Here is a 144,179-nt window from a genome sequence, read left to right as displayed (position 1 = left end):
TGGCATGGGTATAATATGTAATATTATGGTGTAAATTATTTGCGCGTGCCTTCGGTGTGCACTATCCCTATTTTAAATTTGTCTGGCTCCTACAATTCCATCCTGACGCCTACATTAAAAAAAATAATTGGCAAGCCCTGGCATAACATGTAATGGGCATCACGGTGGGCGGTGTAACGTGTAATGGGCATCACTGTGTGTGGTGTAACATGTAATGGGCATCGTGGTGTATAGCCAAACATGTAATGGGCATCACGGTGTGTGACAAAGTGTTTAATGAGTATCGTGGTGTGTGGCAAAACGTGTAATGTTCATTGCGGTGTGTGGCAAAACGTGTAATGGGCATTGCGGTGTGTTGCGCAATGTGTAATAGGCATTACTGTGTGTGTTTACGTCTAAGGGGCATTATGGTGTGCAAAACCAATATTATCTGTGGCATCTGGGGGTCAAAGGTGCTGTCTGTGGTATATGGGGTCAAAGATGCTGTCTGTAGGATCTGGGAGCCTCCGATACTATCTGTAGTGTATGTGGGGGGTAACCAATGCTATCTATGTGTTGCAGGTGCTGTCTGTAGATCTAGGGTTCACTTATGCTACGTATGTGTATTTGTGTGTGTGTGAGGGGGGGGGGGCACTACCATCTTTGTCGCCTCCGGGCACCTGGTATGAACTTACGCCACTGGGGATGTCACAGGCACAGCGGGGCTTCTCGGCAGCGGCGGTATTCTTGGCGGCGGTGGAAGCGGTCTTCTCGGCTTCAGTGTCGTTTAGAGGGCCCTGCTCATCACCGCGCCACATATGCGGGAGATGAGCAGGAGCTTCTGAGCGACTGCACTGCATTATCCGACGTGGACATTCTGAATCTTGGGCAGATTCGGAACGGCGGGGCTGCACATTTAAATCGTTGTGCCGTCTACACACACAAACGATTTACATGCGTTTTCAGGCATTTTCTGAGCGATTTATTAAAATTGCTCAGAAAATGCCTGCAAGTCGCCCAGTGTGTGGGGCCCACTAGATGTGCCTGTAGATGTGTCCTGCTGCACTTTTGTGTCCAGCAGGGTTGCTGTCATGAAGATCAGTTCTTCAAATTCAGTGGGGGTATAGTTGTACAGGTTGAGTATCCCATATCCGAGTATCCGTTATCCGAATTATTCCGAAAACCATACATTCCAGAAAGTGAAAAAAAAATATTTTTTTTGCTAAAAACTCACTGGGGACATTTGTAACAGCACTACTGGTGACATGATATGTAACTGGCACTATATATGTGCAAGAAAATGATTGCTTGGCATTCAAATTCAATATCTGAGATAGTACACACATTTTGTTTCATGTTTTGAAACCTTGTTTTTTGAACAAATAAAATATATTTGTGTGTATTTTATGTGGTAATAAAATATATTTGTGTGTATCTTATGTGTTTATACAGCATACATGCAAGATACTTCAAAATACATCATTGAAATATTAAAATATTCCGAAATACGGAATAATCCGTTATCCAAAATTCTCCTGGTCCCGAGCATTTTGGATACGGGATACTCAACCTGTATACTGTTATATACTTTGATCACTGCTTATATCTGTTCCTCTAAACCAGTTTTTTTCAATTATTGCAGGGGATCCCAAACATTTTTAAATCACCACCCTATAGAGCAGGGCTGGGCAAATGCTGCCCTCCAGATGTTGATGAACTACACATCCCAGGATGCTTTGCATTAGTTTTGCTATGTGGTCATGCTGAAACTGATGCAAGGCATGCTGGGATGTGTAGTTCATCAACATCTGGATGGTCGCAATTGCCCAGCCCTGCTATAGAGCATGGGTCTTCAAACTTTGGCCCTCCAGATGTTGTGGAACTACATATCCCAGCATGCCCTGACAGTTTTGGCATTCTCTTAAAAAATGTGGCAATGCTTGTTGGAACATGTAGTTTCACAACATCTGGAGGGCCACAGTTTGAAGACCCATGCTATAGAGCAGGCATTCCCAACCACGGTCCTCAAGGCACACCAACAGTGCAGGTTTTGTAGATATCCAGGCTTGAGCACAGGTGACTTAATTAGTATCTGAGGGATTCTGAGTAAACCATCTGTGCTGAAGCCTGGATACCACTAAAACCTGCACTGTTGGTGTGCCTTGAGGACCGTGGTTGGGAATGCCTGCTATAGAGTATCAGATTTTTTTGTACAGAACCCCTAGGTTTCTAATAAGTTTCTTATTGAGAAATTTAAATAAAAAAAAAAAAAAAGTACATTTTTATATGTTATCTCTAGGTTCAGTTATGTGGTAAGGGACAACATTTGCTTCTGTTTGGCCACATATTTTATGATTGACAGCTGGTAGCACTGGGTTTGTCTATTATTCTGACCATAAACTATTTGAATTGGTCCTGGACCACCAATCAAAGGCTCCCCTGTAAGTGTCCCGAGGTACCCCAGGGTGCCGTGGCTCACAGTTTGGGAACCACTGAATTATTGTATTCTTTCATGCAAATTACATGATAAACACTTACTTTGCTGACAATGTCCTGTTGTGAAAACTAAAGTTCTTTATATTGATAATTTAATTTGGAATATATCTGCAAGCTTAATAGTAATAATAATAATAATAATAATAATAATGCACAATTATATTTTTACCTCTTACTATTTATTTCAACATTTTTCAACTATTTTGTCCCCCTATCATAAGTCAGAATGGTTTGATTAATGATCACAAGAATAACATTCCTAGATACCTCGCTGACTCAGCATGCTGCCAGTGACCCGAAACAGACAGACTACAGTAGCTACCTCTTGCAGCTCGTCCTCAGAGTCATCAAACCTGCTCAGGAATCTAATTTTCAAGTACAAATCCACAAGGCCAAATCCCCACATGCTTATTAATACGAGCCAGGGGCACTGTCTTTGATACATCTGGTAATCTGCCTTCTTTATTATTTTGTACCCTTATTTAAGAACTTCTTTGATTAATATATGTATGCAAATATGCACATATATGTACACATGCAACTGGCTGAGAGAGAATATAAAATGACATTAGACCTTTAATGCAGCACAATGGTATCATATGTATAACGGAGTAGATAATTAACTCTAGGTGGGACCCTGGAGTTTATTTAACTGCTAATAGCATTAAACATACAACATACTTTTTCATTTTAATTTCAGACATATGTACAATAAAGTACTATTAATCATTACATTTACAAACACATTGGGCGAAATGTAATAGGGTGCGTTTTTTTAGACTAAAAAAAAATCGCACCAAATCGCACCTTTAAAAATCGCGTTTTTTGCCGCGAATTCGCATATGTAATGAGATGCGAATTAGCGGCAAAAAATGCGATTTGCCGCGATTTTTAGTCATGAAAATGTGCGCATTTTCAGTCATGAAAATGTGCGCATTTTCATGAATGCGATTTTGTGCTAAAAAAAAAAAGTAAAAAAAAAAATGGCGTGGGGTCCCCCCTCCTAAGCATAACCAGCCCCGGGCTCATTGAGCCGGACCTGGTTCCAAAAATACGGGGGGACAAAAAGCATAGGGGTCCCCCGTATTTCTGAAACCAGCCCCGGACTCTTGGACCGGTCCTGGTTCCAAAAATACGGGGGACAAAAAATCTGGGGGTCCCCCGTATTTTGAAACCAGCACCGGGCTCCAACAGCCCGCGGTGTCATGCCACAGCCGGGGGACACTTTTTATACAAGGTCCCCCGGCCAAAACATGAGCACCGTGGCTGGTCAGCCTTGGACGGGGTACCTGGAGGAGTGGGGACCCCCCCAATAAAGGGGTCCCCCCCCCCCAGGCTTCACCCGTCCAGGGCTGAAGCCCGGGGCTGTCACCGGCGTCCGTGGCCAGTGGACGCCGGCCTGATAGGGTTAAATCCATCATACATATCATTACATTGCTTTTTACCGGCGAACTACAAGTGCCAGCAGACCTCCCCCGCATGCTGGGACTTGGAGAACCACAAGTCCCAGCATGCAGGGCATTAATGGGCCCGCTGGGACTTGTAGTCCACCTGTAAAAAGAATGTTTATAAAAAACACACACACAGAGAAGTACAAGTTTATTACACACACACACCTCAATTTTACACCAGCGTTACTTACCATTCCTGGATCCAGCGCTGGTCTGGCTGCTTTACAGCCGGCTCCCCCCGCACTGACAGGCAGCGGGGAGAAGCGGCTGTCTCCGTCGCTTCTTACAGCCTCTGTAGCGCTGTCCGAGTGCTACAGAGGCTGAGAGCGTGATTGGCTGAGCTACAGTATGCGTCTCCATGGAGACGCATAGCTCAGTCCTGATTGGCTGAGCTATGCGTCTCCATGGAGACGCATACTGTAGCTCAGCCAATCACGCTCTCAGCCTCTGTAGCACTCGGACAGCGCTACAGAGGCTGTTAGAAGCGACGGAGACAGCCGCTTCTCCCCGCTGCCTGTCAGTGCGGGGGGAGCCGGCTGTAAAGCAGCCAGACCAGCGCTGGATCCAGGAATGGTAAGTAACGCTGGTGTAAAATTGAGGTGTGTGTGTGTAATAAACTTGTACTTCTCTGTGTGTGTGTTTTTTATAAACATTCTTTTTACAGGTGGACTACAAGTCCCAGCGGGCCCATTAATGCCCTGCATGCTGGGACTTGTGGTTCTCCAAGTCCCAGCATGCGGGGGAGGTCTGCTGGCACTTGTAGTTCGCCGGTAAAAAGCAATGTAATGATATGTATGATGGATTTAACCCTATCAGGCCGGCGTCCACTGGCCACGGACGCCGGTGACAGCCCCGGGCTTCAGCCCTGGACGGGTGAAGCCTGGGGGGGGGACCCCTTTATTGGGGGGGTCCCCACTCCTCCAGGTACCCCGTCTAAGGCTGACCAGCCACGGTGCTCATGTTTTGGCCGGGGGACCTTGTATAAAAAGTGTCCCCCGGCTGTGGCATGACACCGCGGGCTGTTGGAGCCCGGTGCTGGTTTCAAAATACGGGGGACCCCCAGATTTTTTGTCCCCGTATTTTTGGAACCAGGACCGGTCCAAGAGTCCGGGGCTGGTTTCAGAAATACGGGGGATCCCTATGCTTTTTGTCCCCCCGTATTTTTGGAACCAGGTCCGGCTCAATGAGCCCGGGGCTGGTTATGCTTAGGAGGGGGGACCCCACGCCGTTTTTTTTTTTATAAAAACACTTTTACACATTTTTATTAACAGAACCATGCACAGATCTCAATGATCTGTGCATGGTTCTGTCAAATTCGCCTGTCAGAACCTGGTCTATTTTTTTTGCGATTTTTGGTAACATTGACCAAAAATCGCACCCTATTACATTTGCGAGTTGTATACTTTATAATGGGAAAACATCTGGATGCGAATTGAAATGTGACTAAAAATCGCACTTCTAAAAGTGCGATTTCGCGGTAAAAAGTGCGATTTTTTACCGCGATTTTCAACCTATTAAATGTGCGATTTTCGGAAAATGTGCGATTTCGGCCGTTTTTGACCAAAAATCGCACATGTCTAAAAAAACGCACCCTATTACATTTCGCCCATTGAAACAAAAATCATAGAAGTTAGTCTACAGCCACAGTATATTACAATATTATTAAACAATGTATTGTATTCAATATATTGCTTAAGCTTTTCTTTTTCATTGTGGTAGCAAGTAGATTATCTTACTGTGTATTGAAAGTCACTTTGTGATACACATGTTATGTATGGGTGTCTCTGACCCTTGGAAGTTGAAGCTTGAATTCCTTTAAATAGTTTGGATGCCACCCCAGGTGTTTGCAGAACAGGACACAGTTGTTCAGTTTCCCCAGGCCAAAACTACCTTTATGACCCAGCTGATCAGTGAGTTGTACCAGATGCTGTGGGTTAAAAATATTTGCACCTCAGTGTATCATCCCCAGGCCGATGGCTTGGTGGAGTGTTTTAACTGCAAACTCAAGCAGATTCTCAGGAAGGCAGTCACCCAGGACAACAGAGATTGGGACCAGCTCCTACTTTTTCTGATGTTTGCCATCCGAGAGGTTCTACAGTCCTCTACAGGCTTCAGCCCCTTTGAGTTGTTGTATTGCAGACAGCCCCGGGAAATCCTAGACCTCCTGAAAGGAGGGATGGGAGCAACAGACATCCCCTGAGCCAACTGTAGTACAGTTCGTCTACCAGCTCTATGGGCAGTTCCAGCAGATATCTCCGTTGGTCAGGGACCATATGACTTGGGCTCAGTGTAGACTGAAACGTCATTATGATTTTTCGGCTGAGAAACAGAGCTTTAATCTTAGTCCTGGTACCCACAGTGGAGGCCAAACTGTATGTCCATTGGCAAGGGCAATATACAGAACTCGAGGCTGTGGAACCAGGGACTTATGATGTGAGCCAACTGGGAAAATGGAAGTCCACACAGATCTATCATATAAATCTTCTGAGGCACCATTTTTTTCTCCCACCATGTCCTAGTGGTAGGTACGGCATGAAATGCCGCCTATCGGCACATGTCGGTTCAAAAAGAAAGTGAAAAACTTGACTTGACTGTCGACCTTCCCCATGTCAACCCAATGACCCTGTTGACCTAACCCCATGTTGACCTTCAGTCATGTCGACCTTCATGCATGTGGACCTAGTGGTGTCGACCTAATGCTTGTCGACCTAGTTGCTGTCTATCCAATGAACCATACCCGCAGTGCCATCGATGGGATCGCTCATAGAGATCAGATCTGTGGTGGCTGACAGGGGGCCCTTTCAGAGAGGAGGGCCCAGGGGTACTAACCCCCAAAGTCCCCCCTTAATCCATCTCTGCTACAGGGTTTATTACATGGCTAATTGCCGGATATATTCAATTACAGCGGAATACATCAGAAATCATGGAGCTGCGAGGTAAATTCCACATACTGTAATAGAGCATAAATCTGGTTGTGTAAGGAAAAAAAGCCAATTGATTCCATGGTTTACGTCAGTGGGTTTTTACATTCGATTGCATGTAAACTGTGGAATTTACTTCAGAGTTTGTATATTCTCCCCATGCTTGCATGGGTTTTCTCCGGGTACTTTGGTTTCCTCTCACAATCCAAAAATATCCTGGTAGATTATTTGTCTCTCAACAAAACTTAATCCTAGAATTTCTATGTGTGCATGTACATGTGGTAGGGAATATAGATTGTAAGATCCACTGGGGCAGGGACTGATGTGAGTGTTCAAAATATACTCTGTAAAGCAGAATATGTGTGCGCTATATAAATAACTGGTAATAAATACAACTGGAAAAATGAATGTCTAAAAAAATAAAAAATAAAAAAATAAAATAAATTTGCAGTTCTACTGTACAAATAAATTTATATTTGAAGTTATCTTTTGAAATCATTCTGTTTTACTGTAGCTAAACTTCCTAATGATCATTAAAATTCTGGTGTTGTTCTATAATGCATACTGAGTAATTACAAACTCCCTCTTTATTAGACATATATAAAATAACAAACATAACTAAATCAAAATATAAACTGTAGCAGGACAAACAAATAATTACATATTTAGGGCGAATGTTGCTTTATTTTCTTTTGATCTAGGTCAAATGGTACTAAAAATAATCATTTATTTATATTGTACGAGAAAGAGTTTTGAAATTAAATTTTCTGGTTTTTTGAGTCCTTGCTCTATAATTAAGCCTGCAGGGCTAAAGCACTATCTCCTTTATTACATATTTCTCATTACTTTAATTTAAGTTGCATTTTTTTTATTTATCTGGACTGAACGGCCTTGCAAAAAACAAACAGTTGTTCAAGTAGCATTCTGAACCCCGAACCATATTATTTGAGGAAGAACATTGCAGGAATTAACAAAATTCTAATTAACTTGTCCTTCTTGGGTGGATACTGTAACTCGTTTGCAGTTTAGCTTATTTACAAAACTGCTAACCCACAAAGCAAATGATCTTCTAGTGATGTGCTGCAATTACTTATACACAAATAAACCTGATTTTACATTTAAGGGCATGGATTTTTGGGTCTTACACTGCACCTACAGGGGTAAAAGTTAACGTGCATGGAGAAACCGCAGAGGCATTCATTATGGAACACATATTAGGCAAATTAGCACACCTATAATACTATGGGTCTGATCCAGACAAGATTGCTCATCTAAAATTTTTGCAGATGACTGTAAATAGATAACTGCAGCCCGGATAAAGTGAAAACCTGCCTATGCAAATCTGCAAAAACCTGCCTATGCAAATCTGCAAGTGAGTTGCAAAAAAACTCGCAATTCACAATTCTCTGCAAATCCATATGTAATTCATTAACCATCTAATGATTTTCCAAGTATGTGCAAATGTGAGAAGCTCTAACCTTTCCACAACTCTGCGACAGAATAAGGCGGAGCAAGGCCCCCACTGACATATCACAGGCAGGGCCGGATGAAGCCTTCGGGGGGCCCAGGTCACTTTAGACAGGGAGGCCCCCTTTCACTTGTCATTACTGGCCGCAAACTGCACGGGAGTATATTACACTGTCAAAACACTGAGTAAAGGCAGTATAACCTTGGTCAATGGGTAACTGCAGGGGGGGGGGGGGGGGGTGTTCATTTTTAAAATATATATAGCATATACAGTATGCATCGTAGCATATACAGTTTGGCTGTGGTCAGGCACAGTAAGTGACGTGTTAGTATCGTCCGACTTTCACATTAGCCTTGGCAGATATGTGAAGCTGAAGCACTACCCACTCCCATGCACAAAATTAGGTCGACAAGGGATAGCTCAACAGTCAAAAGATCGATTCAGATGTCAAGTGAAGTCAGGCTTTAGGAATACGTGGAATCTTTTTAAATTATATTTTAAACAGCATAATATTTCATTTCAACAATGATTTTTGGGGAAATTAATTTTTAATGGCTTATTACCAAAACTTTGGCAACATTTTGCTTGACTCAAGTTCTCCAGTGGAAAATCTCCATTTCACATAGTTGCAAAATTCAAGCGATACAAACTTTTAGATCTGCTTTTGAGCAGCTATTCTGCGGAATTTCCATTCTGCACAGTATCCAGAAATTAGCATTTTGTTAAATTGTTAACAAGGACCTTCCTAATCCAGACATGCTGTACGAGGGAGGGGGGTCGTTAATGATGCACGGTGGCATGCATCGTTAACAACATTAAGTGTACAGACTAGAAGATAAAGTAAAATATATCTTTCAGAACAGGCTTCCTAAAGATCTTTCACTTATCTTATCTTCTAGTGTAAATGGAGCTTTTATAAACTTTTTTTAAAACATGACAGTAAAGTTGGCCATACACGATGGTAAAGTTGGCCATATGCAATTTTGCATGATTTCACCTGATTCCAAAGCATTCCTGCGACTGTGTGTACATTTGCGCCTAACCGGAGCTTACGCAGGTAGGGCTATTTCACACGCTCCGGCTCCTGCTGGGCGGCGAAACCCTGCACGGCCAGGAAGCCATTCCGCACACAACAGTTTACAATCGTGGGGATGGCCACAGCCGGCAGCCGGCCCTTCCAGTGGTGGGACCCGGCTGCAACCGGGCGGCCGGGCCCGGTTGCATTATTAACTATGGTGTGCTGCACGGCTTTTCGCTGTGCGGGGTTTCGCCACCCGACAGGAGCCGGAGCATGTGAAATAGCCCTTAGCGTAGTCAGTCAGCATTATGCAGTTAGCGTAATCAGTCAGCGTTGTGTCAGCGCTTTTTACATTGTGTGGGACGGGTGTGAATGTGTTCCTGAAACACCCCGACAATCCACCTCAGCCTGAATTGTGGCGAGCGCAGCAGATTACTTGATGTGCATTCTGCATCTCTTCGCTGGGCTTGCTGCGCTCGCCATGCTTTGGGCACTTTTACGAGTCCCCTTGCGTGGCTTGCTTCACTCACCACACTTCGGGCTCAGTGGCTCGCTGCACTCTCCGCACTTTACAACATCAACTCCACGCCGACGTGGATAGTGGGGTATGAACAGGTCAGGAGAAAGTATGCCAAGGCATAACCAAAAAACCCTAAAATTTCCATTTGGGTAACTGGAATATCTCTCTCACATGGGGGGAGATTCTCTAAGCTAAAAATGCGCTTCTAACGTGAACCCACCGCCGCCCCACACGGACCCCCGCCGCCCCACATCGCCCCCTCCCCCCTCACCTGCTGCCTGGACCTATGACCTCCTTCCTGCACTGATCCTCTTCCGGGTGCAGGGAGGAGGAGAGCCCGGCGCAGCAGCAGCAGCGCCGGGTAAGGGAGGGAGGGGAGACCCGCTGACTCTATCGCAAAGGACAGCTCTTAACGCAAGAGCTGTCCTTTGCCATAATTATTGCATGTGTTACTGCATATGCGATAATTATGCAGGAGATGGGCGGCGATGTGCAGCGGAGCTGGGGAGTGGATGTTAGAGCATCCCCCCCATGTTCCTTCAAAATCATATATAGTGTAATGTTTTAGAATGTTAGTACACTGTGTGCAATAGCTGATGTCAAATATCACTTGTATGATGTATGTTATGTTTTAGGTAAAATACTTACTGTACCACATATAGAATGAAATTGCTCCATTTTCACATTTTAAAGCCAGCAGCGATTTTATATTTTCTTTCCTGCTGTTGTTACGTGTCGGTGCTATTTGCACTATGTGTCCCTTTTTGCTCTCAGCTGAGCACCGCACTTTTCCTCACCCAAGATGGCATTGTTATCCACTACGAGGCAGGAATTCCGCTCTATATTTCATACAAAGCATAACAAGGTCAGATCATCGCCTTTCATCTCTCCCCACCTTCAGCAGACAGGATAGTTAGAGAGTAATAATCCTGTGACACCCACAACTAATTTATAAAACAACAAGACAGGTAGCACTCTGAGCTGCAGCGCAGACTGCATAGATGCAGTAAATAAGGTTCTTAATGGTAGCCTCTCAGGCAGGAGGGCAGCATATCACAGCATGGCATTTTTATAATCTTCCTGGCATGCCTACAGCCAAGAGCGCCTAGTTGAGAGTGTACTAGTTCTTCTGTCAGGCTCAGAATGCATGTAATTGTTAGACTGTGACATTGCCTTTCAGCTAGTTTAACTGTTTTATGTCCCTTCTGATCTGTAACTTTGTACATCGGCAAGCATCCCTTGCAAATATTACTTGACACATAAGAACTGCTTTTGAAGATCCTTGAATTCTTTAGGCCTTTGATTGCCACTTAGCTGTCGCTGTGTACAAGAAGTAAATGAACCATCTCAAAAGTTTCAGATCAGTGTAAAAACGTAATATACAGAGCATAAGGAAGAAGTGAAAAAATAGTTAAATTCATTTTTGGTAATTAAAAATATACCAGAAAACTACTTTTAATTTTAGGTAAAATACCTAAAAATGAATATCCTTATTAAGCTATATTTTGTTCTAACATGGCCAGTAGGGGCACTGCTGTATTAGATTTATTAACATGACTTATTTTACCTAGGCGGACAAAGGGAAAGATATATCAATCATTGGAGAGAGATAAAGTACCAACCAACCTTGTACCAACAAGGTTGGTACCTTGTTCCACCATTTTACACTTTTTCACGCCAACACTGACAACTCAGTATTGAGTAATTATAGAAAACTCAGTATTGAGTAATTATAGAAAATAATAAAAAAAAAACTTGGCTAGTTAGTTTTTAAGGGGGGTGGCCAAGGAGTTCTGAACAAAGTAAGGGCATTTTTACCAAAAATAGGGATTTCCCTCAACTTTTCATCTGCTCAGAGTAGGTGAAGAGAAATGTACGATAACCCCTATGGCAAATTAATGCCAGCAAGCAATTGGATAGCTGCAATAAAGCGGGTTGTTGTTGTTGTCTGCGAAACTGGGTTATTATCGCTAATTATATACCCCCCAGAACGTCAGCAGTCAGACTGTAGATGTGGATGTTATGTTAACATTATTCATGTTGATAGTACATTTTACTGCTACATTAAAGTTTAGGCTAGGTATGGTTTAATGTTGGGGTTAGATTTAAAGTTATGGTAAATGTTGACATTCTGAATGTGTGTTATGTGGCTGAAACGGGGTTGATTGGTTAATAACCTGGGAGCTGTATTTTGTACCATCTGCAGGTGGTGCAATTCTTTTGTTGGGAGACCAAGGTAGAGGGCATTGCAGTAGTCAATGAGTTCCTGGGTAATATTATAAGGGCGCTATCCTATTAGCAGCAGTAATATACATGGATTTCCTTATTAATATTAGTGTGAACCTAGCTTTTTTTCTTGATATTTTTTAATTATTGTGGGGTTGATGCTTTAACAGCCAGGATAAAGCTAAACATGTATGCAACAAGAAAAATATGTTGTGTCTAGTAGGAACACAAATTCAATATTCTTAAAACTTCTCTTTTATTAAATTATATTTTTAAAACATTTTCTCATTTTAGTATCTGGAAAAAAAGCAACATTACAGTGAAATATGGTTTCTTAGGGAGGCTAAAATCAAAAAGAGGAAGACGTACACAAATATACAGGTATAGTGCTCAAAAAGATAGACAGTGCTATGAAAACAATAATAAATGGCAACTCAAACCTTTTGGCAGGAGGCTAGCTGCCACTGGTCAATGCAGCCCATAGAAGGGAAATCACAGTCCCGGCGCCTATATAATACAGATCAGTGGTCGAAGTGGAAATTTTGAAGTGGGGGTATGGAAATTTTGAAGTGGGGGTATGGAAAAGTAAAGAGTGAATATAGTGCGCACCTTCGGACACCCCCCTGTCCATCAACGTCCCCTGCCAGACTGCCCCGTTGTACAGGGGTATTACAAAAGCACAATATGTGCTGCTGAGTGATCAGAGAGCATCCTGAGGGGGAAAAAAAACTTTTTTTTTTATCTTCAGATTAAAGTGGGGGTATGCCATACCCCCGTATACCGCCCCACTTCGACCACTGATACAGATGACAGACACTGAGACCGGCGCGTGCGCATAACAGATGTAGGTACTGTGCGTGCACAATCCCCAGATTTTAGGGCTGCTGCTTGGCAGTCCGTAGAGAGGCATCCCGGAGGGAGGAAACAGCTCCCAATGGGACTGCCTTGGTGACTGGCAGGCAGGGGTGGATTGGCCCGCTGGGAAACCGGGCCATTTCCCCATGGGCCGCCCCAAAACTCATTAAAACCCCCCTGGGCTGGCTGTGCCTCGGCACTTTGCCCACATTCAAAATGGCCATGGGAGGGCTGCTGTGCATGCACAGCAGCTCCCATGGGCCTTCATGTGCGGCGGCAGCGAGCTCCCAGCTCCCGTTCCCCCATCTGGAGCCAGCAGAAAGGAGCGGCATTACAAACACTGCCGCCGCCCCGCCCCTACCACATTACATCATCAGCCGCCAAACCCCCCGCCCCGCATTAAATACGCCGCCAGCACCCCCCCCCCCGGGCTGCTGAATTTTTTCCCGGGCTGGATTGAAGTCCTAATCCGCCCCCTTCCAATAGGAAGTCACTGCCAGTCACAGTGAAGCCATTTCTACAGCGCTGGGAGTCCTGAGACACCTCTGTCTGTGGTGTCTTAGATCTGTGGCATCCCTGCATGGGAAGAGGGCAAACAGCAATAATCAATTCCCCGAGCCCGCTTGAACAAAGCAGCTTTCCTTGTGCATAAATGTCTTTGTGCTTGCGGAGTTGCTAAACATCGCTCCCCTGTGGGAATGCAACTAGAAAAAGGTCCTATGTGTAAGTAGCACATGGTAGAGGCCAGCCCAGGGCAGGTGAGTCCTACTGGAGGCATTATTTGTAAACAGCACTAGTAGGGTCATTATGTGCCAGCAGCTACTGGAACACCTATGGACACCTATGCTTCATACTGAATTATTTTCCACTACAATTTGAAAAAGACAGCACACTGTATTAAACAAATTGGCATGTGGAGAAAGAGTTAACAGGATCTGTTTTGCTTTTATGCTTTCCTAACTTTGATGAGAACAGTGCTAATGATTTTTGTTTGTTTTCCTAAATGATCCATCAATATCTGCCATAAGCGCAGAATTGCTTTGTAGTCATCCATATGTAATTTATCTCCTGGGGCTCTATGAGAATCCCTAAATAAATGATGCTTAACTTACAATTATGGTTACCTTACTGGAATGTACTGAAAATGAGTTAAATCTGACTTTATTACCTGTATTTTATTTTCTTTCTCATCATCTTTCTTTGTATTCTCTATCTTTTCAGCACATCCCCACCCACTCCTTCCTTTCCTCTTCTTACTCTCCATCTCCATATTAATTATAATTACTACTATATAAATATATATATATATATATATATATGAGAGAGAACCGCAATCAGTCCATAATAAAGGGATACAGGGTGGTGCTTCACTTTAGAGGATTGTCCATCCCAAATATAACATTTGTGAAGAAGAAGGCACTCACCAGCACTGCTTGCTGATGTATCCACGTTGATGTCTTGACTAAGGCCCCTTCTGATGTCCTGATGAGCTTCTGAAATAAGCTTATTTGCTTTTGCACATTCTCAGTGCTGGTGAGTGCCTACTTCTTCACAAATGTTATATATATATATATATATATATATATACTTCTCGCGCCCACACTCCCTTCTCGCCCCGCAGCAGGCGGGACATTGAATCCCGTCTGCGATTTTTCGGTCAAGCTGACCAAGAACGGGACAGGGTCACGGCTCTCGACAGCCATGACCCCTACATTGAATACCCCCCTAAATGAACAACGGGGAAAGCACTCTCTGTCCATTTAAACCAGCTTTGATCATCTGGGTTTCCCAAGAATGAGCTACCCATTGTTATGTTTTGTGTCATTTTTGGTTGTAGAGCCATATTTAATCTTTGTATTTACTTTTCTAGACCGCTTTTCACCTACATTCATGTACCAGACACATTTCCTATGAATTCCTTTTGAGTGATTTATCTCTTTATTCTATCCCCTACAGTATTTATCTCATTGATATAACTATATCTACAATATTGTTTTACATTTTTGCATTATAGGCCTAATTCAACATAGATCTCTAATCAAAGAATTTACAAATTGAGTGCTCATACATAATGCTTGCTCAAAATGCGTATAGATCATAAACACATTGTGGCCAGAGCTTTACTGACAGGAAGACTGCATTAAGGGGAAGATGGCATTGGGGGGAAGCCTGGTGTTGTCTGGGTGTGTCACAGGGTTTGATTAGGGCCGGTTATTAGTGGAAGCCTCAGACCTACCCACAATTGCACAAAATGTGCAAAAACTATTACACCTAAAAAAATTGCACCCTATTACGTTTTATCCACAATATTTTATTTGTGAGCAATGGTCAGATTGTTGCAGTGCATGCCTCATTATGTGGTAAACTAGATTTTACATCCTTTAAAAGTCTGTTTAAAGTCCAGTTTCCTTGATCTCTTTGCTCAGTACATCATGATCCCTAGCTCCCACACTAGCCCCCCTGCATCTCTATTATTATATATTTGATTTATATTTACCATTTGTTGAATTAAGCAAATCTCTTAGGTTTAGGAAACGACATATGTTTGGTAATAATGCAAGTCATGTATTAAAAGATAAGTGACAGTAATAAAACTTCTTATTAGCATCCAAATAGGCCTGTAAAGAACAGGAAACAGCTTTGTCTGTGAAAGATTTGTCAACAACATAATGAATAATATTGGTGTCTGCTAAATTGCACAATCCTTTACCAATGCTAATCACAACATCTCTATTGCTTGCACTAATGCTTTGTTGAAAGAAAATGCAGAATTGAATCTTAATAGTGGATTTATGCTATAGAATATTCTACAATGGCAGCATATGGGAACTCATTTATGGGTCTTTTGCAATAATATATGGCCCTTATTCTGGAAACGAATTGGGCCAGTGTTCCGATGTTGTATGTAAATGCATGCGTTGACCATCGAATGATGGGGAGGTTCCCACAGGGATTCAAATGGATGTTCACATAAAACATCTGTTGGCATGCCGACCGGCCAAAATCGGTGTGCAAAGGGGTGGTGCCGGCGATGCATTCGCTAGACGGGGTTTACTACATTCGGTACTGCATGGGTCCGAGCAAAGCATTCAGGATAAGGGCCTATGTCTATCAACAGAGAAATGAGATAATCAGTGACCGTATTATTGAAGGTGTAGTGCAAATCGCTCTAATGATGGCATGTGCCTTCATTTGCTCTGGTTTGCCTATATATCCTTATGGATCTCTTAATATTTGCACTGCTCATGTGTCGGAAGCCACGTATCTTAAGGATGGGACCACAAAATGCATTTATGTTGTAAAAATCACAGCAAACACATGGAATACACAAAAATATATTGTATTTGTGCATGAAACAAGGTTTTAAAACATGAAGCAAAGCTTGGGGGGTTATTTTGGTTCACACTTTCTGACAAATTCCTTCTCAAATGGACAAAACCATGTGCACTGCAGGTGGGGCAGATGTTACTTGTGCAGAGAGAATTAGATTTGGGTGGGGTTTTACTTCAAAGTGAGATCTATATTGCAGTGTAAAAACAAAGCAGTCAGTATTTACCCTGCACAGAAACAAAATAACTCACCCAAATCTAACTCTCTCTGCACAAGGTACATCTGCCCCCCCCCCCCCTGCAGTGCACATGGTTTTGTCCATCTAAGAAGGATTTTGTCAGAAAGAGTGAACTAGAATAAGGCCCTTTTGCACTGAAAGCCAAGATGTCCCCAGAAGAACCTGGTTCAGATGTCCCCAGAAGTGCCAGTTACATATCATGTCCCCAATATAGTGCCAGATAAAGATGTCCCCAGAAGTGCCAGTTACATATCATGTCCCCAATATAGTGCCAGATAAAGATGTCCCCAGAAGTGCAAGTTACAGGTCACCTCCCAAGTAGTGCCAGTTACATGTCATGTCCCCAGTAGTGCCAGTTACTGAGTGATCATGTCCCCAGTAGTGCCAGTTACAGATGTCCCCAGTAGTGCCAGTTACTGATCATGTCCCCAGTAGTGCCAGTGCCATTATCCCAGTAATGCTTTTTGAAAAAAACAAAACAAAAAAAAACTACATTCAGGAAGTTGTTATATTCAGAGTAATTTGGATAACAGATATCCGGATAAGGGATTCTCAGCCTGTACCAACCAATCAGCTACTGTCATTTTACAGTCAATAGGGCAGATGTATTAAGCCTTAAAAAGTTAAATGCAAGGATTATACAGAGTGATAATCACCCAGACAAACAGCTGCTAACTGTCATTTTTAAAACACAGCTTCTAAATTACAGAAGCTAATTAACTGGGCGTTTATCACTCGTGTTTGCACATGTATTAAGCTGGGGGTATCTTGGGAGAGGAAAGGTCCTTGTGCAGCCACTCCTGGCCAGTCTCCCTCCTTTCTGTTGGGATTAGTAGGGTCCAAGCACTAGAGGGCTTTTTCCAGCAATTTTTGCAGCACCGCCGGCAAGGAGCTGATTGTGCAGTAGAATGCCCTTTGGACTACCATCTTTTCGGGATCTTGTTACAGCTATCAATCAATGCAGTAGATTTATTATATACACTATATAGACAAAATAATTCAGATGTCTGACCATTGCACTAAAAGGGACTGTAAAATGACATTGTATTTGGTACTTGTGTATTTTCACAGCGCCCAGTACACTCTTAGCGTACTGGGTTATTCTGCGTAGAAAAATGGCATCGCATGCAATTTGCGGTGAGGTGCGATGCGATTTCCTTAGTTCATTTTTAGTTTACCCCTGCCCGCAGATCGCATCGCATGCAATTTGCGGTGCAATGCAATGCAATTTTTCATTTTCTAAGCACCCATGCAATAAGATATGATCCTAGTTCATTTTAAAAGCACCCATGCAATTTTATTCGATGCTATGCAAATTTGCACACCCCCACTATCCACGTCACCCCGATGTGTGTCGAGCGCAGCGCACCCCTCGATGGGACGTGGTTACATGTCCTCCTGACCTTTTCATACCCCTACTATCCACGTCGGCATGGAGTTGATTTTAGAAAGTGTGGCGAGCGCAGCGAGCCCAAAGTGTGGTGAGCGCAGCGAGCCCCGCGAGGGGACACAGAATACAGGTCAAGTAATCAGAGGCCCCTTGCGGGGCTCGCTGTGCCCGCCATTCTTCGGGCTCGTTTCACGCTTTGAGCGCGGTGGCTCGCTGCCCTTGCCACACTTTATAAAGTCAACTCCACGCCGATGTGGATAGTGGGGGTATGAAAAGGTCAGGAGGATGTGTAACTGCGTCCCCTTGCAGGGCTCGCAGTGCTCGCCATGCTTTCGGTGACGTGGATAGTGGGGGTGTGCAATATCGCATAGCATCGAATAACATTGCATGGGTGATTTTAAAATGAACTAGGACCACATCTCATTGCATGGGTGCTTAGAAAATGAAAAATCGCTTTGCACCGCAAATTTCATGCGATGCGATCTGCGGGCAGGGGTGCACTAAAAATTAACTAAGGAAATTGCATCGCAATGCGATGCGATTTCACTACACTAGCGTACGTATCCTAATTGGGCACAGTGAAACTACACAAGTACCTTATATTCAAATACATATACTTTAATATGGAGTTGGACCCCTTTTTTAAAGCTATACCAGCTCCCACTCTTCTTGGAAGGCTTTCCACAAGATTTTGGAGTATTTCTGTGGGAATGAGTGCCATTGATTATATAGAGCATTAATGAGGTCAGGCACTGATGTTGGACAAGAAGGGCCGGCTCACAGTCTTGTTTCCAGTTCATGCCAGAGGTGCTTGATTAGGGCACTGTCAAGTTCATCCACACCGAGCTGATCAAACCATGTCTTTATAGTCCTTGCTTTGTGTACTAGGCATGTTGAAATAGAAACGAGCCTGCTACAAAGCTGGAATCATAGCAGTGTTCAAAATGTTTTGGTATGCTTAAGCATTAAGATTGTCCTTCACTGGAGATAAAGGGCCTGGGCCAAGCTTTAATAAAACAGCCCCATACCATTATCTCTCCTCCACCAAACTTCAAATGTGGTATAATGCAGTCAGGCAGGTAACGTTCTCATGGCATCCACACAAATCAGATCTCATCACTCCACAAAACAAATTTCCACGGCTCCATAGTCCAGGGTTGATGTGCTTTACACCACTCTATCCAATGTTTGGCAATGGACTGTGAGGCTTGCATGCAGCTCTTGTCCATAGAAAGCCATTCTTATTCCCACTGCACAGTTTTGCTTACAGCTATGGAATCAACAGAGCATTGGTGGCTTTTATACTGGTTGACTCGTTTGACTCGGTAAGCTGCAAAGCTCGCAGCTTACTGAGGTTCATAGGGCCTGCCCCACGGAATCGTCATATCCCCTTGCAACCATGCTGGGGGATGTGTCACAAAGACACATCCCCTTGCATGTGCCCGTATCAGGAAAAATCATTTGATGGTCGTCGTGGCTTTTTTGGGTATGTAACCACTTTCATCTGTGATCATGTAGAGCACGGGTGTCAAACACAAGGCCCGCGGGCCAAATCCGGCCCGCCAGACCTCGTCATGTGGCCCACGCGAGGAAATAGCACGTAGGGGCAGTGTGTCTAAAACAGGAGTGCTGCGGGCCGCGTCCACGTCCGCCTTACCTGTTCCTCCACTGTCGGCAGCCATGTTCCTGTAGGCACATATGTATGCGGCTACAGAAACATGGCTGCCGGCCTCCACGGCTACGTGGAGGAGGGCCCGGCCGCCTGTTCCCTTTGATGCCCGGCAGTAACAGACACTGGGTGGGGATGTAATGACGATGACGCCGCCCGCCCATGCATCTGTAGAGAAGTAGGAGCAGGCAGGGAAGCTGGACTGGGAGTCGGGGACAGTGTGGCCGCAGCAAGCAGTGAAGAAAAGCTGGAAGCCGCAGCAGCTGCAGGACAGACGAGAAACAGTAAGTGAGGATGAGGATCACACTCACAATAAAAAAAATATATATATCTGCTGTTTCCTGAGGTGTCCCCGTGTATAATAATAATAATGCCATGACACCACAGGCTGCTCCTCCTGTATAATCATTTATGTGTCATGACATTACTTTTATTATATTATACAGGGGGAGCAGTCTGTGGTGTCATGGCATTATTATTATACAGGAGGAGCAGCCTGTGGTGTCATGGCATTCATTTTATATTATACAGGGGGAGCAGCCTGTGGTGTCATGGCATTATAATTATACAGGGGGACTGAAAGGATTTATGCACCATTTTGTATGCTGTTCTCCATCTTGTCTCAAATGCCTTATAGTGAGTGGAAAATTACAAGTTTCTATTCTGCTTTGTGACAGTCTGCTGCTGCTCAAGGCTGCGTTGCTCAAGGTTATTTCCTGTAAGATGTATTTCATATGTTTTCTACAAAAACTGTCTGTTCTCCCATGTCCTTGTATGATAATAACATATATCCCCTAGACAGTAACTGGAACTCCTCCCTGCTACACCCCTGTATCATCCAATCATCTCTTGTCGAGCCCATGCATGCTATACTGTATAAATATGCTGTATGTGTAAACAATAAACCAGTGTTGTACCTTGCATACATGATGGTCTTCTTTTCTGATCAGCATATACAGGGTTAACACTCACGGAGCTCTAAGGGGGGCCACCAAATTGAGGAAGAAGGGATAAAGGAAGATTGGTTAAAGTCCAACTCCCTATCCAGAGGTAGGTTAGAGTCCACCTCAGGAGGTAGGTTAAAGTATCACCTCCCAACAGCTGGGGGCCCGTCCCGGGATTTCGATCTTCGTTCCCGTTGAACTGTTGACACCCATACGTGGTCTGTTGCCTGTTCTCGGATCACGGACATATCGAATCCTGAATCCGTATAGACCTTTACTTCAAAAGTAGTAAAGTTTCAGCTGGTTGTTTTATAGTGTGCACACGCAGATCAGTGATCTGGTACTATATATAAAGAGTGACCTAAGGGGTCCGCTCATTAGTCACCTCAATTTGATCGCCCTTTTTTCTATATGGCCATTTCTTACTATCCTTTTTTTACAGTATAAGTTGTATTACGTGTAATATCCTTGTGTGGTTGGTAAGTGAACACACATGCGATATATGTATTTAACTTGTACATCTTGTGCGGTTGGTAAGTTGACGCACACTAACTCTTTCTCTCTCTTGTCTCATTGATTACTGTATGCCAACAGACTTGCGGACTATATGCTCCCCTCTCTTTGGGGTAACGCAACGTGAGGCTTCATATGCAGTTTTCAGGATAAAACCACTTGACTCTATCCACTGTCACGTAGACAGTCTGTGGTTATAACTAACCAATCATAAACATTAATTTTTATGAGATGTATAAAGTGAATACATAATTCACACAGTATTCAGATAAAGACCAACCCTTTCAGTCTGCTGCTGTAGGTACACTCCTGCCTTACTGAAACGGCGCCCCTGGTCTGGATACTAAGAATTTTTCACGCTCTCATATTTCATCCATTCTCATACTTCATCTACGTCTATGTCACACCCCAGACATCCATACATAGGTACTTGTTTAAATTGTAAATGTAGTATCGTCCTCTGGTACCATAACCCCGACAGAGACGATTATTGGCCCAAATTGACATCTGTCATTAGAGAACCCACAAGATTTAAACTCACAACAAAGACATCATCTAATGGCACCGTTTTAGAATCCGTTATTATATTGGGTTGTCATTTGGATACAGGACTTATTGAAAAATACATTGATCAGACATACCCATTTTTCTTAACAGATATACCAATTAACCTTTTCACATATCCTATTATCTGTCCTGAAACTTTAGACCAGATCCACAAGTTACCTGAAGGTAGACAACTACTCTATTTCCTTGACTTTAGTCAAAACCCTGAACATCAGGAACAAATTAAAAGGTGGAGAAAGTTCTCACACAAACATAAAAGGACATAAACTAAACATGGGTTCAAAAATTAGTAAAAATAAAATAATTTCCTATCCACCACCCTTACCCAATGAAACTTGTAAGGAATATGTAGCCCGTAATTCTTCTACAGACTATTTCCTAATTGACCCCTGGGTAGATAACCTGGCAGGTTGGTCGGAAAAATGTAGTCCCAACCCCTTCCCTAGAGGCGGCTCTAATTATCCTTTCTTTATGCAAATGATAAAAGGTCTTTGTCTTGGGGACAAAGAAGCCTTCCCCTGGTATACAGGAGATCCCACCTGGGATATGAAATACATGCGTGCAGGAGGTGAACAATGGCTTATTATTGCACCTTTCTGGCATGACACCAATTTGACAAAGAAACAAAAGAAAATTAGAGACGTCACTGCAAAACTCCATAAAATAGAGGAGACTCGTATCAATAAGGAACTTAAAGTCCTTTCACCTCCACCTTACAGTCCAGTATACCCTTCCCTCACGGATACAGAACTGATGGCCGTGGGTCACCATGTTCTACATCCTACCGCACCTCCACCCAAACCAGATCTTAAATTAGATGATAAAAAGGAAACTAATACCGAGGATATGCCTTTGTTAGAGGGAGAAGAGAAAGGACCTTTAGCAAAAAGCACCAGAGTATCAGCAGACAAATCATTAGTTACTACAGAACTTGGCCCGAAGACAACAAAATCTGGTGCCACCTATGATGGCACAACAACTCAATACTGTCCCTTCATGACAATTGGTGACCAATTACTTGTTAAACCAATTGACATAGAAGACCTAAATAGGATCATTAAACACTGCCCAAAACCCTCTGTAACCGCGGCAGGAACCATTGCCTATCTGAAGAAAGCATGTGTAGGCAGAAATTACACCCATGATGACATAAAACTGATTGTCGATAATGTAATCGACCATCACCATGCGTGGGATTGGGATAAGATCAAAAGTTTCAAAAACATTACAACCACGGTAGGAACAGCAAACTACCCCTTAAATAATTCAGACGCAATAGCCACAATGTGGACAGAAATAGAAGCAGGGATGACCAAGATCTTCAAAATGAGGTCCTCATTGCCTGTCGCAGTGGCGTGTAAACAAAAACCCACTGAATCAGTCACTGAATTTTGGAAGAGATTTAAAAGATGCTGGACTGAGGAAGCGGGACTATTTCTTGAAATATTCCCCTTACTCATTTCCACCTTTATCAATAACCTACACCCCTCCATTTCCACGCCAGTTAAACAAAGTATCTCTTCCTGGACTTCAGACACCCTCCAAGAATTTGAGACCCATTTGTATGAAAAGGAGGCAGCTGGATGTTTTGACATGAAAAAGACAATTGTCACAACACACAGTTATCAACAAGACAACAGGGGCCCATCAAATAGACAGAGTAGGGCACCCCAATATGGTCAAAGGAAACCCTTCAGACCACCACAAGGCCCACCACACCAACACCATCGGGCCCCTCTTTACAACAGAGATAATAACACTGGCACAATAGCAAAAGACACAACATGTTACAATTGTGGCCAAGACACACACTGGGCTAGGGAATGCCCATTCCCACCCCAAAGACCACAACAACCATATCGACCTCCACCAGGCACACACAGGTCTCAGCAACCATCTTTCACACAAGGGCCACCCAGAGCAGCACGTGGCCCCACACCCGTCCAAGAACATGTACGTTTTAGAGTTGATTGGTCCGACCCCACCTTGTGACGGGGCCCGAAGGAGGGTGTCCTATCTTTTGTACAATTCACCACACACTGGGAAGACGCACCCCTTATCACTTTATATGTTAATGGAAAGAAGCTACCCTTTTTGGTAGATAGCGGTGCCACAACCAGTGTCCTGTGTTCATTACACTATGATGGTGAATTGCAAAAGACTACTCCTTCAATGGGAATCAATGGGATACCCACTGACACTTATCTGACTGACGAACTGACCATACAGTCCATGAACGGACATTACTTAGGAGAACATCAGTTCAGGGTTATTTCAGAATGCCCTGTCAACTTGTTGGGAAGGGATCTTTTCAACAAATTCCACATCTCCATTACACCCTCACCCAAAGGAAGTGGACTTCACGTCACTTCACCACACTTCCTAATGTCCCAAGATTCACTTGATACCTCAATTGACAAAATCAATGCAGAAATTTGGGCCAAGGGTCCCTATGACACAGGCCTCATACCCTGTACACCATACAAAGCCAAACTCAAGCCAGACTCTAGTCACGTGTACAGCAAACAATACCCTTTATCATCAGAGAAAATTGACGGTCTTAGACCAATGATACAGGAGTTTTTAGAAGAAGGCATACTGAGATATGTGATCTCACCATACTGCACACCCATCAACCCGGTCGCTAAGGCTGATGGAAGTATTAGATTTGTACAGGACTTGAGGAAGGTAAATGACCTCATAGTCCCAATTGCACCAATAGTGCCAGACATTAACACACTCATTTCAGCCATCCCTGCAGACGCAGCATTTTTCACAGTTGTAGATCTGAAAAATGCATTTTTCAGCATTCCAATAGATGCAGAGACCCAATTACTTTTTGCTTTCTCTTTTGAAGGTAAACAAATGACTTGGTGTCGTTTACCACAAGGCTATATTGACTCCCCAGTGGTCTATAGCATAGTCCTCCAAGCCACATTGGCACCCTGGCACCCCCCCTGTGGTTCAGTCCTGCTACAGTATGCAGATGATCTGCTACTCTGTAGTCCAACGGAGGAGGCCAGCCGGGAAGATGGTATATCACTATTGAACTGGTTATGTGAATGTGGACATAAAGTGTCCAGAACAAAAATGCAATGGTGTCAAAAGCATGTCAATTACTTGGGTTTTGTGCTCTCTGAGGGAGAAAGGAAAATCAGTCCACAACGCATACAGTCTGTACTGGGCCTGGTCACCCCAGCTACCCAGAAGGATATGCTGTCTTTCTTGGGTATGGTAAACTACTGCAGACAGTGGATTTCTGATTGTTCCTATTACGATAATATCTTGAGACAGTGCACACTCAAAGACAAACCCAAAGTCATACAATGGTCAAATGAAATGTTTTCTGCATATGAAAAGCTCAAAGCAATGTTAGTTAAAAGTCCCGCGCTTGGTCTCCCCAACCATGTTTTGCCATTTCATTTGTTTGCAAGGGACACTTGTAAAACTGTGGCGGGCGTGCTCACCCAAGGTCATGGAGGCAAAATGCGCCCTGTCGCATTCTTTTCAAAGGTAATGCCGGTCACTGTACAAGGAATGCCTGCTTGTCTTCGAGCGCTGGCTGCCTGTGCAATGGTTGTTGAAATGGCTGCCACACTCACTTTAGGACACAACACCATCCTTCACACTACCCACAACGTCCTGTCCATCTTAAAAGGCTTACATACGCAACACATGTCGGCCCAAAGACTTAGTGGTTACGAGGTACTCTTACTAGGTAACCCATCACTTGTTATCAAATATGCTACAAATACAGAAGGACCTGTGCCCATACTTAATGCCCTTTTAGGCTTAAAAGGACCTGATGACGAAGCACCTCCCCCACATGACTGTTCTCTGACAATCGACTCAGAAACTTCACCCAGAAGTGACATGTCGGCTGTACCCATACCCGACGCCGACATAATTTTTGTCGACGGCTCCTGCAGTCGACCAAATGACAAAACATACCAGGCAGGCTACGCAGTAGTTAAACTTCCTCAAACTGTCCTTGAAGCAAAAGCAGTTCCTCTGCAATCAGCACAGGCTGCTGAGCTAATCGCTCTCACCAGAGCTTGTCACTTGTACACAGGAAAACCTGTCAACATTTAGACTCCAAATTTGCTTATGGCGTTGTTCACGACCACGGCATGATTTGGCAGCGCCGAGGTTTCACAGGCGCTGATGGAAAAGGCATCTCACATGCCCAACTTATTGCTGACTTATTGCACGCAATCACATTGCCCTCACACATTGCCATTCTCCATTGCAAAGCACATACTGGGGGAAAAGATGATATCTCACGGGGCAATGCCCTCGCTGACACTGCTGCAAAACAAGCTGCTGCCACATCCACATACAACCTCACACTTACCATAATGTCACCACCGTCACTAGAAGACACATACTTACTTACAGAATTACAGGCAACTGCCTCTAACTCTGATTTATCAGATTGGACATACCCAATTCTGCAGAAGAATCCACGGACTGGATTAATCTGCAAAGAGGGGAAACCCTGTATCCCCCAAACAAGTGCCTCACTGTTCATAGCACACTATCACGGAGTAGGTCACCACAGCAAAGTCACGACAACACTGCTCCTCACCAATGATTTTTACATCACAAATGCAAAAGAACTTGTCACCCAATATGTTAGTAGATGTATTGTGTGTCTTAGAAACAACCCTAACAATCCCAATAAAGCAAAACACCAACATCTTGAATACCCCACCACTCCGTTTACTCACCTGCAGATTGATTTTACCCATATACCAGGTACAGGGAAACAGGAATACGCTTTGGTCATAGTTGATATGTTCTCACGCTGGCCGGAGGCATATCCAACAAAGTCCGAAGATGCAAAAACTGTAGCCCGCATTCTCACGCAGGAGATCATTCCGCGCTGGGGATGCCCGCTACAAATCAATAGTGATAAAGGTTCTGCTTTTACTGCCAAAGTCACTGCTGAACTAGTTAAAGCCCTCCAAATAGATTGGAAATTCCACATTCCGTACCACCCACAGAGTTCAGCTATTGTCGAACGCATGAACCGCACTTTGAAGGATAAATTGAGAAAGGCTACTGGGGGCACCTTCACAAAATGGAAGCAAGTCCTTCCTATTGTGTTAGCTGAAATAAGAATGACGCCACAAAAGACTCTAGGTTACTCCCCTTTTGAAATACTAATGGGACGCCCCTTCCCCACCCCCTGGGCAAGGAAACCACTAGTCACACAAGCAGGAGATTTAGAAGTAATCAGAGAAGAATATGTAAGGACTTTAATACACAGACTAGACGAAATTGAACATGAAGTTGTACTTAAAAATCCTTGTCATCCACAGAAACCTACACATCCATTCCAAGTCGGAGACAAAGTTGTGGTTAAAGTCCTTCCACGCAACAAGAATCCAGGTGATTTCTCCTACGGTCCTGAGACAGAGGTGGTCGCTGTGACAAGAACTGCTGTGCTCACCGATGACAACCCAACGTGGATCCACGCATCCAGAGTGAAGAAAATCCCTACTCCAACTACTTTCGACACAGAGGTCGACACTGATCCTGAAATTGACACAGACCGGACCAGTGAGGTACTAACGGGAGTTAATAACTCTGACCTCCTACGAGGAGAAGAATTGCCGGTAGGGGATCCAGACATCGAGGAAAACGGAATTCCTACTGAGGCCGAGAGGACCCTTGAAGGAAATGATTCCCCCTATCTTAGCTCTGCTGACTTTACTCGCTCTTGTTCTTTATAATTTCTGTACCGCAGAAGTGGATATTACCAGTCAGGATGATGTGCTTACCCTTTGGTACAATTCATCTACCACTCGCGTGGCCACTTACCGAATAAACTATGATACGGTCATACCTAGTAACATGTGGTCCATGCCATCCAAATCAGCTCTCAGCCAGACTAAAAATGTATATATTTGTGTCACAGATGATTATTATTGGGGAAATAACTGCAATTATTGGGGAGCAGTGGGGTGGAATTCAGGTATCGACTGGGCATACAAACCCACCTTGGCTATTGATCGAAAGGACAAGTATGGTAAGCCATTACTTTCTAGGATGACTATCACTAAGGATGACGGTAGATATGACTATTATTGCACTATAAATATTGAAAATCCCAGCCCCAGTGATGCTGGAATGTATGTTCTAGGGGTATGGTGGGGAGGTGGATATGCCAGTGATAGACAACAATTCTATCTCAAAGATATGTTTAACAATCAGGAATACCTTTCCCTCCGTAAGCCACCATCCCCCGCCAGGCCCCAGCCATTATCCCCATTCAAACCACACATAAGTACCTTTAAAGATATGGTTGCTATCAGTAATCCCACATATGAGGACACCATGTCCATAGAGACAGGTTTAGCTGATGTGAATTTTTGGTTAGAATGGATGAAATACAATGCACGACAGACTAACCGAACTGACTGTTATGTATGTGCTAAGTCCAGACCCCACCTTGGTACCGTCCCCCTTAACATACCAGAATCAGAGGATGAATGTTTTTTTACCTTATACACTGGCAATAAAACTAAAGATAATGAATGTGAGTTATGGAAGAAGAACTACCCCATCTTAGGAAAAAACACCAATCCAGGTAACACAATCACCATATATCCAGGCAACTATACTTGTTACTGTTCTAATGTCACTAAGGGGGTAGATCTGAAAACATTCCCGGATGGTTACTGTGCCATCCGTAGGTATGTAACCTTACCCATCATGAAGAAATCCCTTGGTGACATTTATTTCATTTGTGGGGACATGAAAATTAGAGCAAAGCTTGACAGTGTATGGAGAGGCGAATGTGCTCTCTCAAAAATCATTATGCCTATCCATATTTTGCCAACAGCCATTGAAACACCTTCACCCCTACCTGACCCACACCCTAGACAAAAGAGAAGTACCCCACTGGAAAGCTTTGATCCACACGTATACATTGATACTATTGGTGTACCCCGGGGTGTCCCAGACGAGTTCAAGGCCCGAGATGAAGTGGCTACTGGCTTTGAATCTCTGCTGCCCCAGGTTACAATCAATAAGAATGTTGCATGGATAAACTATATGTATTATAATCAACAGAGATTTGTTAATGATACAAAGGATGCCTTGAAAGGTATTGCAGAACAACTGGAGGCCACATCACAGATGACATTCCAGAATCGCATGGCCCTGGATATGATCTTGGCCGAGAAAGGTGGTACATGTGTATACATAAACACAGTTGCAGGATGTTGCACCTTCATTCCTGACAATACAGGTCCCAATGGCAAAGTCACACTAGCCATTAAAAAATTAGAAGACTTATCCCGAGAGCTCAAGGAAAACTCAGGTGTCACTGACCCCTGGGCTGCTTGGTTCGGCTGGATGAGCAACTGGAAACATGCCTTAACTCAACTAGGTATCATTACACTTACTGTACTTCTGTTCATCATAATCGTTGCTTACTGTATTTTTCCACTAGGCAGGAGAATAGTTTCCAAATATCTAGGTACCACAACACCTGTTGCTATTATGTATATTGATCTTTCCTCTGAAACCCCTACACCCGATGACTATGCTACATATGTGAGGGAACAGCGTATTAAAAGGAAAAGCACACGTGAGAATCAAATAATTTAAATAAATTATGATTCTAAGAGGGGATTGAAAGGATTTATGCACCATTTTGTATGCTGTTCTCCATCTTGTCTCAAATGCCTTATAGTGAGTGGAAAATTACAAGTTTCTATTCTGCTTTGTGACAGTCTGCTGCTGCTCAAGGCTGCGTTGCTCAAGGTTATTTCCTGTAAGATGTATTTCATATGTTTTCTACAAAAACTGTCTGTTCTCCCATGTCCTTGTATGATAATAACATATATCCCCTAGACAGTAACTGGAACTCCTCCCTGCTACACCCCTGTATCATCCAATCATCTCTTGTCGAGCCCATGCATGCTATACTGTATAAATATGCTGTATGTGTAAACAATAAACCAGTGTTGTACCTTGCATACATGATGGTCTTCTTTTCTGATCAGCATATACAGGGTTAACACTCACGGAGCTCTAAGGGGGGCCACCAAATTGAGGAAGAAGGGATAAAGGAAGATTGGTTAAAGTCCAACTCCCTATCCAGAGGTAGGTTAGAGTCCACCTCAGGAGGTAGGTTAAAGTATCACCTCCCAACAGCTGGGGGCTCGTCCGGGATTTCGATCTTCGTTCCCGTTGAACTGTTGACACCCATACGTGGTCTGTTGCCTGTTCTCGGATCACGGACATATCGAATCCTGAATCCGTATAGACCTTTACTTCAAAAGTAGTAAAGTTTCAGCTGGTTGTTTTATAGTGTGCACACGCAGATCAGTGATCTGGTACTATATATAAAGAGTGACCTAAGGGGTCCGCTCATTAGTCACCTCAATTTGATCGCCCTTTTTTCTATATGGCCATTTCTTACTATCCTTTTTTTACAGTATAAGTTGTATTACGTGTAATATCCTTGTGTGGTTGGTAAGTGAACACACATGCGATATATGTATTTAACTTGTACATCTTGTGCGGTTGGTAAGTTGACGCACACTAACTCTTTCTCTCTCTTGTCTCATTGATTACTGTATGCCAACAGACTTGCGGACTATATGCTCCCCTCTCTTTGGGGTAACGCAACGTGAGGCTTCATATGCAGTTTTCAGGATAAAACCACTTGACTCTATCCACTGTCACGTAGACAGTCTGTGGTTATAACTAACCAATCATAAACATTAATTTTTATGAGATGTATAAAGTGAATACATAATTCACACAGTATTCAGATAAAGACCAACCCTTTCAGTCTGCTGCTGTAGGTACACTCCTGCCTTACTGAAACGGCGCCCCTGGTCTGGATACTAAGAATTTTTCACGCTCTCATATTTCATCCATTCTCATACTTCATCTACGTCTATGTCACACCCCAGACATCCATACATAGGTACTTGTTTAAATTGTAAATGTAGTATCGTCCTCTGGTACCATAACCCCGACAGAGACGATTATTGGCCCAAATTGACATCTGTCATTAGAGAACCCACAAGATTTAAACTCACAACAAAGACATCATCTAATGGCACCGTTTTAGAATCCGTTATTATATTGGGTTGTCATTTGGATACAGGACTTATTGAAAAATACATTGATCAGACATACCCATTTTTCTTAACAGATATACCAATTAACCTTTTCACATATCCTATTATCTGTCCTGAAACTTTAGACCAGATCCACAAGTTACCTGAAGGTAGACAACTACTCTATTTCCTTGACTTTAGTCAAAACCCTGAACATCAGGAACAAATTAAAAGGTGGAGAAAGTTCTCACACAAACATAAAAGGACATAAACTAAACATGGGTTCAAAAATTAGTAAAAATAAAATAATTTCCTATCCACCACCCTTACCCAATGAAACTTGTAAGGAATATGTAGCCCGTAATTCTTCTACAGACTATTTCCTAATTGACCCCTGGGTAGATAACCTGGCAGGTTGGTCGGAAAAATGTAGTCCCAACCCCTTCCCTAGAGGCGGCTCTAATTATCCTTTCTTTATGCAAATGATAAAAGGTCTTTGTCTTGGGGACAAAGAAGCCTTCCCCTGGTATACAGGAGATCCCACCTGGGATATGAAATACATGCGTGCAGGAGGTGAACAATGGCTTATTATTGCACCTTTCTGGCATGACACCAATTTGACAAAGAAACAAAAGAAAATTAGAGACGTCACTGCAAAATTCCATAAAATAGAGGAGACTCGTATCAATAAGGAACTTAAAGTCCTTTCACCTCCACCTTACAGTCCAGTATACCCTTCCCTCACGGATACAGAACTGATGGCCGTGGGTCACCATGTTCTACATCCTACCGCACCTCCACCCAAACCAGATCTTAAATTAGATGATAAAAAGGAAACTAATACCGAGGATATGCCTTTGTTAGAGGGAGAAGAGAAAGGACCTTTAGCAAAAAGCACCAGAGTATCAGCAGACAAATCATTAGTTACTACAGAACTTGGCCCGAAGACAACAAAATCTGGTGCCACCTATGATGGCACAACAACTCAATACTGTCCCTTCATGACAATTGGTGACCAATTACTTGTTAAACCAATTGACATAGAAGACCTAAATAGGATCATTAAACACTGCCCAAAACCCTCTGTAACCGCGGCAGGAACCATTGCCTATCTGAAGAAAGCATGTGTAGGCAGAAATTACACCCATGATGACATAAAACTGATTGTCGATAATGTAATCGACCATCACCATGCGTGGGATTGGGATAAGATCAAAAGTTTCAAAAACATTACAACCACGGTAGGAACAGCAAACTACCCCTTAAATAATTCAGACGCAATAGCCACAATGTGGACAGAAATAGAAGCAGGGATGACCAAGATCTTCAAAATGAGGTCCTCATTGCCTGTCGCAGTGGCGTGTAAACAAAAACCCACTGAATCAGTCACTGAATTTTGGAAGAGATTTAAAAGATGCTGGACTGAGGAAGCGGGACTATTTCTTGAAATATTCCCCTTACTCATTTCCACCTTTATCAATAACCTACACCCCTCCATTTCCACGCCAGTTAAACAAAGTATCTCTTCCTGGACTTCAGACACCCTCCAAGAATTTGAGACCCATTTGTATGAAAAGGAGGCAGCTGGATGTTTTGACATGAAAAAGACAATTGTCACAACACACAGTTATCAACAAGACAACAGGGGCCCATCAAATAGACAGAGTAGGGCACCCCAATATGGTCAAAGGAAACCCTTCAGACCACCACAAGGCCCACCACACCAACACCATCGGGCCCCTCTTTACAACAGAGATAATAACACTGGCACAATAGCAAAACACACAACATGTTACAATTGTGGCCAAGACACACACTGGGCTAGGGAATGCCCATTCCCACCCCAAAGACCACAACAACCATATCGACCTCCACCAGGCACACACAGGTCTCAGCAACCATCTTTCACACAAGGGCCACCCAGAGCAGCACGTGGCCCCACACCCGTCCAAGAACATGTACGTTTTAGAGTTGATTGGTCCGACCCCACCTTGTGACGGGGCCCGAAGGAGGGTGTCCTATCTTTTGTACAATTCACCACACACTGGGAAGACGCACCCCTTATCACTTTATATGTTAATGGAAAGAAGCTACCCTTTTTGGTAGATAGCGGTGCCACAACCAGTGTCCTGTGTTCATTACACTATGATGGTGAATTGCAAAAGACTACTCCTTCAATGGGAATCAATGGGATACCCACTGACACTTATCTGACTGACGAACTGACCATACAGTCCATGAACGGACATTACTTAGGAGAACATCAGTTCAGGGTTATTTCAGAATGCCCTGTCAACTTGTTGGGAAGGGATCTTTTCAACAAATTCCACATCTCCATTACACCCTCACCCAAAGGAAGTGGACTTCACGTCACTTCACCACACTTCCTAATGTCCCAAGATTCACTTGATACCTCAATTGACAAAATCAATGCAGAAATTTGGGCCAAGGGTCCCTATGACACAGGCCTCATACCCTGTACACCATACAAAGCCAAACTCAAGCCAGACTCTAGTCACGTGTACAGCAAACAATACCCTTTATCATCAGAGAAAATTGACGGTCTTAGACCAATGATACAGGAGTTTTTAGAAGAAGGCATACTGAGATATGTGATCTCACCATACTGCACACCCATCAACCCGGTCGCTAAGGCTGATGGAAGTATTAGATTTGTACAGGACTTGAGGAAGGTAAATGACCTCATAGTCCCAATTGCACCAATAGTGCCAGACATTAACACACTCATTTCAGCCATCCCTGCAGACGCAGCATTTTTCACAGTTGTAGATCTGAAAAATGCATTTTTCAGCATTCCAATAGATGCAGAGACCCAATTACTTTTTGCTTTCTCTTTTGAAGGTAAACAAATGACTTGGTGTCGTTTACCACAAGGCTATATTGACTCCCCAGTGGTCTATAGCATAGTCCTCCAAGCCACATTGGCACCCTGGCACCCCCCCTGTGGTTCAGTCCTGCTACAGTATGCAGATGATCTGCTACTCTGTAGTCCAACGGAGGAGGCCAGCCGGGAAGATGGTATATCACTATTGAACTGGTTATGTGAATGTGGACATAAAGTGTCCAGAACAAAAATGCAATGGTGTCAAAAGCATGTCAATTACTTGGGTTTTGTGCTCTCTGAGGGAGAAAGGAAAATCAGTCCACAACGCATACAGTCTGTACTGGGCCTGGTCACCCCAGCTACCCAGAAGGATATGCTGTCTTTCTTGGGTATGGTAAACTACTGCAGACAGTGGATTTCTGATTGTTCCTATTACGATAATATCTTGAGACAGTGCACACTCAAAGACAAACCCAAAGTCATACAATGGTCAAATGAAATGTTTTCTGCATATGAAAAGCTCAAAGCAATGTTAGTTAAAAGTCCCGCGCTTGGTCTCCCCAACCATGTTTTGCCATTTCATTTGTTTGCAAGGGACACTTGTAAAACTGTGGCGGGCGTGCTCACCCAAGGTCATGGAGGCAAAATGCGCCCTGTCGCATTCTTTTCAAAGGTAATGCCGGTCACTGTACAAGGAATGCCTGCTTGTCTTCGAGCGCTGGCTGCCTGTGCAATGGTTGTTGAAATGGCTGCCACACTCACTTTAGGACACAACACCATCCTTCACACTACCCACAACGTCCTGTCCATCTTAAAAGGCTTACATACGCAACACATGTCGGCCCAAAGACTTAGTGGTTACGAGGTACTCTTACTAGGTAACCCATCACTTGTTATCAAATATGCTACAAATACAGAAGGACCTGTGCCCATACTTAATGCCCTTTTAGGCTTAAAAGGACCTGATGACGAAGCACCTCCCCCACATGACTGTTCTCTGACAATCGACTCAGAAACTTCACCCAGAAGTGACATGTCGGCTGTACCCATACCCGACGCCGACATAATTTTTGTCGACGGCTCCTGCAGTCGACCAAATGACAAAACATACCAGGCAGGCTACGCAGTAGTTAAACTTCCTCAAACTGTCCTTGAAGCAAAAGCAGTTCCTCTGCAATCAGCACAGGCTGCTGAGCTAATCGCTCTCACCAGAGCTTGTCACTTGTACACAGGAAAACCTGTCAACATTTACACAGACTCCAAATTTGCTTATGGCGTTGTTCACGACCACGGCATGATTTGGCAGCGCCGAGGTTTCACAGGCGCTGATGGAAAAGGCATCTCACATGCCCAACTTATTGCTGACTTATTGCACGCAATCACATTGCCCTCACACATTGCCATTCTCCATTGCAAAGCACATACTGGGGGAAAAGATGATATCTCACGGGGCAATGCCCTCGCTGACACTGCTGCAAAACAAGCTGCTGCCACATCCACATACAACCTCACACTTACCATAATGTCACCACCGTCACTAGAAGACACATACTTACTTACAGAATTACAGGCAACTGCCTCTAACTCTGATTTATCAGATTGGACATACCCAATTCTGCAGAAGAATCCACGGACTGGATTAATCTGCAAAGAGGGGAAACCCTGTATCCCCCAAACAAGTGCCTCACTGTTCATAGCACACTATCACGGAGTAGGTCACCACAGCAAAGTCACGACAACACTGCTCCTCACCAATGATTTTTACATCACAAATGCAAAAGAACTTGTCACCCAATATGTTAGTAGATGTATTGTGTGTCTTAGAAACAACCCTAACAATCCCAATAAAGCAAAACACCAACATCTTGAATACCCCACCACTCCGTTTACTCACCTGCAGATTGATTTTACCCATATACCAGGTACAGGGAAACAGGAATACGCTTTGGTCATAGTTGATATGTTCTCACGCTGGCCGGAGGCATATCCAACAAAGTCCGAAGATGCAAAAACTGTAGCCCGCATTCTCACGCAGGAGATCATTCCGCGCTGGGGATGCCCGCTACAAATCAATAGTGATAAAGGTTCTGCTTTTACTGCCAAAGTCACTGCTGAACTAGTTAAAGCCCTCCAAATAGATTGGAAATTCCACATTCCGTACCACCCACAGAGTTCAGCTATTGTCGAACGCATGAACCGCACTTTGAAGGATAAATTGAGAAAGGCTACTGGGGGCACCTTCACAAAATGGAAGCAAGTCCTTCCTATTGTGTTAGCTGAAATAAGAATGACGCCACAAAAGACTCTAGGTTACTCCCCTTTTGAAATACTAATGGGACGCCCCTTCCCCACCCCCTGGGCAAGGAAACCACTAGTCACACAAGCAGGAGATTTAGAAGTAATCAGAGAAGAATATGTAAGGACTTTAATACACAGACTAGACGAAATTGAACATGAAGTTGTACTTAAAAATCCTTGTCATCCACAGAAACCTACACATCCATTCCAAGTCGGAGACAAAGTTGTGGTTAAAGTCCTTCCACGCAACAAGAATCCAGGTGATTTCTCCTACGGTCCTGAGACAGAGGTGGTCGCTGTGACAAGAACTGCTGTGCTCACCGATGACAACCCAACGTGGATCCACGCATCCAGAGTGAAGAAAATCCCTACTCCAACTACTTTCGACACAGAGGTCGACACTGATCCTGAAATTGACACAGACCGGACCAGTGAGGTACTAACGGGAGTTAATAACTCTGACCTCCTACGAGGAGAAGAATTGCCGGTAGGGGATCCAGACATCGAGGAAAACGGAATTCCTACTGAGGCCGAGAGGACCCTTGAAGGAAATGATTCCCCCTATCTTAGCTCTGCTGACTTTACTCGCTCTTGTTCTTTATAATTTCTGTACCGCAGAAGTGGATATTACCAGTCAGGATGATGTGCTTACCCTTTGGTACAATTCATCTACCACTCGCGTGGCCACTTACCGAATAAACTATGATACGGTCATACCTAGTAACATGTGGTCCATGCCATCCAAATCAGCTCTCAGCCAGACTAAAAATGTATATATTTGTGTCACAGATGATTATTATTGGGGAAATAACTGCAATTATTGGGGAGCAGTGGGGTGGAATTCAGGTATCGACTGGGCATACAAACCCACCTTGGCTATTGATCGAAAGGACAAGTATGGTAAGCCATTACTTTCTAGGATGACTATCACTAAGGATGACGGTAGATATGACTATTATTGCACTATAAATATTGAAAATCCCAGCCCCAGTGATGCTGGAATGTATGTTCTAGGGGTATGGTGGGGAGGTGGATATGCCAGTGATAGACAACAATTCTATCTCAAAGATATGTTTAACAATCAGGAATACCTTTCCCTCCGTAAGCCACCATCCCCCGCCAGGCCCCAGCCATTATCCCCATTCAAACCACACATAAGTACCTTTAAAGATATGGTTGCTATCAGTAATCCCACATATGAGGACACCATGTCCATAGAGACAGGTTTAGCTGATGTGAATTTTTGGTTAGAATGGATGAAATACAATGCACGACAGACTAACCGAACTGACTGTTATGTATGTGCTAAGTCCAGACCCCACCTTGGTACCGTCCCCCTTAACATACCAGAATCAGAGGATGAATGTTTTTTTACCTTATACACTGGCAATAAAACTAAAGATAATGAATGTGAGTTATGGAAGAAGAACTACCCCATCTTAGGAAAAAACACCAATCCAGGTAACACAATCACCATATATCCAGGCAACTATACTTGTTACTGTTCTAATGTCACTAAGGGGGTAGATCTGAAAACATTCCCGGATGGTTACTGTGCCATCCGTAGGTATGTAACCTTACCCATCATGAAGAAATCCCTTGGTGACATTTATTTCATTTGTGGGGACATGAAAATTAGAGCAAAGCTTGACAGTGTATGGAGAGGCGAATGTGCTCTCTCAAAAATCATTATGCCTATCCATATTTTGCCAACAGCCATTGAAACACCTTCACCCCTACCTGACCCACACCCTAGACAAAAGAGAAGTACCCCACTGGAAAGCTTTGATCCACACGTATACATTGATACTATTGGTGTACCCCGGGGTGTCCCAGACGAGTTCAAGGCCCGAGATGAAGTGGCTACTGGCTTTGAATCTCTGCTGCCCCAGGTTACAATCAATAAGAATGTTGCATGGATAAACTATATGTATTATAATCAACAGAGATTTGTTAATGATACAAAGGATGCCTTGAAAGGTATTGCAGAACAACTGGAGGCCACATCACAGATGACATTCCAGAATCGCATGGCCCTGGATATGATCTTGGCCGAGAAAGGTGGTACATGTGTATACATAAACACAGTTGCAGGATGTTGCACCTTCATTCCTGACAATACAGGTCCCAATGGCAAAGTCACACTAGCCATTAAAAAATTAGAAGACTTATCCCGAGAGCTCAAGGAAAACTCAGGTGTCACTGACCCCTGGGCTGCTTGGTTCGGCTGGATGAGCAACTGGAAACATGCCTTAACTCAACTAGGTATCATTACACTTACTGTACTTCTGTTCATCATAATCGTTGCTTACTGTATTTTTCCACTAGGCAGGAGAATAGTTTCCAAATATCTAGGTACCACAACACCTGTTGCTATTATGTATATTGATCTTTCCTCTGAAACCCCTACACCCGATGACTATGCTACATATGTGAGGGAACAGCGTATTAAAAGGAAAAGCACACGTGGGAATCAAATAATTTAAATAAATTATGATTCTAAGAGGGGATTGAAAGGATTTATGCACCATTTTGTATGCTGTTCTCCATCTTGTCTCAAATGCCTTATAGTGAGTGGAAAATTACAAGTTTCTATTCTGCTTTGTGACAGTCTGCTGCTGCTCAAGGCTGCGTTGCTCAAGGTTATTTCCTGTAAGATGTATTTCATATGTTTTCTACAAAAACTGTCTGTTCTCCCATGTCCTTGTATGATAATAACATATATCCCCTAGACAGTAACTGGAACTCCTCCCTGCTACACCCCTGTATCATCCAATCATCTCTTGTCGAGCCCATGCATGCTATACTGTATAAATATGCTGTATGTGTAAACAATAAACCAGTGTTGTACCTTGCATACATGATGGTCTTCTTTTCTGATCAGCATATACAGGGTTAACACTCACGGAGCTCTAAGGGGGGCCACCAAATTGAGGAAGAAGGGATAAAGGAAGATTGGTTAAAGTCCAACTCCCTATCCAGAGGTAGGTTAGAGTCCACCTCAGGAGGTAGGTTAAAGTATCACCTCCCAACAGCTGGGGGCTCGTCCGGGATTTCGATCTTCGTTCCCGTTGAACTGTTGACACCCATACGTGGTCTGTTGCCTGTTCTCGGATCACGGACATATCGAATCCTGAATCCGTATAGACCTTTACTTCAAAAGTAGTAAAGTTTCAGCTGGTTGTTTTATAGTGTGCACACGCAGATCAGTGATCTGGTACTATATATAAAGAGTGACCTAAGGGGTCCGCTCATTAGTCACCTCAATTTGATCGCCCTTTTTTCTATATGGCCATTTCTTACTATCCTTTTTTTACAGTATAAGTTGTATTACGTGTAATATCCTTGTGTGGTTGGTAAGTGAACACACATGCGAGATATGTATTTAACTTGTACATCTTGTGCGGTTGGTAAGTTGACGCACACTAACTCTTTCTCTCTCTTGTCTCATTGATTACTGTATGCCAACAGACTTGCGGACTATATGCTCCCCTCTCTTTGGGGTAACGCAACGTGAGGCTTCATATGCAGTTTTCAGGATAAAACCACTTGACTCTATCCACTGTCACGTAGACAGTCTGTGGTTATAACTAACCAATCATAAACATTAATTTTTATGAGATGTATAAAGTGAATACATAATTCACACAGTATTCAGATAAAGACCAACCCTTTCAGTCTGCTGCTGTAGGTACACTCCTGCCTTACTGAAACGGCGCCCCTGGTCTGGATACTAAGAATTTTTCACGCTCTCATATTTCATCCATTCTCATACTTCATCTACGTCTATGTCACACCCCAGACATCCATACATAGGTACTTGTTTAAATTGTAAATGTAGTATCGTCCTCTGGTACCATAACCCCGACAGAGACGATTATTGGCCCAAATTGACATCTGTCATTAGAGAACCCACAAGATTTAAACTCACAACAAAGACATCATCTAATGGCACCGTTTTAGAATCCGTTATTATATTGGGTTGTCATTTGGATACAGGACTTATTGAAAAATACATTGATCAGACATACCCATTTTTCTTAACAGATATACCAATTAACCTTTTCACATATCCTATTATCTGTCCTGAAACTTTAGACCAGATCCACAAGTTACCTGAAGGTAGACAACTACTCTATTTCCTTGACTTTAGTCAAAACCCTGAACATCAGGAACAAATTAAAAGGTGGAGAAAGTTCTCACACAAACATAAAAGGACATAAACTAAACATGGGTTCAAAAATTAGTAAAAATAAAATAATTTCCTATCCACCACCCTTACCCAATGAAACTTGTAAGGAATATGTAGCCCGTAATTCTTCTACAGACTATTTCCTAATTGACCCCTGGGTAGATAACCTGGCAGGTTGGTCGGAAAAATGTAGTCCCAACCCCTTCCCTAGAGGCGGCTCTAATTATCCTTTCTTTATGCAAATGATAAAAGGTCTTTGTCTTGGGGACAAAGAAGCCTTCCCCTGGTATACAGGAGATCCCACCTGGGATATGAAATACATGCGTGCAGGAGGTGAACAATGGCTTATTATTGCACCTTTCTGGCATGACACCAATTTGACAAAGAAACAAAAGAAAATTAGAGACGTCACTGCAAAACTCCATAAAATAGAGGAGACTCGTATCAATAAGGAACTTAAAGTCCTTTCACCTCCACCTTACAGTCCAGTATACCCTTCCCTCACGGATACAGAACTGATGGCCGTGGGTCACCATGTTCTACATCCTACCGCACCTCCACCCAAACCAGATCTTAAATTAGATGATAAAAAGGAAACTAATACCGAGGATATGCCTTTGTTAGAGGGAGAAGAGAAAGGACCTTTAGCAAAAAGCACCAGAGTATCAGCAGACAAATCATTAGTTACTACAGAACTTGGCCCGAAGACAACAAAATCTGGTGCCACCTATGATGGCACAACAACTCAATACTGTCCCTTCATGACAATTGGTGACCAATTACTTGTTAAACCAATTGACATAGAAGACCTAAATAGGATCATTAAACACTGCCCAAAACCCTCTGTAACCGCGGCAGGAACCATTGCCTATCTGAAGAAAGCATGTGTAGGCAGAAATTACACCCATGATGACATAAAACTGATTGTCGATAATGTAATCGACCATCACCATGCGTGGGATTGGGATAAGATCAAAAGTTTCAAAAACATTACAACCACGGTAGGAACAGCAAACTACCCCTTAAATAATTCAGACGCAATAGCCACAATGTGGACAGAAATAGAAGCAGGGATGACCAAGATCTTCAAAATGAGGTCCTCATTGCCTGTCGCAGTGGCGTGTAAACAAAAACCCACTGAATCAGTCACTGAATTTTGGAAGAGATTTAAAAGATGCTGGACTGAGGAAGCGGGACTATTTCTTGAAATATTCCCCTTACTCATTTCCACCTTTATCAATAACCTACACCCCTCCATTTCCACGCCAGTTAAACAAAGTATCTCTTCCTGGACTTCAGACACCCTCCAAGAATTTGAGACCCATTTGTATGAAAAGGAGGCAGCTGGATGTTTTGACATGAAAAAGACAATTGTCACAACACACAGTTATCAACAAGACAACAGGGGCCCATCAAATAGACAGAGTAGGGCACCCCAATATGGTCAAAGGAAACCCTTCAGACCACCACAAGGCCCACCACACCAACACCATCGGGCCCCTCTTTACAACAGAGATAATAACACTGGCACAATAGCAAAACACACAACATGTTACAATTGTGGCCAAGACACACACTGGGCTAGGGAATGCCCATTCCCACCCCAAAGACCACAACAACCATATCGACCTCCACCAGGCACACACAGGTCTCAGCAACCATCTTTCACACAAGGGCCACCCAGAGCAGCACGTGGCCCCACACCCGTCCAAGAACATGTACGTTTTAGAGTTGATTGGTCCGACCCCACCTTTTGACGGGGCCCGAAGGAGGGTGTCCTATCTTTTGTACAATTCACCACACACTGGGAAGACGCACCCCTTATCACTTTATATGTTAATGGAAAGAAGCTACCCTTTTTGGTAGATAGCGGTGCCACAACCAGTGTCCTGTGTTCATTACACTATGATGGTGAATTGCAAAAGACTACTCCTTCAATGGGAATCAATGGGATACCCACTGACACTTATCTGACTGACAAACTGACCATACAGTCCATGAACGGACATTACTTAGGAGAACATCAGTTCAGGGTTATTTCAGAATGCCCTGTCAACTTGTTGGGAAGGGATCTTTTCAACAAATTCCACATCTCCATTACACCCTCACCCAAAGGAAGTGGACTTCACGTCACTTCACCACACTTCCTAATGTCCCAAGATTCACTTGATACCTCAATTGACAAAATCAATGCAGAAATTTGGGCCAAGGGTCCCTATGACACAGGCCTCATACCCTGTACACCATACAAAGCCAAACTCAAGCCAGACTCTAGTCACGTGTACAGCAAACAATACCCTTTATCATCAGAGAAAATTGACGGTCTTAGACCAATGATACAGGAGTTTTTAGAAGAAGGCATACTGAGATATGTGATCTCACCATACTGCACACCCATCAACCCGGTCGCTAAGGCTGATGGAAGTATTAGATTTGTACAGGACTTGAGGAAGGTAAATGACCTCATAGTCCCAATTGCACCAATAGTGCCAGACATTAACACACTCATTTCAGCCATCCCTGCAGACGCAGCATTTTTCACAGTTGTAGATCTGAAAAATGCATTTTTCAGCATTCCAATAGATGCAGAGACCCAATTACTTTTTGCTTTCTCTTTTGAAGGTAAACAAATGACTTGGTGTCGTTTACCACAAGGCTATATTGACTCCCCAGTGGTCTATAGCATAGTCCTCCAAGCCACATTGGCACCCTGGCACCCCCCCTGTGGTTCAGTCCTGCTACAGTATGCAGATGATCTGCTACTCTGTAGTCCAACGGAGGAGGCCAGCCGGGAAGATGGTATATCACTATTGAACTGGTTATGTGAATGTGGACATAAAGTGTCCAGAACAAAAATGCAATGGTGTCAAAAGCATGTCAATTACTTGGGTTTTGTGCTCTCTGAGGGAGAAAAGGAAATCAGTCCACAACGCATACAGTCTGTACTGGGCCTGGTCACCCCAGCTACCCAGAAGGATATGCTGTCTTTCTTGGGTATGGTAAACTACTGCAGACAGTGGATTTCTGATTGTTCCTATTACGATAATATCTTGAGACAGTGCACACTCAAAGACAAACCCAAAGTCATACAATGGTCAAATGAAATGTTTTCTGCATATGAAAAGCTCAAAGCAATGTTAGTTAAAAGTCCCGCGCTTGGTCTCCCCAACCATGTTTTGCCATTTCATTTGTTTGCAAGGGACACTTGTAAAACTGTGGCGGGCGTGCTCACCCAAGGTCATGGAGGCAAAATGCGCCCTGTCGCATTCTTTTCAAAGGTAATGCCGGTCACTGTACAAGGAATGCCTGCTTGTCTTCGAGCGCTGGCTGCCTGTGCAATGGTTGTTGAAATGGCTGCCACACTCACTTTAGGACACAACACCATCCTTCACACTACCCACAACGTCCTGTCCATCTTAAAAGGCTTACATACGCAACACATGTCGGCCCAAAGACTTAGTGGTTACGAGGTACTCTTACTAGGTAACCCATCACTTGTTATCAAATATGCTACAAATACAGAAGGACCTGTGCCCATACTTAATGCCCTTTTAGGCTTAAAAGGACCTGATGACGAAGCACCTCCCCCACATGACTGTTCTCTGACAATCGACTCAGAAACTTCACCCAGAAGTGACATGTCGGCTGTACCCATACCCGACGCCGACATAATTTTTGTCGACGGCTCCTGCAGTCGACCAAATGACAAAACATACCAGGCAGGCTACGCAGTAGTTAAACTTCCTCAAACTGTCCTTGAAGCAAAAGCAGTTCCTCTGCAATCAGCACAGGCTGCTGAGCTAATCGCTCTCACCAGAGCTTGTCACTTGTACACAGGAAAACCTGTCAACATTTACACAGACTCCAAATTTGCTTATGGCGTTGTTCACGACCACGGCATGATTTGGCAGCGCCGAGGTTTCACAGGCGCTTATGGAAAAGGCATCTCACATGCCCAACTTATTGCTGACTTATTGCACGCAATCACATTGCCCTCACACATTGCCATTCTCCATTGCAAAGCACATACTGGGGGAAAAGATGATATCTCACGGGGCAATGCCCTCGCTGACACTGCTGCAAAACAAGCTGCTGCCACATCCACATACAACCTCACACTTACCATAATGTCACCACCGTCACTAGAAGACACATACTTACTTACAGAATTACAGGCAACTGCCTCTAACTCTGATTTATCAGATTGGACATACCCAATTCTGCAGAAGAATCCACGGACTGGATTAATCTGCAAAGAGGGGAAACCCTGTATCCCCCAAACAAGTGCCTCACTGTTCATAGCACACTATCACGGAGTAGGTCACCACAGCAAAGTCACGACAACACTGCTCCTCACCAATGATTTTTACATCACAAATGCAAAAGAACTTGTCACCCAATATGTTAGTAGATGTATTGTGTGTCTTAGAAACAACCCTAACAATCCCAATAAAGCAAAACACCAACATCTTGAATACCCCACCACTCCGTTTACTCACCTGCAGATTGATTTTACCCATATACCAGGTACAGGGAAACAGTAATACGCTTTGGTCATAGTTGATATGTTCTCACGCTGGCCGGAGGCATATCCAACAAAGTCCGAAGATGCAAAAACTGTAGCCCGCATTCTCACGCAGGAGATCATTCCGCGCTGGGGATGCCCGCTACAAATCAATAGTGATAAAGGTTCTGCTTTTACTGCCAAAGTCACTGCTGAACTAGTTAAAGCCCTCCAAATAGATTGGAAATTCCACATTCCGTACCACCCACAGAGTTCAGCTATTGTCGAACGCATGAACCGCACTTTGAAGGATAAATTGAGAAAGGCTACTGGGGGCACCTTCACAAAATGGAAGCAAGTCCTTCCTATTGTGTTAGCTGAAATAAGAATGACGCCACAAAAGACTCTAGGTTACTCCCCTTTTAAAATACTAATGGGACGCCCCTTCCCCACCCCCTGGGCAAGGAAACCACTAGTCACACAAGCAGGAGATTTAGAAGTAATCAGAGAAGAATATGTAAGGACTTTAATACACAGACTAGACGAAATTGAACATGAAGTTGTACTTAAAAATCCTTGTCATCCACAGAAACCTACACATCCATTCCAAGTCGGAGACAAAGTTGTGGTTAAAGTCCTTCCACGCAACAAGAATCCAGGTGATTTCTCCTACGGTCCTGAGACAGAGGTGGTCGCTGTGACAAGAACTGCTGTGCTCACCGATGACAACCCAACGTGGATCCACGCATCCAGAGTGAAGAAAATCCCTACTCCAACTACTTTCGACACAGAGGTCGACACTGATCCTGAGATTGACACAGACCGGACCAGTGAGGTACTAACGGGAGTTAATAACTCTGACCTCCTACGAGGAGAAGAATTGCCGGTAGGGGATCCAGACATCGAGGAAAACGGAATTCCTACTGAGGCCGAGAGGACCCTTGAAGGAAATGATTCCCCCTATCTTAGCTCTGCTGACTTTACTCGCTCTTGTTCTTTATAATTTCTGTACCGCAGAAGTGGATATTACCAGTCAGGATGATGTGCTTACCCTTTGGTACAATTCATCTACCACTCGCGTGGCCACTTACCGAATAAACTATGATACGGTCATACCTAGTAACATGTGGTCCATGCCATCCAAATCAGCTCTCAGCCAGACTAAAAATGTATATATTTGTGTCACAGATGATTATTATTGGGGAAATAACTGCAATTATTGGGGAGCAGTGGGGTGGAATTCAGGTATCGACTGGGCATACAAACCCACCTTGGCTATTGATCGAAAGGACAAGTATGGTAAGCCATTACTTTCTAGGATGACTATCACTAAGGATGACGGTAGATATGACTATTATTGCACTATAAATATTGAAAATCCCAGCCCCAGTGATGCTGGAATGTATGTTCTAGGGGTATGGTGGGGAGGTGGATATGCCAGTGATAGACAACAATTCTATCTCAAAGATATGTTTAACAATCAGGAATACCTTTCCCTCCGTAAGCCACCATCCCCCGCCAGGCCCCAGCCATTATTCCCATTCAAACCACACATAAGTACCTTTAAAGATATGGTTGCTATCAGTAATCCCACATATGAGGACACCATGTCCATAGAGACAGGTTTAGCTGATGTGAATTTTTGGTTAGAATGGATGAAATACAATGCACGACAGACTAACCGAACTGACTGTTATGTATGTGCTAAGTCCAGACCCCACCTTGGTACCGTCCCCCTTAACATACCAGAATCAGAGGATGAATGTTTTTTTACCTTATACACTGGCAATAAAACTAAAGATAATGAATGTGAGTTATGGAAGAAGAACTACCCCATCTTAGGAAAAAACACCAATCCAGGTAACACAATCACCATATATCCAGGCAACTATACTTGTTACTGTTCTAATGTCACTAAGGGGGTAGATCTGAAAACATTCCCGGATGGTTACTGTGCCATCCGTAGGTATGTAACCTTACCCATCATGAAGAAATCCCTTGGTGACATTTATTTCATTTGTGGGGACATGAAAATTAGAGCAAAGCTTGACAGTGTATGGAGAGGCGAATGTGCTCTCTCAAAAATCATTATGCCTATCCATATTTTGCCAACAGCCATTGAAACACCTTCACCCCTACCTGACCCACACCCTAGACAAAAGAGAAGTACCCCACTGGAAAGCTTTGACCCACACGTATACATTGATACTATTGGTGTACCCCGGGGTGTCCCAGACGAGTTCAAGGCCCGAGATGAAGTGGCTACTGGCTTTGAATCTCTGCTGCCCCAGGTTACAATCAATAAGAATGTTGCATGGATAAACTATATGTATTATAATCAACAGAGATTTGTTAATGATACAAAGGATGCCTTGAAAGGTATTGCAGAACAACTGGAGGCCACATCACAGATGACATTCCAGAATCGCATGGCCCTGGATATGATCTTGGCCGAGAAAGGTGGTACATGTGTATACATAAACACAGTTGCAGGATGTTGCACCTTCATTCCTGACAATACAGGTCCCAATGGCAAAGTCACACTAGCCATTAAAAAATTAGAAGACTTATCCCGAGAGCTCAAGGAAAACTCAGGTGTCACTGACCCCTGGGCTGCTTGGTTCGGCTGGATGAGCAACTGGAAACATGCCTTAACTCAACTAGGTATCATTACACTTACTGTACTTCTGTTCATCATAATCGTTGCTTACTGTATTTTTCCACTAGGCAGGAGAATAGTTTCCAAATATCTAGGTACCACAACACCTGTTGCTATTATGTATATTGATCTTTCCTCTGAAACCCCTACACCCGATGACTATGCTACATATGTGAGGGAACATATGTATTAAAAGGAAAAGCACACGTGAGAATCAAATAATTTAAATAAATTATGATTCTAAGAGGGGATTGAAAGGATTTATGCACCATTTTGTATGCTGTTCTCCATCTTGTCTCAAATGCCTTATAGTGAGTGGAAAATTACAAGTTTCTATTCTGCTTTGTGACAGTCTGCTGCTGCTCAAGGCTGCGTTGCTCAAGGTTATTTCCTGTAAGATGTATTTCATATGTTTTCTACAAAAACTGTCTGTTCTCCCATGTCCTTGTATGATAATAACATATATCCCCTAGACAGTAACTGGAACTCCTCCCTGCTACACCCCTGTATCATCCAATCATCTCTTGTCGAGCCCATGCATGCTATACTGTATAAATATGCTGTATGTGTAAACAATAAACCAGTGTTGTACCTTGCATACATGATGGTCTTCTTTTCTGATCAGCATATACAGGGTTAACACTCACGGAGCTCTAAGGGGGGCCACCAAATTGAGGAAGAAGGGATAAAGGAAGATTGGTTAAAGTCCAACTCCCTATCCAGAGGTAGGTTAGAGTCCACCTCAGGAGGTAGGTTAAAGTATCACCTCCCAACAGGGACCTACAGATACAACCGGCCCTTTGAGGGTGACCAAACTGCTGATGCGGCCCCCGATGAATTTGAGTTTGACACCCCTGATGTAGAGTAACACGGTGCCAGTGTTGCTACTGCTGCCACAATCTACATGACCATAGACTCAGGGAGTCGATGTTACTCATTACTGCATTAATGCTGCCTATGTCTAAGCAGTTGCTCTTACTTTAAGATGGTTACGGTGAACATACTGTATCTATACTTCTGTGTGCAGCTGCTTCCCTGCATTGATTAACAAATCTCTAAGAGAATCAATTGCAGTTGAGCGGGAATATGAGTACAAATCAGAATTAGGCCCCCAGAGCAGTCAAAACATTAGGATAGCGATTTCTGAAAATCTGGTTATGGGTAAAAACCGGACCTAGACAAGACCCCGGACTGCCGGACATCAAAATCTGCAGTCCGGAGCTTGTAGTGTCCTATCCGGGCGATGGGGTTGTCCTGTCGGGGACTTCACTTGACAGCTGTCACCAGGGAGCGGATGCGGGGGAGAAGAAGCCCTCCCTGTATGGTCCGGGCATGTAGCAAAAACCGTAACGCCCCTGACCACACGTGGAGGCTGTAATCTCCCCTTCCTCATGTCCCTGGTGAAAGCTATCACAGGCATCCTCTGGACAAGACACCACCAGGATGAGACACCCCCCGGACCGGACACTACAAGCTCTGGACTGCAGATTTTGATGTCCGGTCCGGCGGTCCGGGGTCTTGTCCGGATCCGGTTTTCTTGTTATTTGAAACCCCCCAAAAAATAATTATAACAAAACATACATTATTACAAATCAATACTTGATAATGTGTACTAATGAATCCAGTGACACTGAATTAATGTAACAGATGCAACCTCAATTATACTGTAGCAGTTGTATGCAGCTACACATAATGGGCATGATTCTGATTCACTTGCAAAATAAATTTCTCTCTCTAATGCACAAAAACATGTGCACTGCAGATGGGCAGATGTAACATGTGTAGAGAGAGTTACATTAGGGTGGGGTGTATATTTCAAACTGATATCTATTAGGATGGCCAATCCTGGGATTGGGAACGGCGGGATCCCGGGATTTGGCCCCCAAAATGCCTGGATTTCAATCCCAGGATTTTGGGATTAGACTGCGCATGCACAGTCTAATGCCGGGCAGCGTCTGAGCAGGTGCTCAGCAGCTGCCCGGCTTCTCCCATCCCGGGCAGTGCGTCTCTGCGCAGCGTGCCGACGTCAGAGGTCACGCTGCGCAGGCCGCACAGGCTGCCTCCATCCTGTCTCCAACCCGAACACCCGCCCAGCAACAGGCCAGACCGCCGGCACCCACCCGCCCAGCAGTGGACCAGCCCGCTCACTATCAACCCAGCTCGTCATCCCACCCTGACTCCATCTCCCCGGCTCGCCCACCCACCCGGCTCCAGGCTGCATTACGCATCTGTAAGTAAATATGAGGGGCGGCCAAGGCAGGTTTTTTATATTAGGGAAGCCAATCCCGGGATCCCGGGAATCCCGGGATTGGGCATTTTTCAATCCCAATTTCCGGGATTGAAAAAAATGCCCCGGGATTGGCATCCCTAATATCTATATTGCAGTGTAAAAATAAACAGCCAGTATTTACTCAGCACAGGAACAAAATAACTCACTCAAATGTAACTCCCTCTGTATATTTTACATCTGCCCCACCTGCAGTGCACATGGGTCTGTCCATTAGAGAGAGAGAATTTGCTTTTGCAAGTGTGCCAGAATCTGGCACAATATACAATATAACACAATGCTCTGGGATACTACAAATTACTTTATACAAGTGCTATATTTGAGAGCTCTGGTTTGTGTTGTATCTAGTAAAACCTTCTATTCTTAGAAATATATTGATTCTACAGATTGCAATTTATTGTAAGGCAGCTCACCATATTACATTACTGTTAATAATCTTCCTTACTGTTATGAGGTCTATTTAAGAGGACTGTAAAGTACTGCAGTGATCCGCTGGATTATGTGCTGCATTTGCTCTGGATGTGGTTTCATTCACTCCATCTCTTGGAAGCCTGTGTCAGGTCTTAAACACTTGCTCTCCTCCTGCTCAGCAGGCACAGGTCAGTGTTGTTAGCAGAAGCTTAGAGGTTTAGTAGCGTATCGATGATAGTGTTTTATTAACCTAGACTGAAAGATGAAATGCTTTTAATGTATTACTGTACTATATTACATTTATACTGTAACACTATGACACTATGACATTCATCATTCTTTTTTTTGTACATAATACTAGTAATATTACAAATAGTTTTATGATAAAAGGCTCATGGTTGCATTGGCCTACCGGGATTGGTCCCTCCACCCCTACTCTCAGGCCAAGGAGAGGTTACCAGTGCCTATGTTACAAGAAAACCAGCTCAGTTGTACTGTAGCTCAGGCCTTGTGTCTAACATGAGCCACACTGCCTGTAAGGAAGGAGGGGGTAGGCAGAGTGGAAGGAAAAGGAGGGGGTAGGCAGAGTGGAAGGAAAAGAAGGAGGGGGTAGGCAGAGCGAGGACAAATGTAGACTGAGTGAGGATGGACGGGGCTATTAACACTAAGGACCCTGGACCAGGGGATGGCTTTTTTTTGCCATCAATGATTTTGTCATTGTTATTTTGTGTATATGAGGTGGCTGGCACTGCTTCTGAATTAGAGCCAGGGGCAGGGCTGAGCTCTGAATGACAGATCACCATGTAAAAGTGGCGAGCATACAGCTCCTATTCCGAGATCTTACATACAATAGTGCAGACGTATTAAGCCTGGAGAAGAGATAAACTGGAGATAAAGCAGAGATAATGTGTAAGGAGATATAGCACCAGCCAATGAACTGTGTATGAAAATTATCTCTTCTTCAGGCTTAATACATCTGCCCAGGGGCGGATTTCGGGGTCAGGACACCCATAGGCACAAACATTTTTGCCACCCCCCTATTAGACCACCACCAGTACAGGCTGCACTGTGCCTCCCCCGCTTCCCCATTATGGCACTGAACAATTCGACCGTCGCTCACTGGACCCTCTGGTAGCTCCCTCTCACCAGCGCCGGTGAGGGGAGCAGCGGCAGTGGGAGCTTGACCGCGGCAGCTCTGTTGGACTAGGGGGATCGCGGGACTGAGGAGGCACCACTGACGGGGATAGAACTGCAGCAGGGTGAGCGTGGGACTGCAGCAACACTGGAGGGGGACTGGCTGGACTCCATATAGTGGCTGAGCTGAGGGTCTTTCACCAGCTCCCGGCGAGGGCTGCATTTGATTGTGGGAGCATGGGAGAGACTGCTAGCTTCTGTTGTGTTGAAGGGGGGAGCGCGAGACTTCCCGGCGCCCGCAGCACTATATTTAAAAAAAAAAAACTTCAAAGGGTGCAGAGGATTGTCACTGGCAGTGACTTGACAGCTGCCGCCTGTAAAAGGGTGACGCCCCTAGGCACGTGCCTCACGGCCTAGTGACAAATATGTCTCTGCATCTGCCCCATTGTAAGAAGCAGAGGTGGTACAGGGCTGCTGGCTGGTATCTATGTGTTATCTGATTATTATGTAGTTATGTTTCACTTAGTGTGCAATTGGGATACCAAATGTTTTTTCCATATCCCTGATAATACAAGGAGAAAAAAAAAAAACACGGGCATACAGCTACCTTCAATGGCTAGAAACCATGTCGTTTTCTGCCATCGATAGGAAAAGTATTTGACATCAGTCATAAACCATTGATGATTTTTAAACATCGATGGATGATGGCCATCCCTATTGCTGAGGATGCCAACTTTTTTCTAAGTTCTTAGCTGGCATCACATTTAGCACACCAGGGGTACATTTACTAAAGCTTCTAAAAATGAAAAAAGGTGATCACATTCTGTCTATCATTTCTCTATTGCATCCTAGAAAATAATAGACTGAATCTGATTGGTTGCTATGGGCAACATCACCATTTTTCATTTTTAGAATCTTTATTAAATATTCCCCAAGGTGCAGACTGACTCTAGTAGCAAAATGTCAACACAAGGTGGATGCTGGTAGGAGAGGAGACATGCTAACTGTATGAGGGATGCAGGGGTTAGGTGTGAGAGGGTTAGGGCAATGTCATCTTGACTGTCTCCTATACTCTACTTATTCATCATTCCTACTACTACTACATAAAAACTGTAGCCACTTGTAATCCCTACTTACTCATCACTATTGCTCCCAACTCATATTTACTGCTCCTGCAGTATGTACCTGGTCCAGCCCTACCTACTGTTCCCTATTGCTCTTGGGCGGAGGGGCGGTTGGACCCCTCCAGCTAGCCTGGACCCAGGTAATTAGTACCCACCCCTTTGGGGTCACACAAGCAGGCTGTCACATATCCTCTTAAGAGTACAGGGAATCCCCAATGAATGCTGAAGATCCTGGCCTCACCCTTTCATCCTAAATGGCATAGACACAACTCTGTTTACACAAAAAATGACCACTGCTGCCCCTCTCTGCCCCCAAATATCACCAGGTTGTCAATTACTGATAGCCGGATGCCATACTGCATCCTGTGTCACATGACCCATTTGTGTATGCACAGCCTGGGTCCTGTACAAGCACAAAGTACCATGCATCGATACTTTGCACATTAAAAATGTTTACTATTTGCAGTTCTGACAGGAATATATGAGCAGTGCCAGGGCTAGTATCAGATAAGGCACCCCTCAAAATACATCACAACCCAACTGAACAGTTAATGGAATATAATTACTGTTTTTACCTCTAAGAAATATGTACTAAAATACATCCTGTCATCCCTTGATAAAACCATCATTTTTCTAGTCTGAATACATAAAACAAGCCTGAATGACTCACTGCTCAAGCATTGTATTTATGAGGATGGTGAGTGAGCGGGATGAACTGTCATCTATACTCAATTAAACTGTTATGATGGGCCTAGCCTATAAAATCTCATGGAGGAAAACATATTGGTAGGATCAAATTCAGGACATAAATAAAAATGTAGAAATAGTCCAATAACAGATGCTATCCCTCACAGAGTCTGGCGTATATCTCAGCCTAATTAATCTATGCCTTCAAAGTGACAAAAGCCATTGCTGTACCTTAGACTATGGCCTACAGAGGGATAGTGAGATGTCTCACTAAAGGGCTGTAGAAATGAGAGTCACTAAGCTTTGCAAGACTTTGCTAAGTTTTCAAGGACAAAATATTCTCAGAAAATGAAACACTATTTACTCTTTGTCAGTGGAGATAGGTGCAAAAAACTGGCAAGCGTCAGGGAAATCGGCCGTTAGTTAGACTTTTCTATGCTTGACAAAACAAACTACAAGGTTTCACTGCCTCCAGGAACTGTGATAATGAAATGATCTTTAATCCGTGTCCCTTCTGGGCATGTTACCCACCTGCTATATGTAATCTAAAAATCACAGAGCAGTATTATGGGTAATTAATTATGCATACAAATGAACGGAGACTTCTATATTTTTCCTGCAGTTTTATTCTTTGTAGAGATGTTTTACATTTCCACTGTTATGTTTAAAAAAACTGACACTTGAGTCATGGAATCCTGCTGTACCCCATCTCGCTTGTCATAAAAAATAAACACAATACAATTAAAATGGACAGGGTATACACCAAGAGAGATTTGTTGCTTTCTGTCCACAGTACTAATAGATTTCCTCATAAACACTGCTGCTGAAGTTACTCAGTGATATACTTACAGTATCTTAGGGTAAGTCATACTTGCCTACTTTTGAAAAGTAGTTTCAGGGAGATTAAGGATTGGCGTTGAGGGGGTGTATCACATTCTACTCAAGATGGGAGTGGGAGTGTGAGGAGAGAATGAGCAGGAGAGGGGTACCTGTAGGGAGGGGGTGCTGTGGGTGGGGAGGGGGAAGTTAGCAGCTGTGAGGGGAGAAAGCATCCATAAGGAAACAGATCCTACCGTACCGGAAAATAGGACAGCTGTGGCTCTGGTACAGGTCACTTTGGTGCTAAGCAGATGACAGGGACTGGTGACTGGATCAGCATCTTCCAAGCTGCGGAGCTCCTGGAGCTGCTGTCTGTAAGCATGGTGACTAATGTGTTTCTTTGGGTGGGCACAGGGGCGGATCCAGGATAAAATGACAGGGGGGGCACCATGATAAAAGAGGGTTTAGGTGGGGGAGGGGCAGTGTTAGTGGTGCCAGTGTACATGCTAAGAGAGCGGCAGAGAGAGGGTGGGAATGGGACTAAAAATAGGCCCTGGCAGTTAAAGTACGCAGGCCCACCATGGCGACAAATGTGAAGGATGTAGTTGTGCACGCGCCGAAGGCGCGCTCCAGAAAAGGGGGTGTGGCCACACAACAGGGGGCGTGTCCTTGAGTGTAGTGTACAACACCATATACAACTTCTACACATTATGCAACAAAATACTACACCCCATTATACTTGCCCCTTACACATGATGCCAAATGGAATGAGCCAAAATTCACATAATGCCACACTGATTGAGCCAGAATTTACATAATGCCACACGGATTGAGACAAAATTCACATAATGCCAAATGGATTGAGACAAAATTCACATAATGCCACATGGATTGAGCCAGAATTCACATAATGCAACAGTGATTGAGCCAGAATTCACATAATGCCACACAGATTAAGCCAAAATTCACAATACGCTTCATAAACAGGGACATTATGCGCCAAAGGCGCGCATTAAACATTTACACCATAATGTCCATTACACGTTGTTACACGCTATTATGTCCATTATGTATTATGCCAAACACCATAATGCCTATTAAAAATTATGCTACATAAGTGCTGCTTATCTACATGCTCATTGCCAAGGGTTCCATGCTCATTGCCAGAGGTTCCATGCTTGTTGCCATGTGGGATTACATGCTCATTGCCAAGGGGGAATACATGCTCGCGGTAAACGGGGACAGCTGCCACCAGGCAGAAGTGATAGCCACTGACAGTGGCAGAGCCTGGCTGTATTCAGAGCACTGCAGGTCCTGGCTATTTGAAAAAATACCCCTTTCACACCAGAAAATGCATTCCCAGGTTGGCCCCTTTTACACCAGCCTAGTCCCTGCATTTTCTGGTGTGAGGGGGAGAGAAAACCACCCCTTCCCCCCTTTAACCAGTTATCTAATTTAACCGGCTATATCTTCGGAACCAACTGACCCATTTACATGAGACAAATATCATATTGAAGAACTTTTGAGTGGGCGTTGAATGACTTTGGTCCAGTGAAACTGAAACGTTTGGTTCCAGAGTAATCTGCCCTCAAAATGAACAATGGAGAAGGGGGTGAGTGCTCGCGCTAAATACCTCTTGTGGCGAGGGGGCTGCTGGGCTGGAGTGGTCCAAACTCCCAGAAATACAGTATGATCGCAGGTGGGTAGCCTAGCGCTCACCTCTTGTGTAACCCAGTGGTGTATGCGGTAGATATGAAATGAAGTAAAAGAAACGTAATGTTCCTTTAAGAGGTTTATTGGGTATACAAAAGATAATAAATGCGCAATAAAATATGCAATGTAACTCCGTCTAGCCAGCCAGGAGCTGCTGCACGGTGGTAATAATGCAGACTGGATGGCAGGAGGGCTAGGATATTGCTGAGAGGGTGGTGGGGGGTATAGCCCCTGTGATAATGTCTCACAGGGAGCTGAGTAAGTAAGGGGTGGTAGGCAGTGGTACAGCCGTACGAGTATGCAAAGTACATGATGGTATGTACAGGCTATCACTGTTAGTGGGGGAATGTGGAAGATTGGAGTGTAAGTCACTGAAGAGTGTCCGGTGACAGCAAGACAGTCAGTTCGTGAGGTCAAGGTGAGAGGGTGAGTGTCGCCGGGTGTTGGCGTCCCAAACCACCCGGTGATACACTACACTCTTACCCGATACCTGGTCTCGTTGGTATACGGTCCCACGACGGAGTTCTGTCAGCAGACTTGTGCGGGCGGCAGCAGTAGCACACCGCTCGACGGCGTCTTCCGTCACTTCCGGGTTCAGCTGTTAAGCTTGCGCCCGGAGTGTCAGAGTCAGCCGGAGCTGTGTGGTCTCAACTCCTGTTATGGAGGAGACTTGAAGATGGAGATGTGGCGAGTGTGGCTGTGTCCAACGCGTTTCGGCCGCTAACGGCCTTTTTCAAGGATACAAGTGTGCAATGGTGGAGTGGGTTAAATAGGGCGGTGGGTCACGCCTCCAGGGTTTTGATAGGTAGACTCAGTAATCACTCAGGTACGTTGTGACGGCATCGAGAGTGGGTGTGTCTGTAACTCACTGCTGGAGTAAAAAACTGTCTTTGCTCAGTGTTTAATGAGAAGCAGGGTATATACTGCAAGGGTGTGAAGCTGTGGTTAAAGGGGTATGCAGTATTCATCCTAGGTGACCATTATGGAAGTCGATGTTCAGGCCATTAGGTTGTAGGGTTTTTAGAGTAAAAATCCAGTATAACTCTCTTTTGTTCAATAATTCTACATGATCCCCCCCCCCCCTCCAGTTGATATTGGGTGACTCTATGGCTTGGAATGTGAGTCCCTTTGGGTTTGATCCATGGGATTCAAGAAAGTGTAATGAAACGCTGTGTTTTCTGTAACCAATTTTAATGTTTCGGATATGTTCATAAATTCTGGTTTTGAGGGGTCTGATTGTCCTCCCCACATATTCTAATCCACAGGGGCATCTTAAAAGGTAGACAACCCCTTTAGTTTCACATGACAGATGTTGTGTGAGTTTGAATGTATCTTTGGTGGTGCTAGAAGTCCAACTGTCAGTTCCTTTGGTCGTTATTTTTGTACATTTGGCACATTTGCCGCAAAGATAGAATCCCTTCCTGTCTGTCAATCTTGTTTGTATGAGTTCTTTAGGTTTGATGTGATTTTTAACCAATTTTTGCCTAAGGTCCGGGGCTTTCCTAAAGACTAGTCTAGGTTTGTCTGTCAGATGCGTCTGTAATTGATGATCCTGTCCCAGAATGTGCCAATGTTTTTGTAAAATATTTTTGAGTTGTCTAGAAGATTGATTGTATTGTGTAATAAATGTGATTTCTTGTTGTTCTGTCTGTACTCTAGATGATTATTACACAATACAATCAATCTTCTAGACAACTCAAAAATATTTTACAAAAACATTGGCACATTCTGGGACAGGATCATCAATTACAGACGCATCTGACAGACAAACCTAGACTAGTCTTTAGGAAAGCCCCGGACCTTAGGCAAAAATTGGTTAAAAATCACATCAAACCTAAAGAACTCATACAAACAAGATTGACAGACAGGAAGGGATTCTATCTTTGCGGCAAATGTGCCAAATGTACAAAAATAACGACCAAAGGAACTGACAGTTGGACTTCTAGCACCACCAAAGATACATTCAAACTCACACAACATCTGTCATGTGAAACTAAAGGGGTTGTCTACCTTTTAAGATGCCCCTGTGGATTAGAATATGTGGGGAGGACAATCAGACCCCTCAAAACCAGAATTTATGAACATATCCGAAACATTAAAATTGGTTACAGAAAACACAGCGTTTCATTACACTTTCTTGAATCCCATGGATCAAACCCAGTGCCAGATTAAGCCTTCGGGGGGCCCGGGGTACTTTAGACCGGGGGGCCCCCTTGCACTTGTCATTACTGGCCGCACACTGCATGGGAGAATATTATACTGTCAAAACACAGAGTAAAGGCAGAATAAACTTGGTCAATGGTTAACTGCAGGGGATATATATATATATATATATATATATATATATATATATATATATATACACACACACACACACACACACACCACATGAAAAGCCTGTGTTTGTCCCTCTGCCCCTTACTCTGGAGGAGACCTCACAGTCCTAGTGCTGCCTCTGATTAAAAACCCTCCCATGACTAAGCTGCTGCTGCTGTTCTCCATGGACCTGAGAAGCATGTAATGAGCTCCACCAATCAGAGCTCAGCACAAATCTCTCAGCCTCTGTCCTCTGGTGCAAAGTGTCATGGGACTTAGTCAACTCCCAGTAATGCACTGCACACTTGTGCAATCAGTGTGCCTTGGCTCCCGATGCTCAGCACCATAAATCAATGTCACATTGGCAGATAGGTGAAGCTGCAGCACTACCCCACCCATGCACAAAACCTTTAGCTAAAAAAAAAAAAAAAAATTTTTTTTTTTTGAAAAATACATGCCAACCACAGGTGGCCCCTAGCTAGAGGGGGGCCCAGGGGCACTGACCCCTTGTGCCTCCATTATAATCCGGCCCTGATCAAACCCAAAGGGACTCACATTCCAAGCCATAGAGTCACCCAATATCAACTGGAGGGGGGGGGGGGGGATCATGTAGAATTATTGAACAAAAGAGAGTTATACTGGATTTTTACTCTAAAAACCCTACAACCTAATGGCCTGAACATCGACTTCCATAATGGTCACCTAGGATGAATACTGCATACCCCTTTAACCACAGCTTCACACCCTTGCAGTATATACCCTGCTTCTCATTAAACACTGAGCAAAGACAGTTTTTTACTCCAGCAGTGAGTTACAGACACACCCACTCTCGATGCCGTCACAACGTACCTGAGTGATTACTGAGTCTACCTATCAAAACCCTGGAGGCGTGACCCACCGCCCTATTTAACCCACTCCACCATTGCACACTTGTATCCTTGAAAAAGGCCGTTAGCGGCTGAAACGCGTTGGACACAGCCACACTCGCCACATCTCCATCTTCAAGTCTCCTCCATAACAGGAGTTGAGACCACACAGCTCCGGCTGACTCTGACACTCCGGGCGCAAGCTTAACAGCTGAACCCGGAAGTGACGGAAGACGCCGTCGAGCGGTGTGCTACTGCTGCCGCCCGCACAAGTCTGCTGACAGACCTCCGTCGTGGGACCGTATACCAACGAGACCAGGTATCGGGTAAGAGTGTAGTGTATCACCGGGTGGTTTGGGACGCCAACACCCGGCGACACTCACCCTCTCACCTTGACCTCACGAACTGACTGTCTTGCTGTCACCGGACACTCTTCAGTGACTTACACTCCAATCTCCCGCATTCCCCCACTAACAGTGATAGCCTGTACATACCATCATGTACTTTGCATACTCCTACGGCTGTACCACTGCCTACCACCCCTTACTTACTCAGCTCCCTGTGAGACATTATCACAGGGGCTATACCCCCCACCACCCTCTCAGCAATATCCTAGCCCTCCTGCCATCCAGTCTGCATTATTACCACCGTGCAGCAGCTCCTGGCTGGCTAGACGGAGTTACATTGCATATTTTATTGCACATTTATTATCTTTTGTATACCCAATAAACCTCTTAAAGGAACATTACGTTTCTTTTACTTCATTTCATATCTACCGCATACACCACTGGGTTACACAAGAGGTGAGCGCTAGGCTACCCACCTGCGATCATACTCAAAATGAACAGCCATGAAATTACATTTCAAAAATAAAAAAATAGGTTTACATGCAATATCTCTGAAACCGATTGGCCGATATGGACCAACCTGGTATCATATTGAAGGCCCAGCTATTTGGAATGGAATGAGATCAACCACAAGCTTCTGCGATGCCAGGGGGGGAACTGGCAGCCGCCGGAACAGGGTGGGGGGTCGGAATTGACGGGTCCCATATTATCCTATGGGGAAAAAAACGTTACAGCTTTGCCAGGCGATATCTTAGGTTCCCGGGAGGCTAGAGACACGGGGCTGGGCTCGTTGGAAAGCCCTGGTCCTCAGCTACAAAATGACAGGGGGGCACGTGCCCGGGTGCCCCCCCCCCTGAATCCGCCACTGGGTGGGCAAAGTGCTGCTTGGGGCAGGGCCACATGCTGTATAAATATTCCCACAATACTACTTCCTTTCATGTCCCACTGCTGTTCATTCTGGATTTGCACATATCAGTACATATTCTAAAAGATGGATGTTTTTAAGTTTGCAGTGCAGCGGGGGACTCAGGCTAAAAGCAAGAGGGTAGGCAGGTCTGCACCCCATATTATCCCCAGTATGCACATGATATTGCACACACACCATTGTACATTATACACAGCCCCCCTATTACAACCAGACAGTACACACAGCACATTGCACACAACACCATAGTATATTATACACAGCCCCCCATATTACAACCAGTACACACACTATATTACACACAGCCCCCACTCCCCCAGTCCATACAAAACTATATTACATTACAAATATATATACTTACCTTCCCCTTATATTGCAGCCAGTACAAACACTACTGTAATACATAACACACAGCCACCTTCTCCCAAACACACACATTACACACAGACATCCCCCCCCCCTACACATGATACACAGCCAGTACAACCCCAGTACACACAACACAGTCCCTGCTCTTTCCGGGCACTACGGGTTCTACAGACTGACTTCCTGGCAGCGCACGCACAGGAGCTCGGCCGCCACTACACACAATCCGTGGCTTTGTGGTGCAGCAGGAGGCTTAAGTGAAAGTCAGGAGCCTCCCGCTGAATGTGGGAGGGTAGGCAAGCATGGGGTAAGTATACAAGTTTTGCACTCAGCTACAGGTAATCTGTGTTTATTTGCACTTTATGATGTCTGGACAATGCAGACAATGTAAGCACAGGATGTAGCACTTGGTATCTGTCAAAATACAGGTGACTATGGTCAGAAAAGCTTCTAGGGAGGATGCACTAACATCCGCCTCCCCACATTGATGGCATTCACCAGGTAACGCATACTTAATAATCGCACATGCAATAACATATGCACTAACATGTGCAAGTATTAACACAAAGGACAGCTCTTGTGATAAGACCTATCCTTTGTGAAGCTGCTTCAGCGCTGGACTTCCGGGTCTGAGGCTCTGGAGTGCATGCTCAGAGTGATGGCTCTAGCTGTGGGGCATGCTGGGAGGGATCCGTGACAGATCCCTCAAACACCGCAGTAGAGAGAAGCCCATAGGCTTCAATAGAGCATGTAACTCCCTCAATGAGCAGTTAACAACCCTCCCCCATGTCAACGAGCATGAAACCACTGTCAACGAGCTCGAAAGCCATGGTAAGGAGCATGCAACCCCCAGGCAACAAGCATATCCCCCCACCCCCCTAGCAACCAGCATGTAACCTCTGGCAATGAGCATGTAGGTAAGCACCAGTTATGTGGCATAATACTTTATGTAATTAATAGGCATTTTAGTGTGCGGCATAATATGTTAAAGGCTTTACTGTGCGTGGTATAGTGTGTAATAGGCATTACAGTGTGTGGCATAATATTTTATAGGCATTACAGCGTGTTGTATAATATGCAATATGTTTTTGCTGTCTGAGTAAGCCACTGACAGGGAGAGGCGGAGAAACACTTCAGAGCTCCCTTTCTGGTACCAGTATATGCCCTGAATTAACAGTGGCATCTATATGAGACTGACGGACATTACCTCGCTGCACTATTAATCAGTTGAAAGCTGACATCTGTTTCCTTAAAATTAACCCCTCTGTCTACCAGCTGATAGACATAATTGAGCCTGTATATTGGAGGTAACTGACTGACACTAGGCCAGACCTCTGACGAAGTGCTGTGTAACAAAATGCGTAGGGGGGGGGGCCTAGCATTGTGAATGACAGATGGAGACCAGGTTAGTGTAACCAGCTCCAAGTGTTAAGTGTTGTTGTTTTTACACTGTTTACTGCAGTGATGTGAGCCGCTTACTGTGCTACGTGACCTCAACCCTTTTTATTGTGTTTGTCCTAAATAACTGCTGTGAAGTTTTGGATTTTTGTTCTATGGAGTGCTCTATTTTATTCTTTTAGATATATATATCTCTTATATATTTGGCTACATCTGTCACTCAAAGTGTGTCTGAAGCTGTAACGCTGGGTGGAGCCTCTGACTCACATGACTGACTCACATGACAGAGAACCAGCCCAGTGAGCCCACAGTGCCAGACACCCTCTGCCATGTTACACAGCAAAGACACAGCTACACACCAGGTGAGCGCCCCACACCTCCATACATCCCAACATGACCCTCTCCAGGAGGGACAGAATGCTCTGTTTGTGGACTTCCATCTTAATTTATGATTGTCATCACCTGTCATTTTAAACAGGGTAATTGATAAGAAAGGTGTTTAAGCACAGGTGATGGTAATCCATAAATTAAGAAGAAAGTCCAGAAACAGAGCAATGTGTCCCTCCTGGAGAGGGTCATGTTGGGAGGTATGCACCTCCCTCCACCCCAGCCCCCCCCATTCACGGCAACCCCACGATTAAATGGCACATGCAAAACACTGACATGGCTATGGTCGACAATGAAAAAGGTTGACATGAGTTTTTGAAGATTTATTTTTCACTTTTTCAATGTTTTCATATTCATTCTCATGTGTCGACATGGACACCAATGAAGTGCCACACTTATGTCAACATTTACATGTGTTGACCTTTCTTTGTTGATTTTTTCTTGTGGCGATTCGCGGCACCCCCCGGCGACCCCCCTCCAGCGATTTGCAGCACACCCCCCGCAATTTCGCGGCGACTCCTGCGATTTGTGGCCCCACCCCGTGACACCCCACCTCCTGCGATTAGCGGCACCCCGCGACCCCCCCTCCCACGATTTGCGCCAACCCCCGGGCCCGCAGTTTGCGGTACCCCCCGCGACCCCCCCTACCGCGATTCCCCCCCCTGACCCCCCCTCCTGTCATTGCAGCAACCCCCCGCCCCCGCGACCCACCCTCCCACGATTCACTGCAACCCCCCGCGTCCCCCCCTCCCACGATTCGCGGCACCCACACCCCCCTGCGACCCCGCCTCCCGCAATTCACGGCATCCACCCACTACCCCTCCTCCCGTGATTCGCGGACACCCCTCACCTCCTCCCTCCCCCCCCCCACCCCCGCTCGCGATTCACGGCAACCCCAGGATTAAATGGCACATGCAAAACACTGACACGGCTATGGTCGACAATGAAAAAGGTTGACATGAGTTTTTGAAGATTTATTTTTCTTTTTTGAATGTTTTCATATTCATTCTTATGTGTCGACATGGACACCAATGAAGTGCCACACTTATGTCAACATTTACATGTGTTGACCTTTCTATGTTGATTTTTTCTTGTAGCAATTTTTTTCCAGTGACAACTATTTGCACGTCAACCTAGACATCATCAACCAATTCTTTGTATAATATATAACACCTGTTCTGTTTTACTGTAGGTGTTTTAAGTCAGATCTTTTACTGCTACTATTACTGTTTATGTAAATGCATTCTGAATGACAGCAACATCCTACCATCCTTCTACAAGAATATATAACCAACTAGATGATTCATCACGCCCCATGCCCCCCCTCCCGCAATTCACGTCACCCCCCGCACACCCCCCTCCCGCAATTCGCAACCCCCCCCCTCCCGCAATTCACGCCCCCTCCCACGCTTTGCGGACCCCCGCCCTCTCCCGCGATTCGCGGACACCTGCGCCCCCTCCCTCCCTTGATTCACGGCATCCCCCACGCCCCTCCCACAATTCACGGCACCCCTAAGCCCCTCTTTAGTCCCCCGTATACTCACACACCCCTATCACTACCCAGCTTCCTGCTCTCCTGAACCGTAACTTCCACCACTGGGGAGTCGCTGACGCTGTTTTGCCCACATGCCCCTATCATGCCTCATAGCCCAGCCTCCTGCTCTCATGCACCCTAACTCCCACCCAGTAGGAGGAGACACTGACTCAAGGCCACCATCCTGTACTCCTGTACTGCCACACTGGACCCTCACCCACTGGCAGAAGCTGCACAGTATCTCCCACCCTCCTCTTTAGTCCCCCTTATGCCCAAACACCCCTATCACTACCCAGCCTCCTGTTTTCCTGTGTCATGACCTCCGCCAGTGGGGAGCCGCTGACTCAAAAACACCCTACTATACTATTGCACACACACACACACCTAAACAACATGCACACACAGCCCCCCCCCCCACACCCACAAATGTCACTGTACCATCCACACTATCAATGTACATCTTACTCTGTAACCGCTTTTTAATTAAACAAAACAATACACACACCCTTCCAAATCATATGCTCTCTATATAACACATTTCACCTATAACTCAAGTTGCAATACAGGCATCTTTCATACAATTCTAACCATCTTTCTCATATACAAATGTTCACAAATTAAGGGGGCGCAGCCCCTTACGCCGGTGTGAAGAGCGCCCGTAGGGCACGATGAATCACCTAGTATATATATATTTGTTTATTTTGTATATAATATATCATGTTACATGCATCTAAAAAAATATATTCAAAATACAACCGTATCTCACACAAGACACTACTAAATCTCTTATCCATGCACTCATTACATCCCGCATTGATTATTGCAATAGTCTCCTAACTGGTCTTCCGAAGAACAGACTCTCCCCACTGCAATCCATTTTAAATGCTGCTGCTAGGCTGATCTTCCTTGCAAGACACTCATCGTCTGCTGATTGTCTCTGCCAGTCCCTACATTGGTTGCCTGTATCTTAACGTATTCATTAAAGAACACTTCTACTCGCATATAAAGCTATTAACCATACTGCACCAGCATATATCTCTCTAGTTATCACAAAATATCTCCCATCTCGACCACTCCACTCTGCACAAGATCTGCGTCTCTCTTCTGCACGGATCACTAGCTCCCATTCACTATTACAGGACTTTCATTGGGCTACTCCCATCCTATGGAATGCTCGGTACTTGTTTCCTAGAAGGGCGCCCACGATTTTGATCTTAGGCATCGCAAGGAAAAAAATTGCGTCGGTCGCATCGCATGCGGCCAAAAAAACGCATGCGGTGCGACCGACGCGATTACCGCGATTTTACATAGGGAACAATGTTAAATGGCCCAATTGACCTGATTTCACATAGGGAACAATGTTAAATGGCCCACAGACCCCAAATACCCACCCTGAAGTGTGAAATGGCCCCCCCAATTGTTAACGCCACCCCACGATCAACGTCAACCGGCGGTACGCGTCCTCCGACCTTTTCATACCCCCACTATCCATGTCGTCGTGGAGTTGAGAATAGAAACCGAGCCCGAAGCGTGGCGAGGGGACGCGGAACACGCTCCCGAAGCGTGGCGAGCGCAGCGAGCCCCGCGAGGGGACACGGATTACTTAACATGTATTCCGCCTCCCCTCGCGGGGCACGCTGCGCTCGCCACGCTTCGGGCTCGTATTCCGCGTCCGCTCGCCACGCTTCGGGCTCGGTGGCTCGCTGTGCTCGCCACACTTTCTATTCTCAACTCCACGCCGACGTGGATAGTGGGGGTATGAAAAGGTCGGAGGACGCGTACCGCCGCCACTCGCGGGCTCGCTGCGCTCACCACGCTTCGGGTTGACGTTGATCATGGGGTGGCGTTAACAATTGGGGGGGGGGCATTTCACACTTCAGGGTGGCTATTTGGGGTCTGTGGGCCATTTAACATTGTTCCCTATGTAAAATCGGGTCAATTGGGCCATTTAACATTGTTCCCTATGTAAAATCGGTAATCGCGTCGGTCGCATCGCATACGATTTTTTGGCCGCATGCGATGCGACTGACGCGATTTACATTTTGCCATTCATTTCCATGTAAAATCGCGGCCATCGCATCGGTCGCATCACATGCCATTATAATGGCATGCGATGTACATGCGATGCCCGCGATGGGCGCTCTTTTAGGAAACAAGTACCGAATGCTCATCCACGCACAATAAGACTCTCCACTAGCCTCCAAACTTTCAAGTGTTCCCTGAAAACTCACCTCTTCAGACAGGCCTATCATATTTAAGTTCTACACGCATAACCCTCTAAGGCACTTATGTATTATATAGCTTCCCTTCTGGACTTGCAACTTGGTGGGGCTGCTATGCTATTACTGGTGCCTGTCCTTGTGTTTCCCTCCTATGTCCCTATAGATTGTAAGCTTGCAGCAGGGCTCTCCTACCTCCAAGTCTGTCTGTTGTTACCCAATTTGTTTTATCACTGTCTACTATTGTAAAGCGCAACGGAATCTGCTGCTCTATATAAGAAACTGGAAATAATAATATGTGGATATATCCAATATTATATCCATTCTAAAAGGATAATGAATGATCCAACACTGTGTAACTTGGTTCATAGTGTACATGATCACATGTCCATGTGGTTTAAGTTACATTGGGAAAATGAACCACTCATTGCGAGAGAGGATAGCCGTCCATCGGCATTCTATCAAGTCTGCTATTTGACATGTCGATTTATAATGGTGGGGAATTTGTTTGCACATCCAGTCATGCGCATTATGTTGAGACACATGTAGACTTGACAGATGGACCACATTGTGTACACCCTACAATGTCCCTTTGAATCAAAGCAGCTGAGAGGTATGCCGTGCCCCTGTAAAAATTTTGGGGTGTGGCCTAATTGCGGGAGGCGTGGCCACCTCCCACAATTAGGCCACCCCCAAAATGTTTAGGGGGTAAAAGCTCACTTTAAAGTCGAGGGGAGAGTGTTATTGTCCCCTCCCCCCTTTCAGCAGCAGCACATACCTACATCATGTGGCTGTGCTGACAGAAAGCTCAGCATGAGCTCTCATGCTCTCAGAGATGGAGGGAGAAGGGGGAGCGGGTCAGACCAGGGCCCCTGCCGGGCACCTTCAGCATTCCCGGGCCCGGGAAATAAGTACCCGCTCCCCCCACCCCCTCTCGGCGGCCCTGCCTGTGATCTCATATATGTCAGTAAAAGGAAGGACATTCCGAGAACGCATGACCCAGCATAGGTCAGATATTAAACCAGCACTAATGAAGGGCTCTACTGACAAACCAGCAGCCGCGAAAAATCGCTACGCTGGGAATACACTCAGTGGAGCATGTCAACCAGAATATTGGCCTATTTACATTGGGCCTTATTCTGGTTCTATGGACAAAACCATGTGCACTGCAGGTGGGGCAGATATAACATGTGCAGAGAGAATTAGATTTGGGTGGGGTTTTACTTCAAAGTGAGATCTATATTGCAGTGTAAAAATAAAGCAATCAGTATTTTTCCTGCACAGAAACAAAATAACTCACCCAAATCTAATTCTCTCTGCACATGTTACATCTGCCCCCCTGCAGCGCACATGGTTTTGTCCATCTAAGAAGGAATTTGCCAGAAGGAGTAAACCAGAATAAACCCCATTGTACAGCAGTCATTAAGCTTTACAGCTGTATATGATAGTTGTGGGGGTGTTTAGAATTAATTACCTTTTATTAGAAATAAAAGTGACTACCATTATTAATAATCTTTTCGGGATAAATACTTTTCTAGAAACTTCAATATTTTATATAAGTAACATTTACTATTAATACTGTCAAGTCACATGTTTACGCTATTATGGGGCATAAGTATAATTTGCACCTAAAGCTGACATATTCCTTTTATATTTTACATGGCTGTACCTTAACATAAAATAAAGAATTTTTGTGATTGAATTTTTACGTATAGTTTCAGCTTCATTAGTGTATAACTCAAATTTTTAAAGGATTATTTTCAGATTTGGTTTATTTAATAACTTGTGGACTTCGTTATGTTAAATTATTTTTGAGCTATGCCTAGAAGGTACAAATTAAAGCAGTATTTTACCTCCTATATGAGACACAATTAAACTGTTTCATAATTGTTTCAATACAAATAACAAGACTTACAAATGCCTACTGTAATTATTATAATAAGCTTGTAGAATTTGCTTTCAATCCCATAAAAGGCAATGTTTCTGGCTAAGTGCAAAGGATTAAAACATACAAACAAACAACAGCATTACCAAATAAATCATTTGCAAAGAATATTTTACAAACAAGCTGCAGGTCAGGAAAAGCTCATTAAAATGATACTTAAGAATTCTTCTACAAATGACTTTATTTTATCAAGCAAACAATCTTGAGCTGAGAGACAAGAAAGTAAATTTAGGTCAGCATAAGTTTATGTACTGATATTAGTTACCTGCATTTTGAAAAGTTTTAATTGTTAACTATGGATAATTTTAGTAGTACCGTTAGAGATTCATATATCAAGTGCATATCACAAACCTCTGCTACCTAACCCAGTGGCGCACACAGAGGGGTTATGAGTACCCAGATACCCCCACCTGACAGATCTTTATTGTCACAGCAATAGTGACTGATGCAGCCAGGATAAGAGCTGCGTGTGTGCGCCGTGGGTCTTTGGCATTTTCCCCTTATCAGCATTATTTGGCGGGGGGTGGGAACTGCGGGCACCCGGCAGCGGTAGCTGTGGGGGCGGGGTTTCCAGGGGCCGTGCTTCTGCTCTGTCTTTAAGTGCCATCTCATGCTGCTGCTCCCGGCACACATAGTCTGACGGGTCGTCAGGTCCACCTCTGACTCCATCATCTCCTGCTCCGGGTACTGCCTACACAAAGCAGGGAACTCCCAGCCCTTGTCAGGTAGTGCTACTTTACTGTATGAGCAAATGGTGCCCCAGCAAGGTGAAGGGGGGGGGTTTAACCCCAGCAGCCTGTGTGGAGGGAGACATTTTAATATTATTGTGGGTGTAGTAGTAGTGCGGGGAGATTGTAGGGAGATGTAGTGTAGGGAGATGTAGTGTAATGTGTAGTCCAGCGTGTAAGGGCATGTAGTTTAACATGTAGTGTAGTATATACAGTAGTGCCTTTTTTTCCTATATATTCAGCTCAAAAGCCACCCAGTGTGTATGGCTCTGCAATGAGCGGTGAACTCTGATGGGCTCTCTCGTATCATCGCCGGCAGCAGATGAGTGACGGGTCGGACGGCTTTCCATAGTGTAATGCTATGAAAAGTCGTCCATCCCCTGTCTAAATTGCAGGCCAGGGGGAAAACTGCTCAGTGTGTAGCACTGAAGCAATTGTCCCCCTGGCCTGCAATTTAGACAGGGATTTGCAATTGTGGATCTGGTTCTTTGAAAAGCTGAATTTTAAATTGTGTAAACAGCCACAAAATTTTGGATTGTGGCTGATGTAGATTAGCGGACCCTTGTCTTTTCTTGATTGTTTCCAATAACTGATAAAAAAGCATAAACTGAATAGATGGCATGCAAATGCCATCTATTCTTTGTGGTAACGGTCACTTTTTCAATGTTTTCCCACAGAATCGGAAAATTACCCCCCTAAGACTGGTTAGGTAGCAGATGTTTCTGATATGCACGTAAAATATGAATCTTTAAATATGTATACTTCATACATATTTCATACAAAGAGGAAATTTGTTAGGAGCTGCCAATGAGAGAATATACTGAACGCCAGAGGGGTGTGGTATGGAGCTCCGACAGTTGTGATTCCAAAGGCCGGTAGACTGACATCAGAATCCTGGCTGCTGGTACTCAGATGGCAGGACGAGCGCAACAAGTCCCTTGAGGGTTCGGTGGCTTGCTACGCTCACCAATGGTTCTGTTCTTTCCCTATGGGGGTTATGGACCCTAAGAGGGAGAATAGCCTCTGTAAGTCGGGATCCTGACTGTTGGGAATCCAACGTCGGTATACTGAATGTCAGATTCCCGACTGTCGGGAGGTCATCCAGCACCCGAGCAGAGCTACCACAGTGCAGGGAAAATGTATCATAGGAGCTGTTACTCTACAATGAATATATACTGTATAGCAGAGGAACCACTGATGGAGTATGTATGTCAGGAACAGGGGTGTCTTAAGACAGGAGGAGGCATGTGTGCAGCCTCTTCTGGCTGGGCCTCCACCTCTCTGCTAGAAGCAGTAGGGTCTGAGCACTAGAGCACTCAAACTCCACTGCGCATGTGCACATCACTGGAAAAATGGCCACCGTGCCATTTTTAGGGGAACTCTGCAGTCAAGAGGTCGACATGCGCTTTGCATGTTGACCTACTTCTTGTGTTGACCTGAGTCATGCTGCCCTTCAGTGTTCAACTCAATGCATGTCGACCTAATATTAGACATAATAGGCCAGATGTATCAAGCTTCAAAAAGTGATAAAGTGGAGAGTGATATACAAGCAGCCAATCAGCTCCTACCTGTTATTTTTTAAACCCAGCCTGTGACATGGCAGGTAGGAGCTGATTGGCTGGCTGTTTATCACTCTCTATTTTATCACTTTTGAAGCTTGATACATCTGGCCCATAGACACATACCCTTCTTATGTGCCACAAGGATGTGTAAGGAGCAGCAATGTCCTCCATTTTCCTGAACAAAGGTGCCTTGCTCCCATTTGGGGGAGGTCACTCAGCTGAGCTTACAGCATTTTTCTATTGATAACTATGCACCTGAAAAGATTGATTTAGGAGCCCTTTGTAATCATATTGGCAACTTTTACTTTTAGTTATGGTTAAGTCTTACATTTTACATATAATTCTGTTACACTGCTAGGATAATGAACATTCCAAGTTTCCCTATCATGTTCTGCAAGGCAAATGTTTGAAAAATCATTATAAACATATACGATGAATATATGTGTGTGCAAATTGAATGTCGGGGAATTGTGCACACATTTTGCATGAACACATATTAAATATGAGGGACAATTACTTTAAAGTACAGTGTATTGTTTAAATTTTTCATCACCATTGAAAGACTGCTGCAGGATGTTAAATAATTGGAAAGATGAATCAACTCTTGGAATCCATAAATCATTAGAAGAAAAAGATCTTAAAGAGACGACGAGAGACCCAAACAGACTTACATTTAAACACACAGCTACTTAAATAAAGTGACAGGAGCAGATTTCTGTTTTCATTTGTTAAAAAAAGTTTGTTATTTTTGTTTGCACAATGCAGACTTTGGGCCTAATTCAGAGTTGAAAGTGAATGCAATTGTATTTGTGATTTTTTTTTAAGCTATGCAGCTGCTTATGTTCGTAAGTAAAGCTGCAAGAAGTGCCCAATAGAGTCATCGCAATTCATTCACAATACACATACACATTTGGAGCCTCTATGCAACAACCAGTAATACTGACTGTACTATCTATGAAACTTAGGGGGTGATTCTAGTCAGGGGCTGGCTGGTAAATTTTAGCCTGGGGGGCAAGTCCAGAGCACTGGCCCATAAGTAGTGCATTGGACTGGACACCACAGGCTGATCTGCATAAATAAAGAACAGGACACCACAGGCTGTTCTCCTGCATAAATAAAGAACAGGACACCACAGGCTGCTCTCCTGCATAAAGAACACAGCACCACAGGCTGCACCCTTGCGTAAAAGACAGGACCCCACAGGCTGCTCCCCCTGTATAATAATCATGCCGTGACATTACAGGCCGCTCTACCTGTATAAGAAAAATAATGCCATGACACCACAGGCTGCTCCCCCTGTATAATTATAATGCCATGACACCACAGGCTGCTCCCCCTGTATAATATAAAAAGTAATGCCATGACACCACAGGCTGCTCCCTCTGTATAATAATAATGCCATGATGCCACAGGCTGCTCCCCCTGGATAATAATTTGTGTCATGGCATTACTATTATTATATTATACAGGGGGAGCAGCCTGTGGTGTCATGGCATTATTATTATACAGAGGGAGCTGTACATTGCAACGGACATGAATGTAATGTGGCCTAGCCATGTCAATGAAGATTATTGTCAATGTTTCATGCAGGATCGGGGTCCATTTGTAAGTACATAGTACCCCTAGGTATGGGCGTCTACCATCTCTGATCCTTTCCAAAACAGTACTGACGACAGAAAGGACAATATATGCATCTGTAATTACCTCTTCCTCTGTATCCACAGGTACTGTACAACTAGGACAACAATCCACAGAATCCTCTGATATGCCGGAGGATGACCTAGAGATAATTCTGGAACCAGTGGACACGTTTGCGGCTGAGGAGGAAATAAACACATCATCACAGAGTGATCTGCCACCAAGTGGGGTGACTCCAAACCCACCCCCACCCAGAAATACTCCCCCTACAGCTGCTTCTGCTGCCCAAGTAGCTACCTCCTTGGTACATTTCAAGGACAAACAACTAGAATTTATGGCCTCCCAAAGTCTGGAAATGGGCAACATTAAGGGGTACATGCGTGACACCTTTCTACAGTTGATAAAATTGTCTAGGAGTGTACGGGTTGGTGTAGGCACTCAGGTGCGTATGGCAAATATCATAGACACCCGTCTGGCTGACCTTAGTTCTGCTGTAAGGGAGCAGAATATCCATATTAGGAGCCTTGCACAAAGTATTTGTCACACTTGAGGACTGACTTGACACTGAGGCTGAGGTAAAATGAAAACTTGGTTGTTTAATGAGTTTTGCACATATAGACAGGTAAGTACTTCAGAAGACTGGAAATAAGCAAAACATCACTGAGATGATGAGGACTGGACTGGAGCCAGCAATACAGTAACTAGAAATGTTCAATAACACAATATCATAGTGATCTGGATTCTGGAGGTTCACTTTGCAGAAACCGATGTTGAACATCGATGGTGTGTCGGAGACAACAATGGAGCACTGCAGGTAAGTATGTAGCTCGGGATAGTACCAATAACACAGTCACTGAAAGAAAGTACACCGATGATGATAGCTGTTCGATGTTAGGTCACCGATGGTGGCTGTAATCGATGATGACTCTCTGAAGGGTGTCTGGTAATAGAAGATGGTGCCGGGTAGTAGAGCTGTAGGTGGATGGGAAGCGCAGTGGTCGTTGACAACGTTGGTGAAACGATGGCAAACCGATGGTGAACCAGATAGACACTGTGGTAACTGCAGGAGCAGAACTGACTGGAATCAGCAGGAGAGAATGCAGCAGAACTGCCAGGAGTCAGGCTGTGCTGGAGATGACAATTGCACTGGTCTGGAGGCTGAATAACACAGGAGCAGATCCTTAGATGCTACTTAGGCTGTAGACACCATTGCACTGACAACTCTAGACCATTTCCCCAGCATACTTATAGGAATCAGGGCGGGGCTGATTGAACCCAGCTGGATGATGTCAGAATCAGGCAGACAGGTTTTGGTTTCTGAATGTCATGTGAGAGAAAGCCAGATCACTGCACTGAAGTCTATTAAGGTGTATACCTGAGAGCAAGTCTGGACAGGCATTTAGATGAAAGGTAAATGTTCTTTAGACTCCGGATCGTGACAGTATTCATTCAATTAGTCAATCGTGTACTGCGCAGACTAATGCGTTGATCGCTATGCAGGCACAAATCCATCAAATGGAGGTGTCAGGTGTCATAGGTGCAACTACATCTACAATTAGTAGTGTATCTAGCAAGTGGCTCACCAACTTCCCCACCCCGTCGGAGTATTAGGACCCGGGGTGGTGTGTGCGCAGGGTCAAGAGGTGGTAGTGCACGGCCTGATGGAGGAAGAAAATAATTATTGTCCTTTAAATAAATTGATAATGCATGTACTATGCTTGCATTTTTGTGACATTAATACAAATTTCTATTGTTTGCGACCGCCAAATGCAGGTTATGTATGACATAATATACTGTAGTAAAAATGTCACAACGCATACCATTTTGTCTGTGTGTTATTCTTCAAACATTTGTTGTGTGATCTGTTCCATAATGTAATGATATATGGGCAAGGTATTGGTGGAAGATGCTGTTGTCTCAAATCTGGCCCGTCCGAGGTTGTGGAACTACATATTTCAGCAAGCTGTGGCAGTCATGTTTTGAGCTGTCATGCTTACAGTGTGTCAGGGCATGCTGGGACATGTAGTTCCACAACAACAGGTGACCCATAGTTGATTGCACAAAAATCACATACATGTTGTGAATATACTTACAAGGTTTTTTACAGCAAGGGATAGGTCTGCACCACCAACTGTACCCTTGGACTGTGTCTATTGGGCTAAATGTGGGGGCAAAAAGATGTTAGTGATAAATGTAATGTAGGTGAGTTCACTTCCAGCAAAGGTACATGTAGGAATAGAGGGCACATGTGCTTACCAGAAAAGTAGTGCCTGATGATGTCTGTACGCACCAGATTCCCCCTCTGCGTACCCCTCACTACCCGAAGTGTGGTAGGTTGGGCTTCCTGCACGACTACTGCATGATCCTCCTCCACATAGGCTGGTTGGTATAGGGCTATGTTGTGTAACATGCAGCAAGCCTGGACGATCATCACTACTTTTGCAGGGTGGTAAAGCAGCAAACCAGATGACCGGTCCAAACACCGGAATCTACTTTTCAACACTCTAAACGTACGCTCCACCACATTGCGGGTTGCAAAATGGGCTTCATTATACCGGTGCTGTGCAGGCCATCGGGGGTGCGCAAAGGTGTCATGAGCCAGGAAAGTCACCCATATCCTGAGTCACCTAAACCAAAGAAAGGAAGTTATTGCCTTATATGGTAAGGTATGTGCAGTGGGCAAATAGTATTTACTTGGTCAAGAGTAGTAGGCTGGTGAAAAGTGAAACACACACACACAATTCAGCAGGTACAAAGACAAATAGAGAGGGTAATATGTAAAAATGTACTTACCAAGTAGCCAGCCCTCTGGCATTTGTTGGTGGGTAAATTGGTTCCAGAGGCCGGAGTGTCTCAGAATATAGGCGTCATGGCAGTTCCCAGGGAAGCCTGCAACCACACTTAGGATTTTGAGATGAGCATCACATACAACCTGCACGTTCAGGGAGTGCCGCCCACGCCTATTGACATAGACGTGGCCCCGCACGTGCGGTGCCCTTATCCCAATGTGTGTGCAGTCTTTAGCTCCCAGCACGTGTGGGAATGCTGAGAGTCTATAGAAAGCCAACTTGTGGTCCTGCCACTCTGACTCGGAACTGGGGAATCTGATGTATGTCCGCCACAACTTCTTAAAAGCAAGTAACACTTGAGTAAAATGCTTTGAGAAAGTGGCTTGTGATACCCCCAAGGACCATGAGGTCACGGACTGAGTGGAGCCAGTGGCCAAATAGTAGAGGGAACACATTAATTTCTGCAGCCCAGACACTGCATAGTTGCCCCCCCCCCCCCAAAAGGGTCCAAATCATCTCTCACCTGCTCATATAAGTTCAACAAGTTATTGTGGTTTAGCCTAAACATCCCCACAACCTGTTGATCCGAGAGGGAGTCCAGGTACAGTCTAGCATTGCATTCCATTGATATGCTCCTACATGTAATTGGTCAAACCTCATTTGGTATTTTTACAAATATGTAAAAATTACATTTTTTCCGTGCAACAGTTTCTTGTTAAAGTGGATCTTGCATGATGTTTGATTTTAAGGGGCCGATTCTGAATCACTCGTAGTGATCCAAAATTGGCTCCTGCCCCGATGGTTGGGGTTTGCACATGTGCATGCACATTTCTGTGCATGTGCAAACTCTCACTGTGAACTGAGTTACTCTCTTGCTGAGCCATTCGCAGCATGTAGGGAGTGACAGTGGCGGCACTGGGTCATGGGAACGGCCAGTGTTTTATGGGTATCTTCAGGAAAACACTAGGCGCCACTATGAGTATGCTGGTGGGCCGATGCCTGCCAAGGGTGGGCGGCTGATGTCACATGATTGTATTCAGCTAGGCCTCTCTGGCGCTCAGTTATCTGCAATCTTTGCAACTTACTAAGTCAACTAGAATCAGGCCCTAACTGTCTATCCCTAATTACCCCCTGTTTTAGTTTTTGTTAGTAAAACCGGTAGCTAAAGCGATCATTACATTTATCAACATGAGTTTAATGATCATGTGTGAGACCGCAGCATGTGCACATTTGACTGTGTAAATATGGGTTATATGTTGATGGGTGGAGATTTAAGATGTGCAGATGGGGGAGAAGGAAAATTGGAATCTCAGACTGAAATTTTTATAGTGAAAGAAACATGGTCCTTCACCAGCACAGAGTAATAATGTAAGACACCTGTGGAATTGAAAGAAGAAATGTCTAGTGTCCAACTTAGTATATTAATTACATTTTTTTATACAGTAAATGTAAAAAGATAGCAGGTCAATGGTGCATCTGCCCACTTTCATATGCTCACAATAATCAGTGGTGCTAAGAAAGGGGGTACTAAATTAACCAGGCCTAGATCTGATGAAGGGGCCCAGTGGGGTCCCTTTTACCCGGCAGCAGCAGCAGCTCTTCTCAGTCCAACACATGCTGCAGTGTGGCCAGGCAGGTGCTTAAAGTACTACTTTTTCTGTATTTTATTTTAAGGGTGCATGGCCACGCCTCCTGCGATTAGGCCATGCTCCCTAAAAAGTACCTGGAGCAGGCCAGACTCTCTATTGTCCTGACAATAATAATATGATGATGTATATTACGGTTTATAAGCGAGGCATGGTTGAAATGTGTCATGAGCACTGTGTTCATAAAAAAAACATACATGTGAGTGATATAAAGATATGTATGTACAAATGACCTGAATATTTCAGACAGCAGTGTACAGCTAGTTAAGTGTTTCATCTGTAGCAAAAGGAATTAAAACAAATGTATGACAGCGACCCAAGCTTCTTTAGAACGTCTAATTCGAAGAAAAGCATGAGTTTTTCCTATCCCTTTTTCTTTTCAAGTATAATAACATGGTTTATGAATATGAATGCTTTTCTCCAATGGAATCCCATGGCTCCTCTGAACATTTCATCTTGTCCTACAACACATGATAAAGCATTTTGCTTGGAATAATGTCACAATGGCACTACTGAGCACAACAATTTGAGCCTGAATACATTGCAAATGAGGAATTCTTAAAAGCCAATTCCACCTAGAAATAAAGAGCTAATGCAGAAAATGGAAAAGTAAGATCAAGGAAGATGTATTATTAACATAGCTACAAAACAATACACTTCAGATAACAATATGAACTAAAGCAGAGTACTGTAGTTGATATATAAATGTTGCAGAACTGTTAAAGTATTATTTTGCAATATGAAGGTTATTTGAAATAAAGCAAATGCATTTCCTTTGTTAAAATATGATTTCTTCTTAAAAATAAAAAAAAAATAAAGTATGTTTTATTGCAGAGAGTCTATGCTGTTTCTACAGCAGGTAGGCGAATTGTACATACTGCATAGAAAATCACATCTACAGGGGCTATGCCTTATTTACTAAACCCTTCAGCTGTACAAAATGGAGAAATCACACAACAAGTATACATCCCTTTGATAACAGGAAGATTATTTTCCTTTGTCCTTTACATCTGAGATTTTTACAAAGCAAACCTTGAATAATGTTTCAAATAATAAGCATTAATGCACATCAAGCTGGTATATACAGTATGTATGCAGAAGTCTTTGATAACGTACTTCACTTATACCCCGTTCTCACTGCCACAAAAACCCGGGTATTTGCCAGGGCAAGCAGTAATTTCCTGTGTCCTGTCTCAGTGTGAATGGGTGAGAGTGAAATTCCCGGGTGTAATGCCCCGGAAATTACACACAGGTTTTTTGCAGGGTTATTCCTGGGTAATACACGAGTGTATGGCAGTGTGAACAGGCTAGACCAGGGTTTTTCTCACAAGATGCAAAAAAAAAAAAATCTCATTGCATTGCTCAAAGCTGCTTTTTTAACAGCCAATCAAAGCTGCTCTTAGATTCCACACACTTGTTGGCAGGCAGACCAGGGGAAGCAGTGTGAACGGGGCAGACACAGGAATTTCCTGGGTCTAAGGTGCAGTATGAATGGGGTCTGTAGACCATGTATCATGGTCATCATCACACACTTTTCTGTGTTTAGTCTTGTAGCTATAACATTCTATAACATCTGAACTGTGGAGAACCAAAAAGTGAGAACTCCATCCATCCAAACTCCCTCCAAGGCCTTTGCTGCCATAATGGGATGAGATAATATACATTAATTCCCCAACTGTGCAGTATTCATCTCATTCAGAGGCACCAAAATGAGAGGGAAGGGGTAAGGGGGCAGACTCTCCTAAAAATGATATAGGAGCCAATGAACAGGAGGAGTGATATGCAGCAGTCTTTACTTTCTGTATAATGTAAAGCCCCTCCTTCTCCCTGGTGGTCCTGCTGGTCAGCTTAATCTTTACCAAGATGACAGATGCACTGCTGTCGCAGTCCCAGGCTCTTCTTTTGCCCATTGCAGTGCCTCTTTCCCTGGGCTGCCCAGCCACCTCTCTGCCGCCTCCTTTACGTATTCATAATACTGAAATTAATGTCCACAAGTCAGATACCACAATTCTGCCTCATAAAACTGGTTTCCCGTGAATGCAACAAAACAACCTCATTGGGTAACCTACTTTACAAAATGCAGTCTATTAGTATTGTGCTAATAGATTCTGATTGATTGCAACATCCCATCTGAAATAGAGCTTCCATCTTAGTTAATATATCCCGACCTATCCCTCACAAGTCTGTGTTGGTTCTCACTAATAATCTTATTTAACCCCAAATCATTTTAACCCTCCAATAACTTCCTCACTATTGATGTCAGACTTTCTGGTCCATAATTTCCAATCTGTGTTTTCTTGCTCTTTTTAAACAAAGGCACTATGTCTTCAATTTGCCAGTCCATAGGCACTGAGCCTTATGATACTGAATCTTTGAAAAGTATGTCTCACACCGTAATGCCCATTGCACATTATGCCACAAATGATGCTACATGTAATGCCCACAGTACTCCTGCTTATACACATAATGTCACCAGTAGTGCCATTTAAACAATGCACCAATTCATGCCTATTACCAGTACCACCCCTTGCACAATGCCCAGAGTAGTGCACATTGCAGTATGCTTCCAGTACTGCTTACTGTATAATCCAGTCCGATTCCACCCTGAGCCTGGCATCTAGCATCTATCTTGCCACTGTTGCTACTGAAGATGAAGAGAGAGGGACCTGCATAGGCGCTGAGTTGATTTCAAATATGGAACAGGCACGTGAGCCAAACAGACCTTGTGGTACGGAAGCCAATCGCTAACTGTGGCTGTCAGTTTACAAGCTCTCATAGGCCGCCGGCATCACATTTGAAATATTTGTCAGACAGAGCTGAGTGGCAGGGAGCAGCAGTAAGGAGCGAGTGGCATGCGATCAGCAACAGGTGGCGGTAAGTGGCTATGCAAGTGGTGCTGCCAAATGGTGCGCCCACAGTGTATATGTGTTGTGGGCAATGCACCACTGGCACACACCTAGTTATGACCATGTTTTTCATTGTACAGTATTTCATTAGGATCTGGCCTTTTCAATGTTTTCATATGATTCTGAGCATGCCCTGCCACGTCCCAGCATGCCCTGCTACAGTTTTAGCATATACAAATAGCAAAATGGTGGGGCATGCTGGGATCTGTAATTCAAAAGCAGCTGGAGGGTCACACATTTTGTATTGTATGTCAGTATGAAACATTTACCCGTATATACTCGAGTATAAGCCGAGTTTTTCAGCCTTTTTTTGTGGCTGAAAATGCCCTACTTGACTTATACTCGAGTGTGGGTCTGGGACAGTAGTGTGTTACCTGTTAGCACCCCAGTGCTGCACAGCGGCATCCTCTGTGCCCAGCGGGAGGCTCAGCGCATATGAAATCTAAGACCTGACACTGCCCAGCGTGTGATGACCTACGTTTTCCCGGCTGCCGCAAGCTCAGCGCCGGAAGAGTTAACATCCCTTGCAGTTGGTCGGCTGGCTGTCTCCACGTTACTGAGCAGCACCAGGTAACAGACAGCCGTGGGACCCGGCACCAGGGGAGGGAGGTGCTGAGCCTCCCATTGGGTCTTGCAGCTGTCTGTTACCTAGTGCAGCCCAGGTCACTAGACTGGCTCCCATTGGATCTTGTGCGGCTCAGGTCACTAGGCTGCCGCCCCCCCCTCCCCTGGCTCCCATTGGATCTTGTGAGGCTCATTCACTAGGCTGCCGCCTCCCCACCCCTGGCTCCCATTGGATCTCTTGCGACTGTCTGTAATATTTAGCCTGCCCGGAGAGTGACAGGCAGCCAGCATGTCAGAGGAGGGGGCAGGCAAAGTGCTGGGGCAGCCAGCTCACCAGGGGAGGAGGAGGGACAATATTATCTGGGAGGAGGGGGGACAATATTAGCTTCTAGTAGGTGGCACACCACAGCAGCAGCTCAGTGTAAGGGGGAAGAGACACGTTCCAGCTAACATACAGCAGCAGACTACATCAGAGATATTTTTTCACATAAAAAAAGTTTGTCTGGTTATGAGCACATTAATTAAATAAAATATTTGTAACATGCAGGAGATGCATAGAGCAGCCTGTGTTAGGGCTCATAATATACATGCTGCGTGTACGCACTGTTACTGCAAGTGTTGCGTTAGCATTTCCCATACATATGTGGTAATGCTGTGTATGCGGTTTACCAGTTACCAGTAGCTGCTGCATTTCCCACCCTAGGCTTATACTCGAGTCAATAAGTTTTCCCAGTTTTTTTGTGGTAAAATTAGGTGCCTCGGCTTATATTCAGGTCGACTTATACTCGAGTATATACGGTAACTGTACTCAATTATGTAGGGCAGTTTTGCAAAGGCGCTTAGCATTGTATGGCAGGCTAAAAAATTTACTCTGTTTGTTTGGGGTGATTATACATCTTTGCTTTCATGCAAGGATGTCCTGGCATAGCGAGCAGTGAACTTCATCATGCCCGTGCTATGCCATTGAAGGGAACTGGAGCTGGCATGCACATGCACCTGCCTACCATTCGTTTTACTGGGACCCGGCAGAGGGAACAGAAAAGAGAAGAGGCAAAAGAGACAGTAGAAAGAGAAAAAGAAACGGAACAACATAAAGAGTGAAAAAGGGAAGAAAATAAGGGGAAACATCTCAGAAGACAAAAGAGAAATAAACAAAGTACAGTAGCAAGGAAATGGAATAAAGACGGAAGATACAGAGGAAGAGGAATATGGAGGATGCTTAAGAAGGAGGGAAGAGAATGACAGAAGGAAAGTGAAATAAATAAATAATAATAGTTAGATGTGTGGACAGCTCATCCTATATAAATGCATTAACAAATGCATTGTCTGACCATTTTAGTAGCTTGGTCTATGGCTTTCTTTATAATCTGTAAATAATGTCACAAGCTATTCCTTTTAATTTTGCTTCTAAATAGTAAATGCCAATATTATTATAAGCATTGCTTCATGCTTGCGTATTGTGTCTGTTTATATGTTAGTGTTTACAACACTGCTTTCGGAAAAAAAACTATGTCATATTTTTTTGGGGTCTGGTCAAATGTGGGTGTATAGCCATCGCAATATACCACAACATACAATATATCATTTTTTCTTTCAATATATTCCGCAATTATGAGAACAGGTACAGAAAAGTAAATGACAATATTTTTTTATATATATTGGCAAAGCACTACTTGGATGATTGAAAATGTTAACGTAATACTCATATCTGCTAGAAATGCCACTGGCTTTACAAAAGCCTGCCCAAAAATGATTGATGTATTGAACTAAACCCACAAGTAACCCCATGAAATCTGCTTTGAATAGCAACAAATTCCTAACAATAACTTGCTGGCTTTAGGTAAAGTAATATAATCTCAGAACTTCTAAAGGTCAAGATTTGCTCTCTGCTGTACAGCTCAAGTGTAAATGCTCTGTAATGCTGCACTGGGTGATTGCTTGCTCTCTAGACTATGTCAATTTTGTCAAAGTAGCTGCAGATGTATCTCTTATTAAGTCAGAATGGTGTCGAGAGCCTCTCTTGAGAACTGACAGATTTACAGAGAAACTGATCCAAAACCCCTGGTCTATTATAGCCTCAGACCCAAAGAGGGAAATTTAAGGATTGTGGCTGATTGGAGATTAATGCTACATTATATATGTAATATTTCCTAAGACTTGAGACTTTAGAAATTAATCCTCTTGTGTTCAATATGTCCTTTTTGTCTTGGTCTCCTTAATTAAGGTGGTGTCACCTCAGCAACAGAATCTTCCCCTAAAGCTACTTTCAAGCTAAACCATTCATCAAAGCTTTGACCCATTCAAACTTGGAACAAGGTACATCTGTCTAATGAACTCATTAAATCGTAATCTAAATATAATATGGGAAGAGTACCAAGGGATACAGGAGAGAGTATGCTAGCACAATGTTTCACTATCATGATAAATTTATTTTGTCATATATATTTATTCTACATTCTTTACATACTGTAAATCTACAATTGTTACAGAGATGTTAAATATCAGTAGACGGGTTAACTTAACAGTAGAAAAACAAAGCCCTCTATGGAGCATAGAGCACTAATCACAAATGCCACACTTACTACCGTTTACATAAGCAGCAGAAAGCGGCTCAACAATTACTTTCATGCTAACTGATATCATAAACAAATCATTACTTATATGCATGAAATTTTTTTTTATCATAATGTTATAAAAAATAGAATTTATATAATATATTACAAGTTACCAAATGCCTTCAATATTAGCTTCTTGACCTGTCAGTCAAGATTTGGTGCATGAGAGTGCTAGTTACGAGTGTAAGCCATGTCATATGAAATTGGGTCTTTCCAAAATCAACTCTGATATAATTGTGTAGCTCCAGCATTTTGATTTATAAAGCCATGTTGCACATTATAGTACAAAATTGTACCCCAAGTACTTTGCTTGCAGATTGTAGGTGTTATAATGGCAGTAGCCTCACAGCATGGAGGTAATTGCCTTGGTTCATTTTATACCATGGCCTTAATGGTGCAGAGTTTGTATTTTCTCCCTGTGCTTGTGTGGGTTTCCTCCAGGTTCCCTGGATTCCCCCCACAATCCCAAAATATACTAATAGGGTAATTTTATTGCAACAAAAATGTGCCTTAGCGTCAATGTGTGTGCATGTACATATGGTAGGGAATATAGAATGTAAGTGCCACTGGCACAGGGACTGATGTGAATGGCAAAATATTCTCTGTAAAGTGCTGCAGGATATGTGCATGGTATTTACATAAGTAATAAAAACATACAATAGTTGTAGCTGGTGCAATATCGGACTTGCAAGTTCAGACTTAAATCTTCATTTCTGAGCTATCCTACATCTATGGGTAAATGTATTATCCCTGTTCTTTGCAAGGCCTGTATCTTGGCCTCAGAATTTAAAGGGTCTAGCTGACTGCAGACCCTTTCCTTATGCATAGCCTTAGCCTACATATAGGCCATTCTTTTGTGGCATACTATATTAACACTTGGGGTCTAATTCTGAGCCACTCACAATGTCATTATTCAAGAAGTTGAGCAATATTCTGGTACAGTGAGCAATTAACCCATTACACAAGTATGAGAAATGTAGTGGGAACGTGCTGGGCCCTCTTAAGGGTAAAAAGAGGGAGCTTATCAGGTGCCAAAAGCTCATTCATCTTATGGGTGTATTAAAGGATGTGTGTGTTATTGAAATGGTCACATACAGTACATAGGTTCTAATTCAGAGATGGACGCAATGACGACTTTATAGGCAGTGTAGTGTTTTATCAAAATTGCATATGCATAAAAAATCACACTGCACATGTGCCAAAATAGTCTTCCAACAGTCCCAGAGAGGACTTATTTACAAAGTGATTGACAGTGAGGGACTGTTTGCTGGAGGTAACAGGGGAGTGGTGACCCAAACACAGAAGTGTCCTGTAGTGTAACTGGTGCCTTACTTCCACCATCATGTACGACCATGAGGTTACTCAGATGCCATCTTTGCATGCAACTGGCAGGTCAGAGAAGCATCTCCATGCAATTCCGAGCAGCTGCAATATTTGCATGCCTGAATGAAGTCCATGGATGCTTAACTCACATAGGAGGCCATACTGAATATTCTGCACCTACCAGGTGGTCTGGTGCAGGTTTAGATGGTGTGACTGTGAGTGGTGTCTAAAGAAGCACCAAGTGGGATTATAGCATCTGAAGACACCGTCAGTCCTTACACATTCAGATGCACACTTGTACACCAGGAACAGGAGTGGTACTAGTGTCAGGGCCATCTTAACACATGGGCTTACTTGGCAAAGGCCCTAGGGCCCAACAGTTCTATAGCCTTTGAGCAGGGGTTTGCTGGTGCCTACGGGGTTTCTTGTGAGGCTAGTAGAGAAGATTGCTGCCCAGCTGCTTTGGTTGTGAATTACACAAAATCAGAGCTGCTGGGAAACAATCTCTACCGGCCTGCAGCCAAACAGTTACTAGCTGTAAGCTGCTAATTGCTGGATGGGTGATAGCAGGTGGAGAGACACTGCATGCAAGGCTGGCAACAGAAATCTTGGGGCCCTGTACACTGATATATCTGGGCCCCCCGCCCGCCCGCCCCACCTACCCAACTATACTTTGAGAATCCAGGGCCCTTTGTTTCAGCACCATTGTCTGTGGTAATTCACATTGTTAACCTTTGTTTTGAACCCATGATATATCTGATTCTTCTTTGAAGGCAACCCCAATACACTTGGTGACTTACGACCAGCAATGTTACTTACTGTAATCTTCAATTCTCTTCTCTGACTGTCCCATAACTCCTGCTGTGGCGAGAAGGCAGGGCATGCACCCGCAGAGCGCAGGAACAGATGACATGGAGTGCCGCGCATGCATAATAAGTAAGGCCGTGCATCAGGGCTGTTTCTAGACAATTTGGCTCCCAGTGTGAACAGTTAAAAATGTGCCCCCCCCCTGTTAATTTGTCACAGACCAAAAAAAAGGGTGTGTTCTAACAGGTAAAAAAGGCATGACCTAGCAAGAAAAAAAATTCCTTCCACCACACGTTTGCAACCTGCTTGTCCAAACATTGGATACCACAGGAGTGGTCCCTGCCATGTTTAAATTGGTTGGCTGAAGGCCTCATAGTGACATAAAAACATGTAGGCCCACACAGTGACCCAGTAGGCCTCACAAGCCAAAACAGTGTCAGGCTACTGATATCAGTATACACTGTTTAACAGTAATGCCTATTACCAGGGCTATTTTTCAGCAGGCTCCAGCAGGAACTGAGGCCCTTATTCTAGTTCACTCTTTCTGACAAAATATTTCTTAGATGGACAAAACCATGTGCACTGCAGGTGAGGCAGGTGTTACTTGTGCAGAGATAATTAGATTTGGGTGGGGTTTTACACCTGCCCCACCTGCAGTGCACATGGTTTTGTCCATCTAAGAAATATTTTGTCAGAAAGAGTGAACTAGAATAAGGGCCTTATTTCCTGCTGGAGCCTGCTGAAAAATAGCCCTGCCTATTACACACTATACCATGCGGCATAAAGCCCATTACACATTATACCACACACAGTAATGTCCATTACACATTATTCTGCACACCATAATGCCTGTTACACATTATACTGCACACGTAATGCCAATTACATATGACCCACACTGTAATGCCCATTACACATAATGCCATACACTATAAAGCCCATTACACATTATACCACACGCTGTAATGCCAATAACATATTATGCCATGCACCACATTTACCTACATGCTTTTTGCCAGTAGTTACATGCTCATTGTAAGGGGTGTCTTGCTTGATGCCAATATTCACATGCTCATTATCAGGGGGGAAACATTTTGCTTTTATCCATAGTGCCACTACTATTCATAAGTCCCCCTGTAGTGCTCACTCACTGCCTCTCAATGCAGCTGCTTCTGGTCACTGAAGGGAGGACTCGGGAGAGCAGAGCGCAAACTTCTACAATCCTTTCTTCGGGCATTTCAAATATGGTGTCAGCTGGGCTCCGCATTTGAAATTGCTGGAGACCACCATAGAGATTTAAGAAGCCTGCGTTCCTCTGCATACTATTAGTTCCTGATAGCAGTCAGTGGTGACAGCGCAGCAGGAGCATCCAGCGGGGACACACTGCAGCAGGAACAGTCCACAAGGGGGGTTTACAGATTGCCCCCTGTAAAAACAGCCCTTCCGTCCATGCACAGGGCAGTTTAGAAGCGCTGAGTGACTGCGGGTGGCCTGCACTGCACACAGACACACATGGCACCTTGCGCGTGGCACACAGAGGGAGATTCAGCGGACAGCGGCCAGTCCACACACAGACAGGTGGCATGCAAAGTAGACGGCAGCAGGGGTGAAAGCTAATACAGCTTACAGACGGGCCGCGGCCGGGCTCTGGGGCCCTTTAGATAGCCAGGGTCCTTCACACTTGTCCCCCTTGACCCCCCCTGTCGCCGGGCCTGACTGCAGGAAGCTATGATTTTTTACTTAAAAAAAGGCCCCTGTGCATTGCTTTGTCTAGGGCCCACAATATCATTAAGATGGCCCTGACTAGTGTAAGTATATAGTCTCAGATGCAAATACAGAAAAAAGACACTAAAGCAGTCACAGCAGTTTACAACTCAGAAGCAGTCCCATGATGTCATAAGACAGGAAGGGAAAACTTATCACACATTTTTTGCACTGTAAATATAAAACCATATGAGCAATTATTGCAACAAATGAAACAAGTAAATAGCTCATAATTTCAATACAATACCTTATAACCTTGTTGTATAAATATTACATTTACTTATATCAGTATATTGATTTTTGATTACGTGTTCATTGTTTTTTTCTCTACTTGGAACCTGCACTGTACATTCACATTTTCAATATTTTCTTTTAAGTTTTAAGAGGATGAAATCTTTTTTTGCAGTGAATTACAATTCTAAGAACCAATTTGTCCAAAGTGAACCCGCGCACCAGTCTAACGAGGCCATAAATTCTTCTTTCTTTTTAATAGGCAAGGTAGTGCGGTGCTGAGAGAGCTTTGGGAGACAATGAGATGAAACAGACTGTCCATTCTGATGAACTTGATTAAACTAATCAAGCATGGACTTTATAATTACATATAACAGCCTGAGAGTGAAACTCTCATTACCTATGGAGAGGTTCTGCTGGATAGCTATGGAAGTGTCCCTGGCACAGATCGGATACAATTCATTAAATAGATTGATTTTAATATTAACGGCATAGATGAAGGAACCAGTTGTCATTTGCTAGTTAAAACTCTATTCATTCATGTCATATCCAATCAAAATACAACAAGATTTACACTAGAAGGTTCCTTTGTGCATTAGGGCTCTATTTGTACACATAAGAAAGGTCTATTCTCTAGCATTTCCCTATTTGAAGGGAAAAAAATACTGCAACGAAAATGTAAATTTCATTAAGGGCTTGATTCGGCCTGGCTCAGTAAGCATCTTTGCAGCTTTGGAGCCCTGAACGCCCACCCTCCTGCTGCCAAATCCCCTCCGTACCATGCGTTCTCATGGCAATGCCCAGCGTTTTCATGGGGACGCCCAAAAAACATGGGCGATTCCCTTTTTCGCCCCGTCAACCCCCCGGCCCTCCCTCCCCATAACAAATAGCCAGGTGAGTGTATAACTCGCCAAAGCAGTTCATTGCCAGTGTCTGCTCATGCAAATACATGCATGCGCATGCACAGACCCCCCCAACATTGGAACAAGGCTGAAGTTGGCCCCTTCCGAATGATCTTGATTCAGGGCCTACATTTTATATCTCTTCTGTTAGTGATACAACTTGCATGCAATGGGTCTCAATGGGAGATGATCAATTATGCCGATCTAATCTAATGTAATCTGCTCTTATAATAACTTTTCTCCAAAAGAGATCACTGTTTCTATATGGAGTCAGTGGCGTAACTATAAATTTTGCTCCCCCCTGCCAAAAAGTGTGTGGCGTTCCCCCCCCCCTCCAGGCTTCTCTCCAGCATCTTTCCCCAGTGTGTGACATGATGACGTCACACGCATAATGGAGAAGCTGAAGCAGGATAGAGGAAGAGAGACCAGCATACACTTCTGCTTCCCTTGGCTCCGACGCATCCCAGGCCGCCCTAGCATGCCCATCCGCCCGTCCATCCAGTACACAGTAGCCAATAGCCGGCTCTGTGTACAGTCAATTGAATCAGTGGGGAAATTTGTCATCTCTGCCATGGCCCCACCCACGCTGCAGCTGACTCGCGTCCAGTGCTCAGTCAGTGGGCAGTGGCAGGCAGCAGCATGTCAGTTCGTCGTGCGGGTTCCGGCGCCCACACAGTCCCTGCTGCTGCTTGCTCCCCCAAGCGGCTGCTGGGGCTGCCTTACAGTAGCTACGCCACTGTATGGAGTTATGGTAGAATAAATCAGAAATCAGTTTCGCTGCTCTTTTGGAAATAGGGAATGGAAATTAGTTTTTAAGTGTAATATCTATAGGCAGTAAGAGGATGAACTTCATGACCCATAAAGCAACCAAGATAATCTAAGGAATTTCTGGTCACTGCTAAAACCAGGACTGAAATCTATGGTTAAAAAATTAGACAACTGCATTATTTGGGTTAAAAATTATTCTACTTCAAGTGACAAGATTATTGAAACTGCAAAGAATGTGTGGCCCCTAAATAAAACTGATTCAGATTTGACTTTATTGTAGGACTTAAAATTACTTCAGTGCTACAAACAGGGCAAAAACATTAAAGACCGGGCAGTTCACAATGACATATGAGAAAAGAACCTATTCCACCACTTATGGTACAAAATGATTGATCATGAACCAGACAATAGTAGAGGGGGTGATGTTCCAGAATCATTTTATAAAAATAGGCACAGTGGATTTACCAGTGAACATAGGCGTGCACAGCACATTTTATTAGGGGGTGCACCATCAAATGGGTGTGTGTAGTATAACCTATTGGGCCCTCTCTCAGCCACACCATAATCTCCTGCCTATTTCAGTTTTAGTCTTCTAATTATGCTGTGTAACATATATATGGATGATGCAGGTGTTTAGTGATATGACAATGGTCTAGTACAAGCAACAATGCAAAACACACATAATTGATTGATGGATGCTTCTTTTAATGGAATACAGTTCTAAAAAGCAAAAGTATTTTGTAAAAGTTATTTCTAGCTGCAGGGAGGTCTTCATAAGGTTGGGTGGGCACAGTATTAGGGGGTGCCTGTGCACCCCTAACGCTCAATGTGCGCACACCTATGCCAGTGAACACTCCCCAAAAAAATAGCTTGACATGGGTTAGGTCAACAGGGTCATTAGGTCGACACAAGCATTAGGTCGACATGAGGTAGAGCGACAGTCAAAAGGTATACATGAGGTTTTTCATGTTTTTTGTCCCGAATATCGACACAGTTGACATGGACACTGAGATGTAGCACTGCATGCGCTCACCATGCTTCAGTCTCGGTGCCTTGCTACGCTCTACATACTATTTTATTCTCCAACCAAGCCCCAGTGGATGATAGGGCATGAAATACAGCCGGTCGGCACATGTCGGTTTAAAAAAAACCCATGAAAAACCCCATGTCGACCTTTTGACTGTCGACCTTCCCCATGTTGACCTAATGCTTTTGTCGACCTAATGACCTTCCTGCATGGCGACATTCAATCATGTCGACATTCATGCATGTCGACCTAATGGTGTCGACCTAATGCTTGGCGAACTAATGCTTGTAGACCTAGTGACCGTATCCCCTCTATTTCTGCATCAAAATGTGTAATTGATGTATTAATGGTTGTTCTTACAGGTAACAGTGGCATGCTATCAATATGACTTCATCCATGTGGGAGAGGGTTTGGGGTGATAAGAACAGTGCCTGCCAGTACTTGTGCATCATCAGGCTAATACATGAAAATTTTATTGCAATAAATGCATTTAGGTTGACATGACTTAATGTCGACTTGCAGGAAGGTCGACATGACTTAAGGTCAACATGGGTTAGGTCGACAGGGTCATTAGGTCGACAGGGTCATTATGTCGATATGAGTAAGGTCGACAGGGTCATTATGTCGACATGGGTTGGGTTGACGGGGTCATTAGGTCAACATGGTCATTAGGTCAACATGGGATAGGTCGACAGGGTCATTAGGTCGACAGGGTCATTGGGTTGACATGGGTAAGGTCGACAGGGTCATTAGGTCGACATGGGTTTTTTTACTGTTTTTTGAGCCAACATATGCCAACAGGTGGTATTTTATGCCTTACCTTTCACTAGGGCATGGTGGGAGAATAAAATAGTGTGCCGAGCATGGGGAGCGCAGCGAGCCATGCGAGGGGACACGGTGGTACTTTTCGGTGTCCATGTCGACACAATATCTGCTGACAGGCGTTGTTTGATGCCCTACCATCCACTAGGGCATGGTGGGAGAATGAAATAGTGTGCCGAGAGTAGCGAGGCACGTGCCTGAAGCATGGTGAGCGCAGCAAGCCATGCAAGGGGACGCGGTGCTACCATAAGTGTGCGCACATTGAGTGTTAGTGGTGCACAGGCACCCCCTAATGCTGTGCCCACCCTTATGTACACCTCTGCTGCTAACAATACCAGCAATACCCTTAACCAAAGACTTTTGCTTTTTAGAACTGTATTCCAATTAAAGAAGCGCCCATCAATCAATTATATGTGTGTTTGCATTGTTAATTGTAATAGACCATTGTCATATCACTAAATACCTGCGTCATCCATATATGTTTATGACTGTATTTGCATGTACTGTTACGCAGAGTAATTAGAAGATTAAAACTGGAATAGGCAGAAGATTATGGTGTGGCTGGGAGACGTTTTATATTGTAGCGAGTGCCAATAGATGACGGAAGACACGCCTGATTGGTGGTGTTAGGTGGAGCTATGCACACTCCTTTGACGGTGCACCCCCTAATAAAATGCGCTGCGCTCCCCTATGGGTGCTACGTTTTAGTGTTTATGTTGACTGTGTAGACATTTTGGTTAAAAAAAAAGAACATGTTGACTTTTTCAATGTCAACTTACCCATGTTGTCCTAATGACCTGGTTGACCTTACCTTACCCATGTCGACCTTATCATCATTGTCAACCTAAAGTCATGTCAACCTTCCTGCAGGTCGACCTAAATGCATGTTGACCTAATGGTGTTGACCTAATGCTTTTGACCATAATGCTGGTGACCTAATGATCCATACCCCTGTACAGATGGTGTATCTCAGGAGTAATTCTAGGGCTTATATGTACAGTACATACCCTTTAATAAACCTGAACTGAGCTAAAATTGTGATACATCTTTTCAACTGACTAATCAGAAATCTGCCATACTGTATACTGTATTCTATACTTTGTATAAGTTAAATGAAAGCAATGTACTATAACCATTTGATGGCATCCATTAATTAACTATTAAAATGACATGTATTAGTTTTTTTACGCTAAGATTTGCTGGGTCTTTTTCGATAGTATAGGATTTGGAGTTCTATCATCCCTTTTGTTAATCTACCCATGACATGAATGATTTAAGTCTCTTAAAAGCTTTATTTCCTTGAGCACAACTAAAATTTTGGGCAATTAACTATACTGACTAAATTAGATTTTGACAGGAATCTGCTTATTAATACACCTGTTAATTATAGTCTTCAATCCTAATTAATTGAATGACATTTGAGTGCAGCAGCGAGAGATTGGAATGACACCCCATTGTGCTTAAAGTAACAGTCTTCTGACGAGGCTGATTGACCTGCCATGTTATGATAAAGTAAAGGTGACTTGCATGAATGCATGTGTCACTATTGTGAGAGTAATACAGATTATATTAACTGATTACAAAAATTATAGTATTATTTAAACTTTCCAAACAAATCAAAAGCAAACAAAAACACTGAAAATTGAAGTACAGACAATGAATTGTTTTCCATTAAGCAATGTGCATAATATTACATATACACATGATTGATAAATATTTTTAAATGTTCAAAAGTGAAAATAAACTAAAGGATTTATGATTGATGACTACAGAAATCACCAGGAAAATGGCCCAGCATTTCGCATATGGGCAGTACAAAAATCACTGGGAAAATGGCTGCAATTCAATTTATCCCGGAGACCTGTGACTGCTCAGTAATATCTGGGACAGCACTAGGGTATCATAGTGCACAGAGTCTACAGTGCTAACTCTGGACTTGGGGCCCAGATGGAGACCTCCTCTCTAGAAGTGCCCCTGAATGAATAAGTCAATACACATCTTTATTTTTTTTAATTTTTAATTTTTTTGGGTTGTGGTTGTGGATGATTAGATACTCCAGTAGTTTTCCTTTAATAGCAGAACAACTATCAGCATGGATCCTATGTTTCTGCAAAGGGTAGATAGTCATAACATCTTGGTGGCACCTCCTAAGGAGTCCCACGCACTAACCAGGGTCCCAGCCAGACCTGTACCTGTAAGTTTTTAACATTCCATCCTTTTGGCACAACTGGCTGTGGAAAACTGATTGGCTACCAGATCTTAATTATCAAGGATTTAATTAAGTATGATTTGACAGTAAAAAAAAAAAAAACAGGTTAAATCATAAAGGAAAATTTATATGTTAATGAGAACAAAATAGAGTTCAGACATTCCATAATCAACAGTCCACTTTCTGAACTTTAACCTAGTAGTCAATTTTGGAATCCTACCATCATATGGGCACATTACATTGTAATATGCAAATATGGAATGACTGGACGTATGAATTGAACGTGGAACCAGAGGAAGAATTTGAGGAAGAATTACTTCACAGAAAGAGTAGTAGAGGCAAAATACAGTAGAACAATTTATACATGCTTGGGATAGGCATATTGATATCCTTACAAAAAATAAGGATCAAATATGGTTTGAGTTAACATGTTTAAAAAAGGAGCAGACTAGATGGGCCAAGTGGTTCTTATCTGCCATCAAATTCAATGTTTCTATGTTTCGTTGAAGCTAAGGGCTCAATTTACTAAACATTGATTTTGGTATTTTTGGTATTTGTTTAGTTCATATTTTGCAAGCCAACTATTAATTAAGTCACTACCCAGGGCTGGTTCCAGAACAAAATGACAGGGTTAGAGAGGTGTGCTGTTTTTACTTGCCGAAGGCGCATGTGTTCTTGGAAAATGGGTGTGGCCTTGCAACAAGGGGCATGGCCTCAAAGAGAATGACAGGGGAAGGAAGTGGATGGAGCCAGAGGTAAGCATTGTGTGATGCACATGATGATTGGTGGAGGCAATGGGTGACATGTAGTGGGTGACAGAAGAGAAAGTGAGAGAGGTGTTTGAGAAATATAGTGGGAGATTGAGAGGCAGTGGGTAACAGGAAAGGGTGATGGAGAAGGCAGTGGGTGACAGGAACAAGGTGGCAGGGTAAGGCAGTGGGTGAAAGGGGATGCAAATGGTGATGGGGAGAGGGCAAAGTGTTGCAGAGGCAGAGGGTTACAAAATAGAAAGAAATGTGGAGATAGGGATGCAGGGGAGAAGCAGAAGGTAAGGCAGTGAGTGATGGGGAGAGATAGTGAGAGACAGAGGCAAAGGCTGACAGTGAGAGTCAGTGGATAATGACAGGGAATGGTTCACAGGGAGGCAGTGGATGATGCAGGGAAACACAGCAAGTGATTTAGATTATAACAGGGAGAAGAAGTGGGTAACAAGAGAGAAAAGTGATTGGGAGAGATAGTGAGAGATTGAGAGGAAGTGGGTGAGGGAGAGAGGCAGATAGCAACATTAAAGGGTGATGGAGAAAGCAGTGGGTGAAAGTAGGATACAACGGGTGGCAGGGACAAGCAGTGGGTAACGGGGAGTCAGATGGTGATAAGGATAAGCAGTTGGTGCAGGGTGAGGTAGAGGCTGACAGGAAGATAGTGGGGGAATAGGGAGGCAGTGGGTGACATGGAGGCAGTAGATGATAAAGGCAGTGGGTGACAGGAGAGGCAGAGGTGACAGGGAGATGCATTGGCTGACAGGAGAGTCAGTGAGTGACAAGGAGGCAGTGGGTGCCAAAGGGAGTGAGTGACAGGGAGATGCAAACGGTTGCAGCAATAGTCAGTAGGAGACAGGGAGACGAACAGGAAAATAGTGGATAACATGGAGGCAGTGATTGAGAAAAGGCAGTGGGTGACTGGAGAGGCAGAGATTGACCAGGACATAGTGGGTGATGGGTGGGCAGGGTGTAAAAGATATAGTGGGATACTGGGGAGGCAGTGGGTAAAAGAGGGTGACAGGGAGATAGTGAGTTATGTGGCATAGAGACAGTGGCTGGCAGAGGCTTAGGGTGATATATAGTATGGTACCCAGGTCACTGTCCCAGATTGTGTCCCTGCTACAGATGATGAGGTATTCAGTACTCTGGGTACTCCATGCAAGGCTAAATGACCAGACAAATTGGCACTATAATTCACAGGCGATATGTCAAAATAATCTGGACCCTTTGCAATCAAAATAATGAGTTAAGGGAAGATTAACCAGATAATAACTTTAATATTAACATAGATAGACATGCACAGAATAAAACAGCATATAAAGTACAAATGCAGTTAGAAAACAGGGGTGTCAGTTCTTTTATCTCACCATATTTTGAGGTGTGGTGGGCTTGTTGCTTATGTAGATGGTAAGCCCTGGGTAGCAGTAGTTTGCACCTCCGCACAGGCTTGATCAGAGTTTATCATTTTAGCATTGTAGCACCCATTCATTTGATCATTTATCCTTTCAGAATATTCTAAATAGTGGGTGTTGCTCTTTCACAAACCAACAGATGTCTCCTTAATATTTACAGCTAATTGTGAGCATTTGTACCACATATCCTCAACTTGTACTCCACACAAGGTAGCATTGGTGACAAAGGGTTAACAGGTTTACAGGCTGCAGCAGTGGCCGGGGCTAAGGGGAGTGCAGGTAGTAGCAGCAGCCAGGAGCTGATGGAAGATGCAACCAGCAACGGAGGCCAATGCCTGGCTGCCACTAGCAGAATATGGTGCTAATGGCTGGCTTCTTGTCAACTAGCTCTGATCCCCAGTCACCTGCAGCAGATTGGGGTAGGTGGTACCGGGGATCTCAGCGTGGGGTACAACTGGGACATATCATCTTTGTGGGGTAGGCTGAGATAGGTGGCTCCTAGCACAGACCACTCCTGTCACCTCAGCAAGAAGTTAGCAATTTACAATGGTAAAAAAGTGCCCTAAAATAAAATTGGAGCAACATACCTGGACAACCCGCCCTGAGTCCACCACTGTCAATACAAACATCATTTTTAGACAGACATGTAAATCAGCTGCAGATTTACTAAAAGTTGGTTTGATAACTGACCATAATACTACAGCAAAGCTTCCCAAAAATAGAAAAACAATGATAGGGTTCACCCCCAAATCCAGAACCCACCCCAGGCCTCTAAGCTTAGGTAGGTGTAAGTACTAGCAGGGAGGCTGATGCAATAGTAGTAGACACATTACCAGTTTGGAGCTGGGTGAAGGTTTGACAGGGGGACCCCATAATTTATGGGGTCCCCCTGTCAAACCTTCACCCAGCTCCAAACTGGTCAGCCCAGTACTGGAATTTCTGACTTTTAAATGTCAATGAAAATTGATGCATAAGAAATATTTTTTTTTTAGACTACAAGAAGACATTGATAATCCCCACTACCCATTGCTTTGGAATAGCTGAATTTTTGACTAATTTTGAGAATAATTTTAAACTTGCCAAATGTCTAGTGACACCCACTAGAAAACGAGCATACCTTGTTTTCATATCCAAATACCTGTGACCAGTGACCGGTTTATGCTGAAAACCATTATCTTAATACTTCTATTGTGGCTTGTCCTGCAATGACTAAACCTCATAGACCTCATAGCAGCCGCGCTGACAGCGCAAGAAGACGGGGACGGAGAAAACGCTGATACCTTGAAAACATCTGAAGGAGAGGTAAGACTAGGGACAGTTAGGGCTACCAACTCTCCCGAACATTACCTACGGCAAACTCCGGGCAATTCACCCTGCAATTCCATCTAAGTGCGCTCCACGTTCCAAACACCCAGGAAAAAACTCCAATAGCTCCAGAAGGAGCTGTAAACATTAAGAGCAAATACTCGTTTATTGTATATCTCATAGCTTTTTATTTTTATTTTTATTCTTCAATTTTATTTTATTTTATTTATTATTTCTTTTTCTTCCCTTTTTTACAATTTTTCATCTAAATTTTCCGGCATGCACAGTCACTAAATACAAGCGCTTGATTTAACCCACTATACTATTGTAAGTTTTGTGACTATTATATTATTATTATTTTGTGAATATTGTGATATTCAATCTCCCGCCGCTACTTCCCGCCGCTAGCCCTATTCCATGCTGTCTTTCCTGACAGCATTGAACAGGGATCTTGGCAGAACGGGCCGGCTTTAGAAGCAGTCGGGCCCGTTCTGCCAAGAGCGGCCATGAATTTTCGAGCTCCCGGTCGCAGCTCGATGATCCACAGCCATATCACTCTTCCTTTTCTCTATTTGGATTCAATGTCCTGCCTGCGATTTACCAGTCGAGCCAGCTAAGAACAGGACAGGGTCACGGCTGTTGGGCCAGCCCAACAGTTGAGACCCGGGATTGAATATCCCCCTATGGCATAATTCCTTATGCTAGGTCTGATGTAAAAAGATACTTCTGGATAGATTTATCATCTGGAACAATAACAAGAAGGAATGTCCTATTTCATACTCAAATTGTATGAAGACCCTAGCTCCCTCTAACATTAAACAGATCTGATGCATACAGTGCGGCAGTCAACAAGTCCATAAAGAAAATTAATGAATATTATTGACAGGCAATGCTTTCCAGTTTATTTTACATCCTCAAACATTTATTTAACGCGATTTAAAAAAACAAATATTGATCAGTTTATCTTAGTATCCTATTTAAAGTTCTCACAGTTTAATCTACAAAATTATCAGACTTTTACAGTACATGTGTGCAGGGCTGAAACTAGGTGTTTCGGTGCCCTGGGCGGCAGTTATTTGGTCGCCCCCCCCCAAAAAAAACCCCCCACCAAATTACTGCCTTGGGGACAGGCAGTGGGGGTCCGGGGACTGGAGAAGGTTAACTCAGGCTCCTAGCGCTGCCGGGCGGTGGGTGGGAAGCAGATTTTGTAAAGACTTGCCAGACGCTGATTGGCTGAATTCAGCAATTCAGCGTCCGGCAAGTCTTTTCAAAATCATCAGCGCTTCCCGCCGCCAGGCAAATAGCGAGCGGCTGTGTATGTGAAAGCCGTCAGGCAAATAGCGAGCGGCTGCGTATGTGAAAGCTGCCGCTACACCAGTCCCTGGACCCCTGCTGCCAACATACCTGTGTGCAGCCAGCAGGGGTAGGCAGCGTCCAGGGGTCCAGGGACTTGTGTAGCGGCAGCCTTCACTCACTCCATCTCCTAGCGCTATCTGCCTGGCGGCGGGAAGCGCTTGTGACTTTGAAAAGACTTGCCGGACGCTGATTGGCTGAATTCACTATCAGACTATCAGCTTCCTGGATGTACAAGTAAGCATCTGTGACTCCAGGATCGTGACCAACGTCTTTAGTAAACCGACTGATCGGAATACATTACTGTTGTCTTCTAGCCACCATCCCAAAGGTCTCAAGAAAGGGTTACCCAAATCACAACTGATGCGGGTAGCTAGAATCTCAAGCACTCCTGAAGCTGCACTTGAAAGCACCAATGCCATCGTTGATAGATTTGCTGACCGTGGCTATGACATTCCATCTCTACGCATCATTCAATCTGAAGTACTAAAGATGCCACGTTCTACACTTCTGCAATCCACCACCCGCCCGCAACAGGATTGCATTCCGTGGAAACAGCAATACTCCACTTCAAGCCCGATAGTCCAGCGGGCTACAACTGCCCTTTGGCCCATTGTAAAAACGGATAAATCCCTACCGTGCTTTAAGACACGCCGTCCAATGGCATGTTATACGCGCGGCAGAAACATTAAGGACAAAGTGATGCATGCCGACATCACCGGCTTCGACACACCCAGCCGTTCCAACTTTTTACAAAAAAGCCCGGGGTGCTATAAATGCCTAAAGTGTACCACCTGTCGCAGCCTCATAGTCTGCAAATCATTTCAACATCCACACTCTGATTACGTATTTCCTATTAAACATGTGTTGACATGTTTAACTACACATGTTATCTACCTGCTGTACTGTCCCTGTCGCTTGTATTATGTCGGCAAGACCATTAGGACCATACGTGATCGCATGGCTCTCCACCGCTCATCTATTAACAGTGCCATTACTAACAAACGTGCCGACCAACCTGTTGCTAGACACTGCCTGGAGGCAAATCACACAGTGAATGATATCAAGTTTATTCTCATCGACCACGTCCCTATGCCGGCCCGTGGTGGTGATCGTGATGGCATGCTGTTACGTTTGGAGTCAAAATGGATTTACAAACTGCAAACCGTGAAACCCATGGGGTTAAATGATCGCCTGAACTGGGGACTGTTCATCTAACCCTGTTTACACTCCATATATTGCCCGTCGACTTTTCTGTCGACACTTATAGAGTCTACCCGCTTTATCCTATTTCATGCTCCCTCCCCTTGTGTCTCCCAGATCGCTGCGCCGCTGCCGCATGATGATGTATTTATATGTTGACACTTGTGCTATTTCATTGCAGCTTTGTCATGTTGCCGGCTCTTGGGGTTCTGGACGGGTTGCCGGGGACGCGCTCCATTGCACAGCGTTACTATGCTGTGTGGAGTGACGTCAGCAGCGTGCGCATCAACCCAATCTTGGGGTGAGTCGCGCTCTGCACCCGGCGCCCGTCCAGTCCATGCTTGGCCGGTAAGTATGTATGTTATTTATAGGGGTCCTGCCGCCGTGCGGACACTATGTTTTGCTGTTTGTTCAGTTGTTACATGCAGTCTTGAGAACGATGCTTGTGAGCATCGAAACGTCGGCTTTGACCATGTAACTGATCTTTACTTCATATAAAATCACGTTGTACCAAGACCCCTGGAGTGACACTTATTTCTTCACCTTTATCTACATTTGAAGTTGGCACCCGGGGCATATGAACTTGGAGTTCAGAGTGCCGGTTCGATTTTCCTGTATTTCCCAGGAGTGAGTGATTCACCCCCTCCACCCGGAACAAGGCACCAGACCACCATATCCGACCAACACCCGCTGGCAACCATGACAACGACTTTACCAGATGGATGCCGCACCATGCCCTCTACCAGAGGCGTGCTGCACAGTATCAATGCTGCAGAGGCGCAGCGTATCTTGTTTGACACATCGGAAGATCCAGTGATTGAAACTACACCAGAAGATATTGCTCACCAACTTCTTCATCTCAAAAAACGGGAGACCGACTACCTTCTACATGGTACATCGCTTTCCAACTATTTTCGGCAGGAACTTATCCCTAGGGGATTCCGGGTGCGCAACACCCCCACCATTGGCCGTTTCAATCCGGAATTTTGTATCAAATGGGTGGGCGTGTTAAATAAATGTAGCAATGATCTCATGCTCCTGGTCATTGAGGAGTCGGCCAGAGAGCTTGAGATTGTACGCCAGAAGATCAGCACTCTGGAAACTACCCATGACGTGCCACGTATCAGATCCACCAACCCCGACTGGTCTACCCAGCTCAATGCCAAGATCGACACTTATAAGAAAGACCTCATTAAATTTAAAGCCAATAAATACGAAACAGTCACTCGTGACTATGAAGACAACCGTGTCTATCAGTGGCTCATGGGGGGTGACTCTAGACAACCTAATTATAATCGCGGTGGACAACCTTACCGCCGCCGTCGCGAACGACAAGTGAGAGAAACACGCACGTCTAACTCAGATAGCGACTTCAACATTCGTGACTCAGATGACCCTTCCGCTTCCAATGATGTCCCTTTAGGCCAGTCTCAACCTCAAGGAAGACGAGGCAGAGGGCTACCACCCGTCGCTCCCGTCAAAACAAAAGGATCGCGGGAGCTACGCGCACTCATGCGGAATTAATTTATAATTTATCCCATCATCAGCTTACCCCTGCAGAAACTTCAGTCCTCAATAAAGGCTTGTCCTTTATCCCCACCAATAGACACAGTGACATTCAATGGGAAATCGACAAGTATAGATTTGCACGCAACCTTCGTTTGAAGGAGCATTTTCAGCACCAAGAAGAAACCAGCGCCCCTGTCTCTGGTATTGATCAATTCATCAGATCACGCATCAAATCTACTTTCGATCCCATCTCCACTAACAAATCTGTCCCCACTTTCACCCGACTAGTGGACGAGGCGGTGATTAAATATAATGCAGCTGTACCTCGTATACACTACAACCTGTCCAGAGCCGAACAAGTGGCATTGAAGCAGTTATCAGAATACCGCCACATAACTATCCGCCCGGCGGATAAGGGTGGCGCGATAGTCATTCAAGATCTATCGGACTATAAGAGTGAGTTGTACAACCAATTGGCAGATAACCACACTTATATTAAACTACCTGGGGACCCCACTGCCCAATACAAACGGGAGTTGGATCAAATATTGCAGGAAGCTGTACATGCAGGCACCTTGGATAACAAATTGGCCACAGCTCTCTCTCAGAAACATCCCGTCATCCCCTTGATTTACTCTGTTCCCAAAATACATAAAAACCTCAATAATCCCCCCGGTCGCCCCATCATCTCGGCAAATAATTCATTATATCAACCCATTTCCAAAACTCTGGACATTATCTTGCAACCTTACATACAGATTCAACCGTCCTTTATTAAAGACACCACCGCGTTCCTGTTGCGACTACAACAATTTGACTTTGTACCAACCAACACGGCTCTAATTACTCTAGATGTCAGCAGCCTCTATACGGCTATTCCCCAGCAAGCCGGGGTAGCCGCGGTCGCAGCCTTTCTAAGACAAAACAATATAACCGAAATGGACCATTCCTTGTTTGTCCAACTTCTTACTTTGACTTTGGAACGCAATTATTTTTATTTTGATGGGGGGTTTTACCAACAGACCAGTGGCTGTGCCATGGGGAGCCCGGTGGCGCCTAGCTTGGCGAATATTTTCATGTTTCAGGAGGAAAATGACAAATTTCTACATAATCCCTTCATCAATAAGCACATACTGATGTATGTCCGCTTTATTGATGATTTATTCCTCCTGTGGTCCGGCACAACTGATATCCTCATAGAACACATCTCAGCCATCAATTCGGGACCATCACCCATCAAATACACGATTAACGTTCAACACCAGACTATCAGCTTCCTGGATGTACAAGTAAGCATCTGTGACTCCAGGATCGTGACCAACGTCTTTAGTAAACCGACTGATCGGAATACATTACTGTTGTCTTCTAGCCACCATCCCAAAGGTCTCAAGAAAGGGTTACCCAAATCACAACTGATGCGGGTAGCTAGAATCTCAAGCACTCCTGAAGCTGCACTTGAAAGCACCAATGCCATCGTTGATAGATTTGCTGACCGTGGCTATGACATTCCATCTCTACGCATCATTCAATCTGAAGTACTAAAGATGCCACGTTCTACACTTCTGCAATCCACCACCCGCCCGCAACAGGATTGCATTCCGTGGAAACAGCAATACTCCACTTCAAGCCCGATAGTCCAGCGGGCTACAACTGCCCTTTGGCCCATTGTAAAAACGGATAAATCCCTACCGTGCTTTAAGACACGCCGTCCAATGGCATGTTATACGCGCGGCAGAAACATTAAGGACAAAGTGATGCATGCCGACATCACCGGCTTCGACACACCCAGCCGTTCCAACTTTTTACAAAAAAGCCCGGGGTGCTATAAATGCCTAAAGTGTACCACCTGTCGCAGCCTCATAGTCTGCAAATCATTTCAACATCCACACTCTGATTACGTATTTCCTATTAAACATGTGTTGACATGTTTAACTACACATGTTATCTACCTGCTGTACTGTCCCTGTCGCTTGTATTATGTCGGCAAGACCATTAGGACCATACGTGATCGCATGGCTCTCCACCGCTCATCTATTAACAGTGCCATTACTAACAAACGTGCCGACCAACCTGTTGCTAGACACTGCCTGGAGGCAAATCACACAGTGAATGATATCAAGTTTATTCTCATCGACCACGTCCCTATGCCGGCCCGTGGTGGTGATCGTGATGGCATGCTGTTACGTTTGGAGTCAAAATGGATTTACAAACTGCAAACCGTGAAACCCATGGGGTTAAATGATCGCCTGAACTGGGGACTGTTCATCTAACCCTGTTTACACTCCATATATTGCCCGTCGACTTTTCTGTCGACACTTATAGAGTCTACCCGCTTTATCCTATTTCATGCTCCCTCCCCTTGTGTCTCCCAGATCGCTGCGCCGCTGCCGCATGATGATGTATTTATATGTTGACACTTGTGCTATTTCATTGCAGCTTTGTCATGTTGCCGGCTCTTGGGGTTCTGGACGGGTTGCCGGGGACGCACTCCATTGCACAGCGTTACTATGCTGTGTGGAGTGACGTCAGCAGCGTGCGCATCAACCCAATCTTGGGGTGAGTCGCGCTCTGCACCCGGCGCCCGTCCAGTCCATGCTTGGCCGGTAAGTATGTATGTTATTTATAGGGGTCCTGCCGCCGTGCGGACACTATGTTTTGCTGTTTGTTCAGTTGTTACATGCAGTCTTGAGAACGATGCTTGTGAGCATCGAAACGTCGGCTTTGACCATGTAACTGATCTTTACTTCATATAAAATCACGTTGTACCAAGACCCCTGGAGTGACACTTATTTCTTCACCTTTATCTACATTTGAAGTTGGCACCCGGGGCATATGAACTTGGAGTTCAGAGTGCCGGTTCGATTTTCCTGTATATATATATATATATATATATATATATATATATATTACAATGTATAATTTAAAATAAAAAGAACATAGGGTGAACAAAACCCCCCTCCAGGATGTAGGAATGGACTGCCCCATCCACTTAGACTTTGGGCATTTGTCCATGTTAAATAAAGTTGCAGGAGGATAGAGAAAAAAACCAGGAAGTTACTGAGCACATGAGAGCAGAGAGAGGAGACAGGTCAGAGACTGAGCATGCAAAATTCAGGACTGTGGTGAGTCAAACCCATGGAGACCTCTTGCTTAATAGAGTACTGTTCACAGCAGGTTATACCTCATGTGAGTTGTTTAAATGGACACTTTAGGAAGCTGGGCAAACAGAATTCATATTTAAGTGACCCTCTCCCAAATCTAACCAGCTACATCAAGAAAGACTTGCATGTTAATAGACTGTATTGAATAACTCCAGAATTGTTCAGTGGCAGGGGATGAAAGTATCATTGGCCCATGTTGTTACAGCTTGTAGAAGAGGCAGCTGAGTTAACCAATATCCTACTGCATTGGTTTGTGTTTAACCTCTTAAAGTTGGATCCTCTTGAACAAAAGACTGCTGCAGGAAAGACATTTAATATCTCACTAATTATGGCCAAAACCCAGTGGATTACAAACACCCAAGACTCCATTTGGATATACAAAAGAAAGGACAAATTAGGGTAAAGACTTACCGTGATATCACTCAGGTACTAGAAGTGCACATAGGAACATTCATTATTGTGCAATAATAATAACTTTCTGTTTATCTTAATCTATGCAATAATAATTATCTGTGTTATTCTGATTTATGTGAATATGATGCCCAAGGTTATGTTCATTTGAGAGCACCTCTTTGACAGTACAGGTTGAGTATCCCTTATCCGAAATGCTCGGGACCACGAGCATTCCGGATAGGGGATTTTTTCGGGTTTTAGAATAATTTTTTTTAGGCTTACTTACCTGTCCCCTGATGGTGTCCGTTGGTCCCTTGGCGTCCACGCAGTCCCCGGGCGTCCACAGCAGGCCTCCGGCATCTTCTCTAGGTCTCCAGTGGTCCCAGGAATGCATTGCGCGGGTGTGCGCGCGCACCGGTGACGTCACCGGCGCGCGCACACACTCGCGCAATGCATTCCTGGGACCGCTGGAGGCCCTGGAGAAGATGCCGGAGGCCTGCTGTGGACGCCCTGGGACTTGGTAAGTATGAAAAGAGGGTTAGGGGGGTAAAAAACCACGGTTTTTGGAATAATTCGGATAATGGATACACGGATACGGGATACTCGACCTGTATTACAGTTACCAATAGCGAGAAGTGAACTGCATTGATTATTTGCTTAAACCTGTAGTTTGGAGCAAAGGACGTAGCGACCCCTGCGGTCGTAGTTAGATAGCGTACGTGGTACATTATTCAACTGCCATGGTGTTAAGTGATGTTATTGAAAGCAACATGTTGTTTGTAGTGTGGTGCAAATTAAAGTGTTAACCCTTTTGAGCAATACCTGGTTTCCTGCCTTCAATTCTTTCCCAAGAAGAAGAAGCAGCACCATCCAAGCGGTAACATCGGTAAGAGAACACAACCAACCTACACCTGTGGTTATCACACATGCAATAAATAATGGTAATAGCTATATGGAATACTACATCTCATACAAGTTGAAAAATATTTAGCATCATGAGGTTTGCCTTATCTTCAAGGTGGGGGAAAATATATCTGTTCTTTAGTTGTCCAAGAGAGTATATAAATTATTGTTGCAAGCTGCAGACTACTGTAGATTACATTTTAAGAAAATAAATGATTAAAATAATCTAGCCCAAATGTGTAAGGCAGTGGTTCCCAAACCTTTTTGAATCACGGCACCCTAGAGTATCAGAGTATTTTTCAGGGCACCCCTAGGCAAAAAGTTTGTTACCAAGAATAACAAATAATAATAATTAAATTAAATAAGTTGTGCTTAAATGTTATCCTTTGGTCCAGTTATGTGGTGAGGAACATGATTCACTTCTGCTTATCCACATATTTTATAATTGAAAGCCACAAGCACTAATTTTGCCCATTACATTGACCATAAACAATTTGAATTGGTTCTGGACCACCAACCTGAGGCACCCCTGCAAGTGCTCCGAGGCACCCCAGGCAGCCTAGGCGCACAGTTTGGGAACCACGGGTGTAAGTCATATCCAACAAAAGTTGTGTTATTTTACACTAGTTATACTGACCTGGTATTTGGCAGGTCTCTACAGCCCCACACCACACCAACCTGTAGCTAACCTGTGCCAACACAAGCTTCTCTTTTCCTAACTGATGTCTATTGTGACCGTGAAAGTCATTTGTGTGAGTGGTAGGAGGAGTGGATGCCTACTGTGCTTATTCATCTCATGACATGCCCTGGTGGATTACTATATAAATATTGTTGTGTTAACAATTCTTGCAAACCCAAAATTGTTTTAAAAAAAATCTATGGAGATCACTATAATGAACTAGTGCTGTAGTGCAAGCTTACCAGCAGGTGGCTTGTTGTTATGTTAGTTACTTAATCCCCACATATGCTGACTAACTAAGGGTATTCCCACTTCTCCTCTGCTGCTCAATGCTCAAACCATCAAATACATGTACACTTAAATTTGACATACAGTTGACTTGACTGATTAGTGGTTCTGATGAGGAACTCATAGAAAGAGTTAAATAAAAGCCAAAATGTGGGATCTCATAGTTACGTTTTAGTATATTTTTATAAAGGGGTTGGGTTATAATGTTGACCATCAGAATGATAAAATGGTCTTTATATTGATGTTGACCATGCCTACATTCATTACAAAAACAGTGAGGAAATATAGGCATGTTAGAATGTGAACATACTGTATCATCCCTATTGGGACGCAGCTACATCAGCATCTTCTGGATCTCTGCAATCATGTGACAGTCATTTTCGAATCAGATCTCTGATGCCCTGACGTCCTCGTATTTCTCTGTTATCCCCAACCATAATCCTCCCTTTACTGCCTAACCCTAACCCATCCCCCACACAGATGAACCATAGCCTCTCCACCCCCAATCTAACCATAATACTTCCACCCGCAGCCTAAATAGCAACATATTGCCTTTCAACATTTTAACAATGTCAACAGTGTGATGTTTATATGAAGAATGTTGACATTATTATTGCTGACCTTATCACTGTACATCTCTTTATAAAGCTCTGAAATGAAATGCATACATTTTACAAATGACATTGTTGTATGAAGCAATTACCTTTCATAGTCTATTTAAAACTGAAAACAGCCTGTTGTAAAATGTGAATTCGGTACTCTTTACTTAGCAAGGCGCCCATTGCGGCCATCGCGGGCATTGAATGCACTAAAAAATCGGGTGCGACGCGACCGACGCGATGCCCGCGATTTCCCATAGGGAACAATGTTAAATGTCTCAATTGACCCGATTTTCCTGTTCAATGCCTCAATTGACCCGATTTTTCCATAGGAAACAATGTTAAATGGCCCACAGAGGCCAAATAGGCACCCTGAAGTGTGAAATGGCCCCCACAATTGTTAACGCCACCCCACGATCAACGTCAACCCGAAGCGTGGCGAGCGCAGCGGTACGCGTCCTACGACCTTTTCATACCCCCACTATCCACGTCGGCGTGGAGTTGAGAATAGAATAGTGTGGCGAGTGCAGCGAGCCACCGAGCCCGAAGCGTGGCGAGCGCAGCGAGCCCCGCGAGGGGACGCGGATACCTGTGAAGCCCGCGAAGGGACTCGTTTACCTGTGAAGGTATCCGCGTCCCCTCGCGGGGCTCGCTGCGCTCGCCACGCTTCGGGCTCGGTGGCTCGCTGCGCTCGCCACACTATTCTATTCTCAACTCCACGCCGACGTGGATAGTAGGGGTATGAAAAGGTCGTAGGACGCGCACCGCCGCCCCGCGCGGGCTCGCTGCGCTCGCCACGTTTCGGGTTGACGTTGATCGTGGGGTGGCGTTAACAATTGTGGGGGCCATTTCACACTTCAGGGTGGCTATTTGGCCTCTGTGGGCCATTTAACATTGTTTCCTATGGAAAAATCGGGTCAATTGAGGCATTGAACAGGAAAATCGGGTCAATTGAGACATTTAACATTGTTCCCTATGGGAAATCGCGGGCATCGCGCCGGTCGCGTCGCACCCGATTTTTAGTGCATTCAATGCCCGCAATGCCCGCGATTTTTTTACCTGCGATGCCCACGATCAAAATCGTGGGCGCCGTGCTAGGTAAAGAGTACCGTGAATTCTAATAATCCAATGTACAATCCGGACTAAACTGAAGATACAATGAAGTGAAAACTGAAAATTAAGGTGAATTTAAATTTCAGAGGAAATAAAGTAACTAATTGACTCAAAGAGCAATTGAATAGGTATCATCAAGGAAAAATTTGACTGGGGTCCTTAGTCAGGATTTCTATCCTTTTTAACTCACAGAGTGTGTTGTTTATATGTTTGTATTGTGGTTTTAATTTTCAACACTTTTAAATAAATAAAATAAAAGTTATATTTTATGTATCATTTCTTAAGGTGCACCAGCAGCAGACATTCTTTCTTTCCTTGAACTTTATATTATTCAATGTCCATGGTAGCACACCCTCGTGGCCCTATACAAATAATTATCTAAAGAGCTTTTAATATGAGGGTCCACAACTGACAATCTGATTTATACTTCCTGTGCGACCGGCAAAATCCCTTCTCTTTTTTGCCCTGCTAGAGGAGGCCTGCTCCATCTGTATGTGCAGTCTCAAATGTTATAATTAGACTATTAGCACTCTGCCTGCGTGTTTGGCTGTCCAGCTAGGGTGATTAGGAGGCTTGTCCTTTCTTGTTGTTATCACTGAGAGTTGCTCCCCATATTACCCATCCTGCCCTAAGCTCTGTGCTGGTGTTACTGCTAGCTCTAGTGCTATTGATGGTCATGCCTGATTACTCCCTGAATTCTCTGAACGATCTGTTTGTGACTGTGTCTTTCCTATATGTCCCTGCTATGATTAAGCTTCTGTTTGTGTCTTTGGATGAACCCATGTCCTGTATGTACCCGCTGTTGCTGAGCCTTTGTATGTCCATGTGTATATTCTGGTGTCACTATTAAAGAATAAACGGCTTTCTGATCCTGTACATTTGCCTGTTCTTAGCCGGTGCTGCTCCGCAGTTTGGTCCAGTCCATTTGTTTGGCAGTAACTGTTGCAGCTCTGCAGTCCAGTCCTATTTGTCCACCTGCACTGGCACAGTGATGCACATCTTCGGCGGCATCGCTAACACCTCGGCCATTGTGGTTCACTGCCAAGTGCTTGGTCACTCCATCTCTGGTGCTGTGGCAGTAGTGTGTACACCTGTCACAGTGGTCCCAGGCTAGATACACATGGTAGTGTGCTAAAGTGTCTTATTTGTCCTGTGTGTCTGGTCCTTCCTCCTGTGTCCCAGTCTGACTCCAGTCCTGTATTTGCCTTGACCATCCTCCTGTAGCAGCCTTGTCCAACGTGAGACCTGGTGGCAACCCAGTACCTGGTAGACCTAATTCGCTGGGGAAAAAAATGTCTTACAGGTATAGCCTTAGCTTGCAGGAGGCTTTAAGGACTGCTAGACAAGAGCAACAGTGCCCCTTAGTACCATTCTGGTGGTCATTATAACAATACCTAGCAAAGTATTACATTCTTTTCTAAGTTCCTAATAACTTACACCCCTTTTTCACTGACATCTTACTCACAGGTTTTTTTTTCTTGGAGCCTGAGGTGGTGCTCCAAACACCCAGTGCAGTGGCCTAAATCATGCATTGGGGGTGTACGTATGTATGTATGGACCCTCTCCCAAAGGAGAATGGCCCCATTACTCCCCTAATCCCTGTCAGCCAGAAGGCCCCAGAGGGCAAAATAGGGATTGTGGGTCCTCCTCACCGAAGTTTAGAGAGACCCTCTTCCCTCAACCCCGGAAGGGTTATAGTTTGTGGATCCTCCTTGCCGGAGCTTGGAGGGACTCTCGGTAGGCTTCCCTCCACCTTGCGGCTCGGGGTTGCCCTCAAGGACCGCAGCTCTTCCCCGAAGGTGAGAGCTTTGGTACATGGGGAGCGGGTAGCCAATCAGGGTCATACACACAGCCCAAAAAAATGCTCAGGCACCCAAAGATTTATCACATGTTGGATATACAGGTTGTCATCCATATCCAAAGTACTGTACTTTGGATAGTTCCATAGTTGGGAATATTTGCATGCCATAATGAGATATCTTGGGTATTGGGCCCAAATCTAAACACAAAATGCATTTTATACAATAGTGTTAGTAAACTTGCACATGATACAAACGTCATGTACATTGAACCATCAGAAAACAAAGGTGTCACTGTTTCAAAAATGTATGGATTTCAGTTATTACATTTTTGGATTTGGGAGACTTAACTTGTATTTTAATATACTTTTTAAGTTTCTAAACTTAGACAATTTCTTCTCACACTAAGATGGATATACAATTGCCTTGTCCATGAGAAATAGGCTATCCACTTAGCCCCCTTAATCCAGCACTCGTTCTGGTTTATCAGGGATTTTTTATCAACTTCCTCTGACAGACAAATAAAGTAAAGTAAAATTCCTAAAAAGCAGCCCTGTGTTTGCTGCGGCAGCCAAAAACACACAGGTTTCACTGAACCTGTGTGTTTTGGGATAAAATGTGTTTTTATCGGGTTACCTGTTAGGACAGCCTGATAAAAAACACATTTCCGAAACATTGGGAAAAATAGCGAGGGTAATTGAATAAAATAGCGGGGGTTATCGAGGGTAATTGTATACCCCCATAAGGTAAAGAAGAGACTACCCAATCTTGATATCATAAAGTTGATTTTGACATATTGACAAAATGTTTCACACCTTAGCAGGTGAAGACCATGCATAGACACAGGTTTTATATTGAACAATTGGATGCGTCTTTGCAATTACTCTTACTCAGATTGGAAAATTGCTTTTAATGATAGTGACTGGTAAACTTGTAGGTATTCTTCTACTGAGTGAGAAGTTGCCAAGTTGAAAATGAATCCTGTTTTACATAAGTCTTGTATAAATATCCAAACAAACAATACTATCCATATACTTTTATGTATTTCAAGCTCACAAATAGCAAATGCATTTTGAATTTTTCTTTTATTTAAAATGTCAAATTAAATCAGAGAAGCATATTGATGAAGGTATTATATACCAATGCTAGAAAGCAGAAATGTGATTATTCTTTAATTAACTCTGCACCTCAGACTCTTGGGTTTAATCTTAGCAATATAATATTTATTTAGAATGCATTATCATGTCTAGCTTTATTAAGATAAACTTTTTTTATGAGTGACGTTAGAATCTGTTAAACTCATAGTAGTTTATCTCAACTGATAGTATTATGTCCTCCATGGGTTTGCCTTTTTTAGGACACAAAGTTATGGTTTGACAGGTATCCTCCCCATCATGATCAAGATGATGTCATTTATTACAGGTTAAATATAAAATATTTCACAATACAGAATTTTTTGAGCACGACTGAGGTAAAGATGTCTCATAACAGTCCTTTCATCCCAAACCTGTTTCTGTAATTATAAGTTATCATCATACATCTCGAAGAGTTGGTGATGAATTTCAGCTGCTGATGTGACCTTTAGACACAGAAACCTTATTACACTATTGGGAGCAGATTGAGAACTAAAAGTGGCCCTGGAGAAGTTCCTAAAAGTGGCTTTAGGTGGGTTTAATACATCACAACACCTTTGTGGAAGCCAATGGTTTCAATATTCTTGGCAATCTAATGAACCACAGACCTATAGGCTGCTTTGACAAACCATAAACCTCCACAATTAATATAATACCATATTTGTATTGAGAAGGATGGTGCCAATACTCTGGGCAGGTCCACATCTTTAACAAAAAGTAACTGGCTGACAGGTGGCCTCACAGGTGTGATGGCCTACAGTGAATAATCCTTGCAAGGTCTATGGTCAATCCACCCATGCACACTATGCACCTCAATGTTTGACCATGTTTCCGCCAGCCCCGCCATCTTGCACCTGATGTTGGGACAGTATGCCTGATATGAAATGCAGACTAATGGCTGTGAGTTGATGCAGTCTTCAACTGCTCTGACCTACCAGGAAATTAGAATGAAATAGAAAACATTACTTGGGATAAGCATATTGATATCCTTACAAAAAAATAAGGATCAAATATGGTTTGAGGTAACATGTTTAAAAAAAGGGGCAGACTAGATGGGCCAAGTGGTTCTTATCTGCCGTCAAATTCTATGTTTCTATGTTTCTATTACACATGAGTGGGATTATCCTGTAAGGCCATGCCCCTCGGAAATAGACTGCACCCCTTTACAAGCTCCTGCCCCTTTGACATGGTCTGGGTGACAGTGTAGAGTGGGCACCTGGTGATACCTCTGGGTCTTATTACCTTACTTATTGAGCCACCCCTGTATATTGCACAATATATAACAGGAGTACAGCACATAAATCCTACAAAACTCAAGGTTAAATAATTGGCAATAATGGGTTAGATATAGAAATCCAGGAACAGTAAAATGTGGTCATACTACACCTCCATATACTGTACCTCCATAAACTTTTGTTTTCAACAGTTTACTTCTATCTCCATAAAGTATGTAATCAAGATTCACAAATAATAGGTTTCCAGAGCTTGTACCTTTTAGGTAATGCCACCTATAGGTGACTACCTAAAGAATAATTTGGGCTACTTTCAACACAAATCCCACACAGTCCCAGACAGTCTTCATAACTATTCATGCATACTTGATTACTTGTGGCACCATTGTTGGCTGCCTAGGCACTATGCAGCTCGGCGGGTAGGTGTTCCCTGTGTGATAACTGTACTGTCTCTGCTTATATTGTTGCAATGACCAGTGACGCTGCTGATGGCTGCCTAGGAGCTGTGCAGCTCAGCGAATATATGTTCCCTGCGTGTACAATCCCCAGTGCACATCGAGCATATACTTGTACAGTATGTGTTATGTATATCTGTTGCACAGCAATCCAAATCAAATTCCTAGTTTACGGGAGTATACCTGGCCAATAAAGCTGATTCTGATTGATTAATAAATGCTGTTATACATGTGCGAAGTGGCAGCTTGTATCACATATTGGGGCAGATGTATTAAGCCTTAACAAGAGATAAATGCAAGGGTGATAAGGAGAGATAAACGTCCAGCCAATCAGCTCCTTACTGACTTTTTTCAAACACAGGCTGTAACATGGCAGTTAGCAGGTGATTGGCTGGATGTTTATCTCTCCTTATCACACTTGGATGTATCTCTTGTCAAAGCTTAATACATCTGCCCCACAATATGCAATGCTTGATACATACTGCTCACAGTATGCAACCAGATAAAAATTACACTCAATACTGAAAGCCAAGGTCTTAACATATAAATCAGCATAAACACATGTTTCAAGAGGGCTTCCAATCAGTTTTTGCCTTTTAAATGCAAAGGACCCAAAAGAAATATAGCTATACAGATGTGTTCAGCCAAGGTAAGTGAAGTTTGTACTTGGAAGCAGAACCTCTCTAAATAGAATAGAAAAGGTTGTGCTTGGAATCAGAACCTCACTGAATATAATAGAAAAGGCTGTGCTTGGAATCAGAACCTCACTAGAAAGAATGGAGAATACTGTGCTTGGAATCAAACCCTCACTAAACAGGATTGAGTAGTCTGTGATTGGAATCAGAACCTCACTAGATAGAATAGAAAAGGATGTGCTTGGAATCACAACCTCACTAAACAGAATTGAGAAGACTATGGTTGGAATTAGAACATCTCTAAATAGAATAGAGAAGACTGCACTTGGAATCAGAACTTCGCTTGGAATCGCTTGGAATCAGAACTTCACTAAACAGAATTGAAAAGGCTATGCTTGGAATCATTGATTCATAAAGAATGAAAATCCTGTAATGGCATTTCTTCGAACAGGACATTCTGTCTAATGCTAAAAGCAAATCCACTATTTTTTCTTCCTTTAGAGGCAAGAAACTCTCATATGATTCCAAAAATACCACTATTCATTCTCCTCTTTCTTATATCCAAGAACTCTCATAATTGATTCCGGGGAACATCAGATCCAGTTTTCCTAAAACCATAACACACTGAGGGCCAGATGCACTAAGCTTCAAAAGTGATAAAATGGAGAGTGATAAAAAGCCAACCAATCAGCTCCTACCTGCCATGTCACAGGCTGTGTTTGAAAAATGTCAGGCAGGAGTTGATTGGCTGGTTGTTTATCACTCTCCATTTTATCACATTTGAAGCTTAGTACATCTGGCCCTGAATGTGCCCAATCTAGTCAGATCTTGGAAACCATACAGTGCTGGACCTTTGAAAAAGCTGGGAGCCCCCAGCGAAACGCGTTAGGCACAGTACCCCCACTCTACCTCTACATTGTGGATTACAAATCGGGTAAATTCCATTTGTACCCGGGACTCCCAATTTATCGGACCAAGAAACATCATTCGGGATCCAATAAGGAGATCAAGCAGCAACCATCGACTCACGGGGACCACATAAAAGCTCTATCCGGATAAGTGGACATTATCCCAGATATGTGAGTGACTCTTTTGACTGCATTCCCTCCATTTCCCACGAATATTGTCCGAGGAGTAAGCTAACTATACCCACAAATAGGTAGATAAAGCGGGGACACCCATTCAGAGAAAAAGGGCCCACCCCACAAGTGGAGCCGTTAAGTGCCAGTTATGCACAGATAAAATCCCCCAACCGGTTATTAAGTGTACACTGTATGTAATTTTAATTCATTGTTATTTTATCAATTATATCCTATATGTAAAATATTTATGTGATTAAATTTATACCATTTCTAATAATTGATTGTAGAATCATTCCTCAAATAGCGCAGTTTCCTTTTTTCCTTTTTACATTGGGACTGACAATCCCCAAACGTAACTGCTGCTTGATTTGTAGAGGGAGGACATACGCAGCGCCTGAATATTGCCGAGAGGCAATATATTGTTGTTTCTTGTCAGTGCTTTGGTTGGAAACTACCAGGGAAGATAAGGCTTAGTAGGCCTTATGGTAAATAGGGATCTCTGGTTTAATATTGACAGCATATTCACTCTTTTTTTCCTTCAATCCATTCACTATCCTATGATGTAGTGCTGAGAAAATGGTTGAGCCACATTCCTAATTTACCACTGGCATTCTATGCAGTAGGTGTACAATAGAGATAATACTTCTGATATGTAAATTTCATTAATCCAAGATCCCAAGAAACTGGATTATAAAGAAGACCTCTCTGATGGTATAGCAGTTTTTCCATGGAGCTAATTACTTAAATATAGGGTGTAAATATTGCTATAATATATATACTTATAAAGAATTATTTAGGACAGTGGTCCTCAAACTATTTTGCTCTGGGACCCCATCAGACAATAAAAATAATTACAGGACCCCAGCAAGTTACTGCAGAAGGTCATCACATCACATGTGTAGTCAGTAGACAGCACATACATGGCAGCATTGTGGAGGCACAAAATGATGTGAGGAATCTAAAATAACAGACAACTCAACAGATATTTCAGCCTCTTTGAACCACTGACTGAGATTAGAAAGGTTATCTGCTTGATGGTAGGCAACATGGAATCATGATCCCATGCTGAGAAGGTCGGGAGCCACTTTGGGGTCAGGACTCACAGTTTGAGAACCACTGATCTAGGAGACTACTGTCCACATCTCCAACTAATTTAGCTCAAATATAATTGAGCTGTGTAATCTCATTTGTTGTAACCGAGGGAGCACAATGGGATTGCGGCAAAACACCATCACAGACTTCAAATGGGATTCCCCAATCCACACCAGTGCAACCACCAGTGCGCCGTACCACCAGAGCCTGAGGTAGTGAGGATTCCACTGCACAACACTCTATGGTGTCCAGCTGGCAACAATCAATTCATTGTAGTTGTGTAATTTTGGGGTGGGGGTTGGGGGGGGGGGGGGCAGGTGTTGGGGGGAATAATTTTTACAGGTGTTTCATTATTGTATTTGATACTGCTCAGTATATATTTTGTTGCCAGTAAACCAAAACACAAACAACATTTTTTTTTTTTACTTCCAAATTGGATAATTTTTAACAAATAGTAAAAATACAATGACACAACCAAACACGTCAACATGGAAACAGGACAAACAAAATAGCCACCCCCACCTTCAATAGCATGGTCCATGTTGAAATCTACATATGATTCAGAGCATGACATATCAGCAGTCCTCTACATGAGCACTTGGACACCTCAACAGTGGCTTCAAAGCGGATGTGCCCTAAATAAAGTTTAAAAATATTAGTGGATGGCATGTCTGCATTTTCACACACATTAACATATAACATTATTACATGATTTCCTGACACCACATGAGTATAAACAATGGGTAAATAAATTATAACCACTTACTGGTAAAAGAAACCGAAGGATGTGTAAGGCAGACATCTGGCAACCCGAGACCACAAGCCACATCAACATTCTGACAAAATTAGGCACAAGCTGGTACTTGATTATGAAACCTCCAATTTACTGTCTTTGTTTGGTTCAGTTACACACCTAAAGGGTATTCATATTTAATATCACCATTTCAGAATTTGGTGGAAGTATTACCTTTTAACACGATTTTTCTTGTGGAAGACATACACCCCCTGATGAAGTCTTGATAGATAAGATAAGCACTTCCCATGCTGCTGCCCGGTGGATATCACTAGTTATTTACAGGTCACTGCAGGGACCCCGCCAACGTAATACTCAGCGCCGCAGGGACATCTATGACCGCAGGTACCCCCGCGCTGCATGGACCCCCTGCCCGCTCCTGCCAGCTCATCGCTGCACCCACAAGTAGGGGGGAACTGGGGGAGTAACAATAGCACCCGCAGACCCCCCGGTGCCTCCATGCCATCGCAGGGGCTGCGGCGCTATAGTTACGCCACTGGCATTATGGTAAATAAGGCGCAATAATGTGTGGCATAGCATGCATAAATGGCACTACTGCGTGGTGCTGTATGAATAAGGAGCAATACAGTGGTGTAATGTGAATAAGGAGAAATGGGTCTAGGGTGGAACGAGCGATGGTACTAGGGGGCAGAGCCGGCCCTAGGCATAGGCAAAGTAGGCAATTGCCTGTGGTGTCTTGTATGCCTGGGGGCACACCTTTGAAGCCTAGGGTCGGCACAGTTTGACAGCAAGCAGCAGCTGTAGATTGGGGGCACCGAGCCGCCCTGCCGGGTCACAACGCTTGCCTGGCTGAACAGTGAATATTACAGTTGTCGGGGCTCAGCTAACAGGCAGGGAGTCAGGACATATATATTGTGATATAGCCATATGCTACTCTGTGTGCTTACATTGTATGTTCTCCCTGCTGCCCTGATGCTGTAACGTCTTCTCAGTGGAGTACAAGCAGGCCAGGCAGGGTCGGGCAAGTGGAAGGAGGGGGGGGGGGGGGGCAGCAGGTGCATCATGCCTCACAACATGCCTCTTCCTGGTCATAAGAACAACCCTCCACTGTCTGTTCTGTCATGTGAGGGAGGGTTTATTGTAGAGAGTCCTGCAGCAGGACAGCAGCAGCCAATCAGCAGTGCTGTCTCTGCATAGCAGGAGCTTGACGATGTACTCAGAGGAAGCCTCAGAGTGTTCTCTCCAGTCCCTCCTCCTGCTGCTTCCTGGGGATCAAGCTGCCAGCACTGCAGTGACCACTGATCAGGAGCATGTAAGTGTAAGTTTCCAGATGTGAGGTGACTGTGTGGAAGCAAGCACAATAGACATTATAAGATGGGCAGTGGGAGGGGGTTGTTGGAGCACTGTAGACATACTGTATATAAGATGGGCAGTGGGAGGGGGTTGTTGGAGCACTGTAGACATACTGTATATAAGATGGACAGGGGGGAGGGGGTTGTTGGAGCACTGTAGACATACTGTATATAAGATAGACAGGGGGGAGGGGGTTGTTGGAGTACTATAGACATACTGTATACAAGATGGACTGGGGGGAGGGGGCATTGGAGCACTGTAGACATACTGTATATAAGATGGACAGGGGGGAGGGGGTTGTTGGAACACTGTAGAAATACTGTATATAAGATGGACAGGGGGGGTTGTTGGAACACTGCAGACATACTGTATATAAGATGGGCAGTGGGAGGGGGTTGTTGGAGCACTGTAGACATACTGTATATAAGATGGGCAGTGGGAGGGGGTTGTTGGAGCACTGTAGACATACTGTATATAAGATGGACAGGGGGGAGGGGGTTGTTGGAGCACTGTAGACATACTGTATATAAAATAGACAGGGGGGAGGGGGTTGTTGGAGCACTATAGACATACTGTATATAAGATGGACGGGGGAGGGGGTTGTTGGAGCACTGTAGACATACTGTATATAAGATGGACGGGGAGAGGGGGTTGTTGGAGCACTGTAGACATACTGTATATAAAATAGACAGGGGGGAGGGGGTTGTTGGAGCACTATAGACATACTGTATATAAGATGGACGGGGGAGGGGGTTGTTGGAGCACTGTAGACATACTGTATATAAGATGGACGGGGAGAGGGGGTTGTTGGAGCACTGTAGACATACTGTATATAAGATGGACGGGGGGAGAGGGTTGTTGGAACACTGTAGACAGGGGCGTAACTAGTACTTTGTGGGCCCCATAGCAAAAACTTGAAGGGGCCCCCTCCCACCATTGTCTCTTCAGTGCCCTTTAGGCGGGCAAACGAGAGAGTATGGGGGAATGAGAGACAAAGGCGCCGACTTACTGCAGTGCACTGTGAATAGCGCTGGGAGGAAGCTCCCAGGACTATTTAGATCAGCGTTCTGTTATGTACTGGCATTCTCCAACTAAATTGCCTCGCCATGATGCTGTTCGAGCCACGTTAGGGCACAAAGCAGCATTGCAGAGAGATTTTTGTCATATTTTTGCTCGCACTGCTCCTGGGACACAAGCAAAAATCCACAACCCGGGCATAGCAGTGTGCCGATTTGAATAGCTCCTGGGAGAGCTCTCACTCTGCTATTCATAGTGCGCTGAACTAAATTGACCACAAAGAGGGTGTCTGAGAAAGAGTGAGAGAAAAAGAGAGAGGAGCAATAAAGAGAGGGAGAGAGGGGTGGTCAGGGAAAGAGAGACGGCCTCAGGGCAAAAGAGGGAATGAGAGAAAGAGGGTGTCAGAGAGAGAGGTGGGGGAGCTAGAGAGGGAGGGGTGCAAGCAGGAGTGAGAGAATGTCAGAGGGAGAGAGAGAAAAAGAGTGAGAGTGTTAGGGAGAGACAGTGAGTGAGACAGCAAGTTTGTCGAGGAGAGAGCTCCAGCTAGACTGTCAGAGCTATTGATGGAGAGGGAGGAAAGAGAGAGAGGGAAGTATGGGGGAAAGAGGTGGGGAGGAGAGTGAGTGAGGAGAAAGATTAGGGGCAGAGAGATAGTGATAAAAAGATTTAAGAGGTGGATAGCAGAGTGTGGTGTAAAGGAGGACAGGGGAAGTGGGTCAGGATAGAGGAGCATAGAGGAGAGGATATAGGGGAAAATAGAGGTTGAAGAGGAGGAGATGGCAGTAGAGGTGGAGAGGGGGATAAAGGAGGAGAGGTGGTAAAGGAGGACAGAAAGGGTAGAAAAGGAAAGGGGGAATAGAGGAGGAGAGGGGTGGCAGAGGGGGCGAGGGATGGATAGAGGAGGAGATGGGGTGGAGAGGGTAGGGGAGAAGAGGGGGTAGAGGAGGAAACAGGATAGAAGCAAATAGAGGAGCAGAGGTGGAGGGGTGTAGCGGTGGAGAGGGGGGTAGAGGAGCAGAGAGGTAGTGGAGAAGTGGGTAAAAGGGAGAGCAGGGTTGTTACATTGTCATCATTTTAACATTCCCGAGACCCTATCCCCACATAGCTGCGCGTGTACCACCTCCCGAGGCCGGTCTCCTGCAGCAGGTAATAGTGTCGGGTCTTCAAGTGTACATAACCAGCGCAGATTCTTCTTCTGCTCACCCCTTACTCTGCTTACCCAATGCCGGATCACCTTCTCTCACCAGGCACCGGGTCTCCTTCCTCCGCACTCCCTGCACTGGGTCTCCTTCCTCTGCATTCCCTGCGCCGGGTCTCCTACTTCCTCCTAACCAGCCCCGGGTCTCCTTTCTCTGCCTATCCGGCACTGGTCTCCTACTGCAGCTGACCACTGCTGTGTCTCCTTCCTCCACTCGCTCCGTCTGCGCAGGGTCTCCTACTTCCGCTTAGTAGCTTACCCGGCGCAGGCTTTCCTCCTGCTCACCAGATCTAGTATTGCCGCAAGTGCGCCGCGGAGGGGCACTTGACAGTCAGTATTTAAAGAGAGAAAAATGAAAAGGATGCAGGGGAATGCCTGCTGGGACCCTGGGGCCCCCAAGCCCCTGGGCCCCATAGCAACTGCATCCCCTGCACCCTCTATAGTTACGCCACTGACTGTAGACATGCTGTATATAAGATGGACGAGGGAGGGGGCTGTTGGAGCACTGTGGACATACTGTATATAAGATAGACAGGGGAGAGGGGGTTGTTGGAGCAATATAGACATACTGTATATAAGATGGAGGAGGGAGGGGGTCGTTGGAGCGCTGTAGACATATCTAGGTGAATGTGAGGTGGGAGGATTATAGATATTATACAGTGAATGTGGGAAAGGTCAGACTTATACATTATAAGGAGAATGTGCAGTAGTCTGAACATTATAAGGTGAATGTGAGGAGGATGGGTGTCTGATGGGCACTATAATGGGCATTTTATTGATCTATAGTTAAATGGGACGCTAAACCTTTATAGATTAAACCTTTTTTTATCATGTCCCACCATACTTTTATTCCTTGAGTGTTGTCTTTGTATTAGAGTAAACACCATGGACATGGACTGGCATCAGTCTTCTCCTACCCCCCCCCCCCTGAAAGAGATTTACAAGTGTCTCGGCCAAACACGGGCACTCTAGGCCGGGATATAGTTAACATCCTGACGCTCAGGTGGTGGACGAAAGAGCGGTGCCGGAATCCCACACTGCTCCCATTGCCCCATGTGTCCGGGGCATAAGGGAGAGGGTTAGGAGTAGGCTTACTTATGAAAAACTTCAAGTTTTAGTATTCTGACCGCCGGCATCCTAAATGTCAGGATGCTGTAAATAGCATTCCTCCAGCCCAGTGGCATCCTCTGCAGGTATACCCTGGCTGTACAACCACAGGTGAACAGGCAGGGATACATAAATCTGGGATCTCCCGCCTAACTAGAATGATGCCTGTATCTCTACAATAATAATTGGTAGAAGGATTGTCACTGGTTGGTGGATTGCTGGCGCTGTCAATTGAAGGTCTAATGACACAGGATAAGGCGCCAAGGAACTGATGAAAGCAGGGTGTGTAGGCTCTGTGATTGGGTCACCCAATAGATCTGAAGTCCGATTTATTAAGCTGGGACAGCATTTTTTTAAGCTGGCAGATTTGAGGTAATATTTTTAATGATTGAGAGGGGATTTTGAAATCTATGGCCTGACTTTAAACAAAGGGATTTGGTCAAATTTGGTGTATGATTTTTAATGACCAAGGCGATGCAGTCAAATGTCTCATTTTACATGTATTTTTTTATAAAAAGGTAACTATAATGCTCTCTGACCAGAAAATAGAAGCCTGTAATTGGTCCCTGGTAGCCACAGACTGCAAACTGGAGGCACAATGTAGGTGAGACCTAAAATTGACATTAATTGCTAGTCTTGGGAATGGATTTGGGGCATGGCTCCCCTTGGGTTGGTGTGGCTGAGTTGCTTTCCAGGTGGCACACCCTAACATTTATTTTCCCCTAATATATTGTACTTTCTAGCACTTCACTTTTTAACCTCTAGCTTCTTCTTTTTTTTATTAATACACTTTTAGCTTAGTTTTTCACTTATGTGCTGCCCTGGGGTGACTGGCCTATGCCAACCTTTTTGGGGCTCCCAGATTCAATTTTAGTATTAGGGACCCACCAGAAATGACGTCACCATGAAGCTGTTGGTGGGCAAATATTTATTGACCAATTAATATACCAAGAACCTCTATTATTGATTAATAATATGGAGTGTGCATCTGCACCATGTATTTTTCTTTGCAGAACTACAAGTCCATGCATGATAGCACCTCATGTATATAGGGTGTGCATTCTAAGATCCCCCACTAGTGCAATTTTGCCACTTTTCACCTGATTCCTATGGATCAGGTTTAGAAATCGGGTGAAAACTGGCCAAATCGCATTTGTTGGATATTAGGTCCCATGCCCATGGGAGTTGGAGATTGGACCTGCTTGCCGTCCAACCTTTGACTCGGACACTCTCACAGCAGTGGGGAATGGGATTGCATGCAATATATTGCATGCAAAAGGGGATTGGATGCAACTTCTCCCCAATTACTGCTTAATTTACAATGAATTTTCCATTGTAGTGTGTCCTAATGTTCTTGCCTGTCTGTGTTGTGTGGTTAATATATATTGGGGTGATTTGTGTTTTAGATTTCTTTCATATAGGTGCTAAGTGTTCGTAATGCCTGTCAAACAGTTTGAATCGGTCTCTAACATTAAGCTAGTGCACGCACTTTCTGAAAAGCTTATGCTTGAATATGTGTCACCTGCAGTGTTAACCCAAACTGCTTAACCAACTCTAATATCCTATCCCTAATATCCTAACCCTATCCTCTAAACTAACCTTTATAACAGGTAAAAATGTGGTGTAATGTGAATAACTTACACTATCATACCCTCCAACTGTACCCATTTAGCCGGTACAGTACTGTTTTTTAACAGTCTGTAACGACTAAATCAAAGTGTACCGATTGTATCGTTTTTTGGGGGTTTGGGCAGCTCCTCCCTCCCTTTCAACTTGACAGCCCATGGAAATCGATCGGGACCGGTGCAGATGGAAAGAAGAAGGTATTCTGAGCCTTCTGCACCCATTCCCAGGAGTGCATTGCGGCGGGTCCCAGGGTGCATTGCGGCAGGTCCCAGGGTGCATTGCAGCACATCATAACATCAGGTGGCCAGCGGACTCCAGCTGTGGCAGGAGCTGAGTTTAGCGCTCAGCAGCAAAATGTAACAGGTAACAGTCCATATGTACCTATTGCTTCAAGCCCACAGGTAGAAGCACACAGGTAGCAGTACATATTATCCTACTGTATCTAGCACACTGGCAACAGCACACAGGTAACAATCCATCTGTACCTACTACATCAAGCACACAGGTAACAGCACACTGACAACAGCTTGGATCATAGTCCCTCTGTGCCTACTGCATCTAGCACACAGGTACCAGCCCCTGTACCTACTGAATCTAGCACACAGGTAACAGCACACAAATGTGACCTGTCAGTGCTGGTCTGCGAAGGCTCTAGTGCGCTGCTCTTATACCTGTATGTGCCCAGTTAAATAACATTAAATGTACTGTGCTAGACAGGGCACATAATACATCACAATAGAAGTGTTTGCAATGCAGTTATACAAGTGCTCATATATAATGTAGGTTCGAAATGCCCTGTACATATTCGGAAAGGAGGCGTGGACACGCCCCATTTACTCGTGGCAACGCCCCATTTGCCATTGGTCACACCCCCTTCCCGAATGTGTACCAATTTCTAACCTTCAGATGTTGGAGGGTATGCAATATTTCATGATATAACGTGAATAAGGAGCACAACTCTGAGATGTAATGTATATAAGTTAAAGGGGTATTACTTTGTGGCATAATGGGAGTAAAGCTCTGTACACACGGAGCGATTTGGACGCTGAGTGATTTTGTCTTAATATTGCTCAGCGATATATCACTCAGTGTCCCATTTGGTCGCTAATGAAAACGAGACACTCACAAGGCAATTATCGTCCTGTGCACACGGGGATAAGGATTGCTATGGGTGAGGGGACATGTGTGTTGTTTGCTACTGCTGTGCTCTATGCTGCTGGGTGATGGGTGCTGCGCTGGGGGGGCACCAGCCAAAATCTTGCCTAGGGCATCAAATTGGTTAGGGTCGGCTCTGACTCCAACACACAGTAAGTTGCGTTATCTTATCAACGTTTCAAATGGCGTGCATTTGTCATCAGGATACAGGACAAATGTGCGCCATTTGAAACGTTGATAAGATAACACAACTTACTGTGTGTTGGAGTATTATTTTGTTTGAGTGCCGAACCCAGGCTCTCTCTTTCTACAATTTCTTGTGAATGCACCGGCTACAGCTATTGGCAGTTGTTTCGAGTGCCGGACCCTTGTCTGCAAATTGGTCTATGTGGGCAAGACCACCCGCATGCTTAAAGAGAGGCTGAACCAACATAGATCGTCCATAAAGAAGAGTACCAGTCCAGATGTGATACACAGTGATTTGAAGAACTTACCTGTTGCGAGACACTTTCTCAATAAATCCCATAAAGTCACGGATCTGAAATGTACTATACTAGACCACATCCCTCCCCTCAAATATGGCGGGAACAGGGAAAGGATGTTACTCCAGCGGGAGCTCTCGTGGATTTTCAGACTGAACTGCCTTGCACCCTTGGGTCTCAATGAAGACTTTAAAATGAGTTGTTTCCTGTGACTTATGATTCCCTTTATTTTATTTAATATGTCTTTCCTGTATCGCTGTGATGGTTCTTGCTAACTCTGGGCACCGCTGAGTGCTCAGGGATCAGATGTATGCGCTGCCGTGCGCTTTTCTACCTACTATGATGTGCTGATGTGTTATTTGCGGTACTTTTTCCCCAATTTATGGTACAGGTGTTGACACCGCCGCGTGTCGTCAGTTTTGAGGCAATATATACAATAGAGGTGTTGACACCGCTATGTGTCGTCAGTTTATTTCAACATGTGTTTTTTGCTTTAACACATGGCTATGTGCATCAATGTCGTCAGTTTTGAGGCATTATATACAATAGAGGTGTTGACACCGCTGTGTGTCGTCAGTTTATTTCAACATGTGTTTTTTGCTTTAACACGTGGCTATGTGCACAATTAAAGACCCTGCCGTTTGTTTGACACTGTACATCCATGCTTCCCTGTATTATGCTATACCCTGGGGTCAACCAGCCTGACACATGGACACAACATGATACGCTACTATCCACTTGATATGACAGCGCCAGCGCAGCATCTATGATCTTCCCCTTACGGCCCGCAGCATCACCCTTCCCCTCTCCTTCAGCAACAATGAGCGCCCAGCGGCTCAGCTGTACAAGTAGTGACAGCAGCCGCATCGCACACATGATGCGCACGGAACCCCAGAGACAGCCACATCTAGGCTGATTATGCTCTGGAGTTTCCCATTCAGTTGCATCACAGAGCCCCTCCCCCCGCCTTCCCAGCTGTCACTCAATGGAGATGACGAGCCAGGTCAGTGGAGGTCTGGTTGACCTCATTTACATGTTTTTTGGCGCAATTTTATGGTATATATGTTTGCTCTGCTGCAGTGTGCTTCACCTCTGATGAAAACTGCTCACATGCAGTTGAAACTGCTGTCAGGTCGGCAGCTGTCTCTTTGTGCAATTATGTAATTGCAATAAACCCTTTTTTTCTTCACCTACTACCGTGTGCCGGCTCCAATCCTTTCTGCGAGGGGGTAAGTGCTATATATATATATATATATATATATATATATATATATATATATATATATATATATATATATATATATATATATATATATATATATATATATATATATATATATATATATATATATATATATATATGAAAAAGAAAGGTGTAGAGGTGCGCTCAAAGGGTGGTTTCACAACCCCCTTCTCTTCTCATATATATATATATATATATATATATATATATATAAAATTACAGATATGTATTGAATAGAAGAGATGCATTATTTGACCCTGATAATCTGTGACCTCTCACCTTGAAAACGGGGCGTGTGAGACCCCGTAACGTCGGTTCAAGATGGTTTTTACTTCAGATGACCAGCCTCCGTTGTGCCGCAGCTCTCCCCACAGCCTCAACAATAGTCTTGCTTAGGGCACCGGAGCACTTGCTAAAACGGGCTGAGCGCCGGACCACCCACACCTTGATATATATATATATATATATATATATATATATATATATATATATATATAAAATTAAAGATATATATTGAATAGGAGAGACGCATTATTTTGACCCTGCTAATCTGTGAATCTATGCTCTTCACACATACTAACAAGTTGACAAGGCTTCTTGGTGGTAAGAGTTTAAGAATAATAACAGGTTCCCTGTTGTTACACTTGATCATCAGCAGCATCCATGTGAAAGTGAGCAGCCAATGAACTTCTGGCAAAAACACTTTTCTTTGTACTGACATCAATACATTACCTTTACTGGTCTCCATGGGGTCATTAGATCCATTAGATTGTAGACTCAGCACTGCTTTCTCTCTTAAGTTAATACAGCAGAGACATTTTTTACATTCCTGTTGGGAAAGAAGATGCATATTTTTAGCGATTTCGTAGATAATTCTTTAAGTAAATCAAACATTCTTTCAGAGCAGTAATAGACACTGTGTCCTTTGATACCCCATTCTCCATCAAAAAGCTATAATCCAGATTTACACATTTTAAGACTTGACTATCCCTGGATATCAAAGTAGGAGGAGTAATTAAATTTGTACTTTTTTTCCTCTTACAAGTCGTACTCAATAAATCTGAATAAATTAACAACGCATTACTAAAGCTGCTACATTAAATTTGCATAGTGCATTTAATGAATATGCAACCGCAAGTGGAAAGGTCTGCAACTGTGAACCTTTCAAATTAGCATAACTACTTCCAGCGTGTTCCTTAAATAATGCTTTCATTTGCACATCACTGAGTTGGCTAATTCCAACTTCAGTCAGGGTAGCCTTGTAATTAAGACTCTTGCTTTAATTTTTAATGAAGTTTATGTTACATCAATCCTGACAGTAATGAGGGGACAAGGAAACAAAAAGCCTGCTAATAATTAAATTCACAAACCAGTTTGAGGGATAATAATTCCTGAGGAGAAATTACATGACTAATTATTAATTAAATATTCATACTATTGCAGAGCTGTCTTACTTAACAGCTTTTTTTTGTGTTGGTGTTATTTTTGGCACGCTGTGGGTACTTTGCTGAACCCATTCAGAATTTTAAGGTCTCCTGTTAATTTGAATACATCATTAATCAATGTGACAGAAAAAAAAATAGAAATGTGTTAATTGGTATAGTTTTATTGTGTCTAAATATTAAAACAATTGGTTTAGTTTTCGTAGAATTAATCTGGTAGTCTAGTTGTTTTTTATTGAAACATAAATCCTGTTAATACCCATAAACATCTAATAGTGGGACAATCTGACCTTTTCCATAACATTATTGTTTACAGATAATTACACCAACTCTTTAAGAGTTTATTTAATGGATTTACATTTATCACACTAAAAGGCAATACAAAAAGAAATCTGTACTTTTAACGTTTATTGCAGCATTTTTTTCCCGCCAAATCTAGCCTAACACAAAATAGGCTTTGAACGGGATGTTGATGTCAAAACATATGTAGAGTATTAGTCTATGAATGTAATAAATTAACCTATAGTTTCACGGTTTGAGATGTGTAAAAACATAATTGTGCTACTCTGCATTCATCTTGTGGTCTTATGCTTTTCTTCAATGGTGACAAGCTATCAAACTGTACTAGCTGGGATTTAACATCACTCTAATTCTTGTATGTTTCAAAAAGTCTGTATATTATGGATGGTGGAAGTTGCATCATTGTTATCCCCTTCCTTACACATGAGGTGTTTCATACTTTCTTCACAGAAAGTGCCTCTGCAGCATGACCTGCAGCTAGTGAAATCACACTGCTACAGTCCTCCCGAGTCCTGAGGTGATTTTCACAAAGACCACTTTACATGGAGTCAGAAGTAAAAAATGGCACAAATGTGCTGTTTTCAACAAATGCTGCATTGCTTGTGGTCAACAAAACAATCTTACATGTTGGTGGAGGTATGAGCAAAAAGAGGGGGATATCCAAGAGAGGATATCGAAAAAGTCTCCCAGGTGAGGCACAGCCTTCTAAAACAATTAGTAACTGTTAAGATTAAACTTTATTAGTACTAAAATTGATCCTAAGAATGGATCAAGTAAAGGACATAAGACAAAGACTTTCAGACAACATTTTACGAAAACATATATTGGAGAAAGTAGTGAAATATAATTTTCTAAATATCTGAAGATTATAAGAGGAGAGATGCCTCAAAGAATCAGTAATAAAGTTCAGAATAATTTCTAAAATTCTTTCAGACACATACGCCTCCACTGACCGTCAATAGTCTCTAATTATACAGATGTGTCCACGTACATCTTGGTTTTACTGCACCATGTATGGCGCAATATGGCACACCTTGGACTCTGTAAAAGTCACGCTTTGTGATTTTTCAAAAAAATTGCTTCTCTAATCTATTACTTTATACAAGTTCTACTGCTTCAGAAATTTTTTAGACTCTATCTACTTGCTACATTTGGAAAAACAGCTAAGCCGTGTTTTACATGTTGTGACAAATTGAGAAAAAAAGCCAAGATGTATGTGGACGCATGTAGGTAAGTATCAATTCACAGTATATTGCACCATTAACCCCCTTTAAGTAACAATACAATTACTATCACCTGTTGTGTCTTAATGTCTAATTGGACATGGGACAATGTGGCTGCTTGGATATTCCACTCAAGTTTTTAAACATTGAGGTAAGATATTTGGTAGGAATGAAATACCTGAGTTTTAGTGCTAAGGGAGTGGCTGCTGCCTGTGCATGTGACAGGTGTCAGTGAATGCACAGTTGAGCGGACCCCGAGAGCGTCACAGGTATGAAGGTACAGAAAAGAAGGTTTCTGCTGTTGTCAGGGGTGACCTGCCTGGCTCTGTTATACAAGGACAGCGCAGAGTCAGGTTTCGGGTCCCCTGGAAATGAGAGAACCTCGAATAGATATAGGTAAATAGTACTCCTTCACTGTTATCCCTGGTGTATGCTGCTATCCACTGTGTACAGTGACTACTGTAGTGAACAGTGGTTGAGCGATAACACCCTGGTAGTGAGGTGTGGAAAAAAGTATAGAATGCACAATGGTTTGTGGTCATAGGATTCCCTTGGTATATTCCCTGTTATCAAATGAATGACATTGCAGGAGAAATGACACGTTGGATCCAAATATCCGCTGCTGGGATGCCGTGCAAAGGTAGTAATACCAAGTGAGGAAGGGAAACAGCAGAGAGTATATCTCTATATATATCTGATCGTGATGACCCTATAATCCCTATTGGTGGGCAGTAAGCAAACAAATTGGCATAAATTGGTATATTTTAAAGTATAATATAGCCATATTGTTATAATCAACTTACAAATAACAGATTTCTTGTAAGAACATGCAATAAATGTAGCGATCTTAATTGCAACCACTGGAGGAGTCCTAACCACCAAAGGAAGAAAAAGAGTTTATTTCACAATATTATATATAGTCCACATGTGATGTATATTAATTAGAAACAGATTTTACTGAGAAACAGGTTGTCTATAAGTATTCAAATTTCTATTGTGGTATTTTAAAGAAGTGCAGCGATGTAACTCACAAAAGCATGTTGAGACACTATGACCATAGTAAGTACAGTATGGGCTGACTAAATAGCAATAAGTATTCAAACAGTGGCGCAGTGGGCTGATAGACTCACGGACATGGACCTCAGGCTTGTATGTAGCTGGAAGGTCTGAAAAACGGACCCAGACAGGGTCAAAGCACCGGGATGGAGAAAAGGGCTAGTTTTTAAATGCAGATGTCTGCAGCCAAAGTGTGTGTTTCCGTGGTGGCCAGTTGTAGATGTTGGTAGAGGTCCAAACCTAAAGCTTATGTTCCAGCAGCTCACTGCACTATTAAGAAAACACCCTATACCACATGTCTTCAACCTGTGGCCCTCCAGATGTTGTGGAACTACATTTCCCACCATGCCCTGACAGTTTTGGTATGCTCTTCTAGGAAAAAATGTGGCAATGCATGCTGGGACATGTAGTTTCACAACATCTGGAGGGCCACAGGTTGAAGACCCATGCCCTATACACAGCTCTCTACAGTGGGAGTACTTGACTTCATGACCAGATAAGGGTCAAATATTTACCACCTAGTGGCATAACTCCTGAAATCCATCGAAGCATTGGCCAACAGGTGCCAGCTATCCGGAATGAGAAAGGAGCAATGGCTCCCCATCAAGGGGGATTCTGGGCAACGAGATCAGCACCTGCTGCAAATTATGCACATTTCGTAAGAAATTTGCTGCGGTGACTAATGTCATTGAAGCCCCCTTGGTAGTACCCCAGAAAAGCCATGAGCAGGAGTCCTGCACACCCACTGCAGTGAAAGACAGAGAGCCAGGACCTGTGTGACAACAACAGCAAAGTATGGATCAATCAGTATTGAGCAGCACAGTATGGAGCACTAAGATATAGAATTGAACATATGTATGCTCCATGGACTACTAAGATAGAAATGGGCAGTAGGAATTAAATATTGTATCTTTTTAAATGGAACATTAAGTCCCGCCCTTACAGGAACAGGAAATAGGTGGGCTGTTCTCAGTATAGTATAAATATGGATACCAGCAGGTTACCCCCAAACAACCTGAGGAAGCTTTCTAAGTGGAAACGCGTTGGTGGTTTGGAGGTACCTCGGATCCTTATCTGGACCTGACATTGGGACTACTTTGTGGAGACTGTGTGTAGAGGTCTACCTGGGTTTCACCTTCTGACCCCACATTAAGCTCCAAATTAGGCTTTTATATAAGAATAATTTTTTTTGTGTATATGTTATTTATTAAAATATACTTTTTACGCTATGAGTTCTTCCCCTCTACGCTTTTATTTCTGAGGGATATGGAAGGACCTAACGAAATGGATTAATAAGTGTGTGACCCCCGATCTATGTGTAATCATTGGCCTAGGAGAGGCCCCCATATGGTACGGGCATCTCACCATCTTTAATAAGTTATCAAATTATCAGCACCATGAGATCTTTTTCTGAGGTCAAGATCTCCGATTGAACAACATAAAGGAAGAACACTCATTACTAAAGTTACCTCTAAAGGATTAGAATATTTGGTCTAATAGGAAGCGCGGGTCCCTACTGTTATATTTTATTGTGTCTTTATTATAGGGGTGATACTACAAGGGATGATTTGTTTGGTATAAGGGCAAAGGGGATAGGGGATTTTTGGATCTGCACTAATGCCCTAATTTACATGTGTACACTGGCCACCTAGGGTATTGGTACTTCCATATGACTCTATGTTATTATGTTTTCTCCTCCTGTGTTTAAGGGGTGGTGTTCCCTGTCTCTACAAGGGACCCTGTCACATCCAAGTGGAAGTGCAGAATCTTACTTGTGTCCTTATGTATGCTGTTCATGGATGACAGAAGCTGCATCATTGTTTTCCACTCTGTTATACAGGGATGGTTTATTATAGGATGTGCCCCTGAGTCCAAGGTTCGGCAGAGTCCACAGGTGATTTACAGACAACTTTACACTTCCTTAAACTAATAACAACTTTTCATATTCAGTAGTGATAGTTGTTCCCAGAGAGTTCTTGTTTCAGAAACTTATGCAATTTTTAACTCTTTACTGACAATGACAAATACTTGTCCTCTTTTAAAAAAATATTTTCATGAAGACAACCGTAGGGAAATCAATGCAGTGCACAAAATCCTTCATGGTGTTGCATGTCATAGGGCAGTATTCAATGTAGAAAATTCTCTGTGCATGGCGAGAGATTTTTTCTCTCGCCATGCACTCGCCGTGTTCCGGAGCCTCCTGCTCCCACTATTCAACGTATTTAAGACTCGCCGCCACTCGCGGCGAGTCTTAACCCCTGCAGCGGACGAGCGTCCACGGCAGGGAGCTGACAGGGAGCCGTGGGACGGTGGCATCCAGGGAGATTAAAGTCTCCCTGGATGCCCCAGAACATATGTGGAGGGTAGGGGGCCCCCCCGGGACCCAGGCAGCACAGGCTGCGCCCCCCTATAGCCAGCGGGGGACCCAGTATTCACTGCACCCGAACGTGCATATTAACTATCGGGTGCAGTGAATATATGTATATCTAATGAAATATTTTTTTTTAATTAAATATATATTCATGTGCTATAAGCACATGAATAAAAATAACATGCCCCTTCACAGAAAAAAAAACCTGATTTTTTGACACCAAAATTAAAAAAAAAACCCTTTTAGATTAAAAGTTCACATTCCAGCTCTCCATCAAAAGATGGAGAATTTCTACACGGAGAGAGATGGCGAAAATCACTTAGAAAGACAGCGAATATTTCACATTGAATAGGGTGGTTCACTTTTGGAGAGCAAAATGCTCCGTCCAGGGCGAAAAAAGCAAAAATTCTCCATGAAACATGGAGAATTTTTCTCATTGAATACTGCCCATAGTGTACCCAAGAAGCATCACATGCTGCAGACATTTTTTATTGACAAATTCTATACTAGATACATATGCTTTTTGCAGCTAAAACAATGTTAAATAAGGATTTTTGTTAAACATAAGGAAAACTATTTGAAAAATGTGGGGGTAAATCTACTAAAATTGGATTTCTACTGAAAATGGGCCAATAGCAACCAATCAGATTATACTAGTGATGTGCACCTGCCACTTTTAGTGTTTCGTGAAACGTGTTTTGGATCTGTATTTCTGGCAGTGTTTTATTTATTATTTATTTATTTACAGTTTCTTATATAGCGCAGCAGATTCCCGTTGCGCTTTACAATAGTAGACAGTGATAAGACAAACTGGGCAACAACAGACAGACTTGGAGGTAGGAGGGCCCTGCTGCAAGCTTACAATCTATAGGGATATAGGGGGGAAACACAAGGACAGGCACCAGTAATAGCATAGCAGTTACAAGTCCAGAAGGGAAGCTATATAATACATAAGTGCCTCGGAGGGTTATGCATGTAGAACTTAAATATGATAGGCTTGCCTGAAGAGGTGAGTTTTCAGGGAACGCTTGAAAGTTTGGAGACTGGTGGAGAGTCTTAATGTGCGTGGAAGGGCATTCCATAGGATGGGAGCAGCCCGATGAAAGTCCTGTAATAGTGAATGGGAGCTAGTGATCCGTGCAGAAGAGAGACGCAGATCTTGTGTAGAGTGTAGTGGTCGAGATGGGAGATATTTTGTGATAAGTGCAGAGATATATGCTGGTGCAGTATGGTTAATAGCTTTATATGCAAGTAGAAGTGTTTTATATTGTGTTTTGGTTCTGGATCTGTTCCAAAACACCACCCTTCAGTGTTTTGTGTTTTATGTTTTTGATCTGTATTTAAAAAAAAAACCTGTAGAGATCGCTGAATTTGTGTTTTTTTTTTTTTTTGCTCCTAAGCTATTATTAACCTCCATAACATTTATTTCCAGTCTATCCTGAACATCTCACAATGTTAATTTTAGGCCAAATGGTTGCACCAAGGTAGCTGGATGACGGATGCTAAGCGACACAAGTGGGCGGCACAAACACGTGGCCCATCTAGGAGTGGCTCTGCAGCAGCAGACAGGATGGCAGTTTGAAAAATTAGGCCCCAAAGAGCACATAGTGCCAAAAAAAAAAGAGGTGCAAGATGGAATTGTCCTTGGGGGCCTCCCACCCACCCTTATGTTGCAGAAATAGGACATGCACACTTTAACAAACCAATAATTTCAGCGACAGGGCCTACAAAACTGTGGCTGAAATGATGGGGGCAGTATGGATGGTGTAATGGTTAGCATTACTGCCTCACAGCACTGAGGTCATGGGTTCAATGGCCCTAACTGTGCGGAGTTTGTATATTCTCCCTGTTCTTGCGTGGGTTTCCTCCGGGTACTCCGGTTTCCTCCCATAATCCAAAAATATACTGGTAGGTTAATTGGCTCCTAACAAAATTAACCCTAGATTGTCTGTTTGTGCATGTACATGTGGTAGGGAATATAGATTGTAAGCTCCACTGGGGCAGGGACTGATGTGAATGTTAAAATATTCTCTGTAAAGCGCTGTGGAATATGTGTGCGCTATATAAGAAACTGTTAAAAAATAAAATAAAAAAATAGAAACATTGGTTTATTTGGGCTCCCACACAAAAAAAGCAATTAATCTCTCCCTGTACAAACTGGCCCTACAGAGACAAGATGTCGTCATCCTCCTCAAGAGATTCCTCGCCCCCTTCAGTGTGTACTTCTGCATCCTCACAGATTATCATTTCGTTCCCACTGAACTCTATAATCACAGGTCCCTCTGGAGGCAATTGCTGGTCTTCATTGAAGAATTGATAATTCATCTTGATGAACATCATCTTCTCCACATTTTGCGGAAGCAACCTCCTTCGCCACTCACTTCCCCGCTGCACTAAAAACTCTTTCGAAGTACGAGCTGGAGGGGGGACAACTCAGGTAATATAGAGCCATTTTGTGCAGGGGCTTCCAAACTGCCTTTTTTTCCTGCCAGTACAGGTAGGGACTGTCTGACATGCCTACTTGGATGCTGTCACCAAATTAATCTTTCATCATTTTTTCAATGGTGACAGCATCCAATGCAGCGACAGTAGACATGTCAGCAATCGTTGGCAGGTCCTTCAATCCGGACCAGATATCCAAACTCACTCCTGCCTGCCCTGCATCCCCGCCAGTGGGTCATTTAGGAAATCTCAGCTGTTTCCTCACAGCCACAGGTGTGGGAGAAAATGAAGGAGGAGCTCTGGCCCTTTCATGGTCCACTTCAGATGAGAATCTCCTGATCAGCAGGTCTTTGCACCTTTGTAGACTGGTGTTCGCCGGAAACAGAGACAAAGCATATGCTTTAAACAGAGGATCGAGCACGGTGGCCAGAATGTATTCCTCTGACTTTAACAGACTGACCACCCTTGTATCCTGGCAAAGTGTATGGAGGGCTTCATCCACAAGAGCTACATGCTTTGCGGATTTGCACCGCTTTCACTTTCTCCAGCTGCTTCTGCAACAGCCTGATCAGTGGAATCACCTGATTCAAGTTGGCAGTGTCGGATATGACTTCACATGTGGCAAGTTCAAATGGCTGGAGAAGCTTGCACAACACAGAAATCAGCCTCCACTGCGCTTGAGTCAGGTGTATTCCCGCTCCTCTGCCTATGTCGTAAGTGGCTGTGTAGGCTTGAATGGCCTTTGGCTGTTCCTCCATCCTCTGCACTATATAGGGAGTGGAGTTCCAGTGCATCACAACCTCTTGTTTAAGGTGATGGCAGGGCAGGTTGAAGAGTTTTTGCTGGTGCTCCAGCCTTCGGCAAGCAGTGGCAGAATGCCGAAAGTGTCCAGAAATATTGCGGACCACCGCTATCATCTCCTGCATGCTCCCGTCACTTCTGATGAAAAGCTGCACCAAATTTATTGTGTGGGCAAAACATGGCACGTGATGGAAATTGCCCACGTGTAATGCCCGCACAATGTTACTGGCATTGTCTGACACCACAAATCTCCAGGATAGTCTAAGTGGGGTGAGCCACTGTGAGTTGACTTCCCTCAGTTTCTCTTAGAGGTTGTTGGTGTTGTGCCTCTTACTGAAATCAGTGATACACAGCGTAGCCTGCCTTGGAAGAGGCTGGCGTGTAGGAGATGCTGCTGCTGCTGTTGCTGCAGAAGGTGATGCATCTACCCAGTGGGCTATCACAGTCATATAGTCCTTAGTTTGCCATGAACCACTTGTCTACATGCCTGTGATTAAGTGGACAGTGGGTACAACAGCATTTTTCAGAGCACTAAGAACACTTTTTCATACTTCTCTGTACATCCTGGTTATCGCTTGCCAAGTGAAGTGGAATCTAGATGGGATTTGGTACCGGGGACACAATACCTCCATCAACCATCTAAATCCCACTCCACTGATGGTGAAAACCAGACACATGTCTAACACCAACATAGCTGTCAAGGCCACAGTTATCCGCTTTGCCATAGGATGACTGCTGTTGTACTTCGTCCTCATGGCAAACAACTGTTGGATGGTCCATTGCTTAGTGAGAGATGTAGCGGTCTTACAACTTCCCCTCTGGGAAGTTGACCAACTTCCAGCAGCAACAGCAGCAGCGGCAGTAGTAGGCGTAGCACTGCAGGATCCACAGGAAGAATCTCGGATTGAAGACGAGTCAGTCATGCCAGTGACATGTCCAGCAGGACTACCTCCTAACCGGATCGAGGAGGAAATTGACGAGGAGGGAGTTGCTGGTGTGGTTCTCTGTACATCCTGGGTATCACCTGCCTAGTGAAGTGGAATCTAGATGGGATTTAGTACCGGGGACACAATACCTCCATCAACCATCTAAATCCCATTCCACTGATGGCGGACACCAGACACATGTCTAACACCAACATAGCTGTCAAGGCCACTGTTATCCACTTTGCCATAGGATGACTGCTGTCATACTTCGTCCTCATGGCAAACGACTGTTGGATGGTCAGTTGCTTAGTGAAAAAGTGTTATGACTTCCCCTCTGGTAAGATGACCAACTCCCAGCAGCAACAGCAGCAGTGCTAATAGTAGGTGTAGCACTGCAGGATCCTCCAGAAGAATCCCAGATTGAAGAGGAGTCAGTCATGCCGGTGACATGGCCTGCAGGACTACCTCTGATCTAGATCAAGGAGGAAATTGACGAGGATGGAGTTGCTGGTGTGGTTTCCAGGAGCTTGGATACAACAGGACCAATGGATTTAGGTGTCCCTGGACTGCTGATAGTCCTAGCCACAGTTCCTGAAGTAAACACTGAATTATGAAGGGTCTTCAGGTGACGTATAAGGGAGGATGTCCCTAGGTGGCCAAGATCCTTTCCCCTGCTTATTGCAGCTTTACATAAGCTACATATGGTTAATACATTTGTTGTCCGGATTTGGAAAAAAAAAATTTCCAGACCGGAGAGGCGGATTTATTGGTCCTTTGCCCAGGCAGGACGATGGGCTTTTTCATCCCATGGACAAAAACTGTTAACCTCCCTGGTGCCTAATTTAAGCAAACCACATCAGCATCCTCCTTGTCAACTTCCTCCTCAGTGCCAGCTACATCAATATCCTCCTCCTGGTGTACAACATTGACACCTTCATTATCAAAATCTGGAACTGGACTGTGGGTGATTTACATTTCTCCTCCAATGATTTACATAAATTTTTCTAGGGTCCTTTTACTGAACTTTGGCTTTGATTTTACATGCCCTCTACTTTGACACTGCATCGGCCTTGGCAGACGACGTTGATGGCATTTCATCGTCTATGTCAGGGGTGGGGAACCTTTAATGGGCCAAGGGCCGTTTCCATTGGATGAAAATGGCTCGGGGGGGGGGGGGGGGGGAAACGGGGTATATCAACAAAGACAGATCATTGTGCAGTATCCAAGTTTAACACAAATTTTTATTATGTACAGGACACTCACAATGTTAATAGAAAGAAAGCGTATATTCACATATCCCTGTGGCAAAACTGCAAACGTCGATATACCAAAGTCCAGGACTCTGTTGTTCTTAAAGGTGGTTCCAGGCACCGAACTCCCCAGTCTTCATGCGTCCAGAATCAATGGATGGTCGCTGATCAGCCACAAGAAGTTCACAGCATGTATCACACTTACGGATAGAGGATGGCAGGATTGCTTAGAAAAGCAGCACCTCTATAATACCTCATTGTTAGTGAAGGTACAAGTGGGATAAGGATAGAAGAAAAGAATAGGGGTGCGCTAAATGTACCACTAGGTGGCTTTACAAATAATAAATCAATAAAATAGATAAAACAAGTAAACATTTATTGATGGTTTGTCCAGCAATGCATTTTCCTTTTGAATTTTTTCACTTGTGCCACATATAAGGTAGATCCGTGGCCCGACGCGTTTTGTCCCTTAGGACTTCATCAGGGGCGATGAGCCAATCAATTAGGGTAGAAAGGGATCTCTCAGGTGGAATTTCTTACATAAAATGGCAACGTTCACTATGGATCAATCCAGCCGATTTAGATGGATATGGTCTCTAAGACAAGAATCAGGTAAATGGTTTTCACACGGGTGAAAGTGATGTTCAATACGGTGTCCCTCTGTTCATAAAGGTAAAAATATATGCGCCTCAGAAAAAAAAGAGAAAGAGGTCTCTGAAGTCGAATAGAGGGCTATTTCATAGACAGAGATGCGTTCAGTACGGTATCTGTTCACAATTTTATACAGCCTCTAAGTGCAGCCTAGACCAGGAATCACAGGATCTCCAGGAGCCAGTGTCCAGGAGCCCTGGCTCCTGGAGATCCTGTGACTTCTGGTCCAGTAATCCTAAACCACAACGCCGCCGCCGACCCTGGCAGCGGAGAAATCCCCAATCGGACCGTAATAAGTCAAGCAGTGATAGTGACTTTTTGGTCTCGGACCCGGAAGAGCCGCAATCATCTAATGCGCTCCCTTTAGGGATAAGAGATGGGGACCCCAGAGGTTCCACAAGCGCACGGCCACCTGCCGGGGGCACCAGGGTCAGAGAAATAAGGAAAGCGGCTTCAATAGCTGGCACCAAACTGAAAGTTTGATTTTCAATTTATCTGACAGGACTTTGTCCACAGTGGAGCTACAAGTCCTCAATCGTGGCCTTAGTTTTGTCCCCACTAACACCCACAACGAATTTGATTGGAAATTAAATCTACACAAGTTCTCCAGACAATTAAGACGCAAGGAATTCTTTCAACATAAACCATTTAGCCAACAGAGCTCTGTGTTTGATAAATTCCTGTCTAAGACATCGAGATCCAGTTTTGATCCCCCTTCACAGAACAGCTCAATTAAGACCTTCACAAAATTGATGGATGATTCCATGAACAGATTTCTGGCAACCCCATATAAGATTAAACCTAATATGACCAAGGAGGAAATTGGTGCATTACAAGCGTTGGAAGAGGACAGATCTATAATTATCCGTCCTGCAGATAAGGGTGGAGCAACGGTGGTGATGAATGTGGAGGATTATAGAAATGAAATAATGGGACAATTGTCAGACGTTGAGGTGTATGACCTTCTTTCCAGAGATCCGACAGTAGGGTTCCAAAAGGAACTTTTCTCGGTTTTAGATGCAGCAAAAACTGCAAAGTTTCTCCCAGAGAAAGTGGTCCAGATTTTGAAAGTCCAGCATCCCGTTATTCCAGTGTTATATACATTACCCAAACTCCACAAGAATTCGACCAATCCCCCTGGCCGTCCTATTATTTTGGCCCGGGGATCCCTCTTACAACCAACATCCCAACTGCTTGACAGTATTTTGCAACCCCTACTCCCTCGTGAGAAGACTTTCCTCAAAGACACTAATACCTTTCTTCACAGATTGAAAGAAATTGAGTCTTTCCCTATAGGTGCACTCTTATGCTGTCTCGATGTATGCAGCTTATACACATCGATACCCCATGAGGGGGGTCTTAGATCTATGAAAGACTTTCTGTTGAAGTATTTGGACTCTGCTATTTTTAATCATGAATTATTTCTCTCTTTATTGGAATTGACCTTGTGCCGCAACTTTTTTCTGTTTGATGGAGCATATTACATTTAGCGTAGAGGGTGTGCAATGGGATCTTCCGTTGCCCCCTCTTACGAGAATGTATAAATGTTTGCTCAGGAGCAGGACCTCTTCTTCAGCGACCAGGCCATTTGGGGGCACGTCATGCTGTACTTACGGTACATAGATGACGTGTTCCTCATCTGGACTGGCGGGGAGGAGAGGTTCCTTAACCTGATGAGGGACATTAATGCAAAAAGTCCTTTCATTAAGTTTACATATGAATACAGTGATTGTAAGGCCAATTTTTTGGATGTAGCAATTGAGATCAAAGAAGGAGTAATTTCAACCAGTAGATTCTCTAAAAGCACTGACAGGAATACCCTCCTGAGGGCTTCCAGCCACCACCCTCCGTCCCTTAAAAAGGGTCTGCCCCTCTCGCAGATGCTGAGGGTGGCACGCCTGACTAGTGATAGGGAGAGGTTACCCAATGAATTGGACCAAATGATTGAAAGGTTCCTTGTCAGGGGTTACGATAGAGACCTGTTACTATTGCAGAGACAGCAGGTTCTTGATATGGATCCCAAAGCCCTGTGGTGCCCAAAAGAAAAACAAAAAGTAAAGAGAATCCCCTGGGTTCACGAATTCTCACTAACTAGTCCCATTGTCCGGAGAGCATCTCGGGCGCTATGGCCCATTATCCGGATAGACAATGAGCTACCTGGCCTTAAAGATCATAGACCGCTCCTTGCTTACACACGGGGGAGAAATCTAAGGGACCGGTTGGTCCATGCGGATATATCGGATTATACTCCGTCTGTACCTCCCAATGTTTACACCAAGTCCCCTGGTTGTTATGGTTGCGGTATGTGTATATCTTGCAAATGCATGATTAAGTGCAAGGACTTTAAACATCCCCATTGCAATAAGAGCTATGATATCAGATCTGTGCTCACCTGTTCCTCCTCTTACGTAGTATATGCCATCATTTGCCCATGTGGCTTGTGGTATGTTGGACAAACCACCCGCAAGTTCAAGGAGAGGATGGCGGCCCATAGGTCCTCTATTGACTTGAGCCTGAAGGGAAAAGATGTGGACCAACCGGTCCCGCGCCATTTCAAAAGCATGGGTCATCCATTATCATCCCTTAAATACTTCATCTTAGATCAGGTCCCACAGAGTGCCCGTGGTGGAGATAGAGCTAAAAAATTACATATTAGGGAAACCCAATGGATCCTGAGGTTAGGGACCACCAAACCAGGTGGTCTCAACGATAAAATTAATTGGAACAGCTTAGCATAATGGTCCGGTTTATTATTTAATTAAGTGGTCCATTTTTCTTATTCTGTATAATACATTCTATGATCATGCCAGTCATTTAAAGTTATTAATATTGACATTGTATCAGGACTCCTGGTACAGCCCATGGTTGATGTGTTAACATTTGATATAAGTTCTTTTGTAAGTGCAGATATTGTATTTGACTTATGTCGTTACAGTATTGTTCTAAGTCAAGCTTTTTTATACGTATTGTTTGTCACTAATCACTGTCTTTGTCCTGTTTGTGTCTGTTGTAGATTTTCATCGTCCTGCAGCATCGGTATCCTAAGAGGCAGCACCGCTCAGGGAGGGAGATGCGTGTTCCATCTAGTGGAACGTGGAAGTAGAGCTTTGGAGCGCATAGTTTGCGTTCCAGGACACAGCTTCCTGCATCCTGAATGGGGTGCGATGACGCACTTCCGGTACAGAGACGGGCGGCCGCGGGAACCGGGCGACGGGACAGGTGAGTAATCAACAAGATTACCTATTTATATGTTGGCTGGGGAGGCACAGGGGTTGTTTGACCACACTGTTGTATTTGAAGTGGCTGTCATCCTGAGGACGGGGGCTGTGTCCCTCGAAAGCGCTAGATGCTAACTAGCCTAATACATACGCTGTGTGCCTTCATTATTGGAGCTATATATATATATATATATATATATATATATATATATATATATATATATATATATATATATGTGTCAATAGGTAGGCACCAACAGGCAGATATTATTTATATGGCAGTAGGTATGCACCAGCAGACAGGTATTATATATACATCAGTAGGTAGGCACCAGCAGACAGGTATTATATATATGGTAAGAGGTATGCACCAGCAGACATGTATTATATATACATCAGTAGGTAGGCACCAGCAGACAGGTATTCTATATATGTCAGTAGGTAGGCACCAGCAGACAGGTATTATATATATGTAAGTAGGTGGACACCAGCAGACAGGTATTATATACCACGGCAGCACAGCAGAAGTGGGAACTGGGCAGGTATTGGCAACCACTGGCAGTACAGGCACCAGTACAGTGGAATATACAGTTGCACCAGCGGGCTAAATAATTAGAAGACAGCAGGAGGAGAGACAGTTCACTGATAAGTGAGTGATAACTAAAGGTGCGTACACATGGGCATAAAATCACTGGCAATATGGTCGCTGAGCGACCATATTGCCAGTGATTGGAGTGTGCACCAGCGATAAATCGCCAGGTGCGTGCTACCGTTTCAGTCCCTTAATGGTCGCTGGTCGAAGGAGCATGCTCTTCCGACCAGCGACTTCCCCTGCCTTTTCTCCCAGCAGTGTGACATTTTCAGCTGCGACCATCTCTGGTCGCTGATGAAAATGGAACACACTGTGCAATATGATTGCTAGCAATATATTGCCAGCAATCATATTGCTCCATGTGTACGCAGCTTAAATAACACAGCCTAACCAACCTAATTCCCCAGCACGAAATGAAGATGGCGGGAGCGGGAGCCGGAATTTTTGTGAGTCCGAGTCTCGCGAGAATCCGGCGCCGGCTAATTACATTTTGCCCATGTGCCTGGATCCAAGTTGGGTGGGAACAGCCGAACGCCACTTGGATCACGGCTCGGATCTGGGAAATCCGAGCCTGCACAAATCTAGTATGCAAAGTGGTTGACAGGAAGCCAACATTTTTGGTTTGGTTTTGGTAACCGGTCGTTTTCTGGGAGTGTCAGGGAAAATGCAGGCTTGCACAAGCATTTAAGGGTAAGACATGTGACGCCAGCTACAGCCCTGATTCTTCTATCACAGGCGCCGAGTAAGTCCTGGGCTACGCAAAGACTGCACACAGGTGAAAAATCATTCAATGTTGAGCGGCTTACAAATGGATTTGCAGCTATTTGCTGACCCTGCTAAGCAATTCACAGGCTTGCACAGGTCGGGATTCACTCTGCCTGGGTTGAATATACCTGGTCACAGGGCTCTGCCATTTAATAGAGCAGTGATTACACCCGAATAACCCCCATGGTGCGGAGGAAGAAGCTTCTCTACCTTACACTAATTTTTCCCTTATTACCCTTTACTTCTCTTTACCTTTTTTTTGTTCTATTTATATCCTCTTCTTTTTACTGATTTATCCCCTTAACTGAATCCCCACTATAATCACTTGAATTACTTTCTGCTTGTTTGCTGTCTCTTTGTTATTCTGTTTTGGTTATTCGTTTTTTAATTGTTTTATCTTTCTTTGTAGTGCAATAGGGCATTGTATAGAGCTTTTCCTCCAGGGTGGCCTGAGAACAGGTAGGGCTGTCTACTGCAATTATAGACCGCACTTTCACTGTCTACACAAACGGCCAGATGTACTAAACTTGAAAAGTGATAAAATGGAAAGTGATAAACCACAAGCCAATCACCTCCTACCTGCTATGTTACAGGCTGTGTTTGAAAAATGATAGGTAGGAGCTGATGGGCTGGACAACTATCTCTCTCCATTTTATCAGATTTTGAAGCTTGATACATCTGGCCCAAAGTGAAAAAAAGGGGTATGATTCAAGGGTATGCTGTCATCACTGTCTTGGTCGACAGTCAAAAGGCCAGCTATTATTGGTCGACAGGAAGAAGGTCGACATAAAAAGTCCACATTCATAAGGTTGACAAAAGATTGACATGAAGAAGGTTGACATAGGCAAAGGTTGACTTGAGTTTTTAATGATTTTTTTGAAACCGACTTGGTCATACTATACTTTCCCAGTGGGCATAAAGGGAGAATATAAAAATGTGCCAAACACAGTAAGGCACCATGCCATACGAGGGGGCATTAACATTAACATTAACACCAAAAAAAATTGCAATCTTTCAATATGAACCCTACAAACTTTTTATATTGTGGAAATATAACTTCTTCCTTTCAGCAACAAAAGAAAAAAAACAGTTTCTCTAACAAAGCTGTGTAGTAGTCATTCTAATACACTTGTTGTATGTAGTGTGTGACAGTAAGTTATCTAATTGTGCAAGGCACCTCCTCCAAACAGACTTATCTCCAGTCTGTTTAATACCTTAGAAACAATATCAGTGAGTTATAGGGATAAATAAATATCAGTCCCGTTGGTCTCACCAAGAACCCATTGATGTTTCATAAATCCTAGTCACTACAATTCTAATTGAGTTCCCATACTGAATTAGCTTACATCTAAATGGCATTCATGTCTACAAATGGAATAATTAGACTCTAGAAAATGGGATACATCAAGTGTTATCCCAAGTGAAAAGATGAACACATTACTATTCATCCAATCAATGGATTTTGAAAGAAAGGCTGAAGTATTTCCATTCTCAGAATAATACAAGAAACACTCCGTAATATTTTAATTACAAATTGGAGGTTACGTTCCAAAAAAATCGCAAAGTCAAAAAATTGTAACTACATATTTGTCAAGTAAAGATAAGAATATTGTAATTGTACAGTAATTATACAACATCTCCTGTCAAATCGTTTATCAAGTCTTTGCTGTTCATTCAATAATATAAAATAAAGAGTTGAATTTATTTAAGAACTGGTTTCTAGTAGAATATAATATAGGGGTTGTTAATACTTACAGTACATGTAACCTCCTAAACCCACCAACATCATGTACTATTGTAACTCCAGCACTCCTCAGCTTTTAAAGCACCGCAGATTTAGCTCTTACATTTTCAACATTTTATTGAAATTCAGTTATAATATAGGGATTTAATATTTAATCTCTTATATATTTAGCCAGATCTGTCACTCATCCCCTGTGTGTATAACGTTCCCGCCCAGCGTTCTACACAAACCCGCCCCCCCCCAGGGAAAAGACACTCATCCCCTGTGTGTATAATATTCCCGCCCAGCGTTCTACACAAACCCGCGCCCCTAGGGAAAAGACCAGTGTGATACACACCACCACCCCCTTGACCTCACCTCCCCCCGCCCAGCCAGGGATACAGTACACGCACTCCATCCACCATTACTCCACAGCCACCAGGTGACACCCCCGTCACCCCCCTCCCGCAATTCACGCATCCCCCATCCAGGATTCACGCCCCCCCACATGATTCACAGCACCCCCTCCCGCGATTTGCAGACCCCCGCGACCCCCCCTCCAGCGATTCACAACCCCCCTCCCTCGATTCACGGACCCCCAAAACCTCCCCCACAACCCCCCCTGCGATTCACGGCACCCCCACGCCCTCCCCCTCCCGCAATTCACGGACCTCCGTGACCCCCCCTCCAGCGATTCACGCTCCCGCAATTCGCGGACCCCCGCGCCCCCTTCCCACAAATAACCCCTCACACCCCCTCCCCCTCCTGCTATTCACGGCACCCCCGTGCCCCCTCCCTCGTTTCACGGACCCCCGCGACCCCCCCTCCCATGATTCACGGACCCCCAAAACCCCCTCGCGCAATTTGCGGACCCCCCTCCCCGCGATTCACGCCCCCCCTCGCGCCCCCCTCCTGCGATTTTAGGATCCCCCATGATTCCCGGACCCCCGCGCCCCCCCTCCTGCAATTTGTGGACCTACCCGGCCCTCTTCCTGCAATTTCCGCCCCCCCCCAGCGGACCCCCACGACCCTGCTCACGCGTTTCACGGACCCCCGTGAGAATGGGGGATCCTGTACCGCCACAAGAAGTTGCCGCCCCTAGGTGAGAAATCCGTCCCTGGCTGCCACGCTGCAGGTTCCCCCACTGGCAGAAGCCAGAAGTATCCCCACGGTCCTCTGCACCAGCGCCACAACGTTTATCAATGTCTTGCCCACATACCACTATTATACAGCCTCCTGCTCTCATGCACCCTCACTCCCTCCCAGTGGGAGGAGACGCTCACCCACTGCCGCGAGCTGCATACTGTCTCCCACCCTCCTTCAATTCTAGGGATGCCCATCGACCATCAATGATTTCAAATCATCAATGGTTTATGGCCGATGTTGAATACTTTTGCCCATCAATGTGGGAGGACCAGATGGTTTCCCT

This window comes from Crinia signifera, chromosome 4 (assembly GCF_055691185.1).
Source record: "Crinia signifera chromosome 4, ASM5569118v1, whole genome shotgun sequence".
NCBI classification, from domain to species: Eukaryota; Metazoa; Chordata; class Amphibia; order Anura; family Myobatrachidae; genus Crinia; species Crinia signifera.
The sequence above is the reverse complement of the archived record's forward strand: the minus strand, read 5'-3'. Positions refer to the sequence as shown.